Here is a 144179-nt window from a genome sequence, read left to right on the forward strand (position 1 = left end):
GATTCGTGGCGAAATTCTCTGACATCCCTAGAATTTGGTTTTGCTTGCAAAACATGTGAGTGTACCGTGTCCGAAGCTCCAAACAAAAACATGAACACATGTCCACGAAAAATATTTGTAAATTTTCAAACATGTGCTTGCATTCATCTCATTCCTGATTCCCAATTTGATTTGCACAAATTTCCCAATTTGTGCAGATTTCCTCTGTAGACTGAATCAGCTCCACTTTACTTTATGGAGGAGGAAAGTTGCATAAATTAGGAAACTTGTGCAAATATGGGGAAACTTGTGCAAATCTCCCATTCGATTGCTGCTCAATTTGCACAAGTTTCCCATTCATGCAGAGCGAGCAGTGGTCACAAATGCAAACAGGAATTGGGCACAAGATGAGTGGTGAGACAATGTTTGGAGAATATGGGCGATCTTGAACATCGCTCATTCACTCATTCGCCCATCTGGACTGATGCCTCAAAAATTATTTTTTTAAAAATTGCCATATGACCCCAACCCAACAGCCCCAGGCCCACTTGAGCTGCGATAAACATTTGGGACATATTAATCTGCCCATCAATTAGGATCTTTGTCAGGGGAACTTCACTAGGTGCACCTTCTTTCTGAGGTTAGGCAGGTTGTGACTAAGAGTGAGTGACCTTATCAGTGGTGGATCCCAAACTGTAAAACTCCTTCCATTGGCATGTTCATCGGGTGCCTTAATTGCTATCTTCCAGATGCCAGGAAAAATCCATCCAGTTGTCTCAAGGCTTTAATGGTGCTTGATGGTATTTTTTGTGTGATAGCTACCCTTTTAATTGGATAATAAATTGGTTACCCGCAAACACAGTTCACGGAGAAAAATCAAATCTAACAAAAGGTTTAACCTAATTAACTGCATTTACTGAAACATTCAGAGCGTTGATGTTAGGTTGCCTCTGAGTACATAGAGTGGCAGAGCAGTTCAGATTCTGAGGAAGAGCTGCAAAATGTGGAGGAGGAACTTTTGCAGGCTTCAGAGGCACAGCTGGATGGAGGGGAGCCCTTCACACATCCCTGTGATAGACAGCGAACAGGGGGAAGTGGGGGCGGGAGAACCTGAACTCTTAGATGCAAGGCGCAGACACAGAGAGAAGAGGGAGTTGGCAGGGGCTGAGCTTAGGTGGTCTGCCTGATTGGCTCAGCATGAACAGCTGCATCTAGAGGTGTCACAGGACAGAGGGAGATCTTCCCCTCCCACCCCTTAAGTTAGGATAGTTTGCCAACTTTTCCCAAATGGTGGCCAACTTTCATAGCTTCCCTTTGAACTCCTTGAAGGCTTTTCCTTTGTAGTCTGGGAGTCACTAGCATTTTGTATCTGTATAACCCATTAGAGTAAATGGATTAAACCCGTAGAATAATAGCCTCTTGTCTGAGTTTTGATTTGGCTTTTGGAGATCTCAGCAGGCAAAAAGGTAATCCTGACAGTTACATCTTTTATCTTTACAAAACATCCTTAAATACAATGTTCTTGATGTAAACTCCAAGGCAGCCACTCTAACATCCTTGATGTGGTGTGTTGCTAACTTGAATCTTGAGGTTTGCCAATGAGTGCACCTGACTCATGGCAATGTAGATTCCTTCATGATTTGTTTATAGGTCGTATGTTACTTGCATATCACTGTACTTTGGCCTGCGCCTGTGTTTATCAAGGTGTACAGAGACCTTTAAATGTTATTTTGTTAAATTTAACAGCTAGAGACTTCCTTTCTGAGCAATAACTAAATTTTGACTGGGTTCCTTTTAACTAGGGATGTATGAAAGTCACTTACCTTTTTGCAGCTTGGATTCGTGGTGGGGGGGAGGCGCTCTGTCCCTTCCCCTGGAATCCTCCCTGGGCTGGCTCTGCTCCACGGCGGCTCCATGGAGCCGCCAGCCAGGGCCGTCCACAGCCAGAGTTCTGGCCACGGCTGCCATTTGTGTCCTGCCAGGCTGCTGTGATAGGCTACGTAAGTATTTACGTAGCCTATCATGGCAAAGAGCAGGGGCACAAACGGCGGCCGCTATGCCATTTGCGCCGCTGCTGTTTCCGTGATAGGCTACATAAGTATTTATGTAGCCTAACACGGTAAAGGCAGCTACACAAATGGCATAGTGGCCGCCATTTGCGTGGCTGCCTTTACCGTGATAGGCTACGTAAATACTTACATAGCCTATCATGGCAGCCTGGCAGGATGCAAATGGCGGCCACAGCAGCCAGCCAAAAGACCAGCCGCCGGCGGAGCCCCAGGTAAGTTTCATTCCGGGGGGATTCCGCAGGTTGGCGGGGGGAGGAGGCCATTCTGCCACGGATTTCAGGGGGCCGAATGCCAGTGCATTTGGCCTCACTGAAATCTGTGGTGGAATTTTCCGCCATCCCTACCTTTAACTGTCATATTTCATTTTGCTTTATTTATTTTTGTTTAATTATACTTGATGGGGTTTTTAGCTATTAAAAAAACTGTTATAGTACATTGTTATAGAAGATAGCCTAATTCTTAAAAAAGAAGCAGCAGCTTTATGGACATAAATAAAATCCCAACTTTGAATTATAGTGAAAACCATTGTTATGTGTGGAATCTGTGTATCAAGACAAGAGCTTTCCAATGAAGTATGTTTCATGAGAATCGGTCAACAGGAGGGCAATCAAAAAGGGATGACCAACTTACCCCCAACTTTGAATATATATATATGATTGTTTTAAAATGTGGTTTGTTTGTTTTTTAACATTCTGGCTCTCTGTTATTATCAATATCCTATATTTTTACTGTTTTTATCTGCTGCTTTTGTTGTCTATGTGATATTATTGCTCATCATTAATCATTTTGTTAGCTCCCTTTAGGGACACGCAAAAGGCGGGACATAAATTGCTAAAATACAATAAATTACAGTGTGAAGTGTCACCACAATGAAACAAAATTAGACAAGGACTTTGCATCTTTGTGGGAACGTTCAAGCAAGCAGCTACATAAAGATCATTTTATGTCACTCACTGCTAAGGGCGGCTGCCTCCATATTGCAAGTTCCGATAATCTGGAGTGGAGAAGTATTCCATTACCAGTCAGTAATGCAAACCACTGATTGAGAGCAGGAGGTGGGTGTGGCACCGTGGAAGGAAAATTCTACACCTCTGAGTTTGCTCTAAACTTAGCTGTGGAGGCATCCGTCCTGCAAAGCAATTTAAAGCAGCCTTAATGAATGGAGCAGCACTGTGTATGTACTGACCCTTAGAGATGTATGGCCTTCAAAAGATATAGTGCCTGGAATCCCACTAATATCATGCAAATTTATATTCATTGTAACTGAGACACTAAGAATTGTTTTGCACGCATAACACTGGGAAAAACAAAACACCAGAATGTTTTAAAGAAGCATAAAATAACTTCTAATGTTTTTCATTTATTCATATTCAATATATTTATATTAGGAATAATTTACATGGAACATCCTGTTCCTTGAAATATTGCTACAAAATATAACAATGTTTGCTATAAAGGACAATTGGATAGCCAGACAAGATGCCTAGTAGAATTTCTGTCTCCTCCTACACCCAGGCTAGTGTAGTCTTTCAGTTCAATTCAAATATTATGGCCCACATATTGCTCCCTCACCCCCAAATGCCTCCGTGAGACCACATCCATGGGAAATACATTTTTATGCAGATTTGTCCATCAGATAAATTGGGATGATCCATGTGGTGAACATCTTACAAATAACATGGGCCCCAAGTGGAGCGCTGCCACACCTAAGTATTGTTCACCAACTGCCATATGAAGGCAGTGACATTTGAATTGGCTCTAAACCTTCTGATGGAAGGGGGATGTTGTCATTTTCTTTTGGTATAGAAACCATCTTTTTGAGACTTCCTTTATCATAGATTATCATCATATATGGTAATAGCAATTTTAGTTCTCTCAGTGCCAGTCCTTTTGTTGTCAACATGCCACTGGAACAGAAGAGTACAGGAATGATCAACAGCCGAAGCTGGAATGGAACGGCGGGTGGAGTGTCAGTTAGAGAAAGTCTGTTAGAAGGAGAACATAGACAGTTAGTGAGAGGCCAGAGGGAAGGAGAGAGGGAGGAGTTAGGGTGGAAAGACACAATGAGAGGAATTAAGGGCCAGAGTAATAGGACTGTCCATCGCAGGGAAATCTGGCCCTTTGGGGGCCTGATGGATCCCCATGACAGACTCGGTTCAACCTGCATAGGTGCATTGAGCTATGGTACAATTCCTGAAGCTCAGGAACTTTATTGAGCTTTTTGAGCAAAATGGAAACAGGTGGAAGTGGCAGGGTCATAGAATCATAGAATAGTAGTAGGGCTGGAAGGGGCCTATAAGACTGTCAAGTGCTCAATGCAGGAATCCAAGTCAGAGCATCCCTGACAGATGGCTGTCCAGCCTCATCTTGAATGCCTCCAGTGTGGGAGAGCCCTCCACCTCCCTAGGGAATTGGTTCCATTGTCGTATTGCTCTAACAGTCAGGAAGTTTTTCCTGATGTTCAGCCGGAATCTGGCTTCCTGTAACTTGAGCCCATTATTCTGTGTCCTGCACTCTGGGATGATCAAGAAGAGATGCTGGTCTTGTTCTCTGTGACAACCTTTCAAGTACTTGAAGAGCGCAATCATATCTCCCCTCAGACTTCTCTTCTCAAGGCTAAACATGCCCAGTTCTTTCAGTCTCTCCTCATAGGGCTTTGTTTCCAGTCCCCTGATCATCTGTGTTGCCCTCCTCTGAACCCTCTCCAGTTTGTCTGCAACTTTCTTAAAGTGTGGCGCCCAGAACTGGACACAGTACTCCAGATGAGGCCTAACCAGTGCTGCGTAGAGGGGAACTAGTACTTCCCGGGATTTGGAAGCTTTGCTTCTATTAATACAGCCCCAAAAATAGCATTTGCCTTTTTTGCAGCCACATCACATTGTTGGCTTATATTCAGCTTGTGATCTACAACAATTCCAAGAGCCTTCTTGCTTGTAGTATTTTTGAGCCAAGTATTCCCCATCTTGTAACTGTGCATTTGGTTTCTTTTTCCTAGGTAGAGAACTTGGCATTTATCCCTACTAAATGTCATTCTCTTGTCTTCTGCCCAGCACTCCAGCCTATCAAGATCACTTTGAATTTTGTTTCTGTCTTCCATGGTATTAGCTATCCCACCCAATTTTGTGCCATCTGCAGATTTGATAAGCATTCCCTGCACTTCCTCCTCCAAGTCATTCATAAAAATGTTGAAGAGCACTGGGCCCAGGACTGAGCCCTACGGTACCCTGCTCGTTACTTCTCCTCAGTTTGAGAATATCCCATTGATAAGCACTCTTTGAGTCCGATTCTGTAGCCAACTGTGGATCCACCTGATAGTTGTTTCGTCTAGCCCACTTTTAGCTAGTTTGCTAATCAGGATATCATGGGGCACTTTGTCCAAAGCTTTGCTGAAGTTGAGGTATATTATGTCCACAGCATTCCCAAAGTCCACAAGGGAGGTGACCTGATCAAAAAAGGAGATCAGATTAGTCTGGCAGGATTTGTTCTTGACAAATCCATGTTGGCTTCGAGTAATCACTGCATTGTTTTCAAGGTGCTTACAGATGGATTGCTTTATAATCTGCTCCAGAATTTTCCCAGGGATTGATGTCAGACTGACTGTTCTGTAGTTCCCAGGTTCCTCTTTTTTGCCCTTTTTGAAGATAGGGACAACATTAGCCCTCCTCCAGTCATCTGGTACTTCACCCATCTTCCATGATTTCTCAAAGAGAATAGACAGTGGTTCTGAGAGTTCTTCTGCAAGTTCCTTAATTACTCTAGGATGCAGTTCATCTGGCCCTGGAGATTTGAACTCATTCAAAGTAATTAGGTGTTCCTTGACCATATGCCTATTGATCTCAAGCTGCAATCTTGCCCCTTCAGCCTGTACTTCACTTTTGCCAGGGGGGTCATAGACCCTCTTTTGGGAGAAGACTGAGCCAAAGTAGGAATTGAGCACCTCTGCCTTTTCCTTATCAATGTTATCATTTTGCCATCCTTATCTGGTAGCTGAGCCACCATTTCTTTTCTGTCTTTTTCTTTGCATGTGTCTGAAGAAAGCCTCTTTGTTGCTTTTACCATCCCTCGCTAACCTCAGCTCATTCTCAGCTTTAGCCTTCCTGATGCCATCCCTGCAATTCTGTGCTACCTGCCTGTACTCTTCCTTTGTTACTTGGCCTTCCTTCCACTTCCTGTATGTGTCCTTTTTCATTTTCAGGTCATCTCTAAGCTTTTTGTGAAGCCACATTGGCTTCTTCTGTTGTCTTTTGCCTTTTTTTTTCTTGTTGGAATTGTTTGTAATTGTGCCTTGAGAATTTCCTTTTTTAAAAACTTCCACCCATCTTGGACTCGTCTTCTCATTAGAGTCGCTTGCCATGGGACCTTACTGATCATTGTTCTGAGTTTATTAAAATTGGCTTTCCTAAAATCCAGGGTACGTGTTTGGCTACATTTGGCTTTTGCTTCCTTTAGAACCAAGAACTCAAGTATAACATGGTCGCTTTCCCCCAGACTTCCTGTAACTGCTACTTGATCCACTAAGTCATCTCTGTTGGTTAGGATCACATCAAGGATGGCCGATCCTCTAGTTCCTTCCTCTATTTTCTGTAGGAGGAAATTATCAGCAACACAAGTCAGGAATCTCTTGGAGGGGCCATTTTTTGCAGAATTTATCTCTCAGCAAATATCGGGGAAATTGAAGTCCCCCATTACTACTACATCATGCTTCCTTGAAACCTTGGCAGTTTACTCTCCTTGATTGGGTGGCTGGTAATAGACTCTGACCACCATGTTCCTTTTATTCTTTGCTCCATTTATTTTAACCCAGATCCTCTCAATGGGGCTACCAAGCTCACCTCCTGTATTTCTGTGCAGACATATGTATTTTTAACATATAGTGCAACCCCACCTCCCTTTCTGTTCCTCCTGTTCTTTTTGAACAAGTTATATCCTTCAATTACTGTATTCCAGTCATGGGAGTCATCCCACCAAGTTTCAATTACACCTATCAAGTCATAATTTCCCTCCTGTATTAAGAGTTCAAGTTCGTTCCCTTTGTTTCCCATACTCTGAGCATTAGTGTATAGAATTAGTGTATTGAAGACCATGTGCTTTATAGTCTGGCTTTCTTCCTACATGTTTCTGAAGACTATTATTGGGCACTATTAGAGCTGTGCTCTCCCTCTCCGTTGCGGTGCATGAGCCTTCGTCCATTGTTACCCCCAACTTTCCATCTCCCTTCCCTGTAGGATTCAGTTTAAAGCCCTCCTGATGAAGTTCTTCACGCTGTGGCTAGGGATGATGGAGAAATCCTCCACAGACCCCAATGAGGCTGGATTCTATTGAATCTGGCCCCCCGAAGTCCGTGGAGGATCGGATCTCTTACCTCCGCCTCCCTGCGAAGTCCTTGCTGGCTGGCTCCTGCCTGCCACTGGCTCCAAAGCCCCAGAGATACAGCCGCCATTGCCATATTGCTGGCTGGACTGACATACTGCAGATGCAAATGGCACCCGCTATGCCATTTGCCTCCCTGCTCTTTGATGTGATAGGCTACATAAATCTTTACGTAGCCTATCGTGTGAAAAACAGGGACACAAATGGCATATTTGCATCCCTGTTCCTTCGTGCAATAGGCTGCGTAAAGATTTATGTAGCCTATCATGTCAAACAGCAGGGACACAAATGGCATCCGCTATGCCAGACGTCATTTGCGTCCGCAGTACATCAGTCCAGCCAGCGATATGGCAATGGCAGCCGTATCGCTGGGGCTTAGGAGCCGTCTGGCAGCTCCACAGAATCACCGCAGAGCGGAGCCAGCCATCAAGGATTCTGGGGGGAGGGAGAGATCCCCTCCCCCCCACGGACCCCCCCTGCTGGAACAGCGGGTAAGTAATTCGTACATCCCTAGCTGTGGCCAAACTCATTCTTCCCAGGCTTTGTGAGGTGCAACCCATCCCTTGCCAACAGTCCATCTTCCAGGAAGAATAGCCTGTGGTCCCAGACACAGAGTCCAAATCTCTCATGCCGGCACCACCTTTGTAGCCAGTCACTCACCTGGAGTATTTTTCTTTCCCTTTCTGTCCCTCTTCTAACTACTGGAAGGGTGGATGAGAACACCAACTGGGGCCCAAATTTCTTGAGTTTCCTTCCCAAAGCTTCAAAGTCTGATGTGATTTCTTTGTAGCTCTGCTTGGTGGTATCATTTGTTCCCACATGGATGAGGAGAAAGGGATACCTGTTAGTGGGCTTTATGAGGGCAGGCAACCTTTCAGTCACGTCTCTAATCCATCCTCCTGGGAGACAGCATACCTGGCGAGTCCACGGGCCTTCGCAACATACTTGGGTTTCGATCCTATGCAGGGTCCTGAAAGAAGGAGAAGGAGCCAGTTGTGGGATCGCCATACACAAAATGGAGGAGGAGAGGGGCACTCCCCTCTCCTCCTCCGTTTTGTGTACAGTGGGGTCACTATGTGCACAAGTCTTTTGTTCTCCCTCCTGATCCTGGGAAGAAGAACAAAGGACTTGCACGCAGTGACCCCACGGTGTGTAAAATGATGAGAGGGGGCACCCCTCCTTTCTCATCCTCCTCCTGTCCCGCCGCTGCCATCAGGGTAGCTAGGATGGGAGGAGGGAGAACTGCTCCCTTTTCCTCCTCACATCCTGGCCACCATGGCAGCAGCAGTGCTGGCAGGACAGGGGGAGGATGAGAGGGGCTTCCTTCTCGTCCTCCCCCTATCCTGCTGCTGTCACCATAGTAGCTGAGATGGGAGTACTTCCCATCCTGGCTACTGTAGCAGCAGCAGTGCCAGTGGGACAGGAGGAGGACAAGAGGGGCTTCCCTCTCATCCTCCTGCTGCCCTGCCACTGCCACTGCAGTAGCCAGGATGGGAGGAGGAGAAAAGCGTGTCACTCCTCTCTCCTCCTCCCATCTCTGCTATCATGACGGCAGCCCCTCTTGTCTCCCTCCTGTCCCATCCACACCACTGCCGCCATGGTAGCAGAAACGGGAGGAGCAGAATGAAGCGCTGCTCCCCTCTCCTCTTCCCATTCTGCTACTGCAGTGGTAGCAGCAGCGACATGACATTTAAGGGAGGAGGATATATGAGAGGGAAGCCCCTCTCACCGCTGCCCTCACTCTAGCGGCACTGGAAAATCCACCAGCTGGCCTGACTCACCAAGGGCTGAGTCAATCCAGCTGCCAGAACGGAGTCCAGCAGGCCGAGCTGGCGAAAGCCCCCCAAGCTCCACCTCCAAAACAGATTCCTCTGACAGCCCTATGGATTTAGTGAGCAGAATCAGAGACAGGGTGTGAATGGGAAGGAAGAAAGAGAAGTTATTGAAAGCAGAGATGTGGTGTTCGGGTTTTAGAACAATTGTTATTACTGTTTATTCGCTATTGTTTGTTCTGAATGTTGACCCATTGATTAAACAAACAATCAAATACATGCTTATTTTTTAAAGCAGTGGTTGGCCACTGTTGTTTGTGCAGAATGCTGGATGGAGGGGTCCGGTGAGCGACACACAAGACAGGCTAAGGTGAGGTCACCCATCCCTAGTGGTGGCAGCTGGTGTTTTGGGGAGTCCTAGGAAATGTCTGGATTCTGTGACTTCTAGGGACAGGGCCTTATAGGGGGCCTGTAGATATGTCACAAGCACCATCCACACACAAAAGAAAGGTATTTGCAGGCTTGGGGGACCCCAAGTTTGACCCCAAAAAACGCTTTAGAAAACAAGCCCTGAGGAAGTGGGGGAAATGGTCCAGTGAAAAATGAGCATGCTCAGTGCACAGTGGACACAGCATGCTGACTGACTGTTGGGAGGAGGGAATGGCATGGCATATCCTGAACAGGAGGACTCCACGCTGCAACATTTTGCTGCAGGTCCCATTTGTCCTTCTTGAATCTATATGCAGTTTGAAGGTTCACTATTACTAGCGAAGTGGTGGGATTGCTATAATCCACTGTGGTGCTTAAATGTAGTGTAAATGGATCCTCATGAATCAGTAACAGAGGTGGAAACTATTGCTTAACGAGAAGGCCCAGCCATATGGGATCACAATATAGCAATGACGGTCCCATGCAGGGGCGGCGGTGTATGAAGGGTAGCTATTGTGGATGCCCTTGGCAGAGTGCTGTCTTCCCTTGAATACAGTGCCGATTGATTGATGCATGAAGGGGAACAGTGATAGGATTACTCACATGAGCCACAATCCAGCATAGAATTAGGCTCATTAACTCTATGATTTGAATGGGGTTAAGTTAAGCACACAGAACTTCTCACTGGATTATAGCTATAGCATCTATTATTTCAATCAGCTCTTTAAGCTATCCTTGTGAATAAGGCTGTAAAGTAAATCCTGTTTTAGGAAAGTTTTGGCACTAAATAATTCCTGAAGACCCTTCAAATTCTATCCAAGAGTGTAGTCCTCTATCAGAGGACACAGTAGTGAAAAAAATTAATTTTGCACAGTGTAATAGTTGGAGATGGCAAGCAGTAACACCTTTGTATTACATTCTGATCAGTATAATTTTTCATCCTGTATAATGTTAATTTTTCTAGCTCTGGAAGTTTCTGGAATGACTCCAGGTGCTCTGTCTATCCAGCAGCAATCCAGAGTCATTGAATAAGGGGGCATCTACATAGCTCTTCATCCTGCTCCAGCCCATTGTAAGTTGATGAGCAAAAATATGCCATTTGGACAGACATTATTTCAGTTCCTAAGTGTAGTCCTCAATCAAATACATAAATCCATTTCACAGTGAGACAGTAGCTTAAATGTCAGTGCTGATGGACAGACTTTGCTTAAGTGATCAGTTGGAGGTTGGAGGGTTTTGTTGTTTTTTGGGGAACTTTGGAAAAATTACAGAGTTAAAGCTATATGAGCAAGAATCTAAAATGCTCAAAGAAATGAGGCCAGCAGATTGGTACACAGTAACACTGCAACCTATTAATGAGTATGCATTGCCCATTTGCTCCTTCCTCTGCTCCAGCATCCCAGAGGGTTCCCATCCCAAGCCACAAAGTGAAGTACAAAGTTCACAACCATATTCTTTCAACATGTGTAGGTAATTCAGAATACCAACTGAACCTGTAACTCCTGACATCTGATTATATGACTATGAGAATGTTGAGCTGCTTGGAGAATAAGAAAGCATACCAAGGCTACTACTCCAACTGATTTCAAAGCACAGTGGGTTTGGTCTTATCATACAGGTAATGAGGTAGCTCAAAAACAGTTTACAGTAAGTTCAGACAGCAGGGATATTCTGTCTGCTAGGTTTATTCATTGTTAGAATTCCTCCCTAAGATCCTAAACATTTCTCTTTCCTCACCTACATTGTAAATTCCACTAGACAGTCTGATAATATTTGCAATCTTCAGTTCCATATGGCTGCAGTTGGTCCTGTGCGAATAAGATGTGGGCTGACATAACATAAAACATTGCATAGGTCTTAGATTAGGTCTCTGCCCAGCAAAGAAGGCTGCCACTTCTTATACAAACTCCAACACCTGCGCATTATGGCTTCTAAGGCGAGGAAGGGTCTTCTTACAGTCCAAGGCCATACCGGTTTCTTTCTGTCTTTGAAGTTCCAATAGCGAATGTTACTCAGGTCCTGTTTTGAGGCTCCACTCCAGGGGGATTGGGGACAAGGCCTACAGAGCTATGGAATGGAATGGGAGAAATCTTTGGTTTGAATCCTAAACAACTTGACTGTGCTTTCAGTTGGAAGGGATGGCAGAGATTTCTATCAGCCTTGACCTCTGGATTCTGAAATGTGAAAAAGACAGATAAGTGGTTGCTGTGGTGACTAGGACTTGGCAAGACTTCAAGACAACTGTCCATTATAGAGAAGGTACAAGGTTAGATGCTTTCAATGGCTCTGGGTCCAGAGTAGGATCATGTCAGTTGTCCCAAGACAAAGGGAAAAGAAAACTAGCACAATGAATGTTTTTCCTGTGACCTGCCATCTACCAATACAGAACTGAATTTTAGTTATGAAGGAAAGAGTGGAGAGCAGGAGCCAGAGAGCAGGAAATGTTTTGGGGGTGTTGGGGAACAGACAGAAGCTCCAGTTCTTCTTCTTTGGATTCCATTGTAGCTTCAGCTCTCTCTTTTGCTGCTGTTTTCCTTCTGATGCCTTTTTCTGCTGTGACTCCTTTCTGCAACACAGAAAGAAGGCAACTTTGCTTTTAGATTTTTTTGTTTTTGTTTTTGCTTGCAACAGATTAGGTTTTCCTATGCTGAATTTTATTTTCCATAATCTCACCACAGTTCTGTTCAGTCTTTGTTACTTCTTCAGGATTGTTTTTCCCTCTGAAATATTTGCACACCATTTTGTTTTTTCATGGCACCATCTGGTGTCTCAGTTTATCTTTTCTCCTAAACACGAAGAAGCTTTGCTTTTTCATTGCACTGCTTCCTTATCAGAACTAGTGCTGTGCCAAACCCTGTTCCCCACTTTTGCACAATTCTTCCTTCCCTGGGAAAGAGATGATGGTTTTTCTGCCTCTTTTGACAAACTTTTTCTTGGAGAGAAGTGGCAGGGGGTCCATAGGAGGTGGGCAAGGGATCTTCTTTCTTTTTTTAAATTCTGAAAATGCCCTGTGTGCTACCACAGCATGGCGGAGTTCTTCACACAGGCAACACTTCCAAGAGTGCTAAGAGTCCCACCCTGCTGCGAACAAGGATGGGGCTTTTAGAGCTTTTGGGGGGAAAGTGAAAAGGAAAAAACGAGCTTTCCTAAATCTTATTGAAACATATATGTGTACCTGTGTCTGTGTGCGAGAGGGAGGAAGATAGATAGATTCGTGTTTGTGTGTGTTGTGGGGGGGGGGAGCTGTAGTGAAATATAATTAGAGCGCTTCTCTGTCCAGTGTGGACATATAAAGTGCTGTTGAAACCTTTAAAGACTATTGTACCTTTAATAAACAGCTTCTTGTTTGCAGTTTGGCCCATTTATTTCTTCTTGTTTTGAGTGTGGCTATATAATATATATGTCACTATATAATAAAAGAAAAGGAAAGAGGTGGGGGATGGAAGCCAACAGACACTGACAATGAGGTGGTAATGACGAGAGGCTATTCAAGGGGTAATTAGGGGGTTATTCATCAATGCCCGCCCCCCCAGCAGGAAGTAATAAAATGCCAGAATCAGCAAACAGGGACTTTTAATATTAACTTTGGAAAGAACCTGTGCTGAATGGGGCTTAATTTTGAGTAAACATTTTAGAAGGATCTTGGCTACAGGAAAGGACATTGCTGAATAATACAGCACTGTGTAAAACCACCATTTTAATTCCATTTCCAGCTAACTGCAGAAAAGCAGTCCTGCAGCAATGCTAGACGGCTTCAGTGCAGAAGCAACTGTAGATAGCAGCAGCTATACTCCATTGCTATTTTTCACATATGAAATTGCAAACTCTTTCTTTCCTTTGCTCCGTTATTACCCCAATGGAATTCATTATCATTGTTCATGTTTCTGAGGAAGGAATTTTGCCAGTGGTCCTAATTCAATCAGCACTGAAGTCAGCAGGTTGGGATGACATGGTTGATATTTTGCAATAATTAAGAGTTAGGTGGCTGCAACAGGGGCATGGGGCATGTTGCTGTCAAATATTTAGATGCTTTCTTAAAAAAAAGTGATCTCAGAAGCCTGTTTTTTCTTAAATAAGAGAAGATATTATTGTGTTTGTACAGTATAATTATTGCTATCACATAAAGGCTCAGAGATATATATTTTTTTCACCCAGCAAAGAATTGGAGAACTGAGGTCAAGTATTTGCCTGTATGTATCTGATCTGTCACATTAGAGTGACATTTCAGTAATTAAAGATTTTTTAACCTTGCTCTTCACTCAAGAAAGGCTCTGAGTGGCTTACATAGTAAATAAAAACAAGACAATCCTATACCTTCAGGCTTGCAATCTAAAAGACACAACACACACACACACACACACACACACACACAGAGGGCAGAGGAAAACAAGCAAACTCATGCACCACCTCTTAAAGTTATAGTACTTTCTGTAGTGATCAACTGGAATGGATACAGTTGAGAAAGAAAAGAAGCCCAATGCAGCTGATCCTTCGGTACAGTCAAGGCACTGACCCTGCCAGTCTCATCATCTCTCCCTCTGTTGCAGCTTAATAATGCCAGAGGAATGCAATTGTTTTATGACCTTGTTTGATTTGGCAGTAAGTATTTGGTTGCAGGCAGCCCTCAGCCACACACCCTGTGTGGCTCTCAAAGCCTACCCACTTTCCCCCCACAGTCAGCAGTGGGGACACAGCCATTTCCTGGCTTCTGAGATCACTGTGTGCTCCCGCTGCAGCTAGTGGCAGAGAATCAACAGTCTTGGTGGTGACTGCTGGGGACAGGAGAGACTTTCACCTCTCATTCCTGGTTCTCAGTGGGCAGAGAGGAGAGGCTTCAACACACATATACACATATGCAGCCACTGCCCCCCCCCCCAGGCCAATACCAGATGTGGCCCTTGGGGCTGAAAATGTTGCTCACCCCTGCTACGAAGGGTACCCTAGAGAAATATATTCCATAATAGAAGCCCCCCCCAAAAAAAAATTTGATCCCAACATTATGATGTGAAGACCATAACGCCTCTTGCTCATCAAAGAGAAACAGGATATCGTATCAAATCTTTTCAAGAACCACTCTGCCTTCTCATCTCCTTCTATTTCCCAAATGTTTAGAATGCACGCTACAGAACAAGGAAGAAAAACCCTTTGCTCTTGAACACTGAAGAACTTTACACAGATTCACTGGGAAAAAAAGTCTTCAAAGATAATATGCTGGCAGGGTTTCTTATGCCCACAACTTTTTTCTCTCCCTAATAAATTCTCTTGACTGACTTCAGAATTAGAATATGTGGTCTAATTCTGTCTGTGTTGCAGCTGTTGCTACAAATGAGGGCTTCCGCTGGGACATGCTTGCCAATGAGCTAGAATAATACTCTATAGTAAAAGTGGAGGAAGAGAAACAGCTGCAGTGTATTTCCACAATGTGAAGGAAGAGCAAAATCTATGGGAGGGCAGCAAGGAGGATGACCAAAGAAGCTTTAGGCTTCTGTAACTTTGATATGTACATTGTGAGCGGACCCTTATCCCCCCGCCGAGCTGCACAACCCATTCGGGGGGCCTCAGGCGTCACCTGTCACCATAAGGTGCCTCTGCATGTACACCATCCCTAATCTCTTTCTGTTTCTGCCCATCCTAGCCGCCACAGGAGTCACAAGCCTAGCTTGTGAAACTCCCCCCACCTGCACAGAAGAACTTCCCACAGGCCCCTTTGCAGATCAGACAGAAATATATCATTCCCTACATTAGACAGGCAGACACCGTCCTGCCTGTAACGCTCCCTCGTTGTCCACAGAATTTCCGGTGGGTGGTGCATGCATCACCCCATCTGCATAGGCCATAAGCCATTTCTCACATCACTTTCCAATGTGCCCTGCCAATGGCAACGTCATTCCAAGCCTTCCAATTGATCCATGGGAGCAGCGACGACTGCAATAAGGCTACTTCCAGCCAGGTATGCCGGACCACCTGCACCTCAACCAAGGCCTGTTGATCAGGTCCTTGCCTGGCTTACAGCTGAAGTCATTCCTCTCAATGTGCAGCACCTGGATCTGCTGAGGAAGACTGACAAAACTTTGGTGGAACAGGGTGAGGAGGAGGGACTCCCACCGTATCCCCCGTCTGCAAAGCCACTGGATCGTAACGTGTCAGGGCAACGGAAGCTGAGATCTGAAGGCTGGCGTAGAAGCCCTTCGTGCAGCCCAAAACACCATACTGTGCCCGCATAAGAGCACCCGTACCGGCGTACGTCAAGTCCGACAGTCTCAGGAATAAAACATTAGGGCCAGCGAAGGGAAAACTGCATCAGGAAGAAGCAGTCAAATTGTGAAGGCCAGGCTGGAATGCTTCCAAGTGCCATCTTCCCTACGGTGCCATAGCGTGCCTGTGAGAGAAATCTGAAGTGGCTACCATGGGGACCTCTCAATGCAAAAGATGGTTCCGAATTGAAAATTACTTGCCCTAGCATGCTATAGCTGATGTGGTGACTGGCCAAATTGAAATTTTGTCAATGGTGAACCATCGGAGTGACAAAACAGGGGTCCCTCCTAGACCTGGTATACCAGTAAAAAACCCGTGTGAACCCTGATGGGGCATTAATCTCTGAATGGATAGGTGGAGTATGCCGGGACAGACCTGTACATCATAGTATCTCAAGGCACTCCTGGACAAGTCAGTTATATATGGGGACCTGAAACAACCCTGAAATCCTAAGTGCCCTGAAGAAGGCTGATAAGGCTGCAGCGTGGAACAAGGGAATGTCATACTGGGAAGGGCAAATGGACGGCCATCAACTCAGAACCCCAGCAGGGTATCTAGAGAAAGAGGGCACTCAGAATCTGCTAAAAGCAGGTGGCATCCATGCCACAACCCTACACCGCATGCCTAGCACCAAAACCTGACTTGGGGTCAGTAACTCCGCTTGTTGTGGCCAAGAAGACTACAGACAGCCAGCTTGCCCCTTATGGCTCTGGCAGATATCCCCCTTGTTCCTTAAAGAGACGCTGAATTGCAGCAAAGGATCTATAGGGAAGGGGCATGAGTCCTGTGACTGAAGTTCGCTCCTAATGTGCAGAACTCCCTACCCGCCCTGTCGTAGGCGGCTCCAGTACTGGTAGCTATGGAATTCAGGATGACATGCCCAGCTTCAGTACGCCGGTCCCACATAGTACTGAAAGGATGGGATCTGATAACAGACACCCACAGGGCTAAGGCCCAGAACCTGTTGACTTGATTCCATGACAAAGCATGAACCCCCAATGGGTTCATAGGCACTGTTCCGAGAGGGAAAATCCTTAGATTAGGTATCGGGGGTGTGGAAAGAGGGGGGGGGCTATAACCCATCCTACCAGTACTTCCTCATCTATTTTTCCCAAACCCGTCGATGCATGGTAAGGACAGAGTTTGATTGCGAGCTAAGTATGGCCTATGTCGACCCAAGAAAGGGTCCTGAAACCTAGCATGAAGTGATGTTCCAAGTAGAATGCGTTTTCACTGTCGGGGTAGCGTTTCAAAAGCCAGAGGAGTGGCTCTATCCTAACCAGGCTGGGGCCCATTTTGAGGGGGCTGTAGCCCACCACCAGGCTTCCTACTGCCTTGGCTTGCCCTAAGGGGGACCCTGCCACCCCCGGGCTCTTGGACAAGAGGTGCATGGGTGCTGTCCGCTACAAAGGGAGCACTCGTGACAGAACGGCAAGGGTTCCGGAAGCATGCGCTCTTGGGGCTGTACTCCCAGCATAGCAAGCGGTGCTGAACCACTGGATCTGCAATAGGTGGAGGACAGTGTTGGGTCTGTCGCCAAAACCCGGCAGGGAAGGAGTCATAACTTGGAGCCCAAAGGTCCCGGTCTCTCAGGTTCCAGCACATAGAAGGGTAATAGCTGCCCATCTACGGAAAGCCTCATCATAAGCCAGCCACACTGCTCCAAAGGTGAAAGCCAATAAGAGAAGAAGCAGACCAGGTGGGCATTGTCCTTCTCCCTGGATAGCGAAAGGAGATAATATTTCCACCTACATGGGCGTCTGAGCGTGCGGGGGCAAGGGATCCTGAGTTAATCCTGCAGAACCCTGCCAGACACTAGCAAAAGGGGAGTTGAGCTCTGGGGCTACTGTGGAGATGTGACTGATGGAGCTGCAGGTGGCCCAGGTGTCATATAGGGGTGTGGTCATCTCACCCATATCCGGGGCAGCTGCGCCCGAGTTCCCTGCGAGGCTTGGGTCCCTGGCCAACAAGGTGGATGATGTTGATTGCGCCGCTGCCGACAGAGCTGCCTCAGAAGAGCGTCTCTGGCTGTGGTGCGCCACTATGGTGAGCCTGCGAAGACGAGGTGGAGGCCTTAATAGCATCCAGGCACGCTGAACCCAAGGTAGTTGAGCCCTGGTCCCCTGCCAACAAGGTGGATGATGGTGCTTGTGACATCGGGGAGAAGGAATTGCTCGGGAGGGAGGACTGCCTCCACCAGTGGTGTGCCGTCGAGGAGAGCCGTCGAGGATGAGGTGGGGGCTTCAATGGCATCCAAGCGTGCTGAAATAGAAAGCGATAGTGAACATTGCATCTGCGGTCACGTTCTCTTGGGCTGGACTGCCGTGGGTTTGCAGGGGCCCACCCTGGGGGGGGGGATCCTGGAGGAATGCTCAGCTGCTTCCAAGCGGGATAGATTGACGCCAAGACCGGGCTCCAAGACCTGGAGACACCTGGAACCGAACTTGGCACCCTCTGCATACAAAGGAGGTGCTTTACCACTGAGCCATAGCTCATCCTGGAGGCATAGGGTAGAGAGGAAAAGACCAGGACAAAGGGGGAGTTGGAAATTCTGACCAGGACTGACCCAGGAGGGATCCCTGGATCAGACAAGAGCAGGCACCACAAGCCCCCTGCTGGCTGGTGAGGTTTATTTATTTTATCCCACCCTGTTTTCCTCTTGCAAGGAGCCCAAGGTGGCTCCAGTGGACCTCCTCCTCACAATGACCCTGTGAGGTAGGTTAGGCCAAGAGTCAGTGACTGGCGAAATTTGCTGAGTGAGCTTCACATCCAAGTGGGGACAATAACCCAGATCTCCCAAGTCCCAGTTCTCACTTGGACAGACCACTGCACCCCGCTAACACTAGCCTATGTTCCCTGTGAAGCAGAAATTTCTGACAGGGCTGACTGGCAGATGTTTCACAGCCAGCCAGAGTGGGCTCCTCCAGCCTTCTGAGAGGGGGGAGGCCTGAGCGCCGTCCGTAGCGTCCGCTGGGGAAAGGAGGGGCACCCGTGCCATCGAAGTGTGCGCAGGCGCCGTTGGTGGCATGGCAGGTGCCGGTGGCTGCGAGGCCGGGGCAAGCCAGCCCGAGCGCCACCCACAGCGTCCACCAGAGAGAGGAGTCCTGAGTTGCTGTGTGCCACAGCTTGAGAAGGCAGGAGGCTTGTTCGCTGTGAGGGTGTTGTTTATCTCTCTCTTCGCTCCAGAGCTGTGAGAGCAAGAGAGTTGGTTTGGGAGGGGGTGCAGAGCTTAAGAGGGCTCTGCTGACCCCTCCCTGCCTGGTGGTGCCATGGGGGGGGCACCCAATAGACAGCAGCCACCTCTTCTCACCCCACCAGCCCACAATGCCCCCCCCCCCTTTTGCCAGAGAAGCTGGTGCCGGGGTTAGGGCATATACAGAAGAAAACATTCCAGTTTTCTTACCTGCACATATCAATCACTGCATGTCAAAATATTTTATTTTATGCAACTATTAAAGGTCCAGGGTCCTATTGGCATTTTGCAATCCTGAGTCACCTTACCATTTAGATAAAGGGATGCTGACCCCAAAACATGCTCTTCTAGTTTCAACGTCCTCACTTTTGAAGAGCGCAGTTTCCACATTGCTGCTTTACCAGTGCAAGTTCCGCTCCTGTAAATACTAAATAGAGTGCAATCTGGCACAAACAGTACCTTTAGGACTGGTATCTTATTTTTCTCCTCCAGCTCCTTCTCACTACACAAACTAATCTCAGTAAGAGCAGCAATGATAATACAGATGGACTACATTTGCACAATTATATAAAGCAATGCAACTTTTTTAAAAGAGTAGTAAGGGTCTGGCTAATCTGTTAAACTCCAGTGACAAAATATTGACAAAAGTTGGTACGACAAGGCAATTCCCATGGTTACCATAAGAAAAAGCACATGAGGAGTCTCCCCTTTGCTTGGAAGTCAACAGTAAACCTCCCACCAACTTCACTGCCCTTTAACATAGGGCAATAAGCAAAAGAATGGATGTGAGTCTTTTGATTGAGTTGAGACCAGGAGGGCCTTGCAGCTTTGTCAGCCAGCAGCTGTAAAAAGGACTGTCTTTCCATCTCTTTGTGATAGGCTCAGAAGCCCTGCAGACTAAGCAACCTTTCGAACCAGTTTCCAAGCCTGAGGTGAACTTCAGTATCCTGTGGTTTGCACAATTCCACTTTCAAGTTATTCTGTCAGAGGAACTGACAGACTCAATGATGTTACTTTAAAGACTTCTTGGGGATGGAAAGAGAATAGGATGTCAGAAATTGCTCCCTCAAGTGCTAAACTCACCAAAGTTTTATATGCCCTGGCACTCAAAGAGCTAGGAAGTTAGTTGATCTTGCATTGCTTAAAAGACTCCAGCCTCATTTAATTTCCTCCATCCAAACTCTGCCCCATTGATAAAAGGAACAGAACTAAGAACTAAACCTGCAAATATTACATATACTGTTTTCATAAAGTGGGGGGGGGCATTCCAAAAGGAATATACATTATGTATTCAGGTGAAACTATGTGATATTCACATCACCTTTACAAATGTTCAAGCAAGATATTTCAAGACTACAGACAGGCTGTAATCATCAGACCAGATATTCTTGAGAAGGCCAAGTGACTACTCAGGAGCTACTTCAAAGCAATTCTCTTGTTGATTGCAGATAGCTAAGATGGGATGGACTGGAGTACATAAAGTAATATCAGATCAGGGGTGGGGAGTGAATAGGGAATGGTTGTTTAACTTTTCACATAATAGAAGAACCAGCAGGCACCAGCTTGCACGATGTTGATGACAAATAAATGAAATGTTTTTACTCTAGTATCTACCTGTGGAAATACAGCAGCAGCAATGCTGAAAACATGGTCAAAGTTCATGAAATTCTTGGAAAAGGGATGTGCAGCTATTAAGATGCCCTTAGAAGTGCTGACACGATTAGTTGTTGTTACTGTTTTTTTGTTTGTTTGTTTTTACAAAATAGGTTAGGAATTGTAATTCCCAGACAGAGATTAGCATTGCAGTCCTCAGCTGGTGGTAAGCCCCATTGAACTCAGTAGGACTGAGTGTAAACCCCCTCCAAATTGTGCCCCATTGATAAAAGGAACAGAAACTAAGAAATAAACCTGCAAATATTACATATATTGTTTTCACAAAGGGGAGGGGAGGGGGGGATAATTCCAAACAGAATATACATTATGTGTTCAGGTGAAACTTTGTGATATTCATATCACCTTTAGAAATGTTTAGTCAAGATATTTCATGTAGAAGATTGTGCTGTTAAAGAACCATGTATCATTCACCTCCATGGTAGCCCATAGTGAATTCCTATACATGTCTACTCAGAAGTAACTCCAGCGGGAATTCAGTGGCACTTACTTCTAGGCTTTCTTCACATGGAACTTTTATCCTGCAATTGAGATTGCTCCTTCACGGAAGTTTGCAGTCTCTTTACATGACGCCATGTTCCTCCAGGGCATCTCCTGCACTAAATGCCCTTTGTTCCATTTTTAAATAGATCACAGATAATAAGCTATCAAATTACCCTGTTATGTTCCACTTGAGTTCCCTCCATGAAAAGAGGAAAAGCAGCAAGAAGAGGAGCGAGATCAATGGAAGATAATGGAAAACTCAGATATGAGGGGAAGGAGGGGAGAAGGGGAGGGGGAAAGGGAGTGGATGAAAAAGGGAGTTGTGGTGATCCTGCATTTAAAATAGAAGCAAAAAGCCCTGTTTTAAATGCAGGATTTTAGGCTGGTGTAGAGATGCCTCTAGTTAAGTGGGTATAGGATTGTAACTACAGGAACCTACACCAATGGTACTCTTATACCCAGTCAATTCACACACCACACTGTGGCCGAATCTACACATAGCAGTTTTACCGTTATCATACTGCAATGATAACTATTGGTGCACATGAATGGTGCACCAATAGTTATCATTGCAGTATGATAACGGTAAAACTGCTATGTATAGATTCAGCCTGTATGAAACAACTTCTCCTTCTTCTTTAGCCACTTAGTCTTTTCCCAATATCCTAGGCCAAGTTCTGAAAAAGATCCTACTCATCAGAAGTGCCTATCAGATTTGGATACCAGTTGGGGGGACAAGCAAACAAACGTACAACCATTACCCCAAGCAACCAAGTTAATTATTGGCTAAGTACCATCAAACTCCAGAAATCTAAACCGGGAAGATAGAAAGTGAGCCAATCTTTCCTCAGTCTTTAGGAATCAATAAAATATTTGATCTTATAAGATGTTAGTCTAAGCATGCATGTCTACTCAGATGTAAGTATCATTAAGTTTATTGGGACTTACTCTCAGATAAGTGTGTATAGGATTGCAGCCTTACAGTGTAATCCTACACATGTCTACTCAGAAGTAAGTCGCATTGAGTTCAATGGGACTTACTCCCAAGTAAGTGGGGGTTGGGGGGGTAGGATTGCTGCCTTAACCTCTTATATGAAACAGCCATTCACTCCCAGGCAATGTTTAGCCCATTCCTCACTGCAGCAGGGATTGAAGAAAAGGAGGAGGCCTGGCCCTGGTAAAATTGTTGTGAGGGATTTGTAGGGGAATATTGGAAAGCATGGGGAAGGTGAAGAACCCCAATTTGTGCTTCTCAGTTCTCCCTCGAAATGCCTGCCCTACTCCCACCTCAGCAAACTGGATTTGGACATTTGCTAAGGTAACTTGTAGTTCCACGTACCACTGAGTTCTGTGGGAGAAATAAGCATGTGCATAGACCTGTCCAGATGAGATCCATAGGACCTAAACCAAAATGTGTCACTTTAACTGGATCATGCCCATTCTAAACCTTAAAAGCATGGTATGGATGAAACCCGGTGGAGAATTTTATTGCAAAGTCCCGCAGAAGCATAGGATTGATGTTCCAAGCCACACTATTCTCTTCTATATTTAACAGTGGCTCAGTTATCATTCTTACATTGTTAACTATGTGACAGGAGGAGAGACAGTGCATGAATTACCTATCATCCAATGAAATTTCCAATTAGAACTCAAAATACAGATCTAGCATTTGGGTTGTTCACGTATGTTACTGAAAGCTGATTACAAGTCATGATATGAGAGGTACAATTACTAATGCAATATCAGTACCAGAATCTTCCACTCCAGTGTCTCAAAAAACAAAACAAAAAGCCAAGTAAGAAAAGAGCATTTAATTAGGAACCTTTCAATATTAATTCTCTGGTTTAATAGGCTTCTCTGGTTGATAACAGAACTGATTATGTGCCAACAACAAATTGCCTAATGGTGGGTAGAGGAACACTGTTTTCTACTTCCTTTGGAAGGGAGAAGGATGGGGAGGGGATCTGAAAAACACACACATTTCCCCTCCAACTGTCCTTTTGTTATTGTGCCATCTGTACTTTTAAAGCATAGCCTGTACCAGTCAAATTAGTCTAACTGCAAACAAACTCACTATATTTTCACAAGAATGTTTGTGCTAAGTATTTTTTGTGGGATGAAAAGATCAGCATGGTATTATACTATAGTATAGTGAGAATATCCAAAACACCACACAGCATTACTGCTGATTTGTGTTATGAGGTTAACAAGCTATTCTGATGGGGGACCCTTGAGGCCTTTGCTGCTGGATGGGGCTTTGCAGTATCAGGATCCTCACACACAGATGCCAGTTGCTGTGCACACATATAATTGGATTGGGGCTGGGGTCAGGAAAGCATGCTCAGCTCGGACCCAACAGATCAGAGACAAAGGAAAGATATTTTGGGCAGACAAAAACCAGGAATGGAAAGATTTTTCCAAGCACCCCACCCCACCCCACAAAAAAATACAAGCCTCTCCCTGCTCAGACAAAGCAGTCACCAATTCAATAAGGGCCCAGTTTGCCTCAAGTGGGCCTAAGTGGGTTGGCCACTTATGCAATGCCAAAAAAGGGGGACATAAAGAGTTGCATAAAAATGGCTTATGGTCATTTATAAGTGTAGATACAAATGTAGAAATAACTACTATAATTTAAATAGAAATACAACACATCATATTGGGGAAAGACTGTGGCAAGATGAACCATGTGTTTACTCAGTCTGCTGTCCAGGTACCAACTGTTGATGGGCAACGTCAAGGCCACTGCTGTCCCTTCTTAGGGTTCTTTATCTTTAAACCTGTTGTAGGTCCAGCTCACGCAACACGACAGCTCATTGTGGGTTAATATACCCATGATGAGATGGAGTGTGTGCTTACTGCCATTTTGACTATCAAGCACTGCCCGCGGGGTTGCCATGGTTTGTTGTGTCATCCGAACTTGGGTAATGGGAGTTATCTGAGGGTTAAACAACCTTTGTATAAGCTTAGAATAGAACATGGGTAATGCCCCGAGTGTTAATTAACCCATGGTGGGCTGTCATGTCATCAGAACCAGTTCTTAAACTGGCCAGCCCTTCAAATAGAGAAGAGATGGGTGAGATATTCCTTGGGTTCACATTTTAATGTGACATCACCAGATTAACACCTTCCAGTACTGAAAGCAGACCTGAACACAATTTGCAATTGTACATTTTTGCATTTGTAATGTGTTTCACAAAGCAAACAAGCAAAATGCATTTGACAACAGGTGCACATTTGAAAAATGCACAAAGCTAAATGCGTACATTGGGAGCATGCATCCAAAATTTGTACATTTGAAAAATGCACAAAAAATTGTGCATATTTTGAAAAATGTGAACAAAAATACATATGAATTTCTCTCTGTGTGTATGTGTGTGTGTGCACGCCGCACATGCATGGGGGGAGCGGGGGAAGGAAGGCTCACAGGAGCCAAGTCGGAATATACCTAGCAGTAGAAAACTGAGAACCTGAACAAGACTGAGTTTGACAGATTCACACATCTCTAAAGAGAGTATACTTTCAAACAGAAAACTAACCTCTGACAGCCCTTCAAATATAGGACTGTAAAGTAGGACACATGGTCAACCTAGACCCCACATGTATTACTTCTAGTCATATTATCCCCAGTGGGAAGTTATGCTCCATGCTTCGGTTGTGTCAGTCCTGTGCCAGTGGAAGCCCTCTGCTGCCTGCCATGGTCTTCCCCAAGGTAAGCATTTTTCCCCTTGGGGAAATGAAAGGGAGAAGTGGAATGGCAGCAGCAGCTACATAGGGCTTTTCTAGTGTTCCAGCTGAACATCTGAGAAGTCTCTCAAGGCTGAAGAATAGGTTTGATGGGAACACTTGAAAAAAGCACAATTCATTTTGGGGGTGAGCTGGAGGGACCAGTCTCATCCTTAGAGGAAAAAAAATATTTTATTTATTTAAAATATTTCTAGGTTGCCTTTCAAGGGAGGATCCCACCCACGGTGGCTTACAACCATAAAATTCATTATAATAAAAAAACTGTAATAAAACACCCAACATTCATACATCAAACAAAGCAACAACAAACACCATCATAAAAACGTCTGGCCTAGGCAATACTAGACAATACTAAAAGCCTGCAGTACAACTGCAGTACAAGCCAGAACAGTCCAATAAAACATAATCATGGGAAGGCCAGAGTAAACAAGTAAGTCTTCAGGGCTTTCCTAAAAGCCTGCAATGGTGGGACCTGATGGACCCCCCAATGGCAAGGCATTCCAGAGGTGTGAGGCCACTGTGGAATAGACCCTCTGTTGTGTACTTGGGCACTTAACTGCCCCCAAAGGTGGAAAGTGAGAAAGGTCTCTGTTGCTGGCCCTAAAGCATGAGCATGCTACTATCAGGGAAGGCAGTCCTTCGGGATTTGCTCCACAGTTCAAAGGAAGCAAGACAGGCACAAAACTCTACCTCCCAAAGGGATTAAAGGCTAAGTAAAACCCAGTCTTTAAGCTAAACCTCATTCAAAAGAGGAACATAGCTGCCTTATATTGAGACAGACCACTGGACCATCCAACTCAGTGTTGTCCACACTCTCTGGCAGTGACTCTCCAGCCTAATTCCAGGACTGGATGAGTAGCATCAAGACAAGAAAAGCATACAGGTGTGGGCTCCCTCCCATCCAGCATTTATTCTGTAATAGTTTCCATCTGTCCTCACATTATGCTAAAAGTAAACTGCTGTTATTCTAGCTGACTCATTTCTTATATCTAGTGAATTAGCTATGTCCAATGTTCAGATTCAGGCCTGGAGCAAGCATCACGCACGTGCGCGAGAAGTGCTCAAACTCCTTGCCTGCACTCCTAGTACCTTGATCGCAAAGCCCCACTTGCTTCCCAATTTTTATTTTTATTTTGCTCTGGCCAACTATATACACAACCATTTATCTGCCTCTTCAATAGTTAATTGTCAGAGCCCACTGATGCTTAATCAATTCATGCTTATTAAATAGGTGTAGGGCTGCATCTATAAATTAAGAGTGTTGTTGTTATTCAAGTTGTGTGCATTTTTTGGTTATGGTTTCTTCATGGTCAATGAGGTTACATATCTGCTGACTCTTGGATAAATTTTAAGGCATGCTTGCAAAAACCCAGTTCTCTGCAGACCTGGAGCAAAACTCCCTTGACATTGTATATTGGGATGCTAATACCAATGGAAGAAAACAGCTGACGGTTGGGAAAGGTTCTCTCTATATTGCTAATTCTCAGGCTTGGCAGTACCAGGCTACCAACAGCCTGGGCCCAGCAGCACCTCATCTCCTCTCTGGCTGCATTGACACAACCACTCCCTGTGGCTGCTTTGCTGCTTCTTCCTCTTCTACCTGCCCATCAGACAAATGGTGATTTTTATAGGCTAGGTGTGTGGGAGTCAGCAGCCAGAGCTGCCCATCACCCATTAGAATTGGGGCGGGGGCAGAGTCATGGCAAGAGGGACACAGCCATGATGAGGGCCATGCCAATTGGCCACACAAACTTGGCCCTGGCCCTGCTCATTCTAGTACCAGTCACCCAAGCTATCAAAAACCCAACAACAGCAAACCCTGAATCAATGTATGGAGGAGCCGACCATGTCCCCCATGTAACCATGTTATTCAACATCTACATGAAACCACTGAGTGTGGTCATCTGGAGTTTTGGAGTACATTGTCATCAATATGCTGATGACACACAGCTCTATTTCTCCTTTTCATTTTCTTCAGGTGAGGCTGTGGACGTGCTAAATCGGTGCCTGGGTGTGACCATGGACTCGATGAGGGCTAATAAACTGAAACTCAATCCAGACAAGACTGAGATGCTGCCAGTGGGTGGTTCTCCTGACCAGATGGAGGGTGCTCAACCTGTCCTGACCCTGCACCTGGAGGAGCAGGTTCATAGCTTGGGGGTCCTTCTGGAGCCATCTTTGTCACTTGAGGCTCAAGTAGCCTCAGTGGCATGGAATGCCTTCTACCAACTTTGGTTGGTGGGTCAGCTACGCCCCTATCTGGACAGGGATAATTTGGCTTCAGTTGTCTATGCTCTACTGGTAACCTCCAAGTTAGATTACTGCAATGTGCTCTACGTGGGGCTGCCTTTGAAGATGGTTCAGAAGGTGCAGCTTGTGCAAAATGTGGCGGCCAGACCAATAACAGGGACCAGAGGGTCTGAACATATAAGACCGATTCTGGCCCACTTGCACTGGCTGCCTATATTCTTCCGAGCCCAATTCAAAGTGCTGGTTTTGACCTATAAACCTCTACACAGCTCAGGACCATGGTACCTGACAGAATGCCTCTCCTGGCATTGAAGTCCGAATCAGCCCCCCATCAGTAGCCATGGATGCAGACAAAACACACTCGAGTGGTGGGTTAAGGACAGACTTTACCTGAGATATAACAAGCATACATCTCGAGGTAAGTTAGGTGGGGTCAACCTCATGGTCAGCAGCCCTTGCAGGAGGAAGTGGGAAGAAGAATAGGAGAGTAGGGGGAGGAGACAAGGAAAGGGCAATGTGATCTCCCAGAGACCCCTCCCACCTGACTCAGGTACATTTTAACCCTTTAAGTCCAAGTTAAGTGACTTATGGCCCAAGTCCCTTAACTCATTCTCATTCCAGGCTCTGGCGGCCTGCTTAAGTCCATAAATGTTTTTGTGCAGTTTGCACACTTTCCTTGCCCCTTCTGGATCTACAAACCCTGATCATTTCATCATGTACAGGTCTCCCTGTATTTCGTCATGCAGGAAAGCTGTTTTAATATCTAGATGCCTAACTTGCACCTCCCTGCTGGCTGCTACACTCAGCATTGCTGTAATGCTCTGATAAGTTTAGTTACTCATAATATTCATTTCATTTTTAAAAAGCAATTTATTATTTCTTAATTTCTTTCTGCTTGGCTCTTCAGTAAATGTACTGAACTAGACATTGTAGTTGATTTGGTTCTTTTTGCCTGGTCATAAGGTTCGCTTCACCCATGTGCTGGACTGCTTGGAAAACACGCTGACCTGGTTTAAAGGAAGCTCTAAAAAAGGGACAAGTCTTTGTCCATACAAGTCTGTCTTCCCGCATGGGCAGGATAAGGGATGTAAAAATACAAAGGAGGAGGGATGTCAGAGAATTCCGCCACGGTTGTTGTTGTTCAGTCGTTCAGTCGTGTCCGACTCTTTGTGACCCCATGGACCATAGCATGCCAGGCCTTCCTGTCCTCCGCTCTCTCCTGGAGCGTGCTCAAGTCCATATTCATTGCATCAGTGATGCTATCTAGCCATCTCATCCTCTGCTGTCCCCTTCTCCTTTTGCCTTCAGTCTTTCCCAGCATCAGGGTCTTTTCCAGTGGGTTTTCTCTTTGCATTTAGGTGGCCAAAGTATTGGAGCTTCAGCTTCAGGATCTGTCCTTCCAATGAGCACTCAGGGTTGATTTCCTTTAGTATGGACTGATTGGACCTCCTTGCAGTCCAGGGGACTCGTAAGAGTCTTCTCCAGCACCACAGTTTGAAAGCATCAATTCTTGGGCGCTCAGTCTTCCTTATAGTTCAGCTCTCACAGCCATTACTACTGGGAAAACCATAGCTTTGATTATGCGGACCTTTGTTGGCAAGGTGATGTCTCTGCTTCTTGCTATGCTCTCTAGGTTTGCCATAGCTTTCCTCCCAAGGAGCAAGCGTCTTTTAATTTCATGGCTACAGTCACCATCTGCGGTAATCTTGGAGCCCAAGAAAATAAAATCTGTCACTGCTTCCATTTCTTCCCCTTCCATATGCCAGGAAGTGATGGGGCCAGATTCCATGATCTTCATTTTTTTAATGTTGAGTTTCAAACCAGCTTTTGCACTCTCCACTTTCACCTTCAACATAAGGCTCTTGAGATCCTCTTCACTTTCTGCCATTAGGGTGGTATCATATGCGTATCTGAGGTTGCTGATAATTCTCCCGGCAATCTTAATTCCGACCTGTGATTCATCCAACCCAGCGTTTCTCATGATGTACTCTATATAAGTTATATAAGCAGGGTGACAATATGCAGCCTTGTCATACTCCTTTCCCAATGTTGAACCACTCGGTTGTTCCATGTTCGGTTCTTACTGTTGCTTCTTGACCCTCGTACAGGTTTCTCAGGAGACAGGTAAGGGGGTCTGGTACCCCCATCTCTTTCAGAATTTGCCAGAGTTTGTTGTGGTCCACACAATCAACGGCTTTAGCATAGTCAATAAAGCAGAAATTGACATTTTTCTGGAATTCTCTTGCTTTGTCCATGATCCAGTGAAAGTTGACGATTTGATCTCTAGTTCCTCTGCCTCTTTGAAACCTAGCTTGTACTTCCTGTAGTTCTCGGTTCACATACTGCTGAAGCCTAGCTTGTAGGATTTTGAGCATAACCTTGCTGGCATGTGAAATGAGTGCAATTGTGCGGTAGTTTGAACACTCTTTGGCGTTGCCCTTCTTTGGAATTGGAATGTAAACTGACCTTTTCCAGTCTTGTGACCACTGTTGAGTGTTCCAAATTTGCTGGCATATTGAGTGCAGCGCTTTAACAGCATCATCTTTTAGGATTTTAAATAGCTCATCTGGAATACTGTAATCTCCGCTAGCTTTGTAGTTAGTAATGCTTCCTAAGGCCCACTTGACTTCACTCTCTAGGATGTTGGGCTCAAGTTCAGTGAGCACACTATTGTGGCTATCAGGGACATTCAGATATTTCCTGTATAGTTCTTCTGTGTATTCTTTCCACCTCTTCTTAATCTCAACTGCTTCTGTTAGGTCCCTGCCTTCTTTGTCCTTGATCTAGCGATGTCAGAGAATTTCGCCACGAATCCCATGGAAGCCGAATGCCAGCGCATTCGGCCCCCCAAAATCGGTGGCGAAACGGTCTGCCCCCCCGCCCCCCCGGGACGGGACTTACCATGGGCGAATCTCCCTGGCGGCGGCGGCTCCGGTTCGGCGGTGGTGGCCGGTCTTCTGACCGGCTGCCGCCGCCGCCATTTCCAAGTTAAAAAAAAACACAACATGATAGACTACGTCAAGATTTACATAGCCTATCACGGCTAGATTTTAAAAAAATACTGTGATAGGCTACGTAAATCTTTATGTAGCCTATCACAGCTGAGTTAAAACAAAAACAAAAACGCGCGTATGCAAATGGCGGCACCCATGGGCGCCGCCATTTGCGTTCCTTATTTTAGCACGTCTAGTCTACATAAACATTTACGTAGACTACGGCAAAAATAAGGGGAACGCAAATAGCGTAGCGTCTACGCTATTTGCGCTCCCCTTATTTTCGCCGTAGTCTACGTAAATGTTTACGTAGACTAGACGTGCCAAAATAAGGAATGCAAATGGCGGCGCCCATGGGCGCCGCCATTTGCGTACGCACGGTTTTGTGTTTTTTTTTTTAACTCAGCCATGATAGGCTACGTAAACTTTTACGTAGCCTATCACGGCTGACTGCAGGGATGCAAACAGCGGCGGCTATGGCCGCCACCATTTGCAGACCCGGCCGGCCATGATTCGCGGTGGGAGGGATGGGGTGCCTCCCCCCCAGCCAGAATTTCAGGGGAGGGATGGAGCGCCTCCCCCCCACCGTGAACTAAATTTCGTAAAAGGTAAGTGACTTTTGTACATCCCTACCTTGATCATGCCCGTCTTTGCACAAAATGTTCCCTTGAGATCTCCGATTTTCTTGAAGAGATCTCTAGTCTTTCCCATTCTGTTCTTTTCCTCGATTTCTTTGCATTGTTCATTTAAGAAGGCCTTCTTGTCTCTCCTTGCTATTCTCTGGAAATCTGCATTCAGTTGGATATATCTTCCCCTTTCTCCCTTGCTTTTCGCTTCCCTTCTTTCCTCAGCTACTTGTAAAGCCTCATCAGACAGCCACTTGGCTTTCTTGCATTTCTTTTTCTTTGGGATGGATTTCGTTGCTGCCTCCTGAACAATGTTACGGACCTCCGTCCATAGTTCCTCAGGCACTCTGTTTATCAGGTCTAATTCCTTAAATCCATTCCTCACCTCCACTGTATATTCATAAGGGATATGATTTAGGTCATACCTGTATGGGTTAGTGGTTTTCCCTACGTTCTTCAATTTAAGATGAAATTTTGCAAGAAGCAGCTCATGATCTGAGCCACAGTCAGCTTCAGGTCTTGTTTTTACTGACTGTATAGAGCTTCTCCATCTTTGGCTGCAAAGGACATAATCAAATCAATCTGATTTCGATATTGACCATCTGGTGATGTCCATGTGTAGAGTCGCCTCTTGTGCTATTGGAGAAGAGTGCTTGCTATGATCAGTGTGTTCTCTTGGCAAAACTCTAATTGCCTTTGTCCTGCTTCATTTTGTACACCAAGGCCATGCTTGCCTGTTATCCCAGTGATTTCTTGACTTCCTACTTTAGCATTCCAATCCCCTATGATGAAGAGGACATCTTTTTTTGATGTTAGTTCTAGAAGGTGTTGTAGGTCTTCATAGAACCGATCAACCTCAGCTTCTTCAGCCTCAGTGGTTGGGGCATAGACTTGAATTACTGTGATATTGAATGGTTTGCCTTGGATTCATACTGAGATCATTCTATCATTTTTAAGATTGTACCCCAGTACTGCTTTTCCCACCCTTTTGTTGACTATGAGTGCTACTCCATTTCTTCTAAGGGATTCTTGCCCACAGTAGTAGATATGATGGTCACCTGAATTAAATTTGCCCATGCTTGTCCATTTTAGTTCGCTGATTCCCAGGACGTCGATGTTCAATCTTGCCATCTCATGTTTGACCACCTCCAGCTTACCTTGATTCATTGATCTGACATCCAGGTTCCTAAACAATATTGTTCTTTACAGCATTGGATTTTCTTTTCACCAGCAGACACATCCACAGCTGAGTGTCCTTTCGGGTTGGCCCAGCCACTTCACTCTTTCTGGCGCTACTTGGAAATTCCCTCTGCTCTTCGGCTAGGGGTGGACGAAAGTCACTTACCTGTCCTCGAAGCTTGTTCGCGGTGGGGGGGAGGCGCTTCGCTGCTCCCCCCGCGAAGTTCTGGCCGGGGGGGAGGCTTCCCGCCTTGCCCGGCCAAAATTCAGGCCAGGGGGGAGGCTTCCTGCCTCGCCCGGCCGAAATTCAGGCCGGGGAGGAGGCGCCTCGCCTCGCCCGGCCGCGAACTCCAAAGTTTTTTTTTTAAAAAAACCCGTGATAGGCTACGTGACGATTAACGTAGCTTATCACGGCTAGATCTGCAAAGTCAGCCGTGATAGGCTACGTCAATTGTCATGTAGCCTATCACGGGTGACTTAAAAAAAAAAAAAAAAAAAAAAGCACGTACGCTAATGGCGGCCCCCATAGGGAGCCACCATTCGCGTTCCTTATTTGGTCGCTGTAGTCTACGTAAAGATTTACGTAGACTACGGCGAAAATAAGGGCAACGCAAATAGCCGCCGCCGCCGGGAGGGACAGACTCGCCGCCGGGAGGGACATTCGGCAAAGGTAAGTCCTGTCCCGGGGGGTGGTGCGGGGGGCGGGGGGGGCAGAGAATTTCTCCCCGAAACTTGTTCTGGGGGCCGAACACGTTGGCGCTTGCCCCCCCGAAGTTTCGGGGAGAAATTCTCCGCCATCCCTAATCACGTAGCCTATCACGGGGGCGTTTTTTTTCTTTTATTGGAATGGCGGGGGCGGCAGCCGGTTGAAAGACCGGCTGCCGCTCCCGCCCCGGACGAACACCCGCCGAACCGCCGTCCGGACCCGCCGCCCGGAGGGACATTCGGGAAAGGTAAGTCCCGTCCCGGGGGGGTGCAGGGGGCAGGGGGGTGCGGAGAATTTCTCCCCAAAACTTGTTCGGGGGGCCGAACACGTTGGCGCTTGGCCCCCTGAAGTTTCGGGGAGAAATTCTCCGCCATCCCTAGCTCTTCCCCAGTAGTATATTGGACACCTTCTGACCTGAGGGGCTCATCTTCCGGCATCATATCTTTTAGCGTTGTGATACGTTCCATGGGGTTTTCTTGGCAAGAATACTGGAGTGGGTTGCCATTTCCTTCTCCAGTGGACCACATTTTATCAGAACTCTCCACCATGACCTGTCCGTCTTGGGTGGCCCTGCACGGCATAGCTTATGGCTTCACTGAGTTATGCAAGCCCCTTCGCCACAACAAGGCAGTGATCCATGAAGGGGCCATGGTAGGGATGTACAAAAGTCACTTACCTTTTCGAAGGGTGACATTCGCTGTGGGGAGGAGGCGCTCCGTCCCTCCCCCCGAAATTCTCTCCATCTGGCTCCGCTCCATGGAGATTCTGCAGAGCCGCCGGCCAGTGCCGCCCACAGCCAGACATCCAGCCGCTGGGCAGCCTGCACAGGGATGCAAATGGTGGCAGCCATAGCCACCACCATTTGCGTCCCTGCCAAAAAAAAAGGGAACGCAAATGGCGGTCACTACGCCATTTGCGCCCCTCTCTTTTGTCATGATAGTCTACGTAAATATTTACATAGCCTATCACACGGCAAAAAAAAAGGGAAAGCAAATGGTGGCCGCCATAGCCACCACCATTTGAGTTCCCTTAGTTTTGCTGTGATAGGCTACATAAATACTTACGTAGCCTATCACGGCTTCTGCAGGGATGCAAATGGCATTCCTGCATTAGCCATGATAGGCTAAATAAGAATTTACGTAGCCTATCACGGCTATATGGAAGAAGTGAATGGCGGCCGCAGATGTGGCCGCCATTTGCAATGCAGCCTGGACGGCAGCAGATAGGTGCTCCGTTCTGGGCCCATTTCGTGGGGTGAGGTGGCGGGGGTCTTTGTTCCACCACAGATTTCAGGGGGCCAAATGCACTGGCATTCAGCCTCACCGAGATCCATGGTGGAATTCTCTGACATCCCTATGCCACGGACTGAAATGGGATCGAATTCCCTTCAGTCTGTGCTACAGAATCCTCTGTGGAATGGCACCACAAGGTCCTGTGGAGTCAGCTGTCATGTGGCTTTTTTTTCATCATCCGCAATGTAGGGATGTCCATGGACTCCGCCGCAGACTCCAATGAGGCCGAATTCCAGTGAATTCGGCCCCCCAAAGTCCGCGGTGAGACAAACGCACTTACCTGTGCCTCTCTGAACTGAATATCTGCCCCTGGCCGGTTCTGTTCAGCTGTTGTGCGGAACTCAGAAGTAAGTGATCGGATGCAAATGGCATCCACTACGCTGTTTACGTCCCCGTTTTTCCTCGCGATAGACTACGCATCTCTATTTACATAGATACTTACGTAGCCTATCGCATGAAAAAACAGGGACGCAAACGGCGTAGTGGACGCCATTTGCATCCCTGGTTTTTGACGTGATAGGCTACGTAAGTATCTATGTAAATAGAGATGCGTAGCCTATCGTGAGAAGAAATGGGGGTGCAAATGGTGTAGCTGACGCCATTTGCGTCCGGAGAGCACTGTAGGAGCTGGGACGGAGCTGGTCAGCTCGGATTCAGGGGGGAGGAATGGATTGCGTGGATTGCCCCCCCACCCTGGTGGACCCCCCCCACGGATGTGAGGTAAGGAGATCTGTACATCCCTACCACAAAGAGTCGCGAAATTTTCATAAATAAAAACGCAGTGTGGTATATTCCGATAATAAATATGTAAGTTTTTTTTTTAAAAAATGAATTGTGCTCACCGCCTTGTTTGTGGGTGTTCTTTTTAAATTGAAATCCTCTATCTCCATTTACTTTCAGCCACAACACTTCCTCTTCCTAGGGGCTTTCCAAAAGAAGGTTGTCTTAGGTGTGCCTGAGCGATGCACTCTTTGTTTAAAGCAACGCTGTTTTAAAGAAAGAAAAAGCATTTTAAAATGACCATGCCGGTCCTGGAGCGGCATGGTCATTTTAATAGGTTTTTTCTTTCTTTAAAATGGTGTTGCTTTAAACAAAGAGTTTATCGCTCAGGCACACTTAAGACAGCCTTCTTTTGAGAAGCCCCTACAAGGAAGAGGAAGTGTTTTGGCTGAAAGTAATTACTGCACGTCGGGGGGTGTGTGTAAATATTTTGAAAATAGCAATTCTTACGGAAGTTATGCAGACTCACAGAGATGGCTGGGCACTGGAATTATGGTTGTTGGTATGAATTTATCTTCGTAATTTTCAGAGCAGGAAAAAAAGAGGAGAATTCCAGGGGCTTGTGAACGGTGGAACGGAACACTGGCTGCAAACTGAGGAAGTCAAGCAGCACCAAAGGTACATAATTCGTACATCCCTAAGTCCTCCCCATACTTTTGAGAGTATCCCTTCGCTACTAACCTGGCTTTTTAGGCTACTTCACCATCTGCATTGCAGTTCACTTTGAAGGTCCATTTGCAGCCAATTGCCTTGCGATGGGGAGGAAATTCAGTCAGGGTCCAGGTCCCATTTTAGTGTAATGAGTCCATCTCTTCCTGTATTGCCTTCTTCCACCTGTCTGCCTCACCCTTGGGCAAGAGGCAATGTCCTCCCAGCTCACCAGCTCTTGGATCCACTGTGCCCTGGCTGCAAAGTAATAGTCCCTGTACCTGGCTGGCAGCATGCCCTTGGTGGCACTCTTCGACGTCCTGGGTTCCTGCTGCTCTGCTACATTCAGCTTGGGCTCCGCGGTGTCACCGGCCTCACTGTCAGGATTAGGTGTGTCAGCTGCCCTCTCATCTTCCTCGGGCAAGGTGGGCTCCCCTCCTCCCCTCTCAGGTGTGCTCAGGTTCATCTCTATCAGCCCCATAGCCCCGGGCCTCGCAGTCTCATCGAACTGCACACTTCGGCTGACTATGATGCTGAAGTCTTGGGGAATAAGAGTTCTGTAGCCTTTATGGCAGGGACTGTATCTTCTCTGCTGCCAGCAATCTCATACATAGAGTTTCTTACCCTGGCATTGCCCTACAACTTTCCTTCTCTGGAGATTTGGCATTCATCCCCTTCAAAAAGTAGGACAAATCCATCTGCAGTAAGCTTTCTTACTGACAGCAAGTTCCTTTCCAGGTCTGGCACAAACAAGACATCTTTTAGCTTTGTTTTCCCACCATGCGGTGGTGCTATACAATCTATGGTGACTTCTATTCCTGAAACTTTTATCTGAAAGTCACTTACCTTTTCCACGTGGTGATTCGCAGTGGGGGAGAGGTGCTCCGCACCTCCCCCCGAAATTCTAATCCGGCCGGCTCCGCTCCGCGGAGATTCCACAGAGCCGCCGGCCGGGGCTGCCCGCAGCCGGACATCCAGCCACTGTGCAGCCTGCAAGCAAAAAAAAAAAAGCATACGCAAATGGCGGCGGCTACGGCAGCTGCCATTTGTGTTCCCTTTTTTTCACTGTTTCAGCCTATGTAAATATTTACGTAAGCTATTACGGCGAAAAAAAGGGGAACACAAATAGCACAGTGGGCGTTATTTACGTTTCTTTTTTCCCCACCATTTTAGCCTACGTAAATATTTACGTAAGCTATTATGGCAAAAAAAAAGGAACGCAAATAGTGCCCACTACGCTATTTGCATTCCCCCCTTTTTTTTTTGCCATAATAGCTTACGTAAATATTTATGTAGGCTAAAACAGCAAAAAAAAGGAAATGCAAATGGTGGTCGCCATAGCCGCCGCCATTTGCGTACACGGGGGGGGGGTTGCTTGCTGTGATAGGTTACATAAATACTTACGTAGCCTATCACGGCTATGATGAAGAAGCGAATGGTGGCCGCAGGGCAGCCGCCATTCGCAAGTCAGCGCGGACAGCAGCAGATAAGTGGTCTGTTTCACGCGCCTTTCATGGGTTGGGGGCGGGGGCTTCGTTCCGCTACGGATTTCGGGGGGCCGAATGCACTGGCATTCGGCCTCACTGAGATCCGTGGTGGAATTCTCTGACATCCCTACTTTTATCTGTTTCCCATTAGCCAGGCAAACATAACCCTGCTTTTGGTGATCCAGTTCCTCAAAGAACTCCCTCTGGCCAGTCATGTGGCTGCTAGATCCTGAGTCCAGCACCCAAACCAGGTTGTACCTCTGAGCTCTGGTTACTCCAAGGTGAACAGACCAGCAGGAATGGGCCCCTTGTGTCTCACAGTTTACTCTGCCTTGCCCTTTGTTACTCTTTGGCTCCTTCTTGTGGCCATTTTTGGGACATTCTCTCTTGAAATGTGTCTTGGCCCCATACCTGTAGCATTCCTTTGTCTTTCCCTTAAGGACTTGTTCTGATTGCCTCATGGCCTTTGTTTCTGGCCTAGCCTTTGTCCTCTTACATGAGGCATCGGCCATGTTTTCCATCCTGGAATTCCACACATTAATCAGTCTGGCCTTTATAGTCCAGTTTTAGTTCTGCTTCAGGGTACACTTCCAAGGCTGTTATGAGGGGTTCATAGGAGTCATCTAGGCTGCACAAATGATAGCCACAACATCCTCCTCTAGGGATTTTAGAGAATTCTGCCATGGATTCCAGTGAGGCCGGATTCTTTAGAATCTGGCCCCCCGGAATCCATGGCGGAACGGCCTCCTGCCCCCTGCCACCCCACGGAATCCCCCTAGGACGGAACTTACCTGGGGCAGATGCGGCAGCGGCTCTCGCGGTAGCTCTGGTGGCAGCGGCTCCAGCTGGTCTACCGGCTGGCCGTGGCTGGGCTGCTGCGGCCGCCATTTGCGTTCTTGCAGCCATGATAGGCTACATAAGTATTTATGTAGCCTATCACAGCAAAGGCAGCCACGCAAATTGCGGCCGCTACGCTATTTGTGTGGCTGCCTTTACTGTGATAGGCTATGTAAATACTTACGTAGCCTATCACAGCTGCTTGCAAGGATGCAAATCGTGGCCACTATGACAGCCACCATTTGTGGCCACAGCAGCCCGGCCACAGCTGGAACTCCGGCTGCGGCTGGCCCCGGCCGGCGGTTCCATGGAGCCGCCACTGAGCGGAGCCGGCCGGGGAGGATTCCGGGGGGAGGGACAGAGCGCCTCCCCCCCACCGCAGATGCCCCGGCGCGGAGCTAGGTAAGGGATTCATACATCCCTATCCTCCTCTGGAGTCTCTGAGCCAACTGCCTGCAGCTCCTCAACAACTTGCAAGACTGCATTTACATGGTCTGGCAAGTTGGCTCCTTTCTTGAGCCTTATTTTAAACAGCTTCCTCTTCATGAAGAGCTTTGCATTTATGCTGGTAGGCCGATGCACCATCCACAGAGACTCCCACATTCCCTTAGCTGTTTTATCATTTCTGATGTGGAGCAAGTGGCCATTTTGGAATGATAGAGCAATTGTTGCCCTTGCTTTTCTGTCCCTTTGTCCCAGTCTTGGGGGTTTTCTGCAGGGCAAGCCAATTCCATAACCTCCCACAAGTCCTCTTTCACTAGCACCATTTCCATCTTGAACTTCCATATTTGCTAGTTCCCAGTGCCTAGTTTTTCAATAACTGCATGTACATTTTCTTCAGCCATCATTCCACCCTCCAAGATTGTTCTCCCTTGTCTATCCGATGGGCAGTACTCACAGGTTACTGGGTGATTCCTTGCAAAAGCCTTTTTCTTCTTTATTGACTGCTGGGCCCATAACCTGCAGTCTGAATCAGCCCCACCCCCCCGTCAGTAGCCACGGACGCAGACAAAACACACTCAAGCGGTGGGTTAAGGACAGACTTTACTTGAGATATGACAAGCTTACATCTCGAGGTAAGTTGGCTGGGGTCAGCCTCATGGTCAGCAGCCCTTGCAGAAGGAAGTGGGATGAAGAATAGAAAAGTAGGTGGAGGAGACAAGGCAAAAGGCAATAGGATCTCCCAGAGACCCCTCCCACCTGACTCAGGTACATATTAACCCTTTAAGTCCTGGTTAAATGACTCATGGCCCGAGTCCCTCCAACAGGCATGAACTGACCCTCACACTATGCTCTGCATCTAAGGCCATTCTCTGGGAGCCTCCTCTGGGGGAGACTCAGAGGGTGGCAACATGGAGGGGGCCTTCTCAGTAGTGGCTCCCCATTTATGGAATAATTTCCCTGATGAGGCCTGCCTGGACCAACACTGTCATTTTTTCGGCGCCAGGTTAAAACTGCCCTCTTCTCTCAGGCATTTGGCAGAATATAAGGAGTCTCTTTTATTGTCTCTGGCTGATTGTTTTGTTTTAGATATATGTTGTTGTTGTTGTGTGTTATTTGTTCTATGTTATTACTTGAATGGATTTATATTTTATATAATGTATCTTAATGGTTTTTAATTTTTGTGAACTGCCCAGAGAGCTTCGGCTATGAGGTAGTATAGAAATATAACGAATGAAATGAATGAAATGATCATGTCTGAAGCTAGCCATTTGGCAGTAGCTTAACTGCAGTGGTTGTAAGCTGCTCTAATAGGCATCGGGGCACCATTTCAAGTTTCAATATTGGGAAGGGGTCAAAGAGCTTTTAGGGGTGGGGCTTAAGATGTCCACCAGGATTAAATGGTCTGGTTTTGAATATATTTAAACTTACATTGAAAAGACAAAATTGGTGCATTTGAAGACTGTTTGTTTTTATTATGGCTGATATCCAAGAACTTTCCCTTCCTTTCCTCCCCAGTCCTTATGGATCTTTTTTGTTCATAGTAGTAATTTTTTGTAACGTAAACCATCCTGAGGCCATCTAGCAAAAGCTGGGATACAAATGCTAAAAACAAATATTATTTGAAATATTTACCATAGGTAAAAATATGCATGCATCTATCCATACATTGTAATGTATTCAAGTTTTCTTCCTTGTTTGTCCCTCTTCTGTCTCAGATCAGGGTATTTAGTAACTTAACAGCAGCTTTTCTATATTTTGTCTGCTGTTAAGGCAAGCCCAGCAAAGCCAGGAAGAAGATCATGGATCAACAGAATGACAGTGATATTGATTTAAGATCCATGCTAGCATTCAAAAACAGAATTAACATGGCCCATCAACAGTGTCTCCATGACCTCACTCTGAAGCACAGCAGGATCTTGGATACGACTATCCACAACTGCGCCAGAACGCTACTTTCTGAAATAACACAAATGTCAACATGATGAACGACCAGCTCTTTAATGTTAACCCAAGCAAAAAATTCCAAGTGTGGCATAAGACATCAAAACATAATGCTTATGTCACCCCTTTTTATCTTCCTAAGGCCAGGGCAACAATATTTAATTGAACTGTTTTCCCTCATGAGTAAACAGTCCATTTATCAAAGTTTAGTTTCATTGAGTTTAAAAATTCTACACCTGCCATCTTACAGGAAAGGGGTGTCATCGTTTCTTCAGACCCTCCCTGTGTAGTTCAGTCAAATCAAATAAGTCCTCCATATTATAGGCAGAGGTCTCCTTATTGTGCTATAGGATAATCAGAATATCCCTGGAGCTGAAACCCCTTTCAAGAGTTGTATTCACTATTAACAAAGCAGGCTTCCCCAACCTGATGCCCTCCAGATGTTTTGGACTACGGTTCCCATAATCCAAGGCCACTGGCCATGCTGACTGGGGCTGATGGGAACTGTAGTCCAAAACATCTAAAGGGCGCCAGGTTGGGGAAGGCTGAACTAAAGTATATGAAGAGCAGGATCTTTCTGCACTTGGGGATGTTAGACATAAGGCTCAATGGAGCCATCATCTTTCTTTCTTCTTCCTGGTTTGTCCTTGGTGAGTATCCACCAGTAAACATGCCCCAATACACCAGCCATTGCATGGAATGGGAGCCTGTGCACATATCCAATATACCTAACTAGTCCTGCCTCTCCTCTGCAGAGCACCACCAGTTCACACTACATAGCGTGTGCTTGTGTAACTTGTGAGCTGAGGCTGTGGGCAGAAGAGGATCAGTTGGATGAATTTTTGGAGGCATTTGTGAACTTATCATGCAATGGGCAGAATTATGGAGGTGTAGACCTCTTTAGCTGGAAAGGCCAAGGAAGGGAAGACGACTCCACTGAATCCTATGCTTATCACTGCACCCATATTGGAAGATACTTATGAAGGACTTTCAGTTAGGAACAACTCTTTTCCAAAGGCCAATGCAGTTTAGGGACAGAAACTGATACATAATAAACTGTGTCAATATTCCAAAATCCATATTATTCCAAAATCCATATCCAATATTCCAAAATCCATCCCTTAATCCATATTAATCCATTGAGTTGGCCTTCATTAGGTCAACTCAAAGGACACAAAAATGTGCACGCTTTCAAGATCTTCAGTTCTCTTCTCTAGGAAAGATGTTACCAAAAAAAGTGTGTGTGTGTGTGTGTGTGTGCACGTGTGCAAGCACGCAAGCACGTGCATGTGCATATGTGTGTGTGTAGGAGTGTGTAGGGGTGGAGTGGAATAGGATGGGAATAAAAAGGCTGACTTGACGTTGAAGTCATGATGTCTGCATGGTCAGAGTCTTAAGATGAAACAGAGGAGGACTGTTTGCAGACATTCAAATTGGGCTCTACCACGTTTTACTTGAAACTGCCCCTGGGGCTGCTGGGAACAAGGAAGAAGTATCAGCAATAGTTGGTACCCCCATTTTTTCAAAATATAAAATCCACATGATACTCAGAACTGTCTCCATTCTGGACAAAACCCATGGATTTCTTGATGCATGGAAAACAGAAGTCCTTATATTAACAACCTGAGAGATCACTTAGATGCTATGTGAGGTAAAAAAGAAAAGGCAAATTGGGTAGCTTTAATGGGTACTTGATGGGAATGAACCCTCAGAGATTAAAGTCACAATGTTAGGTGATACACATTCCTCTTGCTCCTGTGTAGGGCCTGTTGAATGGGTAAATGGTTGAATGGAGAATGGTTATTCTCCAAGTCACATAAACAGCAAAGGTAGCTATAAGAAAGACAGCAAAGGTGTTAGCTATAAAAAAATAGTCATATTAGTGCAATACTTTATTAGGTCAACTCAAAGGTCACAAAAAAGTGCAAGCTTTTGAGATTTCCAAGTCTCTTTATCAGGCAAGGTGGCAGGGCCAGGGGAATAGGAGAATAAAAGCTGACTTGATGTTCAGGTTATGATGTATGCATGGTCACCTTCTTAAGATGAAATTGGGGAGTGTCAATATTATTCAGTTAAAGCCATCACAAAACATGTAGAATGGAACTGAATTTTTTGTACTTTTGCCACTTGAATGTTCTCTGGACATTAGTAAAACATGAAGGGGAGAAGAACATGCACTAAGAGAAAAGAAGCAAAAATGAACCAAAAAAGGCAAAAGGAAAATCAAGCGAAAAGGTTCAGTGATGACAGACAGAAAAACAACAACCAGCCAACGTTCTCTCTTATGCTGCAAGCAGCAGCTTCAAAGCTTCAGGAAAGGCAAAACTCATTATTCAAATCAATTCATAACACCTCCTACTATCAAATCCCCCACAAAGTAAACAGCCTGTATAGTAGAGTGAACTACATGCTTGTCAAGTGATGCCAGACATTAGGAACATCTGCTCACCCATTTAGAGATTCATTTAGAAAGGTCCTGTATATTCACTTTTCATATTGAGGTCTTTCTCTTTCAAGATCAGTCACCAATGTAGGTCTGTGTTTAATCTGGGTCTGTGTTTAAGTTTTCTTAGCACTCTTATCATGATCATCATGATGGCACATTGTCTTTAGATATGTTGGCTCTTATTTTATATAGAAATGGCAGTGGATACCTGCACTGCACCATGGAATGATTCTGTAATTCTGTTCTATTAGGAATGTTCCAGTTCTGGACTTCCTGCACTGAGCCAGGAGTTGGACTAAATTGGCCTACAAAACACCCCCCCCCCCCCGACAAGTGTCTGATTCTACTTTGGCCCTTCCCCTTTTATGAATGGTGAACGGCAAATTTAGGGTAGTCTTTGCCTGGCCCGTCTCTTTTGGAGAATATAGCAGTGCAGATCTTGGTGCTTTTGTCAAATGTTTCTTATTAATAGCCGAAGGATGCAGTCGCTGGGAGTAAGCCCTATTGAACTCAGTGGGACTTACCTCGAAATAGATTTGCATAGGATTGTCCTATTATCTGCCAAAATTCCAGATTTTGTCTAGATATTCCAGAGTGACTTTTTAAAATTAATTAACATAAGGCTCAGATCTTGGAAGCATCCAGAAATTCTATGCCCTGCTGGGCTGCTGCCAGGAGAGCAGGAGGAGTAATAGAGGCAATGTTTTCCTCTCCATCATCTTTTTTTGTAATTCTACCTCTAGATGGGCCTCTGGGGTGGGCCTGGAAAGACCATAGGATTTTGCATATCCCAGCCTCTCCTGTCCCCTCCCAGATCTTCAAGGTCATCTGAGGCTGCTTCTGTGACCTCAGAAAGCAGGCATGACAGTTCTTTCTGTGGTGGCTGTAAGGGGCCAAAGGATGGATTGGATCTCAAAGTCCCCCTCCTGAAGTAGCAGTGTCTATGGCTTTGAGAGAGGGAATCCAAAAAATCCTATGCCCCATGGAATGCTTTCCAGGGACCATTGGGTTGCACCTTAAAAGTCTGGAGTGACTTTTAATACTAATCAGTGAGAAGCAGTTGAGCATATTTCACTCTGGCACCAAACTCGGGATGCCACATCTATTTTTGAGTAACTTGCATGCCTTAACTTACTGCACCAGTGGAAACAAGCAATGGGGCCTCTCGCTGTTGAGAGCACTGGCAGCATTTTGCTAGAAATACATGTGCCAAATACATGTGCTCACACACTTCTCACTATAGTGGGGCATACCATACTAGGGATGGGGGAGAAATTCATTCACCTAATTCTGCATGTTTGAATCACTATATATATTGCAAACTGAAACTCAGTCGTTCTTTGAAATGTTTACTTCTTTGAATTTTGCAATGGAGTTCTCTAATCAGAAATGTATGCAAACATGAATATATTAGAGAAAATTATGTTAAAATGCATTATATTAGGGAAATTGCTTGCAAAAATGTGTACATTAGGCAAAAATGCATACACAGATGCATGCATTAGGAGAAATGTGCACAAAAATGCTTAAGAATTTTCATGCAGACTTTAAAAAATTATCATAGTTTGAGATGAACCAAATTTAAGACTGGAAAAATGAGAAACTGAAAGAAATGTAAATTGACAGATTTGTCTAACCCTATACCAGACACAGAAAAAATATATACCCAAAGCAATTGTGCAAAACCATCCTATTGTTTTGGACACAATGGCTCCTTCTACTGAGCAGCAGATATTTATATTTGTAGTTGATGAAAAGCATTGTGTTCTTTTCTTGCAAGGATGCTATTTTCTAGTTTGGCCTTTAAAAAGAGAGACAGAGATAGAGAGAGAAAGAAGCAGTTGAGTAAATTTAAACAGCAAGACCAGTTGCAAATCTTTCCCATGATACTTCTTTGCAACCTGATATCACATAAATTCTTCATGGGACAATGAGTGACAATTTATGAAGCTGGATTAAACACCATGATCGAACATACTATGACAGCATGGTCTCTATTAAATATGCAAAGGCACAAAACACACAATATGCCAAAGGACAACAGCAAAGGAATGTGGAAGTATGGAAAGTTCCTTAAGGAAATACTGATTAATCATATTTTACCAGTTCAGATATCCCCTTGCAACAAATTGAAATAGTTAATCAAAAGTGAAATTGTGATTATGTAACAGGGGCTTTTGAAGATCCATTAATGCCTGCTCTTAATGCACTTTTTCTATTTTCTTTTTATTACGGGCTGTTAAAATGATTTCAAATGAAGTTGTATTTTATTGTGCTTCTTGTTCTATAATTTTTCATATATAAAGTGCTCAAATGGGTAAGCTATGTGACATACAGCACAATCCTCTGTATGATGACCTGGCACTAAGTTCCATGTGTACAATGGTGCTTACTCACAAGAAATTGAATAAGATCACAGCCTAAAGCATCTAATGTAGTAATTTTATGCACGGTTATTCATGGGCACTCAGATCATGTGTGCAGATCATGTAGAGAAAAAGAAAAGGAAAAAAAAAGATGGCTGCCTTCCAAGAGGCAACCCTGGGGAAACGAAGCAACCCAGTTGGTGCTCTTGCTTACATGTGGAGGAGGGGTGGGCCTCCACCAGGGCTTTCAGTGGGTGGTGGTGTTGAGCACTCCAAGGACTCTGCGGTCAGGACCCATGTGACTTTGCTAACCAATAGCTGGCCCAGAGATACTACCCAATTGTCTGCCTGCCTGAGTGTGCACACCAGAGCAACAAGCTTGTGGATGCAAAAAGAGAGAACAAGGACCTCCATCATCTCATCTGTATTTGAATCGATTTGAGAGGGAAAGAATGCTCTTATCCCCCCCTCCACATCCTCCTGACCAGAACAACTGATTTTTTTTATTTTGACAGCTTGACTAAAAGAAGGGTGGGAAAGCATGTGTGTGTGTGTGTGAGAGAGAGAGAGAGAGAGAGAGAGACAGAGACAGACAGACAGCAATGTTTATTTAATTTTATTTTTAAAAAACACCTTGCTGGCAACAACAAGGACTCAGCCAGTCAGGATAACCAGCCAAGCTCAATCCAGTAGATGCTGTCTTCTTCTTCTTCTTCTTCTTCTTCTTCTTCTTCTTCTTCTTCTTCTTCTTCTTCTTCTTCTTCTTCTTCTTCTTTTAAGTGAGGGGAGATGCGAATCCAGTCTTTCTGGCTGTAGCAGGGCGGGGGTGGATGGAAGAAGGGGGGGTGCTATTCTTATTTTTGTTTTGTTTTTTAAAAATGAATTCTATCTCTGACTTTGGGGTGTGGTGGGGGGAATGTAGAGGAGCAATAGCTTTGCTTTGCTATGCGGGGGGGGGCAGGGTTAAGAATGAATTCCATCTTTGGCTATATTGGGGGGAAAGGTTGCTTTGCTTATTTATGATGCTGTTTTTTAAAACATAGGGATTTATTTTTTTATTTAATTTCAGGGTAATCATTAATTCTACTCATCTCTTATTGGTTTAATTGAAGGTTTTTGGCCTGCATCAATTTGATTTCACACACATGTTTTTAACAGTGCAGCCCTGTATGTGTCTACTCAGGTGTAACCTCACTGAGTTCAACGGGACTTTTTCCTAGGTAAGTGGGTATAGGATTTCAGCCTAAGAAGCTTTTATGGCCTGTTTGCTTCTCTAGTGATTCCCTGTGGTGGCAAAACAAAGGATTTCTGGCTGGTTTTGCTCAAAAGATGCATGCAGTTTGTGTGGTTTAAACAAGCATTTGGCCCAGTTTGCTGGTCCAAAGTGGTCCCATGAAACTGCATGGCCTTGACAACCTGTATGCCTTTCAAGGCTCCTCTGCCCTTTCTCTGTGCTTTACCATGTAACTTCTTTGACAAATTCTAGGTATAGTTGCTTTGACCCTTTGCCTCCACCCATGATGACCCCTTGGCTCTGCCTCTGCAGTGTGGCCTGCCCTCTGCTCCCCAGCCCCAGTAGCCACTAGCCACCACTGGGGTCAGCTACAGTCCTGTGCTGTACAAAATAGCACATTTTGTATTAGTGGAACCGATGCTATTACACTGTGTAGCAGAACTTCAACTCTAACAATTGAAAGGGAAAGGAAGTACTGACTGGATATTCCTTGTTGTACATGTCATTCCTACTTCTCAAAAGACATTTCTGGGAAGCATAGCTAACTGCCATGATAAGGAATATTTCCTTCCTTCACTTATAAGCATTATTCATGCAACAATACACCTCTTACTTGAGTGACACAAGGTCCATGGCTTCATCCTTGAATCATTGTTATCCTGCCAATGTTTTTACTATTACAAACTGCCATAAATTGCTTCTTTGAAGCACCAATGTTATATTGTTCCTGGGTAATTTGTGTATTCATTGAATTTCTCACCACAAACACATGCAAAGCCCCCTTTACCTCAAGCTCAAATATTTCTTTTCCTCCAGTGATGGCTTTTGTAGAGAATCACTCATTATTCTAAGACCTCCATCAAAAGAATCTCTCTTTTGAATGGGAGTCTGCGAAGTCCTGCTTGATACCTGCTACCTGCTTTCTCCTGGTATACTGAATCCTGGAACTGATCCTCCAATGACATACTAAATATTTCAGTCCTTTGTGCAACTTTTTCTTGTCAGCTGCTTGCACATCCAGATTGCAGCTTTGTGCTTTACTTACATAAAAGTGCTCTTTCAAAAGTGTTCTTCATTTAATTTTTTTTTTAATAATTACTCAGAATATTGTAGCATAGCTAGGGACAGGGAAATCTGTCAAGCTTGATCTTGTTGAGGGTCTTGCTTTTCTACTGCCAAGGTTCCATTTGATCTTCTTTTCTCCACACAGAAATTTGTACATATGTTTGTACACATTTTTTAAAAATGTGTGCATTCTTTTAAAAAAGAAGTGTCCATTTTTCAAATGTACACATTTTTGTATGCATGCACTTATTGACTAAAGTGTGTTTGTGAGCAGAGATGGGTCAAGGAAGACACAGACAACAACGTTTGGGTTGAAAATTGGGCCACATTTATTGAAGATATCTGCAAAGGGGGTACCTAGGATGGGCACCTGACTGTCAGCGACTAGCTGGCACTTCTTGGGAGAAAACACACCCAGCCTGAGGAGTGGTGTCAATCTTGTCATCCCTCCGGTCTGCCCCTTCTGGGGGAGGTAGACCTTCCCCTGTCACCCCCTCCCTGTGCCACACAACACCTGGGTGAGTGAGGAGGGTTGGTCTCCCAGGCAACCCTTATCCCCCCGCCAAGCCGCACAACCCGGTCAGGGGGCCTCAGGCGTCACTTGTCACCATAAGGTGCCTCTGCATGCACACCATCCCTAATCTCTTTCTGCTTTTGCCTGTCCTAGCCACCAACTTAACTATGAGCTATGAGAGATTGGACCTAATTCACCTACGGGATGCACCCTACCCCAATAACAGTGTGAAATAGGCAAAAAGACAAACAGTTAGGGTTGGCAGAGAAATCTGCCAGGGACTCCAGTGAGGCCAAATTCTTTAGAATCCAGCCCCCTGGAGTCGGTGGTGGAACAGACTTCTCTCCCCCGCCACCCCACGAAGTCCGGTAGGGACAGACCCTACCTGGTGCCGGCTGGTCTACAAGTTCCATCTGCTGCCATCCGCAGCCATCCACTGCCGGGCTGCAGATGCAAATGGCATCCGGCATTGCGGACACCATTTGTGTCCCTGCCCTTTGCCATAGGGATGTCAGAGAATTCCTCCACGGACTCCAGTGAGGCCGGTTTCTAAAGAATCCAAGGCGAAATGGCCCCACCCTGCGGAATCCCCCTGGGACAGAGCTTACCTGGTGGTGGATGCAGCTCCGGTAGCGGCTTCGGTGGCTGTGGCGGCAGCGGCTCTGGCAGCGGCTCCTCCGGCTGGTCTCCCAGCCACTGCTGGGCTATTGCGGCCACAAATGGTGGCCGTCGTAGCGGCCGCCATTTGCGTGGCTGCCTTTTTCGTGATAGGCTACGTAATTACTTACGTAGCCTATCATGGCTGGCAGCCATGCAAATGGCAGCTGGCATAGCGGCTGCCATTTGCGGCTGCAGCAGCCCGGCCATAGGTGGAATTCTGGCTGCGGCTGGCCCTGGCTGGCAGCTCCACAGAGTTGCTGCAGAGCAGACCTGGCCGAGGAGAATTCTGGGGCTGGGGACGGAGTGTCCCCCCCACTGCGGATGGCCCCAGCAGAACCAGGTGTTTTGTACACCCCTACTTTGCCGTGATTGGCTACGTAAATATTTACGTAGCTTATCACGGCAAAGAGCAGGGACGCAAATGGCGTAGCAGAAGCCATTTGCGTCCCTGCTCTTTTCGTGTTTGGCTACGTAAATATTTACATACCCTATCATGGCCAAGGGCAGGGACGCAAATGATGTCCGCTACGCCGGATGTCATTTGCGTGGCAGCAGCCAGAAGTCCGGCTGCAGACGGGCTCAGATGGTGGCTCTGCAGACTTGCCGCAGAGCGGAACTGGCCAGGAAGGATTCCCGGGGGAGGGACGAATCACCTTCCCCGCCAGCAGATGCCCCGGACTGGATGGGTGAGTGGGGTTCGTACACCCCCACTCACAGTAGAAGGCCAATTGAACTGTGAGCCAAAATTTCCTACATGGCTCCCAAAAGGGCAACTGGTAATAAACCCACACTGCTTAAGGGAGGGTGGGAGGGAGCCGTGTGAGCGAGAGAGCTTTGGTTGGGAGGGAGGCAGAGCTTAAGGCAACTCTGCCTGCCCCTCCCAGCTTGGTGGTGCAACTGTGGGTGCCAATGACAAACACCCACATCATCTCTCCCCACCGGCCCACAATATCCGTCCACTTTCAGCCAGACAAGCTGGCGCTGGGGTTAGGGCATTTGTGTGCATTCTAGAAACGTACACATTTTTCTTTGCGCATTTTCTAAACGTGTGCATGTTGTCATAGCAATTTTTTTAGGTATGCAGAATGCATCACAAGCTCAGAAATGTATGGATTTTTTACTCCAACTTGCATTCAGGTCAGTGTTCCCAAATGATAACATTTTTAATGGTAAAGCGCAAGTATGAGCAATTTTGGGCAACTAAAAGTCCAGCACTGAAGTTATGATGATAGCTTGCACTTACTGCGCAAGTACAGTAAGTACAAGCTATACTCAAGAATAAGTGTGAAAATACCTATATTAGAAGTTTAGTGTTGCTTGCTACTGAAGTGTCAGGAACATATTAGAGCGAGTATCAATAGATGTAGCAATCTAAACAATTGACACTATCATTACAGAATTAGAGTTCAGTTCACAACCTGTTAATGTCAAAAGTCAAAGCTCCATTGAATAGATGTGAGTTTTAAAGTTGTGTTGATGTCAAAGCCCAGAAAGAGGTTCTAGTAACCTACAGTTTTATGTTTATGGAACATACAGTAATGCTCAGCTCAAATGACACCAGACTTTTGTTTAACAAGCTTGAAATGCCTAAGAAATAGTATTGGTTATAACTGAAATTTTAGTTGTTCACAAATATCAAATTAATAAATAATAGCCTTCACAGGCTACAAAACACTCGTGTACTACAGAACACTCTATAAAGCTGAGGTGAGTAAGCCACAGATTATTGTAACAAATAACATTTCCTAGCCATACAGTTAGGGACGGGGAGAAATCCGCTACAGACCCCACTGAGGCCGGATTCCAAGAATCCGGCCCCATTGGGGCCCATGGCGGAATGGAGCACTCACCTCCACCTCCACGTGGAATCCTTTCAGGTCAGATCCTTCGCTGCCTTGATCGTGCGGAGCCAGATGCCTGTTCTGTGTCCCTGGTAGGGATGTCGGAGAATTTTTCCACGAATCTCCGGGAGGCCGAATGCCAATGCATTCAGCCCCCAAAATTGGTGGGGAAATCCCTCGCCCCCCTGCCCCCCCGGGATGGGACTTACCTCGTGCGAATGTCCCTCATGGCGACGGGTCCTGGCGGCGTTTCGGCGGTGTTTTGGCGGCGGCGGTGGGGGCTGGTCGTCCGACCGGCTGCCGCCGCCACCGCCATTTCCCAGTGAAGTAAAAAAAAAAAAAAAAAAGTGATAGGCTACGTAAAGATTTACGTAGCCTATCACGGCTAGATTTTCAAAGTCAGCCATGATAGGCTACGTAAATCTTTACGTAGTCTATCACAGCTGACTTTGGGGGGGGAAAAAGCACGTATGCAAATGGCGGCGCCCATGGGCGCCGCCATTTGTGTTCCTTATTTGGGCACGGGTAGTCTATATAAAGATTTACGTAGACTACGGCGAAAATAAGGGCAATGCAAATAGCGCTTTAGTACGCGCTTCCCCCCCCCAAGTCAGCTGTGATAGGCTACGTAAAGATTTACATAGCCTATCACGGCTGACTTTGAAAATCTAGCCGTGATAGGCTACGTAAATCTTTACGTAGCCTATCACGTTTTTTTTTTTTGTGTACACTTTACTTTTTTCTTTCGCGGCCGGGGAGATGAGGCGCTCCCCCCTGGCCAGAATTGCGGCCGGGAGGGCGGGGCGCCTCCCCACCTGCCAAGAACTTTGGGGGGAGAACCGGAGCGCCTCCCCCCCCAAAAAAAGCTGCTGGACCAGGTAAGGGACTTTCATCCATCCTTAGTCCCTGGCGAATGTCGATACGGCCAGCAGCCGTTGCCGTGCCATATCGCTGTAAGTCAGGCTCCAGATGCAAATGGCATAGTGGGTGCCATTTGTGGCCGTAAAGCTGGTAGATTGGCCTAAATGCAGCCATAAATGGCTGCATTTAGGCTAATCTACCAGCTTTACGGCCACAAATGGCGCCCACTATGCCATTTGCATCCAGAGCCTGACCTAGAGCGATAAGGCACAGCAATAGCTGCTGGCCGTATCGATATTCGCCAGTGAAGCGGAGCTGGCAGCCGGCTCCGCAGGATCAAGGAGGAGCAGAGCCAGCCTGGATGGATTCCAGGTGGGAGGAATGGATCACCTCTCCCCCCGTGGACCCCCCACCCAGAACTGGGTAAGTGATCCGCCCATCCCTACATACAGTTGACAAAACAGAAATAAGTCCTAATATGGTTTCATTTATAATTAATACTTCAGGGCTTTAATGTTCTGTCTTCTTCTATTCTTTGTGTCACCAAATGTTTTCCCATACACCACCTGTAGATTCACTCATTCAGCCTCCCTGCACACTATTTATTAACCTTGTTCAATGTGGCTTCCTTTCCTTCTTTTTTACTTCAGTCTCTCATAGGGATGTACGAAACAGTTACCTGGCTCTGTTCCGGGGCATCCGTGGTGGGGGGGAGGCGCTCCATCACTCCCCCTGGAATCCTCCCCGGCCAGCTCTGCTCTGTGGCGACTCTGCAGAGCTGCCAGCTGGGACCAGCCACAGTTGGAATTCCGGCTGCTGCCGGGCTGCTGTGGCCACTATGCCGGCCATTTGCATGGCTGCCAAGCCGTGATATGCTACGTAAATACTTACGTAGCCTATTACGGCAAAGAGCAGGGGCGCAAATGGAGTAACGGCCGCCATTTGTGCCCCTGCTCTTTTCCGTGATAGGCTACGTAAGTATTTACGTAGCCTATCACGGCTTGGCAGCCATGCAAATGGCGGCTGGCATAGCGGCCACAGCAGCCTGGCAGCAGCCGGAATTCCAGCCGCACCAGCCCAGCAGTGGCCGGGAGACCAGCTGGAGCCACCGGAGCCGCCAGAGCCGCTGCATCTGCCGCCGGGTACACTCCGTCTCGGGGGGATTCCATGGGGTGGCGGGGGGGAGGCCATTCCGCCACGGATTCTGGGGGGCTGGATTCTAAAGAATCTGGCCTCACTGGAGTCCATGGCAGAATTCTCTGACATCCCTAGTCTCTCATCCCCTTAATTTATCTGAGCTTGTTGTCAGCTACTCTGTCCATGAACAGTGAGAGATTGATAGATGCGTAATCCATTGTTCTGGGATATATGTACCATATCAACTCGTCCATGTCAAAGTAGTCCTTCTTTCTCCAGATATATCCTTCCTTCCTTCCTTCCTTCCTTCCTTCCTTCCTTCCTTGCTGCTGGGATGCTGACCGAAGGATTCCATTCAGTCTAAAGTTTGGAATTAACTGATCTGTTTCGTACCTCCTGGAGTAATGTGCAGATTGGAACACAGTTATCTTTAATTTGCACATTTCTCCAAATTGGGCAGAAGCAATTTACATGTGGTGCCTCCAACTGATCTGAGGCAATTCCCCTCTCCTTCAACAGAACCACAGCAACACAGTCCATGAGTTTGTGAGGGCTTGGGGGTGTGTGTGTGTTGAGAATGATCAGTTACATGAGCTTCCATCTTCTCACGCTACCACTGGATATAACTATATAGCATTTCCACTTCTATTAAGCATCTAAATAAACAGTACTTCCTCCGAGAACATGGAGTCTAGAAACTGATTGATGTTCTTAAGAACTTCCTATTCAGGACTGTCCTAATTAGGCCAACCTAGTAAGAGCCAGTGTGGTGTAGTGGCTAGAGTGTTGGACTGGGAGTCGGGACATCTGGGTTCTAGTCCCCACTCAGCCATGGAAGCTCATTGGGTGACTTTGGGCCAGTCACAGACTCTCAGCCCAACCTACCTCACAGGGTTGTTGTTGTGAGGATAAAATGGAGAGGAGGACTATGTACACTGGCTCAGGTTTCTTAAAGAGGAAAAAAGGTAGGATATAAATGTAATAAATAAATAAATAAATAAACAAACAAACAAACAAACAAACAAACCTAGCTCACTTGTAAGTCAATCAACTACATCTTGTTCCCACTCTTCTTTTACCATGGAGAAAAGACATGGCAAGACATCAAAGTCAGATATGTAACAACACTCAGTTAATTTCATTATGTGCAAAAACTATGCTTATAAAGGGTCCCTGAAGGTTCATAAATGTGTATTTTTTTAAAAAAAAGCTTACATTTTGTCTATCCAGCAGAAGATGTCTCCTTTGCCTACCCTATATTTCTGAGAAGAAAACTGAATCCCAACTGATGTAGAGAATGTTTGGTAAAGGATGCCTAAAGCATCCTATGAGCAGTCCATTCTTGAACGTTATAGAACATTAATGTATCCTACATGCTTATGATGCTTGTGGGAAGATCTGATGTAATATTATTTAAAAAATACATTCTTTCAGGGCCCCTCCCCCAACACACACACCTTATTTAACATGGAAGCTGAAATAGGGGGTCATATGAACCCAAGGCAGAAAAAATTACCAGCTGTGTATTTTTGATTGGTTTTTGACAAAGAATAGCACTAGGCTAATGCTTCTGTCTTAGGGGGGAGATCATGAATATACATTGATCCCGCACATCTCCCGTCAATGAACAAAGCATTTTAGAAACTCTTGCATATGTTAGGCTGTTCCTTTTTTTTTTTTTTTTTGCCCTTTTCTATTATTTTATATTTTATTCATTTCAATAACATACTGTATAGGTACCTGAGCTGTTTCTCTGGTCTTCTCCTCTGCCATTGTTTCAGTGAAAAATAGCTTTCCTATGATTCTTTCATCCAGTGAGGCTTTCATTAAAATGCATTGAATTTTATCACTGTGTTCAGTTCTCCTGCCAGTAATGCCTCATGTGAAAGATGTTTATATATTTTTGCCACTAAAATTGTTAACAAAGACTGGGTTATCTGTGCCAATTTGCAAACTGTCTTCTGGTTCATTGGTGTTTATATATCATTAAAAAAAAAAAAGATCAACTAAAGCAGTTTGACTATAGCTTGGATATCAATGCAAGCAGATAATTAGAATATCATAAAAAGGTAGTTCAGGTTTCAAGGAAATTGGAAGTGCCATATACTGATGTATTTAGTTTAGTCTATAATACTTCTCCCTGAAATCACAGGGGAATTTGCTCTGTGAGTAACTTCACACAGCGCTTGAGAAGATAAGGGGAATATTGTGGACATCTTTCTGACACAGGTATCTTGCAATTCCAAACATGTGAAAGTGTTTAGCATGCTATGAATAGGTTATCCAGGCAATTTGTTTGCAGACTGTCTAATGAAATTCAGCCCTAAGTCTCATTATCATCTATGAGCTGGCATATATATATATATATATATAGAGAGAGAGAGAGAGAGGGGGGGGGGAGAAAATGTGATGGTCCCGCAATAAAAAAATATTTTTAAGCAGTGAAGGCTATTAATAAGAAGAGTAAAGCATGTGATTTGACTGTGGCCAAGCAACAGGGACCCTGACTAAATTTCTCCAGTGGGAGGAGAAATTATCTGACAATTTCTCGCAGGTAGGGAGGGGCTCAGCTTTAGCAGGGGTTGTAGCACAGCTTCTTCTTTTTTTCCCTAAGGTTGTTTGTTTGTTTTTGTACTGCCAATGTGGCGGAACGGAGCCCCCCGCCCCTCCACCCCACAAAAGCCCCGCAAAACGGAACCTACCTGGCTGCAGCTCCGGCTGCAGCTTCAGCTCCGCTGGTGGCTGTGGCGGTGGCGGCTCCGGCTGCTGCCGGGCTGGTGCAGATGCAAATGGCATCCTGAGTCGGGGACTCCATTTGCACCCCTATGGTAGCCCGTGATAGGCTACGTAAATATTTACGTAGCCTATCACAGCTAAAGCAGGGATGCAAATGACATCCCCTATGCCATTTGCGTTCCCGCTTTAGCCATCATAGGCTACGTAAATATTTATGTAGCCTATCACGGGCTACCATAGGGATGCAAATGGCATCCCCTACTCAGGACACCATTTGCATCTGCACCAGTCCGGCAGTGGCTGGAGGCCCCACTGTGGGTTGGCCCGGCCGGTGGCTCCACGGCCTGGCCGCGGAGCGGAGCTGGCCAGGCAGGATTCCGGGGGGGGGAACAGATTGCCTCCCCCCCCATTGAGGATTCCAGAGGGAGGAACAGATCACCTCCCCCCATCTGCGGAACCCGGCAGAGCCAGGTTAGCTGGGTTTCGTACACCCCAAGAGATGATTGTACAATGAAAGGCAGGATACTCATGAACACTCCTTGGCCACCTCATATGCAAAGTAAGCACAAGAACCCTGAACTCAACCCATGAGAATTTCTCTGAAATTTCTTCTTTTCAATTTCTTTTTGAAAGCAATTTCTTTTCTATCAAATTGAATAAGAATGGTCGAAAATAGTGAGGAAGAATTTTTGGCACAGTACTAGGTATGACCTATCGATACCTAGGGATGTATGAGAATTTCATTTTGTTTCATTTTTAACTTGAATTTGCTCCATTTATTAGGGATGGCGGAGAATTTCTCCCCAAAACTTTGGGGGGCTGAGTGCCAACGTGTTCGGCCTCCCGAACAAGTTTTGGGGAGAAATTCTCCACCCCCCCGCCCCCTGCCCCCCCTGGGATGGGACTTACCTTTCCTGAATGTCCCTCCCGGCGGCGGGTCCGGCTGGTGGTTCGTCGGGTCTTCGTCCGGGGCAGGAGCGGCAGCCAGTCTTTTGACCGGCTGCCGCCGCCGCCATTCCAATAAAAGAAAAAACAAACAAACCCCGTGATAGGCTACATGACGATTAACGTAGCCTATCACGGCTAGATTTGCAAAGTCAGCTGTGATAGGCTACGTAAATCGTCACGTAGCCTATCACGGGTGACTTAAAAAAAAAAGTGTGTATGGATAATGGCGGCCCCCATAGGGAGCCGCCATTCACGTTCCTTATTTGGTCGCTGTAGTCTACGTAAAGATTACGTAGACTACGGCGAAAATAAGGGCAACGCTATTTGCGTTGCCCTTATTTTCGCCGTAGTCTACGTAAAGATTTATGTAGACTACAGCGACCAAATAAGGAACGCGAATGGCGGCTCCCTATGGGGGCCGCCATTTGCGTACGTGCTTTTTTTTTTTTTAAAGTCACCTGTGATAGGCTACGTGACGATTTACGTAGCCTATCACGGCTGACTTTGCAGATCTAGCCGTGATAGGCTACGTTAATCGTCACGTAGCCTATCACGGGGGCGTTTTTTTTTTAACTTTTAATTTTGCAGCCGGGCAAGGCGAGGCGCCTCCTCCCCGGCCTGAATTTTGGCCGGGCGATGTGGGAAGCCTCCCCCCCCGGCCTGAACTTCGCGGGGAGAGCAGCGAAGCGCCTCCCCCCCACCGCGAAAAGCTGCGAGACCAGGTAAGTGACTTTCGTGCACCCCTACCATTTATAACCCTGAATGTGAAAGAGAATGCAGTTTTCAGGAAAAGCTTGCACGGTCCCAAGCTTGCAATCATGTTTGCAAAATGCATACTTTAAAAAAGTGCATGTAACATATGCCTGGTATATTAATGTATGTGTTTGCATTGTTAAATGTGACCCAGGTAGAATAGGGTTAATAGAATGTTAGGGGGTGAGTGAAAAGTGGGAGGGGCGTGTGTGTGTGTGTGTGTGTGTGTGTGATTCTGAGGTTATAAAAGGAATGAACTGAGAGTTAGAAGTCAAATAAAGCCTTAGGGATTGAGGAAGCTACATTTAGTTAGTGGGGTTTGGGGAATAGGATTTAGAAGGAGTGGAGTAGGTAGATAGGTTAGGACCAAGCATAGATTGATTAATAATAATACATAACTCTTCTTTTATTAAATAAATTTTATTTGTTTTATTTTAACTACAAAATCCCACATGTTGTCTTATTGCACTACCATTAGAAAAACGTATTTCCTTGTTACTTCTCCTGTATTGGGTCGAGGGAACCAATTAATCATATTGGGTGTCTCTTTAACCCAGAAAGGAAAAAGGGGCTGAAGCTTGTGTGTGAGTGAGGACAACTGATCCAGTGGAGGCAGATGTCCTGAGGGGGTTCTCGGTTTAAGCTGGAGAATGTAGAGCCCAGGGCAGGAGCAAAATCTTGGATTTTGTCTAAGAATACACATTTTCATGCTTCAGCCTATACAGGAAAGTGCACATTTGGGTGTCATTTTTTATTTCATGGGTTATTGATGGAACAACACAAACCTCAGTACTTGTGCATAGCCTATCACAACGTCACAGCTCAAAACATCTAAAGAAGAAAAACATTAGAATGCTTTAAAGTACATATCTGGACACACTCTGAATAGACATAAACTAATTTAGAATACCCATCACAACAGGAAATTGGTATTAGGAAAATGTTTGAGGTTACCTGTTTGTTTGGCTGTGAGAGGTCTAATCCACTCTGATGCTGCAAAACTTAGAGGGCAGTTACACACATTATACAGGGGTGGAGGGGGGAGATCTATATTTGCCACCAAGTTTACACCCAAGAAAAAATCTCAGCTAATCCTAACCGGGGGGGAGGGGGGAGTGTACTTGAATGATACACATGTTCGGTGCATTTCACACTTTGTATTTTTAGAGGATACTTAAAAACTGTAGTTGCACACCTAACAACAGTGTGTAAAGAGAGTCTGTGGTACTATATAGTACAAGAATGGTGAAATAGAGGATGGCACTTTTGTTCAGATTTCCTATAGTTTCTTACCAATCTGTACAGGATCTCAGCAAGCTGCACTTGAATGAGTGAACTCAATTACCTTCTGCCAGTTGATCGAGACAGAATATGGGATTTACTAGCACATTATAAAAACAATTTTTTAACCTCAAGTGGTAGACACCACTTTCTGGAGAGCAGAGTTCTGATCTAATATCCCTCAATGTTTGTTTGTGATTTATTTAGTAATACTATCTGTTCTTTGTAATATATGGACTTGTTACATGTCATTATTTACTAGAAATGCCCTACAATTCACTACATGTCCCAGTTTCTTGAATGCTGCTTGAATTAAAGCACTAAAGCTTTGTATTTATCAGATTTATTGAACATGTCTACACTGCAATGAGGGCTTGGCTGATCTCCCAAAGTCCTAACCCAGAATGCACTGGGTCAGCTTCAACACCCACTGATGGATTTCTTTTGAGCAATTCATTCTTCAGTTGTTACAATTTTGGGTGTTCCCAAGTCTGAGTGATTACTAGTATTTAAAGCTTGGTAGCATTCTCTTTTGGAAAATAACTAATTAGAGTTCACTTAATTTTTTTGTCCTTTTTAATTTTAGTTAATTCTTTTTCTTGTCTTTTGTTTCCCCTTCTCCGTTGATATTTGGAATCTGTTATTTAATTTTTTAGGAATATAGTGCAAGAAATAAACAGAGAAAGTAAATAAAAGGTGACCTAGAAACTACAGCTGTCACAACAGTATTCTTAGGGCAAAGTAGGTTCATAAGACTATTTTAGTTGCCTGGTTTTGACTAAGGCCCAATCTACATGGAAATGGTATGAGAAGCACTGTCTGGTTATATCCAGATTTTCATGAAATCGCTTTGGTCCATATGTGGCGCACAAAGGAAAGCAGAGTATACACTACCTAAAAACTTCCACAGATCAAACCGCACTTTAAACTGCATTACTTCCAGGGTGGGTGGGTGGAATCCTGTCAGTAGAACTGAATGTCATCAACTGGGTAGATCCTGCTCAGTGAATGGGAGAGGCTTGTTTCCTGCCCCTGTCCATGCTCAGGGGAGTTTAATGGAAGAGATGGATTAGGTACCTGTAGTTAACCCAACACCTCTCCTTGCATCCACCATTTGTCATCATAAGTACACTCTGCATCTAGAATGGTTACATTGATAGGAAGCTGCACACTGCATAGTGCTAAGTAAAAAATAAACGGTAGAGAAGTGCCCTACATCAAAAGCACACCACTGAGAAGTAGTGAGAAAGTGAAACAGCACTACTGTGAAATAATGCTACTGCAAAGTAACACACAGTAAAAATAAACAGCCGAGAAGGCAGCTACAGGAGAAAGCGCCATGTGCACCAAAGCACACCACTGCAGAGTAGTAAAACAGCACTATGTTTTGTAAAACAGCACTATGCAAAATAGCGCTCCTGCAATATAGTGCAAAGTAGAAATCAACAGAAGAGAAGGAAAGGGAAGCGCCAGTGGTAAAAGAGTGAAACAGTGCTATTGTGATACAGTGCTACTGCAAATTAGTGCTAACTGGTGGGAAAAGATCCCCATGTCCAAAAAATATGCTATGGCCAATGGCAGGAAAAAAGGAATGTGGGGGGAGGAACAGCCCCACCCCTTGACCAGGTCACAGCCAGGTCACAGACAAGCCCCTAAGCATGCCCAGCATGCAGGATTTAATTCAGGGGAATGGGGCACACTGCAGCAGAACCCCGCAGAAGCTGCACTGAAGGAAAAAAGATGCAGTAAAACAACTTTCTGAAAATGCACAATTTTCAGGGAAAGCTGCAGGGTTCTTACGAATGACCCTGATGTGCTCTCGCTCTACACTAAATCACCCGTGTAGATTGGACCTAGGACTCACTAGGAACAACAGAGAAAACCAGGTAACTACATGTGTTTAAAAAAAAACCCACTTCCTTTTTGCTGCACTGTCTGTAACTTCTACAAATTATGGTGATGATAAAGGCATTTAGGGTACACTTTTATGCAGGTTTAGACAACCATGCTGACTGGGGAATGTTGGGAATTCTAGGACTTATTTCTGTCAAAACCTGCATAGGATTGCACTCTTAACGAATCACATTTTTCAAGACAGTCCCAGTGTAGTCAATAAAACTAAGGTAGTTTGTGAACTGTCCAGAGCAGATTGTTGATCTGTTTTAGTGGTGTCCAGTAGCTCCAATGGCCATAAAAAGCCCATAGGACACCACATAGACAGTTAGCAATCCTATCCCTTCACCACAACCTTCCCAAAAGTGTTATGTTTTGGCGGTATTACAGAGGACCACCAGCCATGTTTTGTGCCCTATGAATTTAATTGATATTATCTTGGCTCCTTGGCTCAATTTTGTTCCAGGAGGCATATCCTGGAAGCTGCCAGGAATGATGCTAAGGTCTGGAACGAACACAGAGGCAAAGGAGCCATAGAATGTATGTGCAGTTAAAGGAAGGTTGTTCCCTGCATCTGGGGAAAATATACAATGTATGCCTGACAGCCATTCCACTATCCAACCAACTAACTCACAAGGCTACCTTTGAACTGGACAGTCAGAAAACTTGGTGGAAAAAATAGTCAAATCCTGAAACATCCCCACTTCTCATCCAGGTCAGTCAGGTCAAGCTCTGTCCAAGTATCCTTAATGACACCTTCTTTTTTTGAATAGTGTGTTGTGCCACTCTGTATGGCAGGCTAGAGGAAAAATCAATGAAGAGGCAAGGAACCTCCATGTGTCTTCTATTCAATGGCCAGAATCAAACTATTGCTCCCTTTGTTTTAACCCTTCCTCGGTCCAGCCAGTTATGTCTCAGCTCTGAGCACAAATCCAGGGATTTCTGATGGAATATTAATATTGTTCCTCATGACTCTTCCCTAGGACAATTCTCTGCTTTATTCTGGTGCCTCCCCCACGTTTCCAGGTTTGAAGTTCCCCATTCTGCTGCTCTGTTTGCTCTGACTAGATCAATTTGCATCATATACCCACAGAGAAAGTTTTGTACTCTGGTATAGGGACGTTGCGGGTGCCCGGTTTGGTCGGCAAATTTCCCAGACTACTGGTGCCCGCGCTCCCTGAGCTGCGCCCTCCAAACCCCTGTCCAGCTCACTGGGGCCCAGCAGTCCACCCACCTCCTGTGTTCAGTGACCAGCTCGAGGCTTATCTGGAACCGTTCACCTCCACACCAATTGCCATGTTTTTTAAAAACATGGTGAATGGCAGTATGTGCCCATAGACACAAAGTAGAGCCATGAATCTTGCATATAAGTCTATGTGTCCATAGATGGTTCCAGTTTCACCTTCCTATTCCAGGCCAGCTACACAGGGGCAGCAGCTTGACAAGAGGAGAAAGGCAAGAGGCATTTTGCTCTTGCCTTCCTCCTCTTGTCAAGCTCCTGCCCACATGTAGCTAGCCTGGGATGGGGGTGGGGGGGGGAGAGAGACTGGAATGATCCACTCTCCTCCTCTCATCCCAGCTATGTGAAAGCAGCAGCTTGACAGGAGGAGGCAGGTGAGAGGAAAGTGGGCCTCATTGGGGAAACAATTCCATAATTGGGGGGGTCACCACCAGGAAGGCCTTCTCCCTTCTTTCTGCCTTCCGAGTCTCCCTCAGAGAAGGCACTCAGAGGAGGACCTTAGATGTTGAGTGTAGTGTATTGGTAGGTTCATGTCGGGAGAGGCGCTCCATCAGGTATTGCGGTCCAGAGCCATGTAAGGCTTCATAGGTTAAAACCAGGACCTTGAATGGGGCTTGGAAACACAGACAGCCAATGCAAGTGGGCCAGAGTTGGTCTTATATGTTCAAACCTTCTGGTCCCCATTATTAATCTGGCTGCCACATTTTGCATGTGAACCATCTTCAAAGGCAGCCCCACATACAGTGCATTGCGGTAATCTAACCTGGAGGTTAGTTACTAGAGCATAGCTATTTCCTTTTTTAGTAGTGGCAAAAGGTGTAGGCCAGCTGAGTACATGCCACACCTCTGATTAAAGGCCTCCTTAGACCCGTGTTGGTGATACATGTGTAGACACAGATAGGCCCTGCTGTGTCAGTTGTCTGCAAGACGAGGCCCTGGGAGTTACTATTATGCATGCTTTGTAGTAGCTCAATATGGGATATACTGCAGATGTAGGTACTAAAAGTGTAACTGGTTCCTTTGCTACACTCACATTTATCCTGAAGCTATCTCGTAGACTGATGATCACTGTGAGCTGCAGGGTTGCTGCCACACAGGGGTTCCTAAATTGTTACATGGATCATTCTTGCAATAGACGGTTGAGCATGCAGCAGTAACATGAATTTCAGCAAGAGGACACAAATCTCTCAGTTGTTCATTTAGAAACAGATCCTTTCCCCCACTGAGCCACAGACTTAGTGCATGGCATTGTTTATGTTCCATATAATGCTCTTTATTGAAAGCCTTCACACACACACACACACACGGAAAAGCAAATGTGAAGTAGTTTGTTCATTTTTCGTGAAGAATCTATGCAATCATTATCACAGGATCTCTTAACTTTAAACACTGAAATGCAGCTATGACTGAAGAGGTGAATTCACTTGGAGCAGTGGCAGATGGGGGGAATTAACCCTTTCGACCTACAAATACCCGTTGTTGTTTTTTCCCCATGCAAGGCTAACAGCAACTTGAGGAGGGGAAATTTTGGTCAGGGAAATGGTTCAGGTGAAAGGTTGAATATCTCCTCACCCCTGTTGCTGCTTCACACACACTTGCAGTCTCCCCCTAACCCTGTGCACATACTCAGGGCTGTATTCCAGTTTTTAAAATGCCAGGAGATCCAGTTGTGGCTCTCCTGATAATGTGTAGTTTGGCCCTTTGTTAGCCAGTTCTGTCCCCAATTGTCCTGATTTATTGTGCATATATTATTGTAGAAACAGGAACATTGGATACACAAACTAGCTAGTCATAAACAAAACATAAGAAGAGCCATGCTGGATCAGACTAAGGGTCCACTGAGTCCAGCATTCTAGGTGTGGCTGCACCATAGATTTGTATAAGGACAGTGTGACCTTGGCAGTTTTATTTTCAGTTCCTTTCCTAATTATGCCTAACATGGAATTTGCCTTTTTTTTCTCCACAGCAGCCTTGCACTGGTTGACATTTTCATCAAGTTGTACACCACAACCCCCAGAGCTCTTTCTTAGTCAGTCACTGCTATCTCCGATGCCATCAACTTATACTTGAAGTTGGGATTTTGTTGCCCCAGTGTGCATCACTTTACACTTACTTACATTGAACTGTCATAGTTCCTTCCCTCAGAAAACAATGCTGTCCTTCAACTACACCATAAAGGTATGATTGTCATGAGACACTGCTGTCCAATGTATAGGTTGGACCTAGCTTTCACTAGTGATGGAACTCCATGATGGGGCTGGGTGAGAAATTCACTATTGAGAGCTGTTTTAGGGTTTTACCCATTCTGCACCTCCCAAGCCTTTCAGTGAGTCAAGACAGAGTTCTGTTCTGAACTTTGCATTTTTATGAGCTTTCTGATGCAGCTCATCTCAGGAAAAATGCACAGGAACATGCATATATTACAGGGAAGTGTGCACAAAATGCATATATTTGAGAAAAGTGAGCAAAAAACAGTATTTCAGCAATTAAAATATTTGGGGGAAATTTGTCTATTTAAAATGCCCATGAAAATGTGTACACTAATGTGTACAATATGAAAAATGTGCACAAAAAGTTCAAATTTCCATATGGATTTTTTTTTTTTAATTGCAAGTTCATGCACAAAGATGATGGAACAAACTGGACCTCAGTAAACTGAGAATCCTGGCAGGACTGAGACTGACAGATCCATCCATCCCTACTCCACAAGTCTCATTGTTACATGGGAAATATTACCAATTAAGCTCAGTGCTGAGACTACTAGCAAAATGCTGCATCAAAGAAAAGGAGCATAACATAGGTTTAGAAGCCCAGGTAAAGTGCAACCTGCAAAACCTGGAAGCTAAACCCAGAGAATATGCACCGTCTTCCCAACAATGCAGAGATTTTGGTGAAATTCACTAATGTGAATGAGTGTTTAAAAGATGTGATTAAATGCTGAAAGTGTTCAATGGAAATTCCATATACCAAATGGTGAAATATAATGACTATCTGATCTGTTAAAAGGAAAAACCTTTTAAACTAATCGATCTTTTCCACAACAATTTATGTCAATGGCTTTTAAGATGATCCCATCTTGAAGGGGGGAGCTGACAAAGAAATATATCAGATATAGCTTATACAGGGATAAATCTGAAGTGCAAGAAGATGGTGCATTTAAGAGATCTCTCATGTGTCTTAAGAAGATGCTAAGAAATCTCTTGCAGCTCTTAAATAAGCAGATCCTTAAGCAATGTTTTCTCCTCTGTAGCTGCTGCTGATATGACAATGACATCTTACAGTAAACACTCTCCTTCATTTTAACTCCTTCTGTTCCAGTAGGGATTTGTGAAGGAAAGCATCATTTAGGTTCATACTTGTGTAACAATATTAAAATGTTTAAATTAAAAACCCATTTGAACTTAGTTTTACATCCTTCCTCCCACTGTTGCCTTCAGATTATGATGGTTTATAAAATATATGATTTGGATTGCCCTCCCCCATCCTTATTTAAAAGTTTAAAAGGCTTTACTATAAAAAAGCACTTTAGGCAGTAATTACTGCATAATGGGATTGTGAAGTAGCAACTTTTGAAAAGCTTAAGTGCCAGAATGTACCACAGCTTATGTTCCTGAACTAGAGGGAAGCTTGGTTTAAGGGTCCTTCCCTCTCACATTTTTTAAACTGGGCATGCTAGAGTTCTCTCAGCCCCCTCTTCCTATAGTTCTCAAAATTCTAATAATGTAGCATTCAGAAAGCACTCTGCCTCACACCTTATATTATAAGGTGTATACATTAGGACTTTTTAATATATAATTTCTCTCTCAATAGTTTTCAAAATTTCTACCTTTAGGGAATCTTTTCTGCTCAAACAAACCTGCTGAGGAACCTCTGTGTGTCTATGCCAGAAAATGACTGCATATTGCAAAGGATTCCGGGACATGTTTTGGTGCACAACCAGTTCATACAGAATTCAAGGCAGACCTATTGGGATTTTGCAAATTAGACCACATCCATAATCCCCTGTAGCTGCATACTGCAGGGGAAGATTGGTATGGGAGCAAACAGATTTTCAGGGAATCTTGCCCAATATTACTAATGCTACCAGTGAGGAACATGTAATAGGCTTCTAAGAAATCCTTGCTCCCCTCCCCCACCAACTAAACATCATAGGTTGAATCCTAGGGATGTCATGGGTGTCCAATAAGGGAGTCCAACAGACTTCACTCCACTCAGCCACTGGGGTCTGTGAAATGCCACAACCTGCCTCCACTCTCTGTGCAAGCCACTGGACAACCCGGCAAGTGCCCGGCAAGTGACATGGGGCTGCCCATCCCCTTAGCAAGCTGCCATTTGCAAGCGGAGATGGGTTAAAGAAGATGCAGACAACAAGCTTGGGTTGAAAATTGGGCCACATTTATTGAAATATTTGCAAAGGGGTAACTAGGATGGACATCTAACTGTGTCAGCGGCTAGCTGGCACTTCTTGGGTGAAAACACACCCAGCCTGAGGGGTGGCGGTGATCTCGCCATCCCTCCGGACTGCCCCTTGTGGGGGAGGTAGACCTTCCAGTGTCACCCCCGACCCGGTGCCGCACAACACCTGGGTGAGTGAGTAGAGTTGGTCTCCCAGGCAACCCTTATCCCCCCGCTGAGCCGCACAACCTATTCGGGGGGCCTCAGGCATCACGTCACCATAAAGTGCCTCTGCATGCACACCATCCCTACTCCCTTTCATGTTTTGCCCATCCTAGCCACCAACTGGAATGTGACCAATAATATAGACTGAATTCCCTTACAGGACACACTCAACCCGCATAACAGTGTGACGTAGGGGAAAAAGACTCACAGTAAGTAGGCCAATCGAACTGTGAACCAAAAAATTCCTACATGGCTCCCAAAGGGGCAACCAGCAAGGAACTCACACTGCTTAGGGGAGGGTGGGAGGGAGCTGCATCGAGTCAGAGAGCTGAGATTGGGAGGGGGGCTGAGTTTAAGGTAGGGATGTACGAAAGTCACTTACTTTCATGGATTATGTTGATGGTGGGGGGGAGGTGCTTCGTCCTTCCCCCGGAATCCTGGACAGGGGGGGAGGCACTCCGTTCCTCCCTCCCCCGGAATCCTGGCCGTCCGGCTGTGCTCCACAGGGATTCTGCGGAGCCGCTGGCCGCCTCCGCCAGCAGCCGGACATCCGGCCTCTGGCTAGCAGGGATGTAAATGGCGGCAGCCATAGCCACTGCCTTTTGCGTCCCTGCAGTCAGCCATGATAGGCTACGTAAATGTTTACGTAGCCTATCATGGCTGACTTAAAAAAAAAAAACCAATGCGCGTACGCAAATGGCGGTAGCCACTTTGAGTTCCTTATTTTGGCACGTCTTAGTCTATGTAAATCTTGACGTAGACTAAGATGTGCCAATATAAGGAATGCAAATGGCGGCGGCTGTGGCCGCCGCCATTTGCATACACGCGTTGTTGTTTTTTTTAAGTCAGCTGTGATAGGCTACGTAAACATTTACGTAGCCTATCACTTTTTTTTTTAACTTAGCCGTGATAGGCTACGTAAATCTTTACGTAGCCTATCACGTCTTTTTTTTTTTTTTTAACTGGAAATGGCGGCGGCGGCGGCAGCCAGTCAGACGACCGGCCGCCGCCGCCCCCGAACCGCCACCGCCAGGAAGATCCACACCCGGTAAGTCTCGTCCCGGGGGGGCGGGGGGGCAGACCGTTCCGCCACCGATTTCAGGGGGCCGAATGCGCTGGCATTCGGCCTCTCCGAGATCCATGGCGGAATTCTCTGACATCCATAGTTTAAGGCAACTCAGCTTGCCCCTCCTTGCATGGTGGTGCCAGTGGGGTGCACCAATCAGAGGCCCCTAAGAAGGCCTCTGTAAGAGGAAAGTAGGGATGTACGAAAGTCACTTACCTTTTTGTGGATTGTGTTCGTGGGGGGGGGAGGCGCTCCGTCCCTCCCACCGGAATCCTCGACGGGGGGGAGGCAATCCAGTCCTCCCCCCCAGAATCCTCGACAGCTGGCTCTGCTCCGCAGTGGCTCTGCCTATATAGCCTATCATGGCTGGGCAAAAAAAAAAACAGTGTACGCAAATGGCGGTGGCTACGGCGGCTGTCATTTGCGTTCCTTATTTTTCGCTGTTTTAGCCTACGTAAATATTTACGTAGACTAAAATGGCGAAAAATAAGGAACGCAAATGGCGGCTGCCATAGCTGCCGCCATTTGTGTACGCCTTTTTTTTTTTTATGGCTTGCCGTGATAGGATACATAAAGACTTACATAGCCTATCATGGCAAAGACCAGGATGCAAATGGTGGCCACGGCAGCCGGCCGAAAGACTAGCCGCTGCCACCGCTGAAGCCACCACCGGAGCCACCGCTGTCCGGAACATCTGCCCCAGGTAAGCCTCATCCCAGGGGGGATCTGCGGGGGGGCAGGCCATTCTGCCATGGATTTTGGGGAGCCGAATGCCAGTGCATTCGGCCTCACTGAAATCCGTGGCGGAATTCTCCGCGATCCCTAGAAGAAAGGCTCCACTCGCAAAAGGTCCCTCAGTCTGAATTTTGGAGATCCCCCACACCACAGCTCATTCCATTCAGCAGGGTCTCATGACTCTATGTAGCATTTTCAGGGGGCTGGAGCACCTACATGGGAAGGAGGAAGCAGGGAAGTCCACATCCACCAGCATGGTTGATCCAGCACATAAATCTGGATCTAAGACCTGATTTTATAGTGATGCAAGCACTGATGACAAATCTTCTAAGTTCATTAAGAAAGTAGGTGTCATACAGGCAGTGGCTGTAAGGCTTCGGGCCTGAACTAAGCTATCATCAGTAATTTTAGAGGGGCTTAGATGATCCACAATGCTCTCTGACTTTGGTTCAATTGGTAGGCTGTTTTCCCTAACAGGCCTCTTGATTTACCAGGATGAGTCAAAGGTTGATAGTGCAGCCTTGGCGCATTCCATACTAATGAGGTAGGCGGCCTTATCAGGATGTGCCTGGGAAGTGAAGCTTGTTTTCATTAAAGCAAGCAGGTGTCTGTAGTGGGAAAGTTTGGATTGATTTCCTTCTGACCAAGCACCGTTAGTCTATGATGGGGAAAGTTGTAGACAAATGCTAATTAACGCTTGCTGCTGTCATGCTGCCCCACTGCTAACATGTATGGTATAAAACCCATTTTACCCCATGGTTCTGGGTTCAGAGAAGCTGTCTCATCCAACCATTGGGTACACCTGTGTGCTGTAAGTACTCAATAAAGTATCTCCTTGTAAGTAAACCTGGATCTGATTTAATTTAGAGGTTCCAGGATAGTAATAAGAGTTTGAAGCCTACTGCAGGGGCAATACTGTGGCAAGCAGGGCTCCAACCATGTTCCACAACAATCATAAGATATTCTGTTGTTATAGATGCTGATGCAAGTCAGGATTTCTATGCTTGTAGAAGTAGATGTAGTGTAAGCAAGCAACTAATGGGAGTGGACATGTATTGATCTGTCCTTCAAAGCAGCCTGTCTGGTCCCTGAGCAGACTATATTTCAGGCAATTTGTTTAGGTATTTTTTCACAATCAATGGTTTTGACAAACAAAAAGTTTTTCTGGGCTCATCCCCTGGATGGTTGACTCACTCCTCTGCTGTAGTGAAATGACAGAGGCAGAGGTGAAGACTGTTTTGATAGTCTGGAGAAAAGTCAGACACTGGACATGATCCAAACAGCCCTGTGCTTAAGCAGAAAGCAATTCCAAATGTGCACAGGTAGGTTCCCAATTTTCCCAACTTCATTGTCCTCACACACCACTTTGTAGGGTCCACAGACCTTCAGATGTAGTTTTCAGGAAGGGGGAAGAGTCAGGGGCTGGAGAAGAAATAGGACCCTGAAAAGCCTTGGTGTTCTATGCATGTGTCTGTTTGGATCCCGGCCTAGGAACAGAAAAGATATGAGGCAAACATTCTTACAAAATCTTACTGTTGCATTGACATGGCCTCTGTTTTCCAGTACTCCACACAGCCTGGCTTGTGATCATCATACTGAAATATCAAAATAAACTACTGTATGTGCAGTGGGTCATTCTGACAGTCTATTAATAGCACGAGAGGTAGATTTTTTTGGTGGGAGGGAAGTGACCAGTGAAAGCAGATCCTGAAAATTGTTTTGCAGAATACTGAGAATGGGATATTTAAGATTATGAAGTCTTCGTGGAAAGAATGGTTTTGCTACTTATTCCAACCTTTAGACACTGAGGGCACAATCCTATAGGCGGCTGCCTCCAAACTCAGAGGCAGCCACCTATCCAATGCAGGGCAGGAGAAACACAGAGGAGATAATTCCCTCCATGCTTCTCCTGCTTTGCATTTTTGGCTAGACAGCCAATTGCGGCTGTCTAGCTGTGGGAGGGCAGAGAAGGGGAGGAGGTTGCTGTATGACACATTGGATGTGTCATACAGGCAGCTACGATCTCCCTGCCTGCCCTGGAGCACCCCCCGGGAATGTCCCAATTTGGCCGCTCCATGCTGCTCTTGTGAGGGTGGAGTATGGAGCTTTTCCACACTGCCTGTGAGGCAGTGCGGAAGTGGGGGAAGGTTGGTTCTCTGGGAACTGACCTCAGAGCATGGGCTCCAAGGTTGGTTCCCTGAGAACCAGAAATCCTATGGCAGTTTAGCCACTGACTAGTGGCCATAGGATCGCTCCCTGAGTGTGCTACAAAACAGGAAAAAAGAGCCTTCCAGAGACACACATATGAAAGGGAAATGCAAATAAATAGGTCTGTGTACGCACGCATGCACATGCATGCACATCCAATTCAAGACAGACTCATTAAAATCTTAGCAACAGAAGAAGATTTGAAACTTACTTTGAAAGGAGCTGAACATCATTTCATTTGTAGCAATTGGATTGCCAAAAAATAATATTCCCTTTTTATCAAGGTAATTGGAATATTATCAGCAGATGATAGATTTAGCTACATCATTTTTCCTCCAACCATGCCAAACCTGCATATATTGTATCAGAATATCTTAAAGGTAATCAAGCTACTTGTTCTGCATACATTTTGTTGTTGTTGTTCAGTCGTTCAGTCATGTCCGACTCTTCGTGACCCCATGGACCATAGCACGCCAGCCCTTCCTGTCCTCTGCTCTCTCCTGGCGCATGCTGAAGTCCATATTCATTGCATCGGTGATGCTATCTAGCCATCTCATCCTCTGCCGTCCCCTTCTCCTTCTGCACACATTACTTTAAACTTAACACAGAACCAAAGTACAGATGAAACTGTATATAACATTTATTTATTTACTTACTTACTTACTTACAACATTTGTATACTGCTCCACATTGAAACAGATTCCAGAGCAGGGAAAAACAAGAGATAAAATGAACAAAAGATAAAAAGAATGAAACATGATATTAAATTATTCTTTAAAAAAAACAGAGTGCCAATAAAACTGAGGCTGGTGAACCAAGCAAGGCTTCCTGAAAAAGAGCTGTTTCCAGGAGGCACTAAAAACAACCCAGTGTTTGCACCTGCCTGACCTCCAGAGGCAGGGAGTTCCAAAGAAAGCGGACCACCCCACTGAAGGCTCTTCTCCGGGTGGACTCCAGTTGGGCCATAGGTCCATGTGGAACCACCAGGAGCAAGCTCTCCGATGACCTCAGTGGTTGGGCGGTTGGTAAGGGAGAAGACACTCTTTCAGGTGTCCTGGATCCAAGTGATTTAGGGCTTTGTTCACTAGTACCAAAACCTTGAACATTGCCCAGTAGCAAACAGGCAGCCAGTGCAGTTCCCTCAGCAAGGGAGTTGCATGCTGAAAAGGGCAGCTCCCAATAACAGCTTAGCTGCTGCATTCTGCACTAACTCCAGCTTCCGGACCAGCCTCAAGGGCAGCCCCACACAGAGCGCATTGTACTAACATAATTGTATATCTGTGACTAGGTTAAAATAAAAACCACCCCAAAAAACTGTGAATATGAGAAATTAGCACTGTAGCATAGGGGTGAACGAAAGTCACTTACCTTTTCTCGCAGCTTTTTCGCGGTGGGGGGGAGCGCTTCGCTGCTCCCCCCGCGAAGTTCAGGCCAGGGGGGGGAGGCTTCCCGCCTCGCCTGGCCGAAATTCAGGCCGGGGGGGGAGGCTTCCCGCCTCGCCCGGCCGCGAACACGAAAGTAAAAAAAAAAAAAAACAACGTCCCCTGATAGGCTACGTGATGATTCACGTAGCCTATCACGGCTAGATCTGGAAAGTCAGCCGTGATAGGCTACGTGAATCGTCACGTAGCCTATCACGGGTGACTTTAAAAAAAAAAAAAAAGCGCGTACGCGAATGGCGGCCCCCATAGGGAGCCGCCATTCGCGTTCCTTATTTAGTTGCTGTAGTCTACGTCAATGTTTACGTAGACTACGGCGAAAATAAGGGCAACGCAAATAGCGTTGCCCTTATTTTCGCCGTAGTCTATGTAAACATTGACGTAGACTACAGCGACCAAATAAGGAACGGGAATGGCGGCTTCCTATGGGGGCCGCCATTATCCATACACACTTTTTTTTTTTTTTAAGTCACCCATGATAGGCTACGTGACGATTCACGTAGCCTATCACGGCTGACTTTGCAAATCTTGCCGTGATAGGCTACGTGAATCGTCACGTAGCCTATCAGGGGACTTTTTTTTTTTTTCTTTCATTGCAATGGCGGCTGCCGCTCCCGCCCCGCTCGAACACCGGACGAACCGCCAGCCGGACCCGCCGCCGGGAGGGACATTCAGGGAAGGTAAGTCCCGTCCCGGGGGGGGGGCGGGGGGCGGGGGGGCGGAGGATTTCTCCCCGAAACTTGTTCGGGGGGCCGAACACGTTGGCGCTCGGCCCCCCGAAGTTTCGGGGAGAAATTCTCCGCCATCCCTACTGTAGCAATGTTTGTTTTTTGAGATAGTTTTCTTCAACCTATGTGATGGCTGACATTTTATAACAGTACAATTTATATACTAATGGGGGTTATAGTTAGGGAGGGGTGATCAGTCCTTTTTCTGGTCCATGTCAGTTTTGCATGTGTCCATCCATATCTCCATTCCATCCCATTTCTACATTGATCTGTTAATTAATTTGTTTGTTTTAAATCCACACAAAAATTGGTAAATACATATTCAAGTACATATTTTGCATGTAATTTCCCACAAATATGCATTACTAGTATGCATTTCTAAACATACCTCATCCTAAAATATGCATTTTTATGCACATTTAGGTTTGTTTGTTTATTTTTGAGCCAAGAACTACATCACAAAATTCAGAGGAGTGTGAAATCTGAAGGACAACTGTGTTGCCATCTTTGCGTTAGTCCAGGTGCATGCAACTCAGGTCCATTTGTATCATAATTCACTAAGAATGAACTCCTCGAGCACCAATAGGGCATGTGCAGCAAGAAGTAGGGATGGCGGAGAATTCCGCCATGGATTTCAGTGAGGCCGAATGCACTGGTATTCGGCCCCCCGAAAGCCGTGGCAGAATGGCCCGCCATCCCCTTGCACCCCCACGGATCCCCCCCCGACGAAGCTTACCTGGGGCGGATGTTCCAGATGGCGGCAACTCCAGCAGCGGCTGGTCTTCCGACCGGCTGCTACCGCCGCCATTTGCAGTCTGGTCTGTTTTTTTTACATTGACGTGATAGGCTACGTAAGACTTACGTAGCCTATCACATCTGGGTAGGTAAAAAAAAAAAGTGTATGCAAATGGCCGTGGCTATGGCCGCTGCCATTTGCATTCCTTATTTTTCCCCTCTCAGTCTACATAAATATTTATGTAGACTATTTACGGCAAAAAGAAAGGGGAATGCAAATAGCGCCCACTACGCTATTTGCGTTCCCCTTTCTTTTTGCCGTAATAGCCTACGTAAATATTTACATAGACTAAGACAGCGAAAAATAAGGAACGCAAATGGCGGCCGCCGTAGCCACCGTCATTTATGTACACGTGTTTTTTTTTTTAACCTATCCAGATGTGATAGGCTACGTAAATACTTACATAGCCTATCACGGCTAAATACAGGGACACAAATGGCGGCGGCTACAGCAGCTGCCATTTGCGTCCCTGCAGGCTGCCCAGTGGCCGGATGGCTGGCTGCGGGCGGCCAGAGCCGGCCGAGCAGGATTCCGGGGGGGAGGGACGGAGTGCCTCACCCCCGTCGAGGATTCAAGGGGGAGGGATGGAGAGCCTCTAGGGATGTACGAAAGTCACTTACCTTTTCGCAGCTTGGCTTCACGGTGGGGGGGAGGTGCTTCGCTTCTCCCCCCGAAGTTCAGGCGAGTGGGGGGAGGCGTCCCGCCTGGCCTGGCCGAAATTCAGGCCGGGGAGAAGCGCCCCGTCTCCCCGGCCGCGAAACAAAAAGTGAAATAGAAAAAAAAAACCGTGATAGGCTACGTAACAATTAACGTAGCCTATCACGGCTGACTTTGGAAATCTAGCCGAGATAGGCTACGTTAATCATTATGTAGCCTATCATGGTTTTTTTTTTTTTACTTTATTTTGTAATGGCGGCGGCGGCAGCCGGTCGGAAGACTGGCCGCTGCCCCCGCCAAAATGCCTCCGAACCGCTGCTGGGACCCGCCGCCGAGAGGGACATTCGCAGGAGGTAAGTCCCATCCTGGGGGGGGGCGGAGAATTTCACCGCCAATTTCGCGGGGCCAAATCCTTTGGCATTCGGCCTCACCGAGATTCGTGGAGAAATTCTCAGAAATTCTCGGCCATCCCTAATTTTGCGCCTCCCCCCCAGCAGAAACAGAATGGAACGGAAGGTAAGTGTTCCATCCATCCCTAGCAAGAAGCAATCCAACATACGGATCAGTTGCCAAGCTGAGGGAAGGCAATGGAGCCAGTCGGACTTGCATGGATCTCTTAGGCTCCAACAACACATTGGTTGGGGAGGGAAGTCTTGCTGTGCTTGCAGATCCTAAGAAAAAATAGCATTGGCGTAAAATAATTAGAAAACCTAAGATGATAATAAAGATCGTATCACATTTGTTGCTGTTTTTAAGCAAAAGGCATGGAAGTATTTTTTTAAAAATAATTACAGCTGTTACTTTAACAGTTTGAGATGCTATTTCATAAATTATCATTTCTTTAGAAAACATGATATGGTATATACAGATATGGTATATATGTTTCTTTAATACTCCAAGTATATTTGTTTGCGACTTTTGCTTTCACATAAATTGTTCGGTTGCTTTTGATTTAAAATCTTTACACTTGGTATATTTTTCACTTCCTTTTACTAGGTTCTTGACAAATGTACAGGCTGCAAATTTGTCAGAGTCTATTTTCTAATGTATTCTGTTTATCATCATTTCTTTGTCATTATACAGGTGCTATTTTTGCTGCACTACAGAAGGAGCTGCTGTCAGAATTTCCATTACAAACATAGTTTTGGTGGGAGGGGGGATGTAAGTTGCCCATTAAAATCCCCTCCGAGATGAAATTTGGCAGACAAGTCTCAGCACAGTAACATTTTTCTTTCCAGTGGAATGCAAATTGGCTTAGCCATCTTTTTAAAGCCATCTTAAAAAAGAAAAAAAAGTGAAGAAAAAGAAAGAAAGAAAGAAAGAAAGAAAGAAACTTGACTAGATGTTTTAGAAACCACATGAATACTATAGCAGGATAGATTTAAATAAGTACAAGAAATAAAGTGCCACTTGTTTTGTTTTTTTAAAAATCTTTATGAATTCCAATGGATATCGATCTTCTACCACTAAAAATATGGCACAACAAGCCCTGATAAAGCAGGATATTCACTTTGTAAATGTACAATTTTATGAGTTTTAGCTACCTCTTACACATTTAGAAAGCAATAAGTTAAACTGATGAATTTTGACAAAGACATAAGGTAAAACTAACTATTCTGGAAACTTACGATGGAAGTAGAAGATACATACACTTTTCAGCAACAGATAAATATTTGTGTATTGTGTGCTTATATTAAAATATGAAAGCACACCACATCATCATCCCATCATGACATATTTATGTCCCCCCACCCCCTATACTTCTATCTGTAATATGAATCAACGGCAGATAGGATTATTTCTCTGCATATATACATATGTTGGGAAGCCACCATACATCAAACCTTCTGGCTATGGCGGAGACTTGTTGGCATATAATGTCATCATCATGTCAATTACATTTTGATCCATTTTCTCATGCTAAATTGACTCTATAGGATTTTAAAATCCTATACCAGATTTAAAAATTGGTAAGAAAATGTTTATGTGGTGGACATGGATGGATAAGTTGATTTTTACCATGGATCAACTAGTGGGAGCTGATGATGAGTTTTTTTCATTCTCGGCTTTGCATGCCAAATACGACTTGCCCAAATACGGCTGAATAGAAAATACTTGCAATTGCAATGTTTGTTAGAATCTAGGTTTGGCCCTGCCGCTTTTACAACTTCAGAGTCTCCTTCACAGTGGAAACACTTATTGAGGCTGATCAGTTATATGAACCCACGATTCATGTTTATAAATACTTATTATCAGTGAATACATATGAGATATAGGGATGGATGGACTCACTGGAGTCTATGCACAGCCAGTGCTTGAGCCCCTGCCCCTGCCACTCACCTGCATGAGCCAGGCTATGCAAACTCCTGAAGGGCTCAGAGAACTGTTTGGGAGCGGGCTGCCTGCAGCTGCCCGCTCCTCCATGCAAGCCACCATCATTTATGCAAGATGGGGCTCTCTATACATATATATTTACTGTTGCACACAATGGTGGCTGTAAAGGGCCATTTCCACAACAATAGAAGCCTCTAATGTTGTGAAAATGGCCCTTTAAGGCTGCTATTATATGCAGCAGTAAATATATGAAAATACAGAGCCCCATCTTGCATAAAAGATGGCAGCTTAAAAGGAGGATGGGCAGCTGCCGGGTGTGAGTAGATGTGTCCAGTAAGTCCCAGCTGCTCGGACAGCTCAGCGGGCAGGGGTGGCAGCTCACTGAGCTGGATTCTGGAGGGGGGGAGCAGGGAGGGCTGATAGACTCCTGGACCCAGTTGAGCGCCCTTGCCATCCCTAATGATATACAGGGTCTTAAGCAGGAATGGAACAGGGAATTATATTGTCCCATTTTGCCTAATGAATGGATCTCTGCTTTAGCATCAATATCTGAAGCATCCATGGATCTCAGATTATGCCTTATTCAGCAAAAACTCTGGTTCCGTATCTACTAGACGCCACAATGTCTCTTTAATACGGGTTTGTCTAAGTTAGCTAATTGCTGAAGGTGTAACACAGCTAATATTTCTTTTAACCATATGTTTTGGCAATGTCCAACAGTCGCCTCTTTGGGGAAAAAGGTTATTATATGTATAAACCTTTCATTGGAACACTTTTTAATATTTACTGAGGTACATGTCCTCTTACATTCTATCTTCTACCTGGAAGTTAATGAATGGTCAGAGCAAATGGATTCTCAGCTCCCTTTTTGACAGCTAAAAGACTGATATTACACATAGGAAGGATAAATGCTCACTTTTTATAATGAAATTGATTGAGGACATAACATAGGGATGGGTGAACTCACCTCAGCCCACCTCACAAGCTGCTCACCAGACCCTCACTGACTGCCTGCCTCTGCTCGCCATGTGTGCTGAGCCGCTGGGCAGTTTGCAGTTGCCTGACAAGTGGTATGCAGCATCCCACTCCTCTGGAGAGCCACCATTTTGCAATAAAATTGCGTCTTATCCTTTTGCACCACTGCGCAAATGGTGGCAGTAAATTGGCCCATCTATGCAACATTACAGGCATAAATTGTCTATTTAGACCATTTACGCCTGTAATGTTGCATACATGGGCCAATATATGTTGCCATTTATGCAAAAGGGTCCTTTACGGAATAGGACAAGCTGCCATTTTCCACAAAACGGCAGCTCACTGGAGCAGTGGGGACTGCCACGCTCGCCTGACTCAGCACACACAAAGTTGGACAAGTGCGGGGGTTCACAGAGTGGTGTCCAGGGGGCAGAGCTGGCAAGACATCACCAAGCCTCAAGCCCAAACCAGACAATCGTGACATCTGTAACCTAACAACACTTTCAACATTTGAATGGGTGGTATATAGATGCCATTTGCAAATGGATACTTATATGGAAATTGGGTCTGCTTTTTTCGAAGTTTATGCATAACTCCTAGAAAGCCATGTTTTCATATAAAACACACACGCAAGTATATTTCATATGCATGCATTGAAACTGATTTATTCAAATTCATGTAGCTACATTTTTTCCTCTTTTTTGTTTGGTTTTGTTGAAATTTCACAATAAAAAATTAATTTAAAAAAGCCCTTCAGGCGACTTGTACGTGCAGTAAAATAGACGTGTGTTTTCGTCACACATGAACATGTGCAGTCAATTTGCCTACATAGAAATTATATCTATGTAGGAAATCATTGGCTTGGAAGTTAACTACCCCTTCTGCAAACAGAAAGGATCCTTCCATTCATGGGAGACTTTCAGTCCAGTGGAGGATCCTGCTGGCAGAAGGGTGGGGCAAGGCAATGTCTGCGGATTCCTCCTGAAGCCTACCTCCATTGTTCTAGAGGGCCCTCCAGCACTCTGGAGCACATTTTGGGGAAGAGTGACAAGGGATTGCAGGAGGAAGGGAAATCAATGAAAGTTGCCTCCTCAACGTCTGCCAGCAGGAGCATCTTCTGTGTGGAACTCTGCTCACAGAACTCAGGATCCAACTCAGGATTGTACATATTGCACCACTTAGGTTATTTTTGCCTAATTTATATGAATCTGAACGTATCACAGCCTACACTTCATTCCCAGTCTTTATTCTGAATTAGCTGACTACCTTCTCCACTTAACTTGAAAGTTAGGCCCAAAGTAGACATGACATGCATTCATGTGTATTTTTCTCCTCAACATTTTACAGCCAAATGCAGGCTTGAGAGGTGTAAGTTTAAGTGAAGAAAAGATGGAAGAAGAAACTGCTTAGCCTTTTTTGCTCCAAACCTACTAAGCTTTGGGATACAAAGTAACAGTATCTTTTTTCCCCCTGGGATTTTTCCTTGGGGGTTTAAGTCACTGTACTCACAGCTTCTGCTTTGGGTTTTAAAAAAAGTTGGGAGAAAGGTACATGTGACCAGGTATATGTTGATCATAGGGTGATGTGAGCAAGATTCCTGAAATGACTTTTGTCCTGGCCATTTTCACAGATAGGTTCTGTCTTGATTTTTAGATGCTATTTTTATGGAAATCCACATATGAAACCTTCTGCAATATCACATGTTCCAATATTTGGGGAAAGTGGCTTTGTAGCCCTGATCCCAAACTAATCACACCATATGGATTAACAGCAATTAGTATGGGCAGTCTTCCCTCCTGAATTTGTAGACTGTGAGTTACAAATGCTATTTAGAATACTACTAGTAAGCTGAAAATTCCAGAAGTGCCCAGAACATTGTTATGTTAAGAACAAGGTGCTGCCTTTGATTATCCTGCTTCTCTCAAGTTTGATTAGTATTAGAAGCGTTCAAAAACACACCCTCTACCAAAATTACACACACACACACACACACACACACACACACAGCAAAGACCAAGGGATTTGTTTTTTTGTTTTTTTAATCACCGAGGTTTTCAAAATGAGTTTGGACAGATTGCAAGTTTCACAAGGTTTTTCTTATATTATTGAGGCTGAAATCAATAAGGCTTCTTCAGTTCAACTATAATATTCATGTCATAATTCTGAAGATTGATTTATCAAAGAAGTTTGAGAAATCCTTTACATTTATATTCAGATTCCCCCTGACCTTTTGCTTGATTTTAATTTTCTAGGTAGCTTTGTAACATGATGTATCAACATATCAATACAAACCTCGAACTGCATTTTTGTTTAAGCATTTCATTAATGTGTTGCCTTTGCTTGGATCATCACCATTTATGATTTCTATAGCACTTTTCTGCATACAAAGTGCTTTTCAACCCTTACATCATTTATCCTCACAACCTCCATGTAAGTTACATCTATCTGAGAGACGAGCCTTGTTTGTACATTACTTTAAGCAGTGTGGTTGTTCCTATGGTGCTCATGGTAATGCCTACATTTTTCACTAAAACAGTTAGAGAAGGTTACATGGTTATGTACCATGTTCAAGACACCCAACCCATTGGGGAATAAGTTGCTGGCATCAAACATAACCACCAAAACTTTCTAGCCATGCGGACAGAAGAGCATAGGGATGTACGAAAATCACTTACCTGTTCATGGATTATGTTTATGGTGGGGGGGAGGTGTTCCATCCCTCCCCCTGGAATCCTGGACGGGGGGGAGGCGCTCCGTTCCTCCCCCCCGGAATCCTCCGTGGCTGGCTGTGCTCCACGGCAGCTCTGCGGAGCAGCCGGCCAGGCCCAGCCAGGCCAGAGCTCTCCGCAGCCGAATTTCCGGCTGCGGAGGGCTCTGGGGAAAAAAACAACGACCCGCATATGCAAATGGCGGCAGATATGGCTGCCGCCATTTGCGTTCCTTATTTTGGGCCATCTTAATCTACATAAATATTTACGTAGACTAAGACGGCAAAAATAACGGGACTAACGTTACGGGACTAACGAAATAACGGGAATGCAAATAGCATAGCGGACGTAATTATTTACGTAGACTAAGACGGCCCAAAATAAGGAACGCAAATGGTGGTGGTACGCCATTTTTTTTTTTTTTTTTACCCAGTCATTTTAGGCTACGTAAGTTTTTACGTAGCCTAAAACGTTTGGGTAAAAAAAACAAAAAACAAACCCTACAAATGGCGGCGGCGGCAGCCGGTCAGAAGACCAGACACCACAGCTGCCACCACTGAAGCCGCCGCCAGAGCCGCCACCGCCCGGAAAATCTGCCCCAGGTAAGTCTTGTCCTGGTGGGATCCGCAGGGGTGGCGGGGGGGTGGCAGGCTGTTCCGCCACAGATTTCGGGGGGCCGAATGCACTGGCATTCAGCCTACACGAGATCTGTCGTGGAATACTCTGCCATCCCTAGAAGAGGGAGGCGTTAGGAGGAATGGGGTAGGAACAACCACTGAGATGGCAGAAACCATGCTACCTCCATAAATTGTAAAGACAGAGTCACAATGATTAACCCAAGGCCAACAAGTGAACTCCAGAATTGAGCAAGGATCTGAACCTGGTTTCCCACAGGTAAAACTAACTATACCAGCCTCTCCAGGTGATTCTTATCAAGAAGATCAATGAGAATTGAGTCATTACCCTTAAATAAGTGTGATAGAAAGAAATGGATGTAGACAGCTTGGAAATGGTGTTTCTATATTGCAAAGTTACTCAGTGCCATTTCACACCTTCCCATTTCAGACCAACTCTGTAAGAAAATTTGAGAACATACAACTACTTTTACAGTTGGGCTAAGGAGAAGGACCTCAAAGTCAAGAACATTAGTTAAATACTCTCCAGCAGGGTGCCTTGATAATAATCTGCTGTGGGAAACTCAGTTCTGAGTTGTTTTATTAAGTGTGAAATGTGTTACATTTATAATATCATAGACATATGTGGGACAGAAAGAATACAACTCAAAAGATAAAAATGGCTTCTGATAAATCTGAACTGTTTAAATGAATATTTAAGTATTTGTTTAAAACATTATAAATAACACATACTGTTTCATTATTAATTTTGTGAGAGGAACCCAGAAGTTAGTTTTAAAAACAGCAGATCTCTAGACCTATTCTGTTCCTATAATTGCAATACTCCCCTAAATGTTAATACACCAAGAGTGTGGCTCTTGTAGTAATATGAATGCTTCTTTTATTGGTCCAAAATGGAATGTAAATGATACCACTATGAAAGTGATCAGCTAGCCTACATTGCCAAGGTAAGATAATGTGAAGTAACCAAAGGTGTGGTTATCTCATGTATTTTTATCTCAGAAAGGCATCTTGTCTTCTGTAAAAACAATTCAAACCTTTAAATGGATTGTTAATTATATCTAATGCAGATGCAATAAATGTTAATCATATTACACATAATATATTCCATTTATTCCTTTCATGGATCACTGCCTTGTTGTGGTGAAGGGGGCTTGCGTAACTCAGTGAAGCCATAAGCTATGCCATGCAGGGCCACCCAAGACGGACAGGTCATGGCAGAGAGTTCTGACAAAATGTGGTCCACTGGAGAAAGAAATGGCAACCCACTCCAGTATTCTTGCCAAGAAAACCGCATGGAACGTATCACAAAGCTAAAAGAGATGATGCCGGAAGATGAGCCCCTCAGGTCGGAAGGTGTCCAATATACTACCGGGGAAGAGCAGAAGGAATTTCCAAGTAGCGCCAGAAAGTGTGAAGCGGCTGGACCAAAGCTGAAAGGACACTCAGCTGTGGATGTGCCTGGTGGTGAAAAGAAAGTACGATGCTGTAAAGAACAATATTGTTTAGGAACCTGGAATGTCAGATCAATGAATCAAGGTAAGCTGGAGGTGGTCAAACATGAGATGGCAAGATTGAACATCGACATCTTGGGAATCAGCGAACTAAAATGGACAAGCATGGGTGAATTTAATTCAGGTGACCACGGTATCTACTGCTGTGGGCAAGAATCCCTCAGAAGAAATGGAGTAGCACTCATATTAATTTATTATTAAATTAATTATTTATTATTAAATTTATTAATCGCCCATCTGGCTGGTCACCCAGCCACTCTGGGCGATGTACAACATACCATAAAACAATTTAAAACAATAAAATTCTACCATAAAAATATTTTTACAATACCCTAACCCACCCCAAATGCCTGCCTGAACAACCACGTTTTTAATGCACGACGGAAGCTCATTAAAGAGGGGGCATGACGGAGTTCCCTAGGGAGGGAATTCCACAGAGTGGGGGCCACCAAAGAAAAGGCCCTCTCCCTTGTCCCCACCAGTCTAGCTGTCCTGGCTGATGGGACAGAGAGAAGGCCATCCGAGGCTGATCTTGTTAAGCGGCCTGTCTGGTGTTGCTGGAGGCGCTCCTTAAGATAGGCTGGGCTGGAACCATATAGGGTTTTAAAGGTCAAAACCAACACCTTGAATTTGGCCTGGAAAACAACTGGTAACCAGTGCAACTCCTTCAGCACTGGAGTGATGTGATCTCGCCGGCAGCTGCCTTTAATCAGGCGAGCCGCCATGTTCTGTACCAGCTGCAGCTTCCGAACCGTCTTCAAGGGTAACCCCATGTAGAGCGCATTACAGTAGTCTAAACGAGAGGAGACCAGGGCATGTACTACCGATGAGAGCAGATGGTTGGGAAGGAAGGGGCGCAGCCGCCATATCAGATGGAGTTGATACAGCGCTGTCCGGCTCACAGCTGACACCTGAGCCTCCATGGACAGCTGGGAGTCCAAAATGACCCCCAGGCTGCGGACCTGGTCTTTCAAGGGTAGCCATACCCCATTCAACACCAGGTCAACATCCCCCAGCCTCCTCTTGTCTCCCACCAAAGGTACCTCAGTCTTGTCAGGGTTCAGCTTCAGCTTATTCCTCCCCATCCAGCCACTCACCGTCTCCAGACATTTGGACAGGGATTCTACGGCCAACCTTGGTGAAGATTTGAATGAGAGGTAGAGCTGCATGTCATCCGCATATTGATGACACTGCACCCCAAACCTCCTGATGATAGCCCCCAGTGGCTTCACATAGATGTTAAATAGCATCGGGGAGAGGATGGAACCCTGTGGCACCCCACAAGTAAGTAGCCACGGGTCCGAAACCTCCTCTCCCAGTGCTACCCTCTGGTACCTGCCGGAGAGGAAGGACCGGAACCACCGCAATACAGTGTCTCCAATGCCCAACCCCTCCAGGCGGTCCAGGAGGATACCGTGGTCAACAGTATCAAAAGCCGCTGAGAGGTCGAGGAGAACAAGGAAGGAGCATTCACCCCTATCCAGAGCCCTCCTCATATCATCCACCAAGGCGACCAAGGCCGTTTCTGTCCCATGCCCAGGCCTGAAGCCCGATTGAAATGGGTCTAGATAATCAGTTTCTTCCAAGTGTGCCTTCAACTGCACCGCCACCACCCGCTCAATCACCTTGCCCCAAAATGGCAGATTTGAGACTGTGCGAAAGTTGTTCAGAACTTGAGGATCCAAGGAGGGCTTCTTTAAGAGCGGTCTTATCACTGCCTCCTTGAGGGCTGATGGCATCACTCCCTCCTCAAGGGAGGCGTTCACCACCACCTTGATCCACTCACCCAGTCTTTCTCTGCAGCTCATAATGAGCCAAGATGGGCAAGGATCAAGTAAGCAGGTGGTCGGCCTTACAGATGAAAGCACCTTGTCCACTTCATCAGGAGGAAGAAGCTGGAACCGATCCCACAAAACCGGTTTGCCACAGGCTGCCTCTTGCTCACTAACTGTATCCACAGCGTGCAGAGTAACACACCTAATCTGATCAATTTTATCTGCAAAGTGCCTTGCCAAAGCCTCACAGGAGGCCTTAGAATGCTCCAGTGGTTCCGGAGCCACAGGACCGACCAGGCTCCGGATGACTTGGAACAGTCTCCTGGGACAGCACTCTGCAGACGTGATGGAGGCAGTATAATATTCCTTTTTTGCTGCCTTCACCGCCACGTGATAGGCTGAAGATACAGCTCTAGCCCGTGTCTGATCGTCTTTGGAGCGAGACTTCCACCACCAGCGCTCTAGCCGTCTCACCTCCTGTTTCAGAGCTCGTAAATCATAGTCAACAAAAGGGGAGGAAAAGCAGTACTGGGGTACAATCTCAAAAACGATAGAATGACCTCAGTACGAATCCAAGGCAAACCATTCAACATCACAGTAATTCAAGTCTATGCCCCAACCACTGAGGCCGAAGAAGCTGAGGTTGATCGGTTCTATGAAGACCTACAACACCTTCTAGAACTAACACCAAAAAGAGATGTCCTCTTCATCCTAGGGGATTGGAATGCTAAAGTAGGAAGTCAAGAAATCACCGGGATAACAGGCAAGCATGGCCTTGGTGTACAAAATGAAGGAGGACAAAGGCTAATCGAGTTTTGCCAAGAGAACACGCTGATCATAGCAAACACTCTTTTCCAACAGCACAAGAGACGACTCTACACATGGACATCACCAGATGGTCAATATCGAAATCAGATTGATTATGTACTTTGCAGCCAAAGATGGAGAAGCTCTATACAGTCAGCAAAAACAAGACCTGGAGCTGACTGTGGCTCAGATCATGAGCTTCTTATCTCAAAATTTCGGCTTAAATTGAAGAATGTAGGGAAAACCACTAAACCATTCAGGTATGACCTAAATCATATCCCTTATGAATATACAGTGGAGGTGAGGAATGGATTTAAGGGATTAGACCTGATAAACAGAGTGCCTGACGAATTATGGACAGAGGTCCGTAACATTGTTCAGGAGGCAGCAACGAAATCCATCCCAAAGAAAAAGAAATGCAAGAAAGCAAAGTGGCTGTCTGAGGAGGCTTTACAAGTAGCTGAGGAAAGAAGGGAAGCAAAAAGCAAGGGAGAAAGGGGAAGATATACCCAACTGAATGCAAATTTCCAGAGACTAACAAGGAGAGACAAGAAGGCCTTATTAACTGAACAAAGCAAAGAAATCAAGGAAAACAATAGAATGGGAAAGACCAGAGATCTTTTCAAGAAAATCGGAGATCTCAGGGGAACATTTTGTGCAAAGACTGGCATGATAAAGGACAAAGAAGGCAGGGAACTAACAGAAGCAGATGAGATTAAGCAGAGGTGGAAAGAATACACAGAAGAACTATACAGGAAAGATCTGAATGTCCCTGATAGCCATGATAGTGCGGTCACTGAACTTGAGCCGGAAATCCTCGAGAGTGAAGTCAAGTGGGCCTTAGGAAGCATTACTAACTACAAAGCTAGTGGATATGACAGTATTCCAGCTGAGCTATTTAAAATCCTAAAAGATGATGCTGTTAAAGTGCTGCACTCAATATGCCAGCAAATTTGGAACACTCAACAATGGCCACAAGACTGGAAAAGGTCAGTTTATATTCCAGTTCCAAAGAAGGGCAACGCCAAAGAGTGTTCAAACTACCGCTGAATTGTGCTCATTTCACATGCCAGCAAGGTTATGCTCAAAATCCTACAAGCTAGGCTTCAGCAGCATGTGGACCGAGAACTACCGGAAGTACAAGCTGGGTTTCGAAGAGGCAGAAGAACTAGAGATCAAATCGCCAACATTCGCTGGATCATGGAGAAAGCAAGAGAATTCCAGAAAAACATCTATTTCTGCTTCATTGACTACGCTAAAGCCTTTGATTGTGTGGATCACAACAAACTGTGGCAAATTCTGAAAGAGATGGGGGTACCAGACCCCCTTACCAGTCTCCCGAGAAACCTGTATGAGGGTCAAGAAGCAACAGTAAGAACTGGACATGGAACAACCGATTGTTCAAAACTGGGAAAGGAGTATGACAAGGCTGTATATTGTCGCCTTGCTTATTTAATTTATATGCAGAATACATCATGAGAAATGCCGGGTTGGATGAATCACAGGTCAGAATTAAGATTGCCGGGAGAATTATCAACAACCTCAGATACACAGATGATACCACCCTGATGGCAGAAAGCGAAGAGGATCTAAAGAGCCTCGTGTTGAGGGTGAAAGTGGAGAGTGCAACAGCTGCTTTGAAACTCAACATTAAAAAACTAAGATCATGGCATCTGGCCCCATCACTTCCTGGCATATCGAAGGGGAAGAAATGGAAGCAGTGACAGATTTTACTTTCTTGGGCTCCAAGATCACCAGAGATGGTGACTGTAGCCATGAAATTAAAAGATGCTTGCTCCTTGGGAGGAAAGCTATGACAAACCTAGACAGCAGAGTAAGAAGCAGAGACATCACCTTGCTGACAAAGCTATGGTTTTCCGAGTAGCAACGTATGGCTGTGAGAGCTGGACTATAAGGAAGGCTGAGCGCCGAAGAATAGAAGCTTTCAAAATGTGGTGCTGGAGAAGACTCTTACGAGTCCCCTGGACTGCAAGGAGGTCAAATCAGTCAATCCTAAAGGAAATCAACCCTGAGTGCTCATTGGAAGGACAGATACTGAAGCTGAAGCTCAAATATTTTGGTCACCTAATGAGAAGAGAAAACTCCTTGGAAAAGACCCTGATGCTGGGAAAGATTGAAGGCAAAAGGAGAAGGGGACGGCAGAGGATGAGATGGCTAGATAGCATCACGGATGCAATGAATATGGACTTGAGCACACTCCAGGAGAGAGAGCAGGACAGGAAGGCCTGGTGTGCTATGGCCCATGGGGTCACGAAGAGTCGGACATGATTGAATGACTGAACAACAACATTTCATTTATATCAGGTTATATCCAGCATTGCATGAGCAGACTTCCACTTGTGCAATGGAGCTATACCTTCCCCTTTTCCCTCTGCAGCTCCCTCCGCTCCACTCCAAAAACTGCTCTGGGGGATCCTCCAATCATACAGAGCAGATTTTGGGGAGCTTGGCTACAGAATGAGCGGGATTGTCTCCTTCTCCATTCCACTGATAGAAGCCTTCTGTCAGCAGAGGGATACTAACTGGATTTCACTCCTAGTGCATATAAAGTAAAAATCAGAAGAATGCTGCTAGATCAGAAGGGCTATCTATTCCAGCAGCATTCAGTCCCACATTGGCTAACCAGATGCATATGGGAAGCCCACAGGCAGGACACGAGTGCAATAGCACCCTCTTGTTCATGGTGCCCAGCAACCTCTTGTAAATTCAGAGGCATACTGCCTTGTATATTGAATATAATATACAGCCATCATGACTAGTAGCTACTGATAGCTCAAAAGTAACACAACAGATATATATCAAAGGGTAGTATCCAAAGTTAGTCTTACTTAGAGTAGACCCTTTCAAATAAATGGGACTTGACTTAAGTCCCATCCATTTCAATGGGTCCACTCAAAGTAGGGCTTATACTGGGCACTAAACCCCTTACCTTTGTTACCTTACACATATCAAATATTAAATTGACTGGTGATATTGGATACATATTAAACTCACTATTATAATTTAAAAGCTATAAATACCATATGTAATTAATACAATTATGACTTAAAACCCTGATTTTATAAATATATTGCTATTCTCCATTGAAGATGTGTACCAACTTGAACATTCAGACTTTTGAATATTGCTGTGTTCCGCAAAATCTTCCTGTTAATTTTTAATCAATGATATTCTTACTTCAGTATGCTAATATCTGAATACTTTCTCTGTGCTAGAAATCCTGGATTCCACAGTACCAACAGACTTTTAAAACCAGAATGTTGATTCACAGTAGAACTAATCCTAATTAATATACACCATGTGAAGTTGCTTAAGTTACCTATCTTCCAACATTCCTTAGGGACTTATTGCTGCACATTCTACTGGCTAAATAGCATTTCTCTCAGATTTTTAAGTAGCCCAACCAAAACCTACAGGGGATTATTGTCAATGCAAAAGAATAAATGATGATATTTTCTGCTGATTTTTTAAAAAATCCTTTTTTGTAGTCACTGAGTTATTAAACATATAGATTTCCAATAAAATAATACATCACAAGCAATACATGGAGAGAGAAAAAACCTGACCTTAATAACAAGTTAAAATAATCAGCAAAATTACTACAAGTAAACATTGCTGAATCTTACACACTAAGGGCACAATCATATGCATGTTTAAACAAAAAAAAGTCCTACAACTCCCAGCATGGCTGGCTGGGGAATGCTGGTAGTTGTAGGACTTTTTTCTGTCTAAACATGCATAGGGTTGCAACCTAGTTGTAGTAGATCATAGTCCAGATTGTAAGAGAAGAAAAGTCTGCTTTGTCACCCTATTCTGCTAAATTCAAAACAGAGCAGAATAGATTTCTGAAATGGGTGATTTCATGACAAATACACACCATATTCATTTACCTAGGAAGCACTCTAGTGTTTTCCATTATAATAGCAATAACCATTCTGTTGTATTACAATACAATATTTCATGATATGTTGATCCATGGTGCAGTGTGATCGTGAATGAAACAGGCATCCACTAGAGTCTCTATTTATGCCAATTTAAGACTACAGATCCCATGACACTGCCCAAGCAAAAAAGAAAAGAAAAGAAAAAGAAATCTCTAAAACATTTCTGAGCAAAATTCTATGCAAATGATGTGAAGAAGTTAAGATAGTGAAGAAGTTTACAGTGAAAATCTGCTATTCGGAGGGGTGGGGGTTAAAAAGAAAAGAAAAGCCTCTATTAATGCCAATGGAGACTTTCATTTTTTAAAAAAAAACCTCTGCAAGGGAGGGCAATTTTGGAGGAAACGGTGGGGGGATGGATTAATTCTACCCTCCTGGGGCATAGTGGTTTCAATATGAATTGAAGCCACTTGCTTACTCTAGAGTAAATAGAAAGTTAACCTTCAGTGGCATGCTATGCAATTAGCATAACATGCATTTTGGCCCTGAGATACTCCTTTGAACTGTCCAAGGGGAACTGTTGTTGATGGATAATATTCCTGTCTTAAATTTTTCTAAGTAAAGAGATTACTTATCTTGATCCTTGCTGACAGAAAGTTTTCTAAAGATAATCTAGAATCATATAGGCTCTCAAAGAAGCAAAGAATAAGATGTCATGCCCCTCAATATACTAATGCCCTGGTCAGCAACTACATTTATTGGTGGGACACCTTCAACATGAAGATGAGAACTGGAAGAGTGGCACCAACCCTTTCCCCAAAGGGGTCTTTTGGGAAGCACAACTATCATCCTCTATGTCTCACCACAGGGTTATCCGAAATGGAAGGCATGGGGAGAAACCAGAGAGTACCAGAGAACCCTTCTCTTCCTAATGTGCAACCTCTCTTTGTGGAGGTGGCGAGGAGAAGGTACAGACTGGAACATCCTACATTTGTTCATATTTCTGGATTTGCTCAGAACACATCCAAACTTTTCTCCAGTTGCTATGAAGCACATTCAATAGTAGGAAAGAATCATATTGTATAACATGAATTTTGTGTGAGGAATTACCAGGATTTCACAGACTTCATTACATACACTAACTGAGTAGCCAGCTGCAGACAAAATGAGCCATGACAGCATCTTAGATCATTTTAATAGGACCAGAATCTTTTAAAGTTTAAGGTAAGAAAGTTTAGGTCTAAGTTAAGAAAAATAGAAAAGGTTTTCAATTTGGGACATGTAAGACCTAGTCTTGATTAAGAGGTGGCAGTATATGTGTAGGTTACTATGAAATAAAATGAAATCTAAAGATACTGCTTTTCCAAGATCTCTCTTTCATGTCCTTATACCAGAACTAAATATCTCTTAAGGGATGTTCATCCACAGTGAGGTCTATGTCCTTGAGTGGTGGACATGAAGTAACCTTCATTACATGACTCATTAGAGGAAAGGTCAGCCAGAGGGGTTTAATTTTTTTTTTTTAATCGTTTGGGTCCATACCTTAAGCCTGCTACAAAATGATTATTGATTCCAATGCCTTTGCAATATCCTGTCTAGGTGCCTATTTCTATCTTTTAAAATAAATGTTTTTGTGAGGTACTTTCTGTCAATTGTATAACTCATTCTCTCAAAGGCATAGGTAAGGCAAATTCAGAGTCACTGAGTACAACAGCATACTACAATGTCAAGCCAATTCCATAGTACATGTGAGAGGAATAGACCATTAAGCTAATTAAGGCAACATAAAGATTAATTATCCACATATATAATAACTTATGCTAATCATGCTGTTGCTCCTTAGTATTACAAAGTGTTTTCATTCACATAGCGAGTAGTGGATTTTACTGTTCTGTTCCCTTATTTCTCCTTTGGTGTTGTACAAATGTACAAATATATACACACAATATTCTTAGTGAAGTAAGTACATTCACATCAAGACTTATTTCCCATGTATTCCATGCAGGAACACATGCATTGTTAATGTTCTGGGGATTGCAGTGGAGTGGGGTGGGGTGGGGTGGGGCAGGGAATGACATATGCAGTAATTGAAGTATCTGAAAGTTGTGCAAACTGCAAACTGCTCACACATATGTAATTCCATATACAATTTGAAAATAAATAACAGAAGAAAGATAATTTCTAATACAGTGGTTCTAGTTTGCATACCAAACCAGATAAGGTAGCAGTATAAAATCCAGTGAAAAATTCAGAAGCACCCCTACTTTCACAGCTATTCAAGAACTGAACATATTCCAAAATGGATTTGAGAAACTAGCAAGGGCAAGTGCATTATATGTACAAAGAATCTGCATATAAATCACTTGCCCTTGCTGGTTTTTTAAACCCATATTAAATCTGAACTTTTGCAGCCAGACCATTCAGTCATACAAGCCTACTTCAATGACAAATTTGCCAACAGTAATTTGCTTTCAGGGTCACACTGAATCACTGATAGATTCAAATCTCTGGAAGTAAATCTAAAAATGAGGTTCAGCGTTTCTGGCATTGGAATCTAGCTTAAAAATATATGCCAGTACACTCAAACCCATATACTCAAGAGCTGACAACTCTACTGTTTTAATTGAAGCAGGAGCCTGTTCTCTCCCCCTCCCATCCCAGAATTAGTGATGAGCTGTTTAAAATACTGCATTTCCATTTAGGAAAATTTATTGCACCGTAAGTATGGAACATTTGGCCACAGTGCTTTCACTTTGGGTCTGCCTAATGAGTCTATAATCATCGTCTTTTTTGCTGAGGATTTTTATCCCAGCAGGGTTGCTCTGACATTCACACAGGCAGTTACAGTTTTAGGAGGTGAAGCCCTGAAACAAAGAGGAATGGGTGACCATAATTATGAATTTTTTTGGCAAAGAGCACCTGTTGGTGGAAGGCTGAAAATACTATATCAAGTCAACCCCATCCAGAAGGTTGTCCCAGCTGTTGTTCGGAACAGTAGTGGACTCCCTGGACTAGGAATTCAGAGGAGGACATGCTGTAATAAATGCAAACATTCATTTTGCAAGTGGCATCATTACAAATGCCATCAAGCCTTTGTAATATGGCACTGGGTTAATTTTTTTTAATGCTAGGAATTATTTTAAGAGGCAAATATATTTGCCATATCGTGGAAGGCAGGGTGTGTGTGCATATTTAGGATGAAATATTTATAGGAATTAAGGGTTCTAGGGTATAAATCTGTGTAAAACAGAATTCATTATAAGATTGTATCCCTTTACAGGACTCATGCATAGTTGGATCTCTTCAAAGGAACTGGAGTTGGCAAGATTCTCATCAGAATATTTGATGAGAATGGTCACTGCTCATAAACTATCCCAACAAGGGAAATTGTTTAAAGTGAAGGTTTGTTGTATTCCTGGGCTAGTTGAGAGTGGCTGAAGAAATGTGTGCAACAAGAACAGAACCCATTTGCCCCAACCCAGGAATGGAAGTTCTATCAAAAAGAGCCAATAGACACCAAAAAGACAACAAGGTTGGTAGGTATGGCATAATAAAGACAGCAATATTGACAGGTATGGCAGGTCCTTGAGAAATCAGGACTGAAACATTCCCAGCCATGAACTAAGACATGAACTTGCATGTGAAAGCAAGTCCCATTGACTTCCATGGAACTTGGGAGACGGTTCCAATGTAGCAGCAAGACTGAAGTCAGTTTTCAGGAGTGTGTGTCTCTTTTATATTGACTTTACTGGCTGCTGATCCATTCCCAAGCAAAATTCAACTGGTTATTACCTTTAGGGAGCAATCCTATGGCTGCTAGACAGCGGCTAGATGACCATAGGATACCTGGTTTTCTGGGAACTGACCTCGGACCCCACACTTTCAAACCAGTCCGTTTATGTCTGGTGAGAGATAAACTGCTGCCTATTTAATGTTTAAGTTTGATCCTTTGCCATGGATGGGAGTTCTGCTGTCAAAATACTGAAACCACCTACTGTTAGGAACTGTAGTGGGTTCTTGTGTGGATAGTTTAATGGGTTACACTGGGATGCACTTATCCTGTTGTGTGAGTTAGGGAGATGTTTTTCTATTTTAAATGTTTACATAATCTGTGCCGTTGATAAGTGCTACAAGGAATTCAGTGGGTTGTGAAAATCACCACAAAATGTGTTACATATTGTACACAATTCCAGCTGTGCAAAAAATCCACAAATGTTCTCTGAAAATAATAAACACAACACCACAAAGCTTCTGAAATCGCAGCTTATGAAAAGGTGCCCTGAGATGTAAACCACTGCCCAAGGCAAAACATGTTAGGAGGAGATGGGTTTTTTTCAATGGAAACTTTTTTTTTTTTACTGCCCACCCCCCATGGGGGCAGGGCAATTTGGGGGGGGGGATGGTGGTGAAGAGAAAATTTAACCCTCTCCTCCTGGTGCATGGTGGTCCCGATCCAAATTAGGGCTGTGCATGTTTACACTAGAGTAAATAAAACACTAGCCTTCAGCTATGTGACATGTAGTCTGGCTCTCAGAAGCAGCTGTTGGTTGTTCTCTATCAGGAAATATTTGTTGACATTAGGCAGCTGTGGTAGAGGCAGTGTGACTCTCCTTCAGTAGCATCATACAAGCATAGAGTTGCTCACTGGTTAGCAGCCTCTGCAATTATCAATAACGTTTGCCTTGACGAGGCAAGGGGCTGCTAACCAGTCTACAACTGTGCTTACAGGGCTGACTGAGACACCGTGACTTAGTCAAACATACCCTTTGAGCTTTATGCCTGACCAGATTTCCCTTGTTCAAGTAGTACTCCATCCACTGCACCACAATGGGCCTATTTTGCAGTTCCCCTTTTCCCATGACCAACAGGGGAACAGCAACCTCTATACTCCAAATGTTGCAACTGATGTAGTAGGAATACTGTCCATTAACTTCTTTAGATGGTGGTTATAAAGACAAAAGAAGAAAATGTTGGAGGAAGGTGGGCACTAGTAGTGAATCCCCCAGAATCTGAAAGAAAGCTTTTGAGTTAAAGCACTGCAGGTTTTTTGTAGCTGACATCTGTCTGTGCTCTAGGGTTGTTCTATGATCAACGCATGTATGAGAATAAAACTTGCTCATACAGAACAATACAGATAACCAAACATGCTTTGGGACTGAAGTCTATACTCTAGGGTGAAGCAACCACAAGAGGGCAACACAGCTTTGTCATACACTATGATGTATGGAATACAATTATACAGCCTAGTACTATGACCTGTCTCATTTTCAAATATTCTGATGAAATCTGCACCTTAATTATAATATAAGGTAAGAAATGTAAAATGAGAGATGCATTTTCATAATTAGGCTGAGAAACCTCAAAATGTATCATAATACAATCAGTCTTCTACCCCCTCCACAAAGATAGATAGATAGATAGATAGATAGATAGATAGATAGATAGATATTACAAAGAGTATATAGTTTTGGCACATTTGAAGGAATAAAGCACAGGCAGACAGCTGGTGGCTATGGTTAGTCAGGATGATGGAACACAACTCAGAAGGTGTGAAACTGTTAAGGAATCCACACTACACCCCTGAGAACCAAGGATTGGTATTCCTTATGTACTCATATAGAGTTTACTGAAAGGTGTTACTGCTTCATTTACTTGCAGTCTTAAGGGATTTGGGGTGGTGGGGTGAGGGAATTCAGGAGGAAAAAGAAATGTGGGGAGGAGATAAAATATAGCATGTTATTTTGCCAGTACAAATTCTAAAGGTGCTCTTCTATTATTTTTATACAATGTGATGGTGAAAATTACAGTAATCAGGGTCAAGAAGATATCTAACACATGGTAAATGTAAAGCTCCACCCACCCCTATTTTTTTGCCCTTTTATCTCATAAATTTACCTAATATAGCAGTATGCTTCTTTAAGCCCCAGCTACTTGTTGCTTTTAGTAAGGAATGTTTACAAGAGGAGGACTTTTGGAAGAGAAGATATTTAAAAACTCCAGTGAACACAGGCATATATAAACTTTCATTTTTCTAGGAAACAAATCTTGAGACAGACCCTGGGAAGCTGTTTATATTAGTCCAGATTAGTGGCAGTATTAGAAATGTAACCATAAAATAAAAGAACAATATCCTAAACATAGATTTCCTACTATCCTTGCTCAGCATAACTTACCTCAACCATTTTAGCACAGCCAATTTTCAACTGACAATTATACACTGAATAAGAGAGCTGTAAGATTGGCTGCTAAAGGCCAGTTATTATTCTGTTCAGCCTGAAACATCCCAACACCCCAATTTATTTTTATTTATCTTAGGGTGTTAGGGACCTATCATACAGAAACCAGTCTCCTTTAACATAAAAAATTAACTGTTGGAGAACTTGAATGCCACCGTCAAAAACTTAGGCCACCTTTGATGTGATTTCTTTGTGGCAGATTTTTATATTTCGGATGGCCCTACTAGGATATACAAAAATGTACAACTCTTATATCATATACTCCACACGGGCAGTATATAATAAACTATGGTCAGATCCAGATTCCATAGCTGGAGGAAGCCACTATATCAGTATATGCAGAAGGATTTAAAACATCTCTTTGGATTAATGAATATATAGGCTCATTTTTGTTCCAGCTTTCAAAAAGATGGTTGTTCTGTTGGGCTGTGTGCCTATCCTGACAGTTTTTAACAGAACCTGAACAACAAATAAAATACAATCAGAAGATCAATACTTAACTGTAGAAGAAGGATGAGTAGAAGGCTGAAGCAGGTTGAGATAAAAGAAGTGGATGGGCTTTTCCTGAGTTGCACAGATTCTGCAGACTTGCATTTTTACTTTCCAGAATGTTATGCAAATTTTGTCGTAGAAAAATACATAAAATTAAAAAAAACAGCTGCCGAGAATGCGTATTTTCCCCTTAGGTTAAAGCATGAAAATGAGCTGGGGGGAATTCGTGCATTTTCACAAGGGTGAATGCAAATTTGCACAAATTCAGGGAATTGGGAAAAATCTGATTCTGCCAAGGAGCGGATGACAGAACAAAAGGCACCTGACAATCGTCGAAACACAGGTGGAACAGATTTTACACAATTAGTATGTCCCTACTGCAGAGCAAGGTGTTACTTCAACTAAGGATAATGTGTCTAAATAAGATTATAAATACTTCCTAGCAAAAACCAATCAGTGCATGATAACTGATAGTAAGAGCTGATCAGTTGCTGACAGGTCTACAGAGGGAAAATAAAAGCAATTCTAAATGCAAAGACTAAGGGCTTGTGTGACAATATACTGCCAAGCTGGGGCAGACCAGTTGTGGAGAATCACAGTCTAAGGCTGTACCATGCTTTGCTCTGAATATTTTGGACATAGGAAATATTGTACATTGGATAGCTGTTTGCATGACTAGCACTTGGAAGACTTGGACTGAAATACATTCTGATTGTTTTAATCATTTTCTTCCTCTTTAATTAAAATTGGGTTCTCTGGCTAGGAATCAGATCCAGGCCATGACAGTGAGAACACTGAATCCTGACTGCTAGACATATTTTAATCTTTCTGAAGCTGCACTGAGTGAATCTATGAGCATAATTATACAGCATTTGACTTACATGATCCTGTGACGCCTTTATTAATAAACTGTAAAGAGCATTTAGAGAGATATCTAACCATCATTTATCTGGTGTCACTAGTAAGAAGTGGCAGGGCAGCTGGAGAAGGGAAATTTTATAGCATCTTTGAATACCTGTCTTAAACTGTTTTCATATTTGTATGGGAATCCTAATATTCTTAAAGCATTGCATTTTTTAAACATTTCTTTCTCACAGCTATTATATTGTATTTATATTTTTTATCTTGTACACCACCTTGAGAGGGTTCAAACCTTAAAGTCAGGCTAAAAATCATTTTAGATAAATACATTAACTATGGGAACAATCTGATGGATGCTCTGTTGATAGACAGAGGACTCCAAGATCTGAGTCTTCTGTCTATCCTCTGTCCTGCTGGCAAGAGTTTGGCAAGACAGGAGAATTATGGAGGTGATTTTATCTCCTGTTCCTCCTAAAATAAAAACAGATTCAGCTTGATGGACCTCTGTCTAACTTCCTGGCAATGGGGATGGCAGTGGAGAGGCCATAGGAGCCTGTGGCTTCTGCCCTCTCCTCCCCTTGACCTGTCCCCTTTTTGACTCTACAAGGTCATCCAAGTTTGCTGTTGTGAACTCAGAAGAGCAGCCGCCATGCTGCTTTCCATGGTGGCTGGGAGGGGGGAAGGATCCCATCTCGGAGGCTCCTTGCAAGGGCATAGGAGCATCTATGGCCTCAGGAGCAGGAATCAGACATTTCCTATGGTCCCTGGGACACTCTCCCAGGGACCACATGATTGCTCTATAAATTAACTATGAAGTCTAGAAATAGGGCTGGACTGAAAGAAACTTCTTCAAGAAGAATGTTTGGCTCACAATTCGGGGTGGATAAAAAAGATGCCCTGAAACAGGTGCTGATTTTGTGGGGCACTGAAATTCCCCTAAAGGTTTTGGGCCTTATCTTTGACAGTGGCAGTGATTTTTTTTCTTTTTTGCATTTTAACTTATTTTTGCTACCTGAAGTGGTGGTGGCTCCTCACAGTGAATGCCATTTTGGCCCCCCACAATGCCCCTATAATGATGCTACATCAATAACTAGCATCATTGCAAGAAGTCGTCTGAGGAAAAAATGGCAGCCTCCAGTGGGGGCTACTATTTTTTTTTCCCCCAGTCATAAGAACATAAGAAGAGCTGTGCTGGATCAGACCAAGGGTCCATCTAGTCCAGCATTCTGTTCACACAGTGGCCACCCAGCTGTTGACCAGGAACTCACAAGCTGGACACGAGTGCAACAGCATCCTCCCACCCAGGTTCCCCAGCAACTGGTGCACATAGGCATACCGCCTCTGGTACTGAGGGTAGCATATAGCCCTAGAGCCTAGTAGCAATTGATGAACTTCTCCAGGAATTTGTCTAATGCCCTTGGAATGATACTACAGTATGACCTAGCTTCATTCCACAGGAATTTTGGAGCCAGCCAGCAGCCACCATAAAGAACACCATTGCCGCTTCCACCACAGGAGGAAGCAAAAAGAGCTCACATTTTGTTTTTCAAAAGAAAAGAAAAGAAAAGAAAAGAAAAGAAAAGAAAAGGCAAACCACTGCCAACCCAGGTAAAACCCTGAAACTTTGGGAGAATTTAAATTGCTGCCCCACACCTGAAAAATGCCCTCCCATTTCACCAGCTATGAATATGTTGGGAAATTTGGGAGGGGAAGCATTTTGTCTTATCACTATGAGAAACACTTCTTGAAAATAAAAGCTTGCTATTTTTCCAGAACCTGGTATATGATTCTGGTTCATTTGGAAACATAGAGCAAAATCATATATATATGGCTCACATTTCACAGCATCAAAGTACCCTGTTAGCTAGCAGTAAATAGTAAATCTGACTCTGTCAGTGTAACCCCAAGCATGATTACTTAGAAGTAAATGTCCCTGTGTGCCATGGGATTTACTCCCCAACAAGCATGTGTAGAATTGCAGTCTAAATATCCAAGACATGTCACATTTCTGGAAACATTTCTTTCATATACATGGCTATACAAAACTCCTCTTAGGAAGAATTAGTTTAAAAGAAAACCAATGCCTACAATGCAGAGAGATGGGAGGAGAAAGGATATGAACCAACACAGTCTGGATTGGAACAAACCACAATTTTATTACTCAAAGGCTTTTATGAATTTGGCATTCTGTGGGCAGGGGCACTGCAGTTGCTGACAATGCATCTGCTAAGCATTGAACCCTTGTCTACACAGTCCACCTTGCTGGTGGGCCTAGTGAGAAAGGATGGCTTAAGACAACTCACAGCATAGCATTCAAGCCCCCATGGACTGGCCTCAACCTCTTACCTCCAAGACACTGTGTGAAGCCCCACTCCTGCTTACCACCTAGCTATGGCTCCTGCCCAGTATCCAAGTGGCCAACCCAGTAGACTGACCTTTGCTGCAACCCGAGGGATGTTTTATATGGGGGATTATTATTACTGTAATTGTCATCATCATCATTATTTTGCTAGAAATCCAGCCCAGCTTCAGCTCCAACTTTCACCTTCAATGTTAACAGTGGACTACACTGCATGGTTGCTGAAAGTTACTGTCTCTTACCACAGCCCTCCCACCCCTGCCAATCTACAATAGGAGCATAATACCATTGCACCACACTACTGAGATGCTGTAAACCATTATCTCAGCCTGACCACTGACCTGCAATATCCAGCATGAACTACACTGCAGGGCTGTCATAAGGCACTCTCTCCCAGCCCCAGCCATATACACTGGCTGTACTTTTGTTTGAGGTCTCATTGTACCAAGCCAACAGGAAAGGCCTTCCCAATCCCACATCATCGATCATCACCAACTTCCTTTCTTGCTGATTTGTTTCTGCCAACCCTGGCTTTAAATAGAATGTCAATCTCCCTTCCTCTCTTTCAGCCATTTACTGTGCAATGCTACCATATTTGTCTACTCAAAAGTGAGCTCCATTGAGTTCCATGGGATTTACTCCCTGGTAAGTGTGTATAGGATTGCAGCTTTGGAGACTGATACAAAAAATGATGAAATATTTACAATATCTCAATAGTAGCTATCATAGTATAATGCTGTTTTAAAAGACTGACAAAAAGGAGTGTAATACTAAACAATCTGTATAGCATTAAACTTCTTTCTTTTGTTAATCTTTTCTTTTATGTATGACTCTTTAGAAGTGGTCTTGATGAGAGTATTTTCTTTTTCTCATCCCATCATTGGGCCAATTAAATTTCTTCTGAGCCTCCAAAGCAGACATTTCCTTTATCTCTCATCTAGAAGGGATTGCTATGTTCTCATGACCTATTAGTTCTTGTTTCTCATGAAAGGAAGAGAGAATAGTAACTATACTGCATTATTATTATTATTATTATTATTATTATTATTATTATTACCCTCTTCTCACTGGCATTTGCACAGGGGCAAGCAAAACAGTCTGCATCTATGTGTATACACTGATGTAACAGTCATGGGTCATCACTCATCAGTCAAACATATGCATGCAGCAAAGGGGATGATATGACCTAATAAAATACTTGCCTCTGGGGAAAGTTAAAGTGCTTTGCAAATCTATATACATCCTGTTGTGGGTAAGAAAATTAGGTTAATAACTTTGTGGAAATAAATCTGGCAAGCGGTCTGAGTAGGCTCAGCTATCCTCCAAATCCAAACTGTTTAGCTGCAGTAGCACCAGATTAAAATATTTATGACTTCATTGTTAAACTATTGACCGCATTCATTTTATGAAATGAGATGACCATCCTTGTGCATTTAGGACAAAGCCGATTGGATTGGGGTATGATTAAGGTTATATCCTCTTACCTGGGAGCAAGTCCCAATGAACTTGGTGGGACTTCTCAATAAATATCCCTAGGAGGGTGCTCTTGAGCAGCTGGATATATCGGTTACACAAGAGTAAGCACCCTTTTGGGGCCCATTTGGCAATTTGAGAAACTGTTGTGAACACACCACCACCACAAAGTGGCTGCCATGGAAGGCATGGCCAGTCAGAAAGGACAAGTAGCCTGCCCAAATAACTGCGTACAAAGGAAAAATGGGGACTAAGTTACAAAACACTACTCCTTTGAACCCAAGGTTTTCAGCACTTTCTACTTTTTCCCTTCTTTTTCTTGGTGGCTGGGTGCAGTACAGAGGAAAGCATTGGAAATGAAGATGTGAGCTAGAGGCCCTCACTTTGTTTAGAAGTGATCCCAGCTGGCAGTAAGAAAATATGTTGCGGGGGGGGGGGGTTGTCTTTGTTTTTAAGTGGGAGGGATAGGTTCCCTTGGTGAGTGTCAAGAAGGTGTCCAGGTTATATTGATGCCCACAAGCATTGTCCCTGGGTTACACTATTGCTTGAAGTATGAGAAAAGATGCCATGGAGGTGCCTCTGTCTGCCGCTTTAGCAGCCTGATGCTCCAAAAATGAGAAAAGCTGGTATAAAGGGTGACTACCTCAACCTTCCATAAGTGTCCTCCAGTTGCATTGCCTGCACTAATTGTGTGGATGTTGCACAAACTGCATTGCACAGTCTTATTTTGATGTAGATATGGATAAGGTCTAACTCTTAAAGTGTTGAAACTAAACCCCTAGACCTGATAGTGAAGCACTCCTCTAATAAAGCCTTTGAACCAGTATGCTGTTGAGGACATCTTTCAGAGGCAGCCAAAGAATTTGCTCGACCTTGAGTCAAATAGATCCATAGGAAACTGCCTTATACCAAGTTAGATAACTGAGTAGTTTTGTCTACACTGACTGGCAGTGGTTCTCCAGAGTTTCAGGTGGGAGTCCTTCTCAGCCCTACCTAGAGATGCCAGGGATTGAACTAGGGATGGATCTCAGTCCGGGGCGCAGGGGAGAGATGGGGAGCTTGACTGCCAGAGTCCTTGGCATGGCAAACACCTCAAAGTGCTCTCACCCTGGCCTCCTCCTGAGGAGGCCAGGGCTAGAACACTGGGGCACCGCTGAGGCCCCTTCTGCCTGTACCAGCTGTTTAGGGCTTCCTTAACAGCCAGTGGAAGCAGGACAAGTCCTTGGCGGGGCTCCCAGCCGTTCACTGACCTCTGGGGTGCTTGGCCCCTGGGTCCATCAGTGCTTCATGGCTCAGCAAATGGGGTCTAGGAGGCCAGGAGGGGAGTCTGTTGGACTCCAGCCCCTCCTCAGATTCTCATCCCATCCCTAGATTGAACATGGGACTTTTGCATCTAAAGCATAGGGATGCTGGAGAAATTTGAGATGGACTAAAATCATGGAAACATAGAATCATAGGGTTGGCAGGGGCCTACAAGACCATCGAGTCCAACGCCCTGCTCAATGCAGGAAGCCTGATTCACAGGTAGTCTCCCATCCAAGTACTAGCCAGGGCTGGCCCTGCTTAGCTTCTGAGATCAGATGAGATCAGGAGCATCCAGGAATTTGGATTTCTAAGAATCTGACCTGTGCAATCCACTGTGGGCTGGTCTCCTCTGGCCTTGCGGAGTCTGTGGACTTTTGGATATTTTTTTCACTTTCCTGAAATTTATGCAAATTTATTTGTAGGAAAATATGCAAGTTTCTGCTGAGACTGGTAAATATGCGTGGGAAAAGTTGAATGAAATGGGGGACAATATGCTTAATTTACTGATGTAAATTAAGTAAATTGTTCTGCTCCCTCTTACAGAATTATTTATGTTTTTTCTGCATAATGAAAAAAATCGAATCTATCTGTGAACGGATGCTGGAACAAATGACATGGCAGAATCCATGAAACCCACGTGGGATGGATTTCACAAAATCCAGACATCCCTAGTAAAACCTGTGCTCTATCACTGTCACTGAGGCCTCCCTAAAGACTTTGGAACTCCTCAAAAGATGAGGGAGTCTGAGCTTGGGAGTGGCAGCTTAGACCTTTCCGGTGATGGTCAGAAGTGACCGACCCACCCACCCCATTATTTCTCCTAGGGGGTCCCCATTTGAGAAGATAGATGGCCCCGTCCAAGGGCATCCAATGGCCCCCACTGAGCTGCAATGCCAGAGCATACTGCTCTTGACATCTTCTGCATCATCTTCACTTGAGGAGGTGGAGCTGTGGCAGTCAGTAGACTCTGCTTTGGAAAAGAAGGGCTCAGTTGAGCTTTGAATCATGTTGGATGAAGGTCTATCTTCCTCTTGATAGAAAAAATTAAGTTATTTGCCACTGATTCCTATGCACTAATTTAAATGCAAACTTGTTCAAGCTACAAACTCCCTATGTGTGTCCTTGCATTTAAATAGTACAAGTGATCACAATTTAAATGTGCAAATATAACTTTGTGTAATTAGCTAATTTACTCCGAGTATTCCTCTGAGACAAAACACTAGAGGCTCTGATATTTCTAAGGAAGAATATATGCATACATTTTACCTGTGTAAAAAATATTGGCTGTCTCAAATTTATTCAATATAAGGCTTTCAATAGCTACTAGTCATGAAGGCTATATACGTTACCTCCAGGATCAGAGGCAGTAAGCCTCTGTGCCAGTTTCTGAAGAATATGAGATGCTATTGCATTCATGGGAAGATGCTATCACATTCATGGCCTTTTTGTGGGCTTCCCACAGACTCCCAGTTAGCTGCTGTGAGAGCAGAATGCTGAGCTAGATAGGCCTTTGGTCTGATCCAGCATGGATCTTCTTACATTCTTACTAGGGATATATGAAAGTGACTTATCTTTTCGCGGATTCTGCTCATGGTGGGGGGGGGAGGCATTCCGTCCCTCCCCCCGGAATCCTCGACGGTGGTGGGAGGTGATGCGGTCCTCCCCCCCAGAATCCTCGACAGCCGGCTGTGCTCCGCAGCGGCTCCGTGGAGCAGCCGGCCAGGCCCAGGCCAGGGCCGTCTGCAGCCAGATTTCCGGCCACGGAGGGCTCTGGGTTAAAAAAAACCAAACACGTACACAAATGTACATTTGTACACACGTACATTTGCGTTCCTTATTTTTCGCCGTCTTAGTCTACGTCAATATTTTCATAGACTAAGACAAAGAAAAGAAAGGGGAACGCAAATAGCATAGTGGGTGCTATTTGGGTTCCCCTTTCTTTTCTTCGTCTTAGTCTACGTAAATATTGACGTAGACTAAGACGACGAAAAATAAAGAACGCAAATGGCGGCGGCTGTAGCTGCCGCCATTTGCGTATGTGGTTTTTTTTTTAAAACCCAGACGTGATAGGCTATGTAAGTCTTTATGTAGCCTATCATGTCTATGGGGGAAAAGAAAGAAAAAAACACACACTGCAAATGGCGGCGATGGCAGCCGGTCGGAAGACCAGCCGCTGCCGCCGCCGAAGTCACCGCTGGAACCTCCGCCATCTGGAACATCCACCCCAGGTAAGTCTCGTCCTGGGGGGGATCCGCGGGGGGTGGGGGGTGGCAGGCCGTTCCACGATGGATTTCGGGGGCGCCGAATGCACTGGCATTCGACCTCACCAAGATCCGTCGCAGAATTCTCTGACATCCCTAATTCTTACGTTCTGCGGGTGCAAGCAGTCTTGTACAGTGCTCACTTGTATCTGCATGAAGAATGGTTTCATGTGCACAGCAACATGCCATGTACAACATTGTGACAACAAAGCTGAGGGAGACCATTTTGAATTTGTCCTTGAAAATATAATGAAAATGACTTTAATGATTAGATAAAACATTTGAGAGAACTTTGTACTTCAGATTTGCTCTTTTTGTGGATTTGTTGACTTTTTCACCTAGAATACATTGTATTTGTCAACTAGTTTTGTCACCTTGTGCTCAGATTTGAGTATGATGTTTTTCTGACTCTTTTTTAACATAATAATTGTGTTTCGTTCAGTAAAAGTTACTCATCACCAGTGAGCATCAAGGCTAATAACTGTACTATTTATTTTTTTATTTTATTATTGCATTTATATCCCGCCTTTATTCCTCTTGCAAGGAACCCAAGGTGGTTACATTATCCTCCTCCTCTCCATTTTATCCTCACAACAACAACCCTGTGAGGTAGGTTGGGCTGAGAGTGTTTGTGTTTGTGTTTGAGAGTGTTTGTGACTGGCCCAAAGTCACCCAGTGAGCTTCCATGGCCGAGTGGGGACTAGAACCCGGATCTCCCAGCTCCCAGTCCAACACTCTTGCCACTACACCATACTGGCATACTATGTCATAGACTGTTTTAAAAACAGTATCTGTTTGAATCCCTCAAGATGTTACCAACCACTCCATTGAAAGACCCATATATTTGGAATGAACTGTGCTGACAGATAAGGGGAAGGTGGGAGGAGAGGGAGTATTCTATTCAGGAATATTACCTAATAGAGTGATGACCAACCATTGATCAGTGTCAGATAACAGGCTAAATGAGAAAAATGTTGGTGTCTACTATGCCAGAGACAGATCTCACCTCAGCCTCTATAAACAACTTTATCTATAACTAAAAAACATGTTTTATCCATGCCTGTCTTACAGATTTTGCACTCTGTGCTCTGTATCTTTTCACTGATGCTCCCCCAAATTATTTCAGTACATGATGGCTCCTTTCTGGTCAAACTGAGCCTTCTTGGGCCCCAATAGGGCAAAAGATGTCAATCTTATAGCTTCAAACAAGTATGATGTATTTTTGGCTATTTTCTTACACAATTAGAAAGCAATCCTATGGGCCCTAGATAGAATCTGGGGTGCCCTAGGATGCTGCAGATCTCCTCTGCACCCATAGACAGAGTTATGAGTACAGAGGAGGAGATCCAGTCATGGATCTTCCCTCCCCCACCCCCTTCCCCCTCCCAGCTGCTGCAGAACATTTCTTTTAGAAGTCAGAGAAGGTGAAAATGGGGCGTGTTGGTGGTCAGGGACAGGAGATAAGAGGCTGACATATGCAGAATCCTATGGCCATTTCAGTCCCCACCCTGGCCCCCAAAAGATAAGTCAGTTAGATGGGCTCAGAGGTCCATCTAGCTACGTTTTCCAGTTTAAACAGAGGAACAGAGATGAAATTCAGTCTGTCCTCCTCCCGACCTGCCTGTCCCCATAGGATAGGCAGAGGGCTCTAAATGTGGAGCCATCTGTCTGCTGAGAGTGCAAACCATAGGAATGCACTCTTACGATGCTTTTCAGTGAAAGCTACAACTTACTGATGGCCATCAAGGCTAACAATTTTACTAGGGTCATAGGCTATCAAAGAAAGTTTACTTTGCTTATTTACTCAAGATGGTAACAATCATCCCTTTTTCAGACCCCCGGCCCATGGCCTATGTATGCAAGGCAAGAACTATAAAATACAATTCTACCTCTACTAAGCTTAGTTTGAATCCAGATTCTTATTTTTAAGAGTCCTGGACCTCTAAACACAACAATGATGTCCTTTCTAAGGAAAAGAACAGGAATGTACTACTATGCATATAGTGCAGAAATAAGGCACTTGCTTGTGAATAACCTCTATTAAGAACCATAACAGTGTGTTCATGTGAATGCAGCCAGAAGGAATATGGTGGGTGAAACTTGACTACTCTCAGCTTCAAGATGTGAAAGCCATTCAAAGACATATGCAGAATATGGAAAAGTGCCACATTGCCACAACAGTATGCTAGCAATGTTATTGAGAGCAGGCAAATTATGACACATTACTGATGAGTTAACCTGGGGGGTGGGGGTGGGAGGACTTCCAATAAAATTAAAAAGCTTTTTCAGCCTCATTTTTGTCTGCCATCTTATACATCATTCTGCTTTCTAAAATAAGGATAGAATAAAAACGTGTCATTCTTAAAATTATAGCAGTTTGCACTTCAGTGCATGACAGGTGAAGAAGTGTGAGAGCTCCTAAGGTAACTTTAGAACCAGTGTTCCAAAGTTTGTGAAATTCTGTCATTACCGATCAACTGCTCATGAAGAGACATAAGATACTATGTTACACTGTTATAATAACTTTTTAAGAAAGTCTCAAAGTATTGTTTATGTGGAGTTTTCTATTTCCCAACAGTGTAAAGAAGTTTGTTTCCCTTTCTCCCTCCCCCCGCTTTTTTGGGGGGGGGAATGTAAGAAGCTCCCTTATACCAGGTCTGACCAGCATTAGTATTGTCCATCTAGCCTAGCATTAGTATTGTCTGTTCTGACAGGTAGTGACACTCAGGCAGTGGTCTCTCTCCTTACCTGCTCTTTTTAACTGGATGCTAGGGATTGAACCTGGGAACTCTGCATTCAAGGTATGTGTTTTACCACAAAGCTATGGTCTCTCAGGACAGCTGTGATGTGATGGTAAAAAAAATATAAATCTGATTATAAGTAAGAGTTTTCTAGTATCCTTAACAAGGGCCATCACGGTTGCAATCATATACTTACCTGGATTAGGGATGTCAGAGAATTCCGCCTGAATTTTAAATGGGATTGAATTCTGACAAATCCGGTCCGCGGAATCCTCCCTGGAATGGGGCAGCCTGGTCGACCTGGACCAAAGCTCACGTGGACCCTTTTTTGGTGTGTCCGCTGAACGGAGGATTTTACGAAAATAATCATAAAAAGAAATCCGTAAATCAGAAATGGAGGAAGAAAGAACGTGAACAGCTTTACCCTTTTTATGATAATAAATAGGCATTTTCCCTGTGACCCGAGGCTTTCTTTCTCTGGGGCTGAGTCGTGAAGTCCTTGGAAATCATCCATCTTTTCTGTTTATTGTCTGTGGAGGTGAGGTCAGGTGAGGTGAGGTCAGGTGAGGTGAGGTCAGTTCCTGTGAGGTCAGGTCAGGTCATTAAAGGACAGGTCCAGTGAGGTTAGGTGACCGGAAGTTATGTGGGGAATCCCTGCGAAGGGCTTTACCCTTTTAATGAAAATAAATAGGTATTTTCCCTATGACCCGAGGCTTCTGGAGACCGACAGCGGGCATGCAAAAAGGATTTTTCGGTGGCACTTACAGAATTATTTACTTAAGTTTGGGGAGCCGAAAAAATTGGGGAATCCGGGGCATGTGGACGGCGGAATGGGGCGGCCCTCGGCTCTGCGGAATCCTCGTGGAGCGGAGCCGCTCCATGAGGATTCCAATGGGAGGAACAGATTGCCTCCCCCCGCCGCAGATTCCCCACCGGAACGGATGGTGGGGAATCCATACATCCTTAACTTAGATAAAATGAGGGCTTACTTCTGAGTAAACATGTTCTGGATTTCACCAGAAATGCCTTGAACTAAGACACTGAATGGTGAAAATTAGAATCTCAGGTTATTCAAAATACCCTTTTACCTATGGGTATCTTACTTTCTATTTTTAAGGCTATTAAGTTGCAGTATTTTTGAACTTCTTTGAACATCTGTGTTTGACACCTAACCCTGTAGCCAGGGCTGGATTATCCGTTACCAATCACTACTGCCATTTGCTTATGCTGGAGTTTTTCCCCCTGCCATGATAGGCTACGTAAATATTTACATAGCCTATCACGGCTCAATACAGGGACACAATGGCAGCGGCTACGACAGCCGCCATTTGCGTCCTTGCAGGGCTGCCCAGCAGCCGGATGTCCGGCTGCGGGCGGCTGGAGCCGGCCGGTGGCTCCGCGGCTTGGCCGCGGAGTGGAGCCGGCCAGGCAGGATTCCAGGGGGGAGGACTGGATTGCCTCCCCCCCCGTCAAGGATTCCAGGGGGAGGGATGGACCGCCTCCCCCCCACCGCAGATTGCCCGGTGTGGAGCCAGGTAGGTATTTCGTACATCCCTAGTAAAGAGTGCCCTCCTTCACAACTTGTTCCAAAAACAGCAAGATGCATTCTAAAAGCAATGTGGACATTTGGAAAAGTTGTCACCAACCTATCCATTATTTCTGCAACAATAATTTCTGCCACAGATTTCCTGTCTGCATACAAACGTGAGAACAATAGAAATTCATCTGTGAATGCATGTTCAAGACCTGATGGATAGGTGTCTGTTATTGCCCTTGCTCTAGAGGCTACTTCTAGGGATGTACGAATCCCTTACCTGGCTCCACGCCAGGGCATCCGCAGTGGGGGGGAGGCACTCCATCCCTCCCCCTGGAATCCTCCCTGGCCAGCTCCGTGGAGCCACCGGCCAAAGCTGGCCACAGTGTGAGTTCCGGCCCCGAACCCAAAGTGAGATTTGGATGGCAAACCCCACTTCGGGTCCTACCCCCCGATGTGCCCACACAACCTCCCAGCTCCTTACCTGGGCCGCCGCCTCCTCTGCTGCCGCAACCACTGCCATCACCTTCTCCGCCACCGCACCACTGCCTTCTCTGTTCCGCTGCCGCCTTCGTCTTCTTCTTCACCGCTGCCGCCTTCATCACCTTCATCTTCTTCTTTGCCGCCACGCACTTTTGCTGTCTTCTTCTTCGCTGCTGCCACCGACACCATCTCCTGTGGCCTGGATGCGTGGCAACTGGTCTTCTTCCAGGGAGTTGCCATTTTTAAAATGGTGACTCCCTGCAAGAAGAGTTTCTGCATTTCCAGGCCTCAGGAGATGGTGGCAGTGGCAGGGGCGGCAGCAAAAGCAGGAGTGGTGCGCTGCCAACCACCGTCGCCGCCCACCACCTGCCTCTATCTTCTGAGGCCTGGACATGCAGTCACTCTTTTTGCAGGGAGTTGCCATTTTAAAAAAGACTCCCTGGAAGAAGACCAGTAGCCACGTGGCGGTGAAGGTGGCGGCAGCAGCAGAGAAGGCGGCATGGCAGCGGCAAAGACAGAGAAGGCATTGCGGCTGTGGCGAGGAGGTGGCCATGGCAGTGGAGAAGGTAGCTCAGGTAAGGACCTGGAGGCACCAAGGGGGCTGGGTCAGGGGGCTGAGGCGGGGGCTGATGCTCTGAAGCACACCGAGAGCTTCGGTGAGCCCCCGACCTGCTCCGGGCTGCTTCATGCCCCCTCCGCTTCGCCTCTGAAGGGGCACAAAATAACACACACACCACACTGTCTCTGTATATAGATTTATAGATATGGGACCTATGCAATTTAAATATGTATCTATAGATCTATCTTGGGGGCCTATGATTATGAGAGTGCCCAGGCCCTCCCCAACCCTGCCTGTAGCAAGACAACAGGGATAGGGAACTGCTGGCACTCAGGCTGGGTCTGGACCCAGAGCCTTTGGATCAGCCTTTCCTCAACTATGGTGCTCTTCTATATCCCTCTACAGCACTGATTCCTGTGCTCACCTGAGGAAGGAGGGGGCAAAGGTAGAGATGGGGCCAAGGGAAGAAAGGGACCAAACATTCAGGCTGCTTTTTTGGAAATAACTCTGGAGGGAGAGAAGGATGGCCCACCATTGCCTCTCTGAGACTCTGCCCCTTCCTCTGCCACTCTCTTACAAAAAAGAGCAAGCTTAGAAAGGGAGGGGAAAGGAGGAACAACTCCACTGAAATCGCTTTGGATGTAGCAGGCCTACCGGTATAAACGGGGAAGACTGAGCAACGGAGCTAAGAAAAAACACATAAACGCCAAACGTGAAATGGAGTAAAGGAGAGCCATCTGTTGCCTCTCCAGACTGCCTCTTCTTCAGGCTGTTTAAAAAAAAGAAAACAATAATACAAGTATGCAGAGAAGGAGAGGCTGTTGCATCAGGGAGGTGAACATGGAGAGGAAAAATGAGAAGAGTGGGGAAAGATGCAGAGATGGGGGTGGATGAAGGGAGGTGCATGGCGGGCATGTGAACTTCCTGTTCTTTTCTGGCTCATTTTCTGGCATGCAAAGAAAGCACAAGGACACTCCCCAGGATCTCTACTCCCTCCATTCTTTCCTCTTTTTCTTCCCTCCCTCATACTAGTAAACTCCAGAGAGTGGATCTTACCACTGGTGTGGCTCTCTCTTCTGCATGTCCAGATACTTGCTGCTCTGTTTAAAGCCTACTGTAGTGTGCAGTGCTGGAGAGCATTAGGACAAGGGGTTTGTCTGTTTTGCTTTGTTGACAGGCAGTTAGCACAAAGCACAGTGTCCTGCCTCTCTTCCCGTCAATTTCCTAATTAGCTATGTGTTATTGTGTAACAAGCCGTTTCATATTAATTTGGCATTATGCCTTGCTGGAGTGACAAGCCAGGGAGCCTGCTCAGGCAACAAGGAAAGCCTCAAGTCTCTTTCCTCTCCTTTTCCAGCAGGGGCAGCTTGAAAGAATATGTCATTGGGGGGGGGGAACAGAATGCACGCACACGCACGCATGCACACCTGCACATGAACTCCAAGAAGGGCAAAGGGAGAATACAAAGACTAAACTATGCAGCATAACAGATTCAGCTTTAGGGCTAGCCTGAGATATGTCAGTGGGCCAGAAAATCCAAATGGTGCCCACCTCCTCCACTACCCAGAGTAAAAGTAAGTGGATGGGTTTGAAATGTGTGGGAACATTCAAATCAGGAGGGACCATAGCTCAGTGGAATGGATGGAGCACATGTTTTGCATGCAGAAGGTCCCAAGTTCGATTCCCAGCTTCTCCAGGTAGGGTGAGGAAAAATTCCTGCCTGAAACACTGGAAAGCCAGTCAGTGTCAACAATGCTGGGCTAGATGGGCCAATGGCCTGACTCAGTATGAGGCAGCGTCCTATGCTCCTATGAATTGCTGCTGTAGATTTCTACTGTAGATTTTTTGCTGCTAGTCTTATTCAAACATGGCACCTCTGAGGCAGCCATGTTTGTTGTTGACAGGTCTGCTCCATTTACTGTGTGTGTGTTAACATGTAAAGAGACACGCAGGTAAGGGGTGCTCACTTTTGGCTCTGGCTCTGCCCATTGCTAACTCTAACATCTCCCACTGTCAATATCGAACCCTCAACAGTTTATCTCTGAGGAAATATGACTCCCTGGCTTCCCACCCCTGCTATGCAGCTGCAGCAAAAGAAATCAAAAAGTGGCCAGTATGTGCCTCAGAATTAAAGGAAAGGGGTTGGCTGTGTCCTCACTGCCTATTAGAAAGATCTAATAATAATGAACACTCTCCCAAATGCATGCTGATGAGCTGAAGCATCATATGGCACCAGAGAGCAAGTGTTTCTATGTCCAGGGCACCAAATGGTCAGAGTGACAGGATATAGAGGTTTCCATAGCAATTTGGGGCCCATCACTTATGGGTTTTTTCGCTTCCAATGAGGTTTCACTGCCCGACTTTCACACTACACAGTATCTGCCTCAAATTGGAACCAGAATTTCCCACTTCCGTGCCCCCACTTTCAATACTCTGATATTCCGGTATTTCCCCTTAATGTGCTCTGATTTTCCACCTTCACTACCATATCTGGTTGTAGTCCCCTCCCCTGCCTGTCCATATATGGCGGCGTTTGTATTTCACTCCTGTCCAATCACAGCTCTCAACTGCGCCATGTCATCTTCCGGGTACTGATCGCATAGCTTCCTCAGCACTCAATGTTTCCTCAACAACATGCAAAAGGCTGGATGTGCGCGTGCTTGTCTGATCTCGGAAGCTAAGCAGGGTCGGCCCCAGTCTTCAAATCTTCAAATTTTTGAATCTTCAAAGATCATGCCTGAATTAGAAAAAAAAATCACGGAGAAGTAGGGATGTATGAATCCCTTACCTTGCTCCGCTGAGGGGCATCCGTGGTGGGGGGGAGACGCTCCGTCCCTTCCCCCGGAATCCTGCCTGGCCAGCTCCGCTCCACGGCCAAGCCGCGGAGCCGCCAGCTGGCTCCGGCTGCCTGCAGCCGGACATCTGGCCACTGGGCAGCCCTGCAGGGATGCAAATGGCGGCTGTCATAGCTGCTGCCATTTGCGTCCCTGTATTGAGCCATGATAGGCTACGTAAATATTTATGTAGCCTATCACAGCGGGGGGGGGGGAACCCAGCATACGCAAATGGCGGTAGGCGCTGCCATTTGTGTATGCTGGGGGTCCCCCCCCCCCGCTGTGATAGGCTACGTAAATACTTACATAGCCTATCATGGCTTGAAGAGGAGGAAGCGAACGGCGGCCGCAGGACGGCTGCCATTCGCAAAGCAGCGCGGAGAGGAGCAGGTAAGTGCTCCATTTTGTGTGCCTTTCGTGGGGTGGGGGCGGCAGGGACTTCGTCCCGCATGCCTTTCATGGGGCGGGGGGCAGGGCCTTCGTTCTGCAACAGAATTCGGGGGGCCGAATGCACTGGCATTCGGCCTCACCGAGATCCGTCACGGAATTCTCTGACATTCCTATGGAGAAGCTATGATTCTTCGAAGATAACACCTTGATTTTTTTTTTTGAAAGCCAAAGCAGGGGAGAGAAGGGGGTAAAACTTAGGGATGGTGGAGAATTTCTCCCCGAAACTTCGGGGGGCCGACGCCAACGTGTTTGTCCCCCCGAAGAAGTTTCGGGGAGAAATTCTCCGCCCCCTCGTCCCGGTGGCGGTTTGTTGGGTTTTCGTCAGGGGCGGGGGCGGCAGCCGGTCTTTCGACCAGCTGCCGCCACCGCCATTCCAATAAAAGTAAAAAAAAAAAAACGCCCCCGTGATAGGCTACGTGACGATTAACGCAGCCTATCACGGCTAGATTTGCAAAGTCAGCCGTAGATAGGCTATGTAAAGATTACGTAGACTACGGCGAAAATAAGGGCAATGCTATTTGCGTTGCCCTTATTTTCGCCGTAGTCTACGTAAAGATTTACGTAGACTACAGCGACCAAATAAGGAACGCGAATTGTGGCTCCCTATGGGGGCCGCCATTTGCATATGCGCTTTTTTTTTTTTTAAGTCACCTGTGATAGGCTACGTGATGATTTACGTAGCCTATCATGGCTGACTTTGCAAATCTAGCCGTGATAGGCTACATTAATCGTCACGTAGCCTATCACGGGGGCGTTTTTTTTTTTTTTTTTACTTTTATTGGAATGGCGGTGGCGGCAGCCGGTCGAAAGACCGGCTGACGCCCCCGCCCCTGACGAAGACCCGACGAACCGCCGCCGGGACGGGGGGGCGGGGGGCAGAGAATTTCTCCCCAAAACTTCTTCGGGGGGACAAACACGTTGGCGCTCAGCCCCCCGAAGTTTCGGGGAGAAATTCTCCGCCATCCCTAAGTTTTACCCCCTTCTCTCCCCTGCTTTGGCTTTCAAAAAAAGCCGTGATAGGCTACGTTAATCGTCACGTAGCCTATCACGGGGGCATTTTTTTAAAAAAACTTTTTATTTCGCGGCCGGGCGAGGCGAGACGCCTCCTCCCCGGCCTGAATTTCGGCCGGGCGAGGTGGGAAGCCTCCCCCCCGGCCTGAATTTCGGCCGGGCGAGGCAGGATGCCTCCCCCCCCAGCCTCAACTTTGGGGGGAGAGCAGCGAAGTGCCTCCCCCCCACCGTGAAAAGCTGCGAGACCAGGTAAGTGGCTTTCGTGCACTCCTAGTAAAACTTAGTCTCATTTGAAAGGATAGAACAACCCCCTGCTCAGTGCGGGAAGCCTGATTCCCAGGTGGTCGCCCATCCAAGTACTGACTGGGGCCAACCCTGCTTAGCTTCCGAGATCAGACAAGCATGCGCACATCCAGCCCTTTGCTTGTTGCTGAGGAAACATTGAGTGCTGAGGAAGCTAGGTGATCAGTAGCTGGAAGACGACATGGGGCCGTTGAGAGCTGTAAGCATGGTGGGCGCGGAATCAGCAGAAACAGAAAGAGTTTCTGATCCTCCAATGAGAACCTCCATCTTTAAGAGCAGGAAAACAGCACAGCGTTCGAGTGTGAACTGAGCTCACGCATTCGATGAAGCACCATGACGGGGAAAATGGGTGAGTGTGGATAATCACGTTTTAATGCGAGAGCGTTTAACCCGACAGGAGGCCGACTTTGTTGCGATGCCGGGCGCAATGTAGATCAGCCCTTGGATGAATGTAGAAGTTTTGTTCCCTTCTCATTGGTTGAAGAGACATGTGGAATGGGATGGCTAGCTGCTTTGGCTGCAAAAGTATGAGAGTAAAGAAGGCCCTCCCAAGTCTGTATTTCATTTCAGTATAGTAATGTAACTCTGCACAGTTTTTTTAAAAAAAACATATTGTCAAGTAACGTCCAAACACACATTGAGTTAACAGAAAGACAAGTGATTGAAAAGCTATATTTTAAATTCAACTCTCCTCTACATTTTCTAAGAAGACTGGATGGAAAGAATAACATTTTGTGGAGAAAGTAACATTCTGATCTAAGGCACTTTAGTGGCTCAAAATTGCAAGTACTCATCTATTTCCCATGAATTGCAAGAGCATATTTTAGGGTTTTTTTCCAGTATGCAAAAAAGGCAGGACGGCACGTTGTTTTGTTTACCTGGCAGTCACATATACTGAAGCTAATGCTATGGAATGATGTTTTGTCCTTTGCACCTGAAATGTTTTTGATGTAGATTTGTAAGAGAAGATGCATGTTTGTGTTGTTCTCCCAAGGGAAGGTGATACATTTGAGGATAGGCAGAAAGAGTATTAGGAGGTGCAAAACCATAAAAGTTTCAAAGGTGCATTTCCATAAGAAAAGTAAGCTAGGCACACAGACAACATGGAAACACACATTTCTGGAAATGTATCCCTTCCTTCCATTATTCTTGATTAAAATGTATTTGTGGAATCCATCCAGACATTTGCAAGAACTCAAGTATGAAATAGAAAATAAACATCTGAGCCTCTTTCCCTCTCCTCACCTTCCATGCAGAGATTCAGTGGAAAGTTCGGCTGTTCAAAATCTATAAGGTCCCTCAGAAGTTACAGAAGCCCAGGAATTATAAATCTTCTTCTTGAGTATTGTACTAAGTCCAACGCAAGAACAAAGTCACTGCTGAGCTAAACAATAATGCCCTACCCGACGCCAGCTTGTCTGGCTGAAAGGGGGGGGCATTGTGGGCAGGTGGGGTGATAAGACGTATGGGCCTCTGATTGGTGCACCCCAGTCGCACCACCAGTCAGGGAAGAGCAGGCCGAGTTGTCTTAAACTCGACCCTTCTCCCTATCTCAGCTCTTTGGCGCGACGCAGCTCCCTCCCACCCTCCCCTTAGCAGTGTGGGTTTTCGCCGGTTGCCCCTTTGGGAGCCATGTAGGAAATTTTTGGCTCACAGCCAGATTGGCCTGGGACTGTGAGTCTTTTTTGCCTACGTCACACTGTTATGCAGGTTGAGTGTGTCCTGTAAGGGAATACAGTCTATATCATCGGTCACATTCCACTTGACGGCTAGGACGGGCAAAACTGGAAAGGGAGTAGGGATGGTGTGCACGCAGAGGCACCTTATGGTGGCAGGTGACGTCTGAGGCCCCCCAAACAGGTTGTGAGGCTCGGCGGGGGGATAAGGGTTGCCTGGGAGACCAATCCTACTCACTCACCCAGGTGTTGTGCGGCACCGGGTTGGGGGAGACACCGGAAGGTCTACCTCCCCCAGAAGGGGCAGTCCGGAGGGATGGAGAGATCACTGCCACCCCTCAGGCTGGGTGTGTTTTCGCCCTAGAAGTGTCAGCTAGCTGCTGACACAGTTAGATGCCCGTCCTAGTTACCCCTTTGCAAATATTTCAATAAATGTGGCCCAATTTTCAATCCAAGCTTGTTGTCTGAATCTTCTTTGACCCACCTCTGCTCGCAAAGAGCCATTCTTTTGAGCAGCAGCGGCAGCAGCAAAAAAAAAAAAAATGTTTACAAACCACAGATGCCGACTCTGATTCCGCCATGCCACCCCCCCCCAGCTCACCCCCATGGCTTAAGTCACTGCCTGATCCCCAGTGTTAGTTGCTGTCAAACACAGGCGCTATACAATAACTTCAGAATTTTAGATAAGCCCTTTGTCATTAAAGTAACAGGAACATTGTGGAATAAGTTCAATAATTAATAAGCCTTAGATTGCAACTTTAAAGTTTGCCCTGAGTAAGGAAGAACACGTTTCAGCACAGCAGCTCTTAAAGCTGACAGGAAAATTAATTGTAACCGAGACATATTTCTGTCCTTCCCTCTGCTTCTATTAAGGGATGCATAACTTACTTCATTATTTCTCATGCAGAGTTTTCATTGCCCCTCCATAGCTATTTGACTATTCAGGCCTATGACTGTGTGTATTGTGGAAGAGGGGGGGATGACACTGAAGTGGACCCAGGTTTCTTCATTGTTTTTTGTCTGTGAATCCACTGTTCAAACCAAATTTTTTGTGGATGCTTTCCAAATGACCCATACTCCCATTAGCCTTACAGCAGCTATCAACCATTGCTCCCATTCTCCTCCATTGGCCCAATTCCAAGATGGGAGGGGGTTTCATCAATAGACCACTACCTACCCACCCCCATTCTACCTCCTTAACTAAGGGCACAATCCTACTGCTCAGAACCTCCTGAGCTGCCTGGAAGCTCCCGAACTCAGAAGTTTCCAAGTTTCCTTTGCCCTTCTGGGCTGAGGCCAGCAAGGTAGGAGGAGTGGGGGAGGGGATCTTCACCTCCGTCCTCTGTCTTAGGTGTTTTCACTAGACTGGCTTTTTAGCCCATCTAAAGAGGGCCCTTTGGAGAGGTAGGGAAGGAAGCTTGAGGAGGTTCAGGATAACTCATATCCTGGCCTCTCTGGTCTTTGCCCCTCCCTGCCCACCAGAATGCCACATTTCCTCCTCCTTCGAGGTCACTTTTCCAACCTCAGAGAGGCAGCGGATACAGTTCTCTCAATGCCAGCTGCAAGGCAGAGGGATCTGGGGCAGATCTCCAACTCACCCTATCAAGGTCAGAGTGCTCTCTCCAACCTCAGAAGGCTTTTTCTGGGTTGTCCCATGGTTCCTGGGGCACCCACCCAAGGTCCATAGGATTTCTTTCTAAGTTCACCTTTCTACTTGCACTGTCTCTTGTTGCTTGATCTCTCTTGAGCTCATTATTTACATCTTGTTCCTTCTTTTCCCTGTCCCATAAGACCTCAGTGTTCCTTCTTTACCCTGCTCCATAATATGTTGGTGGCAATGTCTGTTAGAGTTTTATTTGTTTGGTAAATTATAGCCATATGGTATCAATGTGTAACTGGTGCAACGGAAGTGCTATAGAAAGCAATATGCACGCACACGCACACACAGCCTCTTCAAAAGTAAACAGCATTGTATCGGGAGTTCATAGCTCCTGGGAAAACAAATAGTTTCTGAAGTAAACCTGAGTGCAGCCATTGTGGTTGCACTGTTCAGACAAAGCAACACTTAACTACCAATGAAGAAGGAAGAAAGAAATGCCTGAGAGTTGCAATATACATGAAAAAATAGCTACAAGGAGAAACTAGCAAAGGAGGAAAACAAGTTCCTTTTTTGTCTATTGCCTCCCACTGGTTCAAATGACTTATCATAAGCATTGCTTTACTACAACAATGTCCTTGTTTGCTTTTGAAAAAAAAAAGTGGGATCTACCCAGCAGAGTAGGAAGGTCTAGATTAGAGAAGTTGGAAGAAGCTTTTTTGCCTCATCTTTTATATTTTTCATTGAGGGGTAATCGATACATCTTCAGGGAGGGCAGCACAACATCTCCCCTTCCCCACTTTTACACTGAGCTCTAGTATCTGAATATAGCCAGGTCTAATTGACACCAATAGCCACCAAAGTATCTCTGATAAACAGATGTAGGGCATTTCCAAGCTTAGCAGTCACATCTGTGTCTAAGGATATGCTTCCTTGTATCCTGAAAGCAATGGCTTGGCCTAGCTTTGATCATGTGTTGGCACTGGAAGAATGGGAAGGGATCAAAATGATGCTGAGACCATTTGTTTGGCTTATTTCTTTATTGAAAGTTAACTTGAAAATTTTATACCATTGATTTAATTAGAGAAGTAAGTAACTAATGGACATACAAATATTAGCACCCACCCTTTATATATTAGACATGATTAGTTATTAGACTTCTAGCTCAAAGACTTTGGGCATTTCATGTTGCTGTTGTTCAGTCATTAAGTCGTGTCCGACTCTTCGTAACCTCATAGCACGCCAGGCCTTCCTGTCCTCCGCTCTCTCCCAGAGTGTGCTCAAGTTCATATTCATTGCATTGGTGATGCTATCTAGCCATCTCATCCTCTGCCATCCCCTTCTCCTTTTGCCTTCAATCTTTCCCAGTATCAGGGTTTTTCCAGGGAGTTTTCACATTAGGTGGCCAAAATATTTGAGTTTCAGCTTCAGTATCTGTCCTTCCAATGAGCACTCAGGGTTGATTTCCTTTAGGATGGACTGATTTGACCGCCTTGCAGTCCAGGGGACTTGTAAGAGTCTTCTCCAGCACCACAGTTTGAAAGCATCAATTCTTTGGCACTCAGCTAGGGGTGGACGAAAGTCACTTACCTGTCGTTGAAGCTTGTTCGCGGTGGGGGGGAGGCGCTTCGCTGCTCCCCCCATGAAGTTCAGGCCGGGACGGAAGGCTTCCCGCCTCACCCGGCCGAAATTCAGGCTGGGGGGGAGGCTTCCTGCCTCACCCGGCCGAAATTCAGGCCGAGGAGGAGGCTTCCCGCCTCACCCAGCCGCGAACTCCAAAGTTTAAAAAACAAAACAAAAACGCCCCCGTGATAGGCTACGTGACGATTAACGTAGCCTATCACGGCTAGATCTGCAAAGTCAGCCGTGATAGGCTACATAAATCATTACGTAGCCTATCACGGGTGTGTGGGTTTTTTTTTACTTTACTTTTTTTTTTTGCAATGGCGGCGGCGGCAGCTGGTCGGGAGACCGGCCGCCGCCCCCAATGAAACGCCGCCAAACCACCGCTGGGACCCGCCACCGAGAGGGACATTTGCCGAAGGTAAGTCCCATCCTGGGGGGGGCAGGGGGCCGGCGGAGAATTTCCCCAACACTTTTGGGGGGCCGAATGCATCGGCGCTCGGCCTCCCGAAGATTCGTGGAGAAATTCTCCACCAACCCTAGTTTTTATTTTGCCATACTCTGCATCAGGCTAATGGAGGACTGAGGATATAGGCATACTTGCCCTAAATAATGATATCACCATGGGGCTGTCCTCATGGGGGATTTGCTATGAATTGGGAACATTTTGAAGTAGTTGGCAGCAGATGACATCATGGCCAAACTGCGGCCACCCGAGAGATTTCTGGTAGAAAAGCTGGAATTTCTGAGATGACTTTTACTCCATTTGATTTCTTTAATTCAGGTTCTCCATGCTTCTGGTGCTGTGTGCCCCTATCCTCCGCATTTACTTCAGCATGATAGTCCTACCCAAGGGTGTGTCTTTCACCTGGCTGTGACCTCAATGAGCCTTTCCAGCCTTCAGAATCACCCTGCACTCCCATTTCACCAGTAATTAGCCTCTGTGATGACATGCACTTCTCTGATGTATCATTACTTCGCTTCTCCATAGTTATGTTAAATCGCATTTCCGATATCATGTACAGACACTTATTTGCTGTTATGTAAAGTTGCTTCTCTGAACTGGCATGGTCTCTGGAGCCTGTCATTGCAAGCAAGGAGAAAGTGCCCAAAGAAGGAGAAAGCTGTGTGTGCACAGGGCGGCGGGGGGGGGGGGGTAGATGCAATAACTCTGTGACAGTTTGATGGAATGGGGTGAAATTGAAGCAGGGGTGGGATGTCTTCATGAGGAGCCTTCAGATGCTGCAATCAAGAACAGGGCATTTTGGCTTCTCAAGGCAAAAGTGTGCACATTGGGGAACAAGGGAGTGAGGAATAGCTGCATGACAGTTTGCTGGAATGGGGCAAAATTGTGGGGCAGGGGATGCTCTCCAGGGGGAGCCTTCAGATGCTTCACTCAAGAACCAAGGACAAATGGGGTGGGAATAATATAGGGATGTACAAAACTCACCTTTGCTCCATCCCTCCCCCCGGAATCCTTGACGGGGGGGGGGAGGCGATCCAGTCCTCCCCCACAGAATCCTCGACGGCCAGCTCTGCTCTGCGGCCAGGCCCCAGCGTAGCCAGCCAGGGCCATCGGCAGCCAGATTTCTGGCCACGGATGGCCTCATGTGGATGCAAATGGCGGCTGCCATAGCGGCCACCATTTGCATCCAGCCAGACAGCCGTGATAGGCTACATAAGAATTTACGTAGCCTATCATGGCTAACCTAAAAAAAAAAAAGCAGTGTACGCAAATGGCAGCAGCCGCCGCCACCAGAGCCACCGAATGCGCCACATCCGCCCCAGGTAAGTGCCATCCTGGAGGGATTCCGTGGGGGGGCGGGGGGCAGGAGGCCATTCCACCACAGATTCCGGGGGGCTGGATTCTAAACAATCCGGTCTCACTGAAATCCATGGTGGAATTCTCCGCCATCCCTAGAAAAATAACTCAGCAGCAGATTGCTAGAATGTGGCAGAATTGGGGAGGGATGCCCTCAGGGGGAACACTCAGATGCTGCCCTCAAGAACTGGGGATTTTGGCTTCTCAAGGCAAAAGTGTGCACATGGGGGAAAATGGGTTGGGAGCAATAATTCTGTGGCAGATTGTTGGAATACATCGAAATGGGGGGGGATGTTGTCATAGGGAGCCTTCAGATGATGTACTGGATAATTATTGGGGATTTTGGCTTCTTCAGGAAAATCTGCACACATGGGAAAAATTAGTTGCTCTCCATTCACAATAATGTAGTAGCAGGAGGGAGCCTGGACAGGGGTGGGAAACAAGCCTCTCTCATTGGTTGAGCAGCCCCTGCCAAGTTGATGATGTTCAGTTCTACTCCTCCCCCCTGCACACACACCCCAGAAGTATATTCCTTTGAAGTGCTGTGTGAGGCCTGAAAACTGGATTTTAAGGACATGGTACACTCGATTTTTCTTGCTTTGTGTGTCCCTGATGGACCAAAGCTAATTCCATGAAAATCTGGATAATACTCCAACGTGCTTCTCATTCCACTGTCATGAAGATCCCCCCCCAACATTTCAGCACATGCAACGTAACACATATGTTTCTTTTCACTCATGCCCTCACCCGGCTCCAGCTTGTCTGGCTAAAAGGGGGGGGGCCACTGCGGGCGGGTGGTGTGACATGACGCAGGGGCCTTTGATTGGTGCACCCCAGTGGCACCACCATGCAAGGAGGGGCAGGCTGAGTTGCCTTAAACTCAGCCCCCTTCTCAAACTCAGCTCTCTGGCTCAACGCAGCTCCCTCCCACCCTCCCCTAAGCAGTGTGGGTTTATTACCGGTTGCCCTTTGGGAATCATGTAGGAATTTTTTGGCTCACAGTTCGATTGGCCTATTACTGTGCGTCTTTTTTGCCTACGTCACACTGTTTTGCGGGTCGAGTGTGTCCTGTAAGGGAATATGGTCTTTATCATCAGTCATATTCCAGTTGGCGGCTAGGACGGGCAAAACAGGAAAGTAGGGATGGTGTGCATGCAGAGGCACCTTATGGTGACAGGTGACGCCTGAGGGCCCCCCGAACAGGTTGTGCGGCTCAGCGGGCGGATAAGGGTTGCCTGGGAGACCAACCCTACTCACTCACCCAGGTGTTTCGCGGCACCAGGTTGGGGGTGACACTGGAAGGTCTACCTCCCCCAGAAGGGGCAGTCCGGAGGGATGGCGAGATCACCGCCACCCCTTAGGCTGGATATGTTTTCACCCAAGAAGTGCCAGCTAGCCACTGACACAGTTAGATGCCTGTCCTAGTTACCCCTTTGCAGCTATTTCAATAAATGTGGCCCAATTTTCAACCCAAGCTTGTTGTCTGCATCTTCTTTAACCCATCTCCACTCGCAACTACCTTCCTCCTCAGATCCGAGGGAAGCTGGCAAATGTACACATACCAGGACTGCGAATATGTGAGGGAGGGCTAAATCTGGTTAGGCAAATTTGGCTATAGGAAGTATGTAGGAGTCAGGGTGCAATAACCCTTATTCCTATCCTAATCTTGCACTTCAACGACCCTCTAGATGTGTGAATGTTAAATATGGTCCCAATCACAAACTACAGAGAACTAGCAGAGATGGCTATTTTTAAAAGCGTTTGCCATGTTCCAGAGGACATTGTGAAACAGCACTAAAGCAGTATTCTAAATTAATGCCTGGTGCTAGACATCTAAATGCCATGGAAAATGTTGCCTTTATCACCACAAAAGTTTGATTAGAGACAAGTTATTATCTTACCAATTCATTCATTCGGACTGCTGTGCTTTAAAACCCACAGGAAGCCGTGTTTCCTTTGCTCCTCTTACCTTACAGAGTTATAATAATCAACAATACAATAATTTCAAGACTGCATAATTGACCGTGTTGTTTATGCTGCAGGAAGTCACACAGAAATAATTCTTCTGCAGTTAACTTCATATATTAAAGTACTAAGAACCAATTCTTCAGTAAACATTATCCCCATTCTCTTCACAGAAGTCGTGTGTGGGAAGGAAATGTGATTTTTGCCTCCCGCCTCCAGCCCTTACAGTTGTTGTTTTGCAGAAACCCTTTAAGTTGAGAATGAGTTAATTATTTTCTTAAAAAAACTAATCTTATTGTGTACCAGTAATGCTGCCTTTGAAATCAGCTAGATTTAGAAGGTTTCTTTTGAATTTTGCTCCTTGTGCTGCTTTTCGTAAAGCACACTTTGCCGCAGTAAATAATTCAGGAAATGAAGTTGTACTCCATTGTTCTTCAGGCATATGGATTTTTCCCCCTTCAAAGCCTGATTTTCTATTGTATGTGGAAAATTTCAAAGCTCTCTAAGGAACTGAATACAGGTTTTGTAATTATAACAGTTCCTAGCCTAGCACCTGTACATCTGCTGCACCCTGTGGGAATAGACAGAGCTAAAACAAAAGAGTATCAATTCCCCCTGGATAAAATGTGACAGGATTTCCATTTTCTATATTTCCAGGCCACCGTGGCTGGATTATTTTTAGAATATTATGGATTGTTATTAAGCACTGGTAGATTGTTGTGGAAAAAAACAGACAAAATGCATAGTATTATCCACCTCAAGCCCAACAACAACTGTGTCAGTCTCACCTCTTTTCTCGTTTGTCCACATTAGCTATAGTGCATGGGTGATATGCAATGTTACAGCACTTTCTGATTTTATGGAGGACTTGGTGAACGAACTATCATTAAGCACTTTACTTTATAAAATGTGCATTACATGCAAAGGTAACAATTTAAACCTGTCTAAGGTTGGTGTGGGGAATGCTGGGAGTTGTAGGACGTTTTTCTGTCTAAACATGTAAATGATTGTGCCCTTAGCCTGATAACTATAACCATTACTGAAGAATGTACATTATATGCAAGGGTAACCATTTAAACTCCCAGCCTTAGGTGTCTGAAGCTGGGAGTTGTGAGACTTTTTTTCTGTCTAAACATTAGGGATATGCGAATCTACAAAACTTGAGCTTGCTGAAGTTCTCCAAATTCCACCTTGAAGCTCATTCTGACTCAAGACAGTATCAGATTGTGAGCTCTGTTTTTGTTCTTCTTCCATGAAAGCTGTGCATATTTTTGTGCATATTTTCCTGAATGTATGCATCAGTTGTGCACATCTTTGAAATGTACACATTCTTCTCCCATGAATTAAAGCATAGTCGTGTGCGTTTTTCAGAAAGTATACATTTTTTCATGTGCATTTTTTGAATGTACACATGCTGTCGAACACAATTTTTTTTGTCTGCGAATGACACTGCAAGCTCGGAAATGTACGGACTTTGACTGCAGATTGTGTCCGAGTCCATGTTTGGTCTGGAAGGTGTGAATTGGGTAAATATGTGAAATATGTGAATTGGGTAAATCCTGATAAAAAATGAGCTGAAACTAATTTCTCATAATCCCTTCTAAGCATGCATAGGGTTGCACCCTTAGTCTGATTATAACCCTTAATCAAGACTACAGTAACTTTTGGAAAGGCAACTTCCCTGGACAATATAATGGAAGTACATAAAGAGTGTGTTTTAATAGAGTTACTGTAACTCAATGTTGTTTTCTTACCAGTTCATATAAAATATACTGAAACAAAATATGACTGCTTGAACATAACCCATCCTCTGACAGCTGCATGCTATGGTTAGGTGAAGCTACATTGCACTGGAACAGATGGAAAGCAGGATAGTCTTAGTTACCCTGAGTACTAACATGTCTAACTTGTCCTAGATGTATAAGAAGGACATTTGCCCTCCTTTTGCAACACAAATGCACATTTCATTTTCACGATAATTCTCAAATATGTGCTTTTATAAACTGCTATAACTGTTAAGGACTTAATATTCGCATACACAAAGTCAGAGCAGTTCCTTTACCGCAGAGGTAGGCTGGATCTGCTGAAGATCTCTGACAGCACAGACCTTTGCACCTGTTCTCCAAAGTCCACTGAGTTCAATGGAACTTATTCCTACTTGTAAAGGATTGCAGCCTAAGGGATTTACAGTAGATCAGGAGTTTTGACTACCAATGGTTTAACAGTGGCAACAACAAAAAGACTGGCTCCTATGCCTACTTACTTGCCTGATCCATGGGCAAGTTGCATATTTCTGAGCCACGGTATTCCACAGCTTTAAAATGGGACATTATACTTATGAGTTTTGACACAACTTGCTGTCCGTTAATACTGTAAAAAAAATCATTCTAATCCCTTACCTGTAATAAGTTAAATGCAGACTTGTTCTTCTGTGCAGCTTATTCCAGTGTATGGCTTATGGGGTTAGGTAGATAACTGGCTCTGCCTTCAAGACATGATTTGGAACCTGAGTCTACCCCCTATTTTTCCCCTAAGGTTTTAGCTGGGATTCAGAATCCTTGTTCCACCAGCAGAAGGACACTTCTGGAGGAACAGGAGTTTTACATCTTCTCCTCCTACTGCAGCCCCCCCCCCCACACCATGCACCTTCAAAATCTGCTCCAGAGGGTATGGGACCTTCCAGAGGAGATCTGCAAACTCCAATTCCTGCTTTCAGATTCGTATTCCGATTCACACCTCCTTGAAAGCAGTGAACAGCAGCCATATTTGGATGTGCATGCAGTTTATACCTCCAGTTACTAAAAGGAAGGATATCAAAGACACTTCATGTATTAATCAAAGGAAGGAGCTATATGAGTCCTGGTCCTGCCCCAACAACACAAGTCTGGGCATTGAGTAGGAGATGTCATAACTGCAGGCAGCTAGAACAAGAAGAAGGTGTAAATGCAAACCTAAAATAAAGCATAAACAAACATTGAAAAATGCTCATGTGCATATGTTTAAAAATTGTGCACAAACACACTTTAAACCATGGGAGGAAAATGCATATATTTCAAAAATGTGCACAATTGATGAGTACTTTGGGGGAAATGTGCATTAATTTTAGTGCAAAAAAACAAACAGAGTTTGCAATCTGATATGGGCATGAGTCAGAATGAGCTTGGAGGTGGAATTCAAAGAACTCAACATGCTTACGTTTTGCTCATTCATACATCCCTGGATGTATATAAGGTAACTAAATGCACGTGTTCATATGTTCAAGAGAGCACAATGACATGAAGCATGTGACGCAACCAGCAATATTGCATTTGTGCCTTTGACCGTGTAAACTATCACCATGCTTGTGCTGGCTGAATGCATCAGTTTGCACAACTGATTTTTCAGAGAGAGAGAAAAAACACAAGAAAGCCTCCCTCACACAGAAGTTGTTAAGAAATACAAGGATATCTGAAACACTCTGTAGACTTTCTGTGAATATGAAAGAACATGGAGAGGAAGAGTGAAAACTTCAAAGAAATAAGGAGACATGTTTAGTACATCTCTAAAATTGCTCCATCTGTGTGGCAAACTATATCATATGCATTGGCCCTAGGGGAGGGCCTGTGCAATAAAGCAGTCCTATATTCAACAATACTCACATATGTTTTGTGTGCACAGTCTGCAGTACAGAAAAAAAAAAGCCACTAATTTTTTCTGTAAGTGGGAGATACTACAAGTCCATCCATTTCTGTATAGATCAGCCATTGACAGAAAAGCTCAAGTTCTATCTCATCCTTCCTTGTATAGCTGCATAACATTGGCCTTTGGAAAAGGAAAAAGAAATGAACTTAAGATTATATAAAAACGTTACTTGAATATGCTTTAGTGGCTCTCTGTGTGACAGTGCCCTTTTTTTTCATTTCCATATAATCCATTTATCTTGCTTTTGTAAACATGTCTGACTCATGCTAGCTCAATTTCTTTTAATGTTTCCTTTCATCAAAATGAGCATATGCCCTTTGTCTTCTTTAAATGTATGGTTTTGTGCGGAGACATGCTCAAAAACGGCATTTCCAGTGCACTGCTGCTCAGGTTATTTGGCACAGTAACACATAGTGACGAAACGGTTTTGAGAGTTGTGAGAGCCTCGAGTCCCTAAACTCAGTGTCAAGTGACTTTTTGGATGCAACCAAATGTTTGGAGCTCAAACTGAAATTACATGCTTTTAACCTTTTCGCTCAATTTGAAAGATTTGCCCCAAAGTGCAGCCCATGACAATAAGCCCACAGAGATGACATGGCTGCAAAACCTATCACATAAAGCATGTGACAAATTGCTGTGACAAGTTCGTGATGGTAGCTTGTCTGCACCTTGAGTGAAATGAAAGATGCTTTGGCTGAATACAAAAAAGTTGTCGTATTATCTAGGCTCTAATTGAAAAGGCCACATGCAGGAAACAAACAGCAAACTGTTATCTACATTGTTCTAAAACTGTCAGGAAAAATTGAGAAGTTTTTAAAAGGGACTGCCAAGGGCACAGAAGCAATACCTGCTTTGGATTTGATTCTGAGAGCCGCCATGCCTCCTACATATAATTTGTGTTCACTGTATGTATCCAAATGATAACACTAACAATCATTCTTCATCTTTTTCTCCAAGAAAAATATAAATTGCATGTGCCACTTATGCCAAAGAACTGCTTTGCATTCAGCTGAAGATGCGCTACGTTGGCACTGATGGGTGACAGACGTGCCAGAAGGCAATTACAGTCCTATTCTAGAGAACACAATGGCACTTACTCTTCACTCCAGCTACAGCAGAATCAATACTGGACCTTGGTAAGTAATGATGTAGGTTACAATCCTAAGCTCATACTTAGAATCAGAGTGCCGGCTATCTTTGCCTGCTCTGAAGTGGCATAGTAGACATGGGTACTTAGTTCAGCTAAACAGAAGCACAATATTTACAGGTTAACTGGCTGCATGTTCCAGCCGAGTGGCCTCTTCCTCATCTTTCTCAGGGCCACTGAAGATCCTGCCAGCCGTCAGGAAGCAGCCACAGAGTACCAGTGCTATGTTGGCTGTTTGTGAGAATACCTGGCCCAAGATACAGCTACAAACTGCAGTATGCATAGAATGTAGAGTTTAGGAACAGGTTACTTATTGAGCAGGAAAGATGCAGGAGAGTGGTGGGCAAAGCACAAAGGATTTGCCTCACTCCCAAGTGGAGACTGGTTAAGGCAAGGGTGCACAGCCTCTTCAGCCCTGAGATCTGCATTAGGTGTCTGCTGGGTGGTGGGGGCCACATAGGTGCACACACCCATATGCATAAACAGATGCATGTGCGCGCGCACACACACATTCACACACAACTCACATGTAACATATAACTCATGTGCGCACACATGTCTGTCTGTCTGTCTCTCTCTCTCTCACTCACACACACACACACGCACACACAAGTGTGCACAGCCACAGGCACACTTATGCACCCCCCCCACTCACTCAGTCACTCACTCTAATCTGACTCCTGCCCAGGAGCATTTCAGAAGCCTGGTACCTGGTTTGACCTCACTTCTCAAACCACCCAGCTGTCCAGGAATCCTGGCTCCTAGCCCTTCTCCCTCTTCTAATCTACTCTCTCTTGCTGAAGGATTCTGACATCCCATACTCTCTTGCCTGGAACTTTTTCAGGGGGGAAAAACAGGGGGGAAAAGGGAGGTAAATGTTCTAGGAACAGGCTGTATGGTTCGGAGCACCCTAGGAAGGAGGCCACAGCCTTTGCATGCTACTTCCTAGGATGCTCTGGGGACATTTTAGTAACTAGCCTTTGATGGCAGAAACCACAGAGCTCATTCCTAGAGTGTTTCCCCTTTTTATTGGTTTTCTTCTGAGGATCTGGGCAGTCAGAAAATGCAGGAGAGTAGGAGTGATGGAATGTAGTGTGATGATAGTGACGAACCTTGCAAAATGTTGCCATGATAGATTGAAGTATGAAACAAATGAACTTTGTTCAACGTTGTGCAACTGTTTCATCTGATCTCCTAAAAATGGCTGGAGCCCTTAGTTTCCATTTTCTCCAGGTTTTCCCCAGAATTGCTTCTCTCCATGCAGCCACTCATGGAACACTTTGGTTCCTACTTTCATTACATCTAGTCCGTTTTAAAGGAACTATTATTCTCTATATCTAATAGGTTTTCTTACTCCTTCGCTTCTTGATGTAGCATCTCAGTGTCTAAAACTGCCTCTGAAGTCTCACTGGCACTTTGTGCTGCAACAGTTTGATTTGTTCTGTCTTGAGACTACAGACTGGTCTGTATCTGATGCAGGTGCATCTGCACTCTCAGTTGTTTCATCCATCATTGGTGTAAGACCTTAAGTGCTCTGCAGATATTTTCTGTTTCCCCTGGAGAAAGCTGAATTATCAGTCTAAACCAAATAAGATTTGGGGCATCATATGTTTGCGGGTTTCTATGCTGCATTTTGATGAAGTAAAAATCAAAGAAAACCAAGTTTTCAGTTTATGCAGATCTGCCTGGCTAATAATAAATGTCTTCAGAAATCCTTCTTTTACATAGCTCAATTGCCACCTGTCTTGTATCATATTCAGTATGTCTTTCTAAAAAATGAGGCCATCACATACACTTAATTCCTCAATACAGTGCCAATAAATACAGGTATCTTCTGGAATTGCCACCCTTTAGTCTGGCCACACCAGCAATATAACATTTTTTCAGATGTCCAAAACTCATCATTTGCAACAGTTGTTGGTACATTAGTGTTGTCCAAGATGGCAAATAAGACATCATGAGCTGCATAGAAACATCAGCTTCCTCCTTGGTTCTCCTTTCACCACATATGTAGAGATGCTGGAGAATTTCGAGATGGATTAAAATGATTTCTAAGAATCTGACCTGCAGAATCTGCTGCAGCGCACCCCCCTCAGGCTGTGCTGAGTCCGTGGACTTTCTGATTTTTTTTTTTTACTTCCCCAAAATTTATGCATATAAATCCACAGAAAAACACGTGCTGAGGAAATGTTGAATGGAATGGGGGACAATACACTAAATGCTAAGTACTGAGGTAAATTATGTAAATACTTAGGTAAATACTTATGTAAATATTTATGCAATTATTTCCGTATTTTTCCGCATGACGGGAAAACAATATTCGCATCTGTCTCTGGGTGGATGATGGAACAAAAGGCACCTGACAATCCACGGAACACAGACAGAGTGGATTTTACACAGTCCATACACCTCTACATATAGGCCAAGGATCAGCAGTTTGTTGACTGCTTGGTGATTTTTATGAAGTGTTAGGTGTTATCTTTTCATTCTTGGAAGTGCACTATGTGAAGGCATTCTGAAAATCACCACGAGTATTTGTTTTCCTAGAACAGGGGTGAGATTGGATGCAGCCCATGGAACCTCCTAAGTAACCTATCGATTTCTTTCCTTACTCCCTCCCTGCCTCCTCCTTGTCCCAGTTCAGTGATTAGACTTGAAAAAAATTCATTCCATTGAAATCAATGGAAATATCAATTGCTGTGCCAGCGGGGAGGGGATTTACAGCTGGTGAGGCAAGGGTTAACCCTCCCTATGTGGTGTGACTGCTGCAAAAAGTCACCTTCCCTCCCCCTGCAATTAAACTTGAGAAAAGCCCTCCATTGGATCCAGCTTCTCCATCAACTGGATTTTTAGTTTTTTACACTAAAAAAGGTAAAGGTGTCCCCAACCAGTCGTGTCTGACTCTAGGGTGAGGTGCTCATCCCTGTTTCTAAGCCGAAGAGCCAGCGCTGTCCGAAGACGCTTCCGTGGTCATGTGGCTGGCATGACTGAACACCGAGGTGCACGGAGCACTGTTACCTTTCCCGCCGAGGCGGTACCTATTTATCTACTTGCAATTTCTTGCTTTCGAACTGCTAGGTTGGCAGAAGCTGGGACTGAAGACGGGAGCTCACTCCGTCACGCAGCACTTGGGTCTCGAACTGCTGACCTGCCGACCTTCCAGTCTGCAGTTCAGCGTCTTAACCACTAAGCCACCGCGGCCCTACAACATCCACTACCTTGAAGTAAATGACTCATCTTGATACCAGCAATTCAAATTGCATCTACCAAACTAGGGAATTCTGCTGCGGACTCAAATGAGGCTGGATTCCAGAGAATCTGACCTCCAGATTCTGCAGTGGAATGGCATCACTTACCTCCAGCTCTGGACGATTTTGTTCGGAGTGGCTCTCCAGCTCCCTATACAAGGTGATACGCTAATGGCAACTGCTATTAGCCTATCGCTGGGACAAGTACAGATGCAAATGGCTTATTGTATGACACTTGCGGCTGTGAAGCACTGATTTTGACCTAACTACAGCCATAAATGGCTGCAGTTAGGTCAAAGTCAGGGCTTTACAGCTGCAAGTGGCATCCAATACACTATTAATGTCTGTATTTTCCCCGCGATAGGCTAGTGTGTCGTGGGGAAAAATACAGACATAAATAGCTTATTGGATGCCATTTGCGGCTGTAAAGCCCTGACTTCATCCTAATTGCAGCCATTTACAGCTGCATTTAGGTCAAATTCAGTGCTTTATGGCTGCAATTGGCATACAATATGACATTGCATCTGTATTTGTCCCAGAGATAGGCTAATGGCAGCCGCCATTAGCATATTGCCTTGTATAGGGAGCTGGAGACCTGCTCTGTGAACTGCCTCAGATGTGGGGCAGCTCCCAAGGATTTCGAGGGGCCCTGGGCAGCACGGAGGGCCCCTCTACGAACCCTGCCCCCAGATCGGAAAGTGAGGGGTTCATACATCACTATGCCAAACACATTCAAGGCATTTCTACATGAGGATTTTATTGTGCACTCATGATTATTCACTCATGGTAGTTTGTGGGTCCTTTAGATCTTGACATCCTCCAGGGCATCTCCCACTCTTTGCAACCATTATCCCGGGGTTTTTTTTTTTCCCTAACGAGGAAACTGGTATTTTTAGGGATGTCAAAGAATTCCACCACAGATCCCAGGGAGGCCAAATTCCAGTGAATTCAGCCCCCCGGAATCCATGGCGGAACAGAGCAACCCGCCCCACCACCCAGGTTCCGGGGGCAGCAGTGGCTCTAGCTGCTGCTGGGCTGCAGCCGCAAATGGCGGCCGCTACACCGGCCGCCATTTGAGTCCCTTCACCTAGCCATGATAGGCTATGTAAATATTTACAAAGACTTGCCATGATACCGACTTGAGGGTTGGGGAGGGGGGGTTGCCATGGTCTGTAGGAATTCAATCTCCCTCTCCAGGCTTCCTGCTCATTCAAGTGCAGATCTTGAGTGCTTGTACCTTGTCTTGGGCACCCAGGACAGATTAGGGATTCTGTTGGTGTACCGCCCACCCCGCTGCCCATCAGACTCCCTGCCTGAGCTGACAGAGGTGGTCCCGGACTTGGTGTTGAGGACCCCTAGGATGATGGTCCTGGGGGATCTTAACTTCCATGCTGAGGCCGCTGTATCCGGGGCGGCTCAGGACTTCATGGCCACCATGACAACCATGGGGCTGTCCCAACATGTCATCGGCCCAACGCATATAAAGGGACACATGCCTGATCTGGTTTTCTCAACTAGGTAGGAGGGTGGTGATCTTAGGGATGTCAGAGAATTTCTCCACAAATCTCGGGGAGGCCGAATGCCAGCGCATTCAGCCCCCTGAAATTGGTGGAGAAATGGTCTTCCACCCCCCCACCCCCCACCCGGGACGGGACTTACCTTTGGCGAATGTCACTGGCGGTGGCAGCGGCTCTGGCGGCAGTTCGGCGGCAGTTCGGCAGCGGCCAGTCTTCCGACCGGCTGCCGCCGCTGCCATTTCCAAGTTAAAAAAAATAACAACAAACATGATAGGCTATGTAAAGATTTACGTAGCCTATCATGGCTGAATCTGGAAAAAAAAAAGCAGGTACACAAATGGCGGCGCCCATGGGTGCCGCCATTTGCATACGCGCTTTTTTTTTTAAAAAAAAGTCAGCCATGATAGGCTACGTAAACATTTACATAGCCTATCACTGCTGACTGCAAGGACGCAAACGACGGCGGCGGCTACAGCCGCCGCCATTTGCGTCCTGGCAGGAGACGAGGTTCACGGCCGGAGGGACGGGGTGCCTCCCCCCCGGCCAGAATTTCGGCGGGGAGGGACGGGGCACCTCCCCCCCGGCCAGAATTTGGGGGGAGGGACGGAGCACCTCCCCCCCACCACGAAGCAAGCGTCGGGATCAGGTAAGGGACTTTCGTCCATCCCTAGGAGGAATTAACATCTGTCCCTTTGTCATGGTCAGATCACTTCCTGCTGAGGTTTAGACTCCTGGCAGCCTTCCCCCTCTGCAAGCGTGTGGGACCTATTAAAATGGTCTGCCCCTGGGGATTAATGGATTCTGATGGATTCCAGAGGGCTCTGGGGGATTTTCCTGCTGGTATGGCTGGTGCTCCTGTCGAAGCCCAGGTCGCTCTGTGGAATGCAGAGAGGGCAGTTGACATGATTGCGCCCAAGCGCCCTCTCCCTCTGAGCAGAGCCCAGCCAGCACCTTGGTATACACCTGAGCTGAGGGCAATGAAGCAAGAGGGGAGATGGCTAGAACACAGGTGGAGGAAAACTCATGCTGAGTCTGACCGAACACAGGTAAGAGCCCACTATCAAGCTTACTCTGTGGCAGTGAGGGTGGAAAAGAGACAGTTCTTTTCCACCAGCGTTGCATCTTCTCAGTGTTGTCCAGTGGAGATTTTCTGAGTGGTTTGCGGCCTGTTACATTCTGAGAGACGGTGGAACCCTCGGTGGCACGCTGTGACGAGTTTGCACAGCACTTTGAAGATAAAGTCACTCAGATTCATCATGAATTGGACACCACGATTAATGCAGTTCCATTGGTTCTGCTCCTACTTGGATGGCCAATTCCAGAAGGTGGTGCTGGGAGATTATTGCTCTGTACCATGGCAATTGTGCCATGGGTTTCCACAGGGCTCTCTTTTATCCCCTATGCTGTTTAACATCTACATGAAACCGCTGGGGGAGTTTATCCAGAGGTGTGGGCTGAAGTGCCATCAATATGCGGATGACACCCAGCTCTACCTTTCTTTCTCATCAAAACCAGGTGAGGCAGTGGCTGTTCTGAATCAGTGCCTGGGCACGGTAATGGACTGGATGAGGGCCAATAAACTGAAACTCAATCCAGACAAGACGGAGGTACTGTTAGTGGGTGGTTCGTCTGCCCGGCTAGGTGATATTCAACCTGTTCTAGAGGGGGTTGCACTCCCCCTAAAGGATCAGGTTCGTAGTTTGGGGGTGCTCTTGGATCCAGAACTGTCACTTGAGGCACAGGTGAACTCAGTGGCACAGAGCACTTTTTATCAGCTTAGGCTGGTATACCAACTACACCCTTATCTGGACAGAGATAGCCTAGCTACAGTTATCCATGCTCTGATAACTTCTCATCTGGATTACTGCAATGCGTTATGCATGGGGCTGCCTTTGAAAACGGTCAGGATACTTCAGCTGGTCCAAAATAGGGCAGCAAGATTGTTAACAGGGACTGGCTAATGAGCTCATATTACGCCAGTACTTCTCCAGCTGCACTGGCTGCCAGTCCATTTCTAGGCCCAATTCAAAGTGCTGGTATTAACATTGAAAGCCCTTAACGGCTTGGGGCCAGGTTACCTGAAGGGTCACCTCCTCCCATATGTGCCTGCCCGGACCTTAAGATCATTGTCAGCGACCCTCCTCCGTGAGCCCCTGCCAAAGGAAGTGAAGTGGGTGGCCACTAGGAGGAGGGCTTTTTCTACTGTGGCGGCACCCCAGCTGTGGAATGAGCTCCCTGGTGAGGTTCGCCTGGCACCTACATTGTAATCCTTTCGGCGCCAGGTGAAGACCTTTTTATTTTCCCAGGCATTTTAGCATTTTAACTTTCTAAACTTTTAGCTTTGCTTAGGGATGTATGAAAGTCACTTACCTTTTGACGAAATGTGATTTGAGGTGGAGGGGAGGCACCCCGTCCCTCCCCCCCAAATTCTGGCTGGGGGAAGGCGCCCCGTCACTCCCACCGTGAATCCTGGCTGGGCGGGTCTGCAAATGGCGGCGGCCGTAGCCGCCGCCGTTTGTGTCCCTGCAGTCAGCCGTGATAGGCTACGTAAATGTTTACATAGCCTATCATGGCTGAGTAAAAAAACAACAACAACAACTGCGCATATGCAAATGGTGCCGCCATTTGCGTTCCTTATTTTGGCACGTCTAGTCTATGTAAACACTTACGTAGACTACAGCGAAAATAAGGGGAACGCAAATAGCGTAGCATCTATGCTATTTGCGTTCCCCTTATTTTCGCCGTAGTCTATGCAAATGTTTACATAGACTAGACATGCCAAAATAAGGAATGCAAATGGCGGTGCCCATGGGCACCACCATTTGCGTACACGCGGGTTGTTTTTTTTTTTTTACTCAGCCGTGATAGCCTACGTAAACATTTATGTAGCCTATCATGGTATTTTTTAAAAAATCTAGCTGTGATAGGATAGGTAAATCTTTACATAGCCGATCACTTTTTTTTTACTGGAAATGGCGGCAGTAGCAGCCGGTTGGAAGACCGGCCGCCACAGCCACCGCCACCGAACCGCCGCTAAACTGCCGCCGCCAGGGAGATTCGCCCAAGGTAAGTTTCGTCCTGGGAGGGCGGGGGGGCAGACCATTTCACCACCGATTTCGGGGGGCCGAATGCACTGGCATTCGGCCTCCCCGAGATTCGTGGTGAAATTCTCTGACATCCCTAGCTTTGCTGTTTTAAATTTGTATTTTAAACTCCTACACTGCTGCTAAGTTTTATTGTGGTTGTATTGTTATATTGTGGTTTTAATGTTCTGTATATTTTAAATTGTTTTATTGTGTGCTGTTTGGTTTTAATGTTTGTGAACTGCCCAGAGAGCTTCGGCTATTGGGCGGTATAGAAATAAATAAATAAATAAATGAGTGGGGACGCAAATGGCATCCGCTGCGCCATTTGCATTGCCACTTTTGCCGTGATAGGCTACGTAAATATTTACATAGCCTATCACGGCTCAGCAAAGGGACGCAAATGGCAGCCGCTATGCCAGCCACCATTTGCGTCCACAGACCTGCTGCAGCCGGATCTCCACAGAGCAGAGCCAGCCGGGGAGGATTCCAGGGGGAGGGACAGAGCGCTTCCCCCCCCACCGCGGATGCCACTTACGAAACAGGTAAGTGGTCTCTCTTCCTGCCACAGAAGCTGCATGTAAAAGTGCAATTTTGTTTTACCACAGTGCCATCTAGTGGTTGCATAATGAAACATATAGAAGGAAGAGGAGGAAAAAATCCCAGAAAAAGGCACATGTAAAGGAGCCGAACTCAATCCTGAAAAGAATTCAGAAGCAGAAACCCTGTTAAGGTTGCGGGATAAAAGCCTCATGTAGAATTCCTCTCAGTCCTTTTCTAGAGTATGGGTTGGATCCAGGACCTGCCTTTGCAAGAGGAAGGGCTCTGCTCATGGAGGGTCCCTCTGGCCAATTTTGGGGGATTCCCCTTCCCTCACCTCCACAGCTCATCCCATTCAGCAGAGTCTCCTGATTCTCTGTGTAGCCTTTTCAGGGGGTCTGGAGGGGCTACAATGGGAAGGAGGGGCAGGAAAATCCACTTCCATCAGCATAGTTGATCCAGTGTGCATCCAGATCCTGTCCTATATTACTCATCGAGTATCTGAATATTCAAACGGTTCAGATTGACATAGTTCATACATTTTTAAGGTACTGCTTCAGAAGCCGCCTTGAATGCCATTTTTTGGTAGAAAGCTGGAGTACAAATTACATCAATCAATCAATCAATCAATAGTGACTCTTTGTCACTTCTCAAATTCACCCTTTTAATGACTATTTATGAGAATACGCTGCTCTTCTTCTGAAGCTGAAAAATCCAGTGTACCAATGGAGAAACCATCTATGGCTTATCTGTTTCTGCCCATGTAAACACATCTTTGCCTTGAAATTCTCTCTCCCCAGTTTTTCACATTTTATCAAAATAATTATATATCTGCCACATTCTTTGCATTCTTTCCCATATGCTGGACAGAACTTTATGATAGGTGATGACACACTTACTGAAGACATTTGTCACCTTGGCATACCTCTGTGGTACTTCTTTGTGTTTGGGGTGCTTGTTAATACTTAGAGCTACTTCTGTTGAAAGTTCGCATATACTATTCTTTGGTTTATTTCTTACCTGAACTGCATTTGGAAAAATGTTTGGAGAATATACTCCAAAGTAGGGAAGGGGAAAACTAAATATTTACATAAGCTATTACGGTGAAGAAAAAAAGGGTAACACAAATAGCGTAGTGGGTGCCATTTGCGTTCCTTTTTTTTTCACTGTTTTAGCCTATGTAAATATTTATGTAGGCTAAAACAGCAAAAAAAAGGCAACACAAATGGCGGCCGCCGTAGCTGCCGCCATTTGCGTACGCTGTTTTTTTTTTTTTTTTTTAGCTTGCCGTGATAGGCTACATAAATACTTACGTAGCCCATCACCTGGCAAAGAGCAGGACACAAATGGCGGCCATGGCAGCCGGTCGAAAGACCAGCCGCCGCCGGAGCTGCTGCCACCGCCGGAGCCCCAGGTCAGTTTCGTTCCGGGGCTATTCTGCGAGGTGGCAGGGGGTGGGAGGCTGTTCTGCCATGGGTTTCGGGGGGCCAAATGCCAGTGCATTCAGCCTCACTGAAATCCGTGGCAGAATTCTCCACCATCCCTACACCTACTTAGATTGTCATATTCTTGGGAATGTGCCTCATTCTTAGGATAGGGGAGTACAGAACTAGAGAAATGTGTCCTTTCCTTCACATCTTCCTTTTTCTCTTGAGCTTTTTCTGGGCCTATTTGGATCTCCCTCCCCACCCCCCCTTAGTGTTCCATACTTCATTCTACAATGGTAACCGAGGACCAAACCATATGGTGTATTAACTATGTATCATGCAGCTCTATAGGTTTTTTTAAAAATAAAAATAAAAGTAAGCCTGGGACCCTTGACCCAGATTAGGAACACAGTGCACAAGGAGAGGTTCTCCTTCCTTTTCCACTGTAGTCCTTCCCTCCTCTATCACAATGCTGAAAAAAATCACACACACACACATATACACACCTCATTTAGCAATTAGTTTTGGAGGGTGGGGGGGCTTCCATTGGTACCAGTTTTTTTTTCCTTAAAGCTAATTGCCCCACAGAGGGTAATTGTGGGGGTGATATAGTGATTGGGGAGGGAAAGATTAAACTTTATGTCCCCACTTGCTGGGGTCCCAATGCAGACCAGGCCACCATGCTTACTCTTAAGAATAAAAAAAGTATGGACTTGTAGTGATGGGAGGTCACAAGGCCCCTTTTCCCCTTTAACCCAGCCCCTTCAGCTTATCTAGTCTACTGAGGAAGGTAACTCTAAGATGCTCCTGGGTTTGCCAACTGACCCCACCTAAAAGTCAGAATCACGGGCAGCTGGAATACAGCTGAGGTCACTCATGAATAGCCAGAGCTGCCAGAAAAGGCCAGCAGGGAAGGTGTGCTGAAGTGAGTCCTATCTTGTTCACATGGTGGACACAGCACAAACATCCAGAGTTGGCTGAAGCTCCCATCTTAGTGCAAACCTTACTGTCCCCTCCCAGCACCCGAAGCTTTCACTGACTGGTTGGAGGTAGGGATGTTGGAGGAATCCATCTGGTGGTTCAGGTTCACCAAGCTTTCAGCTCAGCCCCCCATACTTCGACTAGCTTACCTGCAAGCTGGCCCAACTTGATCTGTATCAAGTTGGGCCAGCTTATGGATTTTCGGGTGTGTTCCCCCCGCCCCCCGCACCACTTCCGGGATGGGACTTACCTTCGCCGAATGTCCCTCCCGGCGGCGGGTCCGGCTGGCGGTTCGGCGGGTGTTCAAGCGGGGCGGGAGCAGCAGCTGGTCTTTCGACTGGCTGCCGCCGCCGCCATTCCAATCAAAGAAAAAAAAAACACCCCCTGATAGGCTATGTGACGATTAACGTAGCCTATCACGGCTAAATCTGCAAAGTCAGCCAGGATAGGCTACGTCAATCGTCACGTAGCCTATCACGGGTGACTTAAAAAAAAAAAAAAGCGCGTACGCTAATGGCGCCCCCCATAGGGAGCTGCCATTCGCGTTCCTTATTTGGTCGCTGTAGTCTACGTAAATGTTTACGTAGACTACAGGAAAAATAAGGGCAACGCAAATAGCGTTGCCCTTATTTTCGCCGTAGTCTACGTAAATCTTTCTTTTTTTTCTTTGATTGGAATGGCGGCGGCGGCAGCCAGTCGAAAGACCAGCTGCTGCTCCCGCCCCGCTTGAACACCCGCCGAACCGCCAGCCGGACCCGGGAAGCCTCCCCCCCCAGCCGGAACTTCGCGGGGGGAGCAGCGAAGCGTCTCCCCCCCCACCGCGAACGTCCTTCGAGGACAGGTAAGGGACTTACGTCCACCCCTACAAAAATCTAAAACAGTAAAATTAAACATTAAAACATCATATTCTAATTCCCTAACCCACCTCAAATCCCTGCCTGAATAACCAAGTTTTCAATGCATGGCGGAAGCTAATTAAAGAGGGGTCATGGAGGAGTTCCCTAGGGAGGGAGTTCAACAGAGTGGGCATCACCACAGAGAAGGCCCTCTCCCTCATCCTCACCAGCCTAGCTGTCCTGGTTGATAGGACAGAGAGAAGGCCATCCAAGGCTGATCTTGTTGAGTGGCCTGTCTGGTGTTGCTGGAGGCGCTCCTTGAGATAAGCTGGGCTGGAATTGTATAGGGTTTTAAAGGTCAAAACCAACACCTTGAATTTGGCCCGGAAAACAACTGGTAGCCAGTGCAACTCCTTCAGCACTGGAGTGATGTGATCACACTGGCAGCTGCCTTTAATCAGGCAAGTCGCCGCATTCTGCACCAGCTGCAGCTTCCAAACCAGCTCCGAAGCGCCAGCAATACAGCCACCATGCTGTATCGCTGGCTGAAGGTAGGGGTGTATGAACCCCACCTACCTGGCTCCACTGGAGGTCCATGAGGGGTGGACGCAATCCGGTCCTCCCCCCTGGAATCCTCCCCGTCCGGCTCCTCTCCATGGCAAGTCGTAAAGATTTATGTAAACCTATCACAGTAAGGCAAAGGGTAGGGATGTACGAAAGTCACTTACCTTTTCACAGGTATGATTCGTGGTGGGGGGGAGGTGCTCCGTCCCTCCTCCCAGAATCCTCCCTGGCTGGCTCCGCTCCGTGGCAGCTCCATGGAGCCACTGGCCAGGGCTGTCTGCAGCCGGAATTCTGGCCACGGCCAGGCTGCTGCAGCCGCCATTTGCATCCTGCTAGGCTGCCGTGATAGGCTACGTAAGTATTTACGTAGCCTATCACGGCAAAGAGCAGGGATGCAAACGGCAGCCGCTATGCCATTTGCGCCACTGCTCTTTCCTTGATAGGCTACGAAAGTATTTACATAGCCTATCACGGTAAAGGCAGCCACGCAAATGGCGTAGTGGCCACTGTTTGTGTCCCTGCTCTTTGCTGTGATAGGCTACGTAAATACTTATATAGCCTATCATGGCAGCCTGGCAGGATGCAAATGGTGGCTGCTACGGCAGACTCCATTTCCGGCTGCAGCAGCCGACCGAAAGACTAACCACCACCGCTGCCGCCTCTGCCCCAGTTAAGTTTCATTCTGGGAGGATTCCGCGGGGTGGCGGGGGTGGGAGGCTGTTCCGCTACAGGTTTCGGGGTGCCGAATTCCAGTGCATTCGGCCTCACTGAAATCCGTGGTGGAATTTTCCGCCATCCCTAGCAAAGGGACACATCACAGTAAGGTCAGGGACAAATTACAATCAGGGACAAATTACGTAGCCTATCACGGTAAGGCAAAGGGACGCAAATGGCGTCCACTATGCTGGACGCCATTTGCGTCCAAAGACCACCGCGGATGGACCCAGCTGGACCTAGACCTGGTGGTGCCAGGTAGGATCCAGCTGGGTTGGACTTCATGGGGTGGGGTGGTCCGTTCCACCACAGACTCCGCGGGGGTGGATTCTAAGAATCTGCAACCCCCCGGAGTCCATGGAGGAATTCTCCACCATTCCTAGCTGAAGGGGACTACCGACTGCAGAAGCAAATGGCATCCAGGATGCCATTTGTGGCCATAAAGGCTGCATTTACCTTAAACTAAGGCCTTTATGGCTGCAAATGGCATCCTGGATGCCATTTGCATCCGTGCTTTTCATTAACGCAATAGGCTACGCAAATATTTGCGTAGCCTATCGCGTGAATGAAATGCACGGACACAAATGGCGCCATTTGCGTCCGCAGTCAATCCGCCCAGCCCGAGATACGGCAACGGCAGCCGTATCGTTGGTGCTCCAGAGCTGGCAAGTGGGGAGAATCCGACTGGCAAGGATTCCTCCTGGAGGCGGAGGTACGTCTTCCGATCCTCCAAGGACTCCAGGTGCCAGATTCTTTTGAATCCGGCCTTGTTTGGGCCCATGGAGGATTTCTCCCTCATCCCTAGCCTGAGGCTAGTAGAGGAGACGCTAAACTAGCACTCAAGCTTTAAGTTCCTCCTCTACACAGAACATGGTTTTGCTTAGATGGCCTCTCAAAATTCTCCACCTTATCTGTGGGCAGAGAAATTTGGGAGATAATTTCACCAAATTTCTCCAGGGGAAGGAGAAATTCTCAACAGTTTCTCACAGGTAGGGCTCCCCTTTGGCAGGGCTTGTAACACAGCTTCTTTCTTTTTTGGTAAGGGTTTTGTGGGTTTTCGTGCTGCAACAGCATCAAATGTGTTGGCAGGCTGGCCTCCAGTTTGCATCCACCACAATGCAGGCATGTGTGTGTGTGTGGGGGGGGAGCAGTGCTGTGTCAAGATCCAGGAATGAGGTGGAGTTAGTGCACTGCCAAAATCTTCCCTCCAGTTTCCAGAAAAATTTCTGCCCCCATGAAAGGGGCTTCCATTGTTCTGCCTCATTCTAAGGACAATGTATCATTTATGCTGGATTTCTTTGGGTGTTTTTTTTGAGCTTACCTCTTCACAGCTAGCCTTCCAGGCTGTCTGCACTTCATGATCTGAAAAAGCCCTAAGGGAGGAATAAGTTCAGGATGCCTTCCACTGGGCTCCAATTGAAGTGTAAGGAGTTGAGGAGCCTACAGACTGCTGAAGAGATGATTGTACAATGGAAGACAGGACACTTGTGAACATTCCTTGGCCACCTCTTAAGTAAGGTAAGCCCAAGAAACCCAAACCCAACCCTTGAGAATTTCTCTGAAATGTCCTCAGTGCTGAATTTCTTTTTGAAAGGAAGTTCTGTTCTATCAAATTGAATGAGAATGGTAAAAAAAACATGTGGGATAAATTTTCAGCACAGCACTAGTTTTGTCCTGCATGTTTTATTGCTTCTTCTGTCAACTCAGTTTGACAGAAGTCATGAAGGAGTTAACCTGAACTTCATATGATTGCTAAAACGCTTTCCTGTGGTTAGGGTACATGGGGCCACACTCAGCATTTCTTATGTCCTACAACTCTTCCAACATTCTCCATCTGCAGCATGGTTGGTTTGCTGAACTCTGCAAATATTTCTTCTTTGGTAATGAATACTTGTATTTCATTGAGTTCCTACAGCAAATATTCCCATGGGTTTGCTTATTTTTCCTCCTGCTCCCCAGAACCCTTTTCTACACAAACAGCAGATTGCATCGCTGATAGCCTTTTGATCCATAGATAAAACTTCCCTCACGAAGGATTCTTTTGATTTGCCTTGGCAATAGTGTGTCAAGGTTTTTATGCCAATGTAGTTTCATTTCCGTCGGGTTTCTAGAACGTTACACTCAGTCCTTGTGGGTTGTTGGGTGTTCTTTCTCTCACGCATGGGCTGCATAGGGCTTGCCAGATCTCATTCATTTGGAGATACTTGTTCAGTCTGATTTTAAAATTGCTTTGAAATTAAATAACCCTACTCTTGTGAAGAGTGATTTACATAGTGTGCTTCAGTGAGATGTTTCAAATGGTACTTCTAATTCTTTGAAATTTCACCCATTAAAATTGTCATGTAGTTTTTGAAATCCTTGTCCCTGCCTTTGTGATGGATTTGTAATTCTGCTGAATAATAAATCACAATCACCAGTCTGCTTTATCCTTCCTACCCCCCACCCCCAGCTTAGATCTGAACCGGATGTTGGCTGAAGTTTTGTGATCCTTCTTGGCATGTACAGAATTCTTAACTTTTGTAAATGCTCACACTGGGACGAAGACTGTTTTTACTTAAAGCGGACTAGTTCAGCAGGGATTATCCTCCACCCCCACCCTCACCCCACTAGTCAAGACATAAGAACCACCCAGCAATTTCTACTTGGTTCCTGACTAGTATTATAGCAGAGTATTTTTTAACAAACGTTAGTCCTTTGGAGCTCTGATCCCATTTGCAAAATGTAATGGTCTGGTCACAACTCAATGAAATATTTTTTTTGTTCACTTCCTGAATAATGTTTTTATTATTTGTGTTTGATAGGTTTGATTAACCCAAAGGTGGTCTGACAATCTCAAAAGTGCTTGCCAGTGCCAACAACAGGTGGCTCAGTAGCCTGTCCACAAGTGACTGATAGGGCAAGAGGACTCCTGTGATTATGATATCATACCTCAATGCACATGTCCAGTCATTTCTCCAGCTAGAGTAGCTATGGGCTGACATCCTCCATTTCATCTGACCTAGAGTTCATCAGTCTATTTAATATCAGTTACTTCCAGAGGTCATTTATCATTTAGCAGAGGTCATTTATCAGGTCATAGGAAGATTCCTGCCAGAGTTCAGATTTCTATGCATATCTGTTGTGAGCAGGAATGCCTGATCCTATCATTGCATATTTCATAATTGCCCTTCATAGATATTCTGACTGAGGTGGTTTCTAGCTTCTACCACAGGACAGACACCAGCTTCTTAAGGGAAAAAAATAGTTAATTTTCAATGTAACACTTCTGAAAGGCAGAGCCTCCAACTGCAGTAAGCCCAATAGCCATCTGCTTAACAGCTACTAAAGGCTTCTTCCCACACTACTCTAGGAGTCATATGGTTTCTCTTCCAAATATTAAAGCTCATCATCAGTGCTGTTTGCATATAAAATAATTACATTAAATTATGGCCAACATTTTGACCACTTGAAAATGTTTGCTTCTTTTTTTAGGATTTAATTAGTTCTTTATGATTGTGCACATGTATTTTCTCACTGCCACTGAGCAATTGTTGTGTGGCAACACATTGCCAGGGTAACTGGGGTATTTGGCCTGTCGAGGAGGATGGGATCAGCAGGAATTGCCTACCCGTCAATACAAAAGAATCCACCCACCAAATACATACATGTTGTGAGCCAGCCTGAAACTACACCGGATCCAAGAGCTGGGGGGCAAAGGGAATATGCAGAATGATGCCTTGAAAAGAAGACAGAATTCATAAGATGTTACTCAAGAGGTATGTTTTTTCTTTTGTTTCTAACAGTCTGGGACTAAAACACACCCCCTCATGCATTTTCCAACTGTCTGCATTTGTTTTTATATAGGTGATCCCATTTATACAACACAAATGTATGTCCTGCCCTTGAAATGTATGCTTTCCCAGGCTTCCTTGTGAAGGGAAGAGCTGGGCTATTCTTTTGCTAATAATTACAGATGCCTTGCTAGATGAATGTTGGCTGCACAGGTGCAAAAGTAGAAAATCAACTTGAAATGCCTTATAATTAATAGCAAGCAGGTTTTGTGTATTAAGGGGTGGGTTGAGTATCGTGAGCTAGGGGTGTGCACCAACCACAAAATTAGGTTTTGTCCCCAATTTAGCTATTTGCAAAACAGTCTGATTTGGCTTGGACCAATTTGACTCGATTCCAAATCAAAAGTCCTAATCTACATGTGTCCCACTGACTATCATTGGAAATTAACAAACGGCTATACATTATTTCCTATTTGTCGTACTTTGATGAAACTTTTAGGCACCTTATGAGGGGATTATGCCTACCAACCTTCCCATTCTCTTCCAAAGTTACTTCTGAATGACAGACTTGTGATGATATTGTCAAATATTTTCAGGTTGTTTGAACAGTCTTGCAGTAGTTTGTGAATGGGGGGGCAATATCTGTTGGCTTTGATAAGAAACAATATCTGTTGGCTTTTAATATCATGTGAACAGCAAATGAACATGTAAGGTGCCTAACTGGAGATTCTTAATGGGTACCACATGCATTAGTGCTGGCATATACTATATTTCCTGTTGAAAGCATGTGCATATTTGACGTTTTTTGGTTTATTGCCAGCTAATAATCTGGTCAAATATGTCCACAGAAACAGATTTCAGCTTCATTTGCCCCCTCTATCTAATTTCTGGAAGTAACATTTCCTATTAACTATTACATAGCTGTTTTCATTTCATCTAAAAAATCCTGCATCCTAAAGATTACTGACCTCTTCCTACAACATTGTGTATCTCACCAATTATACTTCTAAGAATTAGGGCTGTGCAGGGACCCCCCAATCCAACTCGGAAGCCACTACAAACCC

This window comes from Heloderma suspectum, chromosome 1 (genome assembly GCF_057233095.1).
Source record: "Heloderma suspectum isolate Gila_16-S chromosome 1, 16-S_ref, whole genome shotgun sequence".
Classification (NCBI taxonomy): domain Eukaryota; kingdom Metazoa; phylum Chordata; class Lepidosauria; order Squamata; family Helodermatidae; genus Heloderma; species Heloderma suspectum.